Genomic DNA, 144,179 nt, shown 5'->3' with positions numbered 1-144,179 from the left:
TAATAAGGTATTTGGGGGTAGATATGTACATGAAGGCAGGGTAAAGTGACTATACATCAGGATAGATAATAATAAGGTATTTGAGGTAGATATGTACATGAAGGCAGGGTAAAGTGACTAGGCATCAGGATAGATAATAATAAGGTATTTGAGGTAGATATGTACATGAAGGCAGGGTAAAGTGACTAGTCATCAGGATAGATAATAATAAGGTATTTGAGGTAGATATGTACATGAAGGCAGGGTAAAGTGACTAGGCATCAGGATAGATAATAATAAGGTATTTGAGGTAGATATGTACATGAAGGCAGGGTAAAGTGACTAGGCATCAGGATAGATAATAATAAGGTATTTGAGGTAGATATGTACATGAAGGCAGGGTAAAGTGACTAGTGTTCAGGATAGATAATAATAAGGTATTTGAGGTAGATATGTACATGAAGGCAGGGTAAAGTGACTAGTCATCAGGATATATAATAATAAGGTATTTGAGGTAGATATGTACATGAAGGCAGGGTAAAGTGACTAGACATCAGGATAGATAATAATAAGGTATTTGAGGTAGATATGTACATGAAGGCAGGGTAAAGTGACTAGGCATCAGGATAGATAATAATAAGGTATTTGAGGTAGATATGTACATGAAGGCAGGGTAAAGTGACTAGACATCAGGATAGATAATAATAAGGTATTTGAGGTAGATACGTACATGAAGGCAGGGTAAAGTGACTAGGCATCAGGATAGATAATAATAAGGTATTTGAGGTAGATATGTACATGAAGGCAGGGTAAAGTGACTAGACATCAGGATAGATAATAATAAGGTATTTGAGGTAGATATGTACATGAAGGCAGGGTAAAGTGACTAGGCATCAGGATAGATAATAATACGGTATTTGAGGTAGATATGTACATGAAGGCAGGGTAAAGTGACTAGACATCAGGATAGATAATAATAAGGTATTTGAGGTAGATATGTACATGAAGGCAGGGTAAAATGACTAGACATCAGGATAGATAATAATAAGGTATTTGAGGTAGATATGTACATGAAGGCAGGGTAAAGTGACTAGACATCAGGATAGATAATAATAAGGTATTTGAGGTAGATATGTACATGAAGGCAGGGTAAAGTGACTAGACCTCAGGATAGATAATAATAAGGTATTTGAGGTAGATATGTACATGAAGGCAGGGTAAAGTGACTAGACATCAGGATAGATAATAATAAGGTATTTGAGGTAGATATGTACATGAAGGCAGGGTAAAGTGACTAGACATCAGGATAGATAATAATAAGGTATTTGAGGTAGATACGTACATGAAGGCAGGGTAAAGTGACTAGACATCAGGATAGATAATAATAAGGTATTTGAGGTAGATATGTACATGAAGGCAGGGTAAAGTGACTAGACATCAGGATAGATAATAATAAGGTATTTGAGGTAGATATGTACATGAAGGCAGGGTAAAGTGACTAGACATCAGGATAGATAATAATACGGTATTTGAGGTAGATATGTACATGAAGGCAGGGTAAAGTGACTAGACATCAGGATAGATAATAATAAGGTATTTGAGGTAGATATGTACATGAAGGCAGGGTAAAATGACTAGGCATCAGGATAGATAATAATAAGGTATTTGAGGTAGATATGTACATGAAGGCAGGGTAAAGTGACTAGACATCAGGATAGATAATAATAAGGTATTTGAGGTAGATATGTACATGAAGGCAAGGTAAAGTGACTAGACCTCAGAATAGATAATAATAAGGTATTTGAGGTAGATATGTACATGAAGGCAGGGTAAAGTGACTAGACATCAGGATAGATAATAATAAGGTATTTGAGGTAGATATGTACATGAAGGCAGGGTAAAGTGACTAGACATCAGGATAGATAATAATAAGGTATTTGAGGTAGATACGTACATGAAGGCAGGGTAAAGTGACTAGACATCAGGATAGATAATAATAAGGTATTTGAGGTAGATATGTACATGAAGGCAGGGTAAAGTGACTAGACATCAGGATAGATAATAATAAGGTATTTGAGGTAGATATGTACATGAAGGCAGGGTAAAGTGACTAGACATCAGGATAGATAATAATACGGTATTTGAGGTAGATATGTACATGAAGGCAGGGTAAAGTGACTAGACATCAGGATAGATAATAATAAGGTATTTGAGGTAGATATGTACATGAAGGCAGGGTAAAGTGACTAGGCATCAGGATAGATAATAATAAAGTATTTGAGGTAGATATGTACATGAAGGCAGGGTAAAGTGACTAGACATCAGGATAGATAATAATAAGGTATTTGAGGTAGATATGTACATGAAGGCAGGGTAAAGTGACTAGACATCAGGATAGATAATAATAAGGTATTTGAGGTAGATATGTACATGAAGGCAGGGTAAAGTGACTAGGCATCAGGATAGATAATAATAAGGTATTTGAGGTAGATATGTACATGAAGGCAAGGTAAAGTGACTAGACCTCAGAATAGATAATAATAAGGTATTTGAGGTAGATATGTACATGAAGGCAGGGTAAAGTGACTAGACATCAGGATAGATAATAATAAGGTATTTGAGGTAGATATGTACATGAAGGCAGGGTAAAGTGACTAGACATCAGGATAGATAATAATAAGGTATTTGAGGTAGATACGTACATGAAGGCAGGGTAAAGTGACTAGGCATCAGGATAGATAATAATAAGGTATTTGAGGTAGATATGTACATGAAGGCAGGGTAAAGTGACTAGACATCAGGATAGATAATAATAAGGTATTTGAGGTAGATATGTACATGAAGGCAGGGTAAAGTGACTAGACATCAGGATAGATAATAATACGGTATTTGAGGTAGATATGTACATGAAGGCAGGGTAAAGTGACTAGACATCAGGATAGATAATAATAAGGTATTTGAGGTAGATATGTACATGAAGGCAGGGTAAAGTGACTAGGCATCAGGATAGATAATAATAAGGTATTTGAGGTAGATATGTACATGAAGGCAGGGTAAAGTGACTAGACATCAGGATAGATAATAATAAGGTATTTGAGGTAGATATGTACATGAAGGCAGGGTAAAGTGACTAGACATCAGGATAGATAATAATAAGGTATTTGAGGTAGATACGTACATGAAGGCAGGGTAAAGTGACTAGGCATCAGGATAGATAATAATAAGGTATTTGAGGTAGATATGTACATGAAGGCAGGGTAAAGTGACTAGACATCAGGATAGATAATAATAAGGTATTTGAGGTAGATATGTACATGAAGGCAGGGTAAAGTGACTAGACATCAGGATAGATAATAATACGGTATTTGAGGTAGATATGTACATGAAGGCAGGGTAAAGTGACTAGACATCAGGATAGATAATAATAAGGTATTTGAGGTAGATATGTACATGAAGGCAGGGTAAAATGACTAGGCATCAGGATAGATAATAATAAAGTATTTGAGGTAGATATGTACATGAAGGCAGGGTAAAGTGACTAGACATCCGGATAGATAATAATAAGGTATTTGAGGTAGATATGTACATGAAGGCAGGGTAAAATGACTAGACATCAGGATAGATAATAATAAGGTATTTGAGGTAGATATGTACATGAAGGCAGGGTAAAGTGACTAGGCATCAGGATAGATACTAATAAGGTATTTGAGGTAGATATGTACATGAAGGCAGGGTAAAGTGACTAGGCATCAGGATAGATAATAATAAGGTATTTGAGGTAGATATGTACATGAAGGCTGGGTAAAGTGACTAGTGTTCAGGATAGATAATAATAAGGTATTTGAGGTAGATATGTACATGAAGGCAGGGTAAAGTGTCTAGACATCAGGATAGATAATAATAAGGTATTTGAGGTAGATATGTACATGAAGGCAGGGTAAAGTGACTAGTCATCAGGATAGATAATAATAAGGTATTTGAGGTAGATATGTACATGAAGGCAGGGTAAAGTGACTAGACATCAGGATAGATAATAATAAGGTATTTGAGGTAGATATGTACATGAAGGCAGGGTAAAGTGACTAGGCATCAGGATAGATAATAATAAGGTATTTGAGGTAGATATGTACATGAAGGCAGGGTAAAGTGACTAGACATCAGAATAGATAATAATAAGGTATTTGAGGTAGATATGTACATGAAGGCAGGGTAAAGTGACTAGACATCAGGATAGATAATAATAAGGTATTTGAGGTAGATATGTACATGAAGGCAGGGTAAAGTGACTAGACATCAGGATAGATAATAATAAGGTATTTGAGGTAGATACGTACATGAAGGCAGGGTAAAGTGACTAGGCATCAGGATAGATAATAATAAGGTATTTGAGGTAGATATGTACATGAAGGCAGGGTAAAGTGATTAGACATCAGGATAGATAATAATAAGGTATTTGAGGTAGATATGTACATGAAAGCAGGGTAAAGTGACTAGACATCAGGATAGATAATAATAAGGTATTTGAGGTAGATATGTACATGAAGGCAGGGTAAAGTGACTAGACATCAGGATAGATAATAATAAGGTATTTGAGGTAGATATGTACATGAAGGCAGGGTAAAATGACTAGGCATCAGGATAGATAATAATAGGTATTTGAGGTAGATATGTACATGAAGGCAGGGTAAAGTGACTAGACATCAGGATAGATAATAATAAGGTATTTGAGGTAGATATGTACATGAAGGCAGGGTAAAGTGACTAGACATCAGGATAGATAATAATAAGGTATTTGAGGTAGATATGTACATGAAGGCAGGGTAAAGTGACTAGGCATCAGGATAGATAATAATAAGGTATTTGAGGTAGATATGTACATGAAGGCAGGGTAAAGTGACTAGGCATCAGGATAGATAATAATACGGTATTTGAGGTAGATATGTACATGAAGGCAGGGTAAAGTGACTAGTCATCAGGATAGATAATAATAAGGTATTTGCGGTAGATATGTACACGAAGGCAGGGTAAAGTGACTAGGTATCAGGATAGATAATAATAAGGTATTTGAGGTAGATATGTACATGAAGGCAGGGTAAAGTGACTAGTCATCAGGATAGATAATAAAAAGGTATTTGAGGTAGATTTGTACACGAAGGCAGGGTAAAGTGACTAGACATCAGAATAGATAATAATAAGGTATTTGAGGTAGATATGTACATGAAGGCAGGGTAAAGTGACTAGGCATCAGGATAGATAATAATAAGGTATTTGAGGTAGATATGTACATGAAGGCAGGGTAAAGTGACTAGGCATCAGGATAGATAATAATAAGGTATTTGAGGTAGATATGTACACGAAGGCAGGGTAAAGTTAATTACACCTACTGATTGCAGAAGACAAATGTTAGCTGGCGTCGGGTAAGTTTGGCTTTATACATAGCTTGGGATTTGTCGAGTAAGGCTTAATTATATATTTAGATTGTAGTTAGGTATTGTAGATAGGCCCGCAGTACGAAGCTAGCTAGCTAGCCGTTTTTTCAAACAAAGTCAACACAGTAGCCATTGCTAGCTAGCCAACACGACCAGCTAACTGTACTGCAGTAGCTAAATACAATATATTTGTGCTAGCTAGCCAACGTTTAATTTTTGCTGCGTTATGAAAGGAACTAGACACGGACACGAATTATCTGTTTAGTGTGTTAACACACTATTGGTAGTTTGTTGTAACCAATTATTGGTGCTAAACTGTGTTTTATTGGATGCTAGCATGCTAGTTAGCTATGGCGTCATAGTTAGGCATCGTGGGCTGTTGTGGGTAGTTATTGTAGGTTAGCATTGTTTTCGGCGGTGCCGGGTGTAGCACGAAGCTAGCTAGCTAGCCGTTTTTCAAACAAAGTCAACACAGTAGCCATTGCTAGCTAGCCAACACGACCAGCTAACTGTACTGTAGTAGCTAAATACAATATACTTGTGCTAGCTAGCCAACGTTTAATTATTGCTGCGTTATGAAAGGAACTAGACACGGACACGAATTATCTGTTTAGTGTGTTAACACACTATTGGTGGTTTGTTGTGACCAAGTGTTTGTGCTAAACTGTGTGTTATTGGATGCTAGCATGCTAGTTAGCTATGGTGTCATAGTTAGCTAGCTGAATAAAGTGGGTTGAGTCTATTCCTTGAAATATTGAACCGCTGTGGTTCACAACAATTCTGATTTCTAAAGGTGGAAGTTGGGAGAGTTTTTGTTCGGGTGGTTCAGTGAAACAATTATAGTTTCTGAGGTGGAAGTTTTGGTGAGGGAGGCCCTGCTCTCTCCTCTCCCAGATGTTTAGTTCATTTCATTCCGATCTCCTCTGCATTATTGTAGCCATTTGCTACAGCCTGTCAACTATGCCTCTGCCTATCCCTGTTCTCTCCTCTCTGCACAGGCTACACAAACGCCTCACACCGCGTGGCTGCTGCCTCTCTAACCTGGTGGTCCCTGCACGCACCCCACACCTGGAGTTCCAGGTCTCAGGCAGCCTCTGGAACTGCCGTTCTGCTGCCAACAAAGCTGACTTCATCCCACCCTATGCTAACCTCCAGTCCCTCGACTTCCTGGCGCTGACGGAAACATGGATTACCACTGAAAACACTGCTACTCCTACTGCTCTCTCCTTGTCTGACCATGTGTTCTCGCATACCCCGAGAGCATCTGGTCAGAGGGGTGGTGGCACAGGAATCCTCATCTCTCCCAAGTGGACATTCTAAATTTTTCCCCTAACCCATCTGTCTATCTCCTCATTTGAATTCCATGCTGTCACAGTCACTAGCCCATTTAAGCTTAATATCCTTGTCATCTATCGCCCTCCAGGTTCCCTTGGATAGTTCATCAATGAGCTTGACGCCTTGATAAGTTCCTTTCCTGAGGATGGCTCACCCCTCACAGTTTTGGGAGATTTCAACCTCCCTACGTCCACATTTGACTCATTTCTCTCTGCCTCCTTCTTTCCACTCCTCTCCTCTTTTGACCTCACCCTCTCACCGTCCCCCTACTCACAAGGCAGGCAATACGCTTGACCTCATCTTTACTAGATGCTGCTCTTCTACTAATCTCACTGCAACTCCCCTCCATGTCTCCGACCACTACTTTGTTTCCTTTTCTCTCTCGCTCTCCTCCAACACTACTCACTCTGCCCCTACACAGATGGTAATGCGCCGCCGCAACCTTCGCTCTCTCTCTCCCACTACTCTCTCCTCTTCCATCCTATCATCTCTTCCCTCTGCTCAATCCTTCTCCCTCCAATCTCCTGATTCTGCCTCCTCAACCCTCCTCTCCTCCCTTTCTGCATCCTTTGACTCTCTGTGTCCCCTATCCTCCCGGCCGGCTCGGTCCTCCCCCTCCAGCTCCGTGGCTTGATGACTCATTGCGAGCTCACAGAACAGAGCTCCGGGCAGCGGAGCGGAAATGGAAGAAAACTAAACTCCCTGCCGACCTGGCATCTTTCCTCCCTCCCTCTCTACATTTTCTTCATCTGTTTCTGCTGCTAAGGCCACTTTCTACCACTCTAAATTCCAAGCATCTGCCTCTAACCCCTAGGAAGCTCTTTGCCACATTTTCCTCCCTGCTGAATCCTCCCCCCCTTCTCTCTCTGTGGATGACTTCGTCAACCACTTTGAAAAGAAGGTTGACGACATCCGATCCTCGTTTGTTAAGTCTAATGACACTGCTGGTCCTACTCACACTGCCCTACCCTATGCTCTGACTTCTTTCTCCCCTCTCTCTCCAGATAAAATCCTGCGACTTGTGACTGCAGGCCGCCCAACAACCTGCCCGCTTGACCCCATCCCCTCCTCTCTTCTCCAGACCATCTCCGGTGACCTTCTCCCCTACCTCACCTCGCTGATCAACTCATCCTTGACCGCTGGCCACGTCCCTTCCGTCTTCAAGAGAGCGAGAGTTGCACCCCTTCTCAAAAAACAACACTCGATCCACTGATGTCAACAACTACAGACCAGTATCCCTTCTTTCTTTTCTTTCCAAAACTATTGAGCGTGCCGTCTTTAGCCAACTCTCTTGCTATCTCTCTCAGAATGACCTTCTTGATCCAAACCAGTCAGGTTTCAGGACTGGTCATTCAACTGAGACTGCTCTTCTCTGTGTCACGGAGGCTCTCTCCGCACTGCTAAAGCTAACTCTCTCTCCTCTGCTCTTGTCCTTCTAGACCTGTCTGCTGCCTTTGATACTGTGAACCATCAGATCCTCCTCTCCACCCTCTCCGAGCTGGGCATCTCCGGCGCGGCTCACTCCTGGTTGCGTCCTACCTGACCGGTCGCTCCTACCAAGTGGCGTGGCGAGAAGCTGTCTCCAGCACCACGTGCTCTCACCACTGGTGTCCCCCCAGGGCTCAGTTCTAGGCCCTCTCCTATTCTCCCTATACACCAAGTCACTTGGCTCTGTCATATCCTCACATGGCCTCTCCTATCATTGCTACGCTGACGATACACAACTAATCTTCTCCTTTCCCCCTTCTGATAACCAGGTGGCGAATCGCATCTCTGCATGTCTGGCAGACATATCAGTATGGATGACGGATCACCACCTCAAGCTGAACCCTGGCAAGACGGAGCTGCTCTTCCTCCCGGGGAAGGACTGCCCGTTCCATGATCTCGCCATCACGGTTGACAACTCCGTTGTGTCCTCCTCCCAGAGTGCGAAGAGCCTTGGCGTGACCCTGGACAACACCCCTGTCGTTCTCCGCTAACATCAAGGCGGTGACCCGATCCTGCAGGTTCATGCTCTACAACATTCGGAGAGTACGACCCCTGCCTTACACAGGAAGCGGCACAGGTCCTAATCCAGGCACTTGTCATCTCCCGTCTGGATTACTGCAACTCGCTGTTGGCTGGCCTCCCTGCCTGTGCCATTAAACCCCTACAACTCATCCAGAATGCCGCAGCCCGTCTGGTGTTCAACCTTCCCAAGTTCTCTCACGTCACCCCCCTCCTCCGCACACTCCACTGGCTTCCAGTTGAAGCTCGCATCCGTTACAAGACCATGGTGCTTGCCTATGGAGCAGTGAGGGGGAACGGCACCTCCATACCTTCGGGCTCTGATCAGTCCCTACACCCAAACGAGGGCATTGCGTTCATCCACCTCTGGCCTGCTGGTTCCCCTTCCTCTGCGGAAGCATAGTTCCCGCTCAGCCCAGTCAAAACTGTTCGCTGCTCTGGCACCCCAATGGTGGAACAAGCTCCCTCACGACGCCAGGACAGCGGAGTCACTCACCACCTTCCGGAGACATTTGAAACCCCACCTCTTTAAAGAATACCTGGGATAGGATAACGTAATCCTAGGCATCAGGATAGATAATAATAAGGTATTTGAGGTAGATATGTACATGAAGGCAGGGTAAAGTGACTAGTCATCAGGATAGATAATAATAAGGTATTTGAGGTAGATATGTACACGAAGGCAGGGTAAAGTGACTAGGTATCAGGATAGATAATAATAAGGTATTTGAGGTAGATATGTACATGAAGGCAGGGTAAAGTGACTAGTCATCAGGATAGATAATAATAAGGTATTTGAGGTAGATATGTACATGAAGGCAGGGTAAAGTGACTAGGCATCAGGATAGATAATAATAAGGTATTTGAGGTAGATATGTACACGAAGGCAGGGTAAAGTGACTAGGCATCAGGATAGATAATAATAAGGTATTTGAGGTAGATATGTACATGAAGGCAGGGTAAAGTGACTAGGCATCAGGATAGATAATAATAAGGTATTTGAGGTAGATATGCACACGAAGGCAGGGTAAAGTGACTAGACATCAGGATAGATAATAATAAGGTATTTGAGGTAGATATGTACATGAAGGCAGGGTAAAGTGACTAGGCATCAGGATAGATAATAATAAGGTATTTGAGGTAGATATGCACATGAAGGCAGGGTAAAGTGACTAGACATCAGGATAGATAATAATAAGGTATTTGAGGTAGATATGCACATGAAGGCAGGGTAAAGTGACTAGGCATCAGGATAGATAATAATAAGGTATTTGAGGTAGATATGCACATGAAGGCAGGGTAAAGTGACTAGACATCAGGATAGATAATAATAAGGTATTTGAGGTAGATATGTACATGAAGGCAGGGTAAAGTGACTAGGCATCAGAATAGATCATAATAAGGTATTTGAGGTAGATATGTACATGAAGGCAGGGTAAAGTGACTAGTCATCAGGATAGATAATAATAAGGTATTTGAGGTAGATATGTACACGAAGGCAGGGTAAAGTGACTAGGTATCAGGATAGATAATAATAAGGTATTTGAGGTAGATATGTACATGAAGGCAGGGTAAAGTGACTAGTCATCAGGATAGATAATAATAAGGTATTTGAGGTAGATATGTACACGAAGGCAGGGTAAAGTGACTAGACATCAGGATAGATAATAATAAGGTATTTGAGGTAGATATGTACATGAAGGCAGGGTAAAGTGACTAGACATCAGAATAGATAATAATAAGGTATTTGAGGTAGATATGTACATGAAGGCAGGGTAAAGTGACTAGGCATCAGGATAGATAATAATAAGGTATTTGAGGTAGATATGTACATGAAGCCAGGGTAAAGTGACTAGGCATCAGGATAGATAATAATAAGGTATTTGAGGTAGATATGTACATGAAGGCAGGGTAAAGTGACTAGGCATCAGAATAGATCATAATAAGGTATTTGAGGTAGATATGCACATGAAGGCAGGGTAAAGTGACTAGACATCAGGATAGATAATAATAAGGTATTTGAGGTAGATATGTACATGAAGGCAGGGTAAAGTGACTAGGCATCAGGATAGATAATAATAAGGTATTTGAGGTAGATATGTACATGAAGGCAGGGTAAAGTGACTAGGCATCAGGATAGATAATAATAAGGTATTTGAGGTAGATTTGTACACGAAGGCAGGGTAAAGTGACTAGGCATCAGGATAGATAATAATAAGGTATTTGAGGTAGATATGTACATGAAGGCAGGGTAAAGTGACTAGGCATCAGGATAGATAATAATAAGGTATTTGAGGTAGATATGTACATGAAGGCAGGGTAAAGTGACTAGGCATCAGGATAGATAATAATAAGGTATTTGAGGTAGATATGTACATGAAGGCAGGGTAAAGTGACTAGGCATCAGGATAGATAATAATAAGGTATTTGAGGTAGATTTGTACACGAAGGCAGGGTAAAGTGACTAGGCATCAGGATAGATAATAATAAGGTATTTGAGGTAGATATGTACATGAAGGCAGGGTAAAGTGACTAGGCATCAGGATAGATAATAATAAGGTATTTGAGGTAGATATGTACATGAAGGCAGGGTAAAGTGACTCGTCATCAGGATAGATAATAATAAGGTATTTGAGGTAGATACGTACATGAAGGCAGGGTAAAGTGACTAGGCATCAGGATAGATAATAAGAGTAAAAAACAAGTCCTCCCCACCACTCCTCCCCCTTCTCATCCCCACCACTCCTCCCCACCATTCCCCTCCCCCTCTCCCCCCTCTCTTCCCCACCACTCCTCCCTCCTCTCCTCCCCACCACTCCTCCCCCATAATTCCCCTCCCCCTCTCCTCCCCCACCACTCCCCCTCCCCCCCTCTCCTCCCCACCATTCCCCTCCCCCTCTCCTCCCCACCACTTCTCCCCCCTCTCCTCCCCACCACTTCTCCCCCCTCTCCTCCCCACCACTTCTCCCCCTCTCCTCCCCACCGCTCCTAACCAGCAGGTACCTCCCTCCCTCCCTCCCTCCCTCCCATTTCTGACTGTTTTACTCCACTTTCCCTCCTAAAAGCCCAGATTAAGCAATTAAGCCTCCAAATAACACCCCACTCTATTTCTACTCATTAAAGTGTTGCAACACCCCCTGACTGTGGAGGGAAAACAACCCCACAAAGGACGCACCATTACAGTCTGGTATGGGGAAGGGGAGGGCTGTCTGTCTCTGTGAACATACTTGCTCAGTCTCTGTGAACATACCTGCTCTGTCTCTGTCACTGTCACTGTCTCTGTGAATATACCTGCTCTGTCTCTCTCTGTGAACAAACCTGCTCTGTCTCAGTCACTGTCTCTATCTCTGTCTCTGTGAACAAACCTGCTCTGTCTCTGTCACTGTCTCTATCTCTGTCTCTGTGAACATACCTGCTCTGTCTCTGTGAACATACCTGCTCTGTCTCTGTGAACATACCTGCTCTGTCTCTGTCTCTGTCTCTGTGAACATACCTGCTCTGTCTCTGTGAACATACCTGCTCTGTCTCTGTCTCTGTCTCTGTGAAGATACCTGCCTGTCTCTGTTCTGTGACTCTCTGTCTCTGTGAACATACCTGCTATGTCTCTGTGAACATACCTGCTCTGTCTCTGTGAACATACCTGCTCTGTCTCTGTCTCTGTCTCTGTGAACATACCTGCTCTGTCTCTGTGAACAAACCTGCTCTGTCTCTGTCACTGTCTCTGTCTCTGTGAACATACCTGCTCTGTCTCTGTGAACATACCTGCCCTGTCTCTGTGAACATACCTGCTCTGTCTCTGTCTCTGTCTCTGTGAAGATACCTGCTCTGTCTCTGTATCTGTGAACATACCTGCTCTGTCTCTGTGAACATACCTGCTCTGTCTCTGTGAACATACCTGCTCTGTCTCTGTGAACATACCTGCTCTGTCTCTGTCTCTGTATCTGTGAACATACCTGCTCTGTCTCTGTGAACATACCTGCTCTGTCTCTGTCACTGTCTCTGTCTCTGTGAACATACCTGCTCTGTCTCTGTGAACATACCTGCTCTGTCTCTGTGAACATACCTGCTCTGTCTCTGTCTCTGTCTCTGTGAACATACCTGCTCTGTCTCTGTCTCTGTGAACATACCTGCTCTGTCTCTGTGAACATACCTGCTCTGTCTCTGTGAACATACCTGCTCTGTCTCTGTGAACATACCTGCTCTGTCTCTGTGAACATACCTGCTCTGTCTCTGTCTCTGTCTCTGTGAACATACCTGCTCTGTCTCTGTCTCTGTGAACATACCTGCGCTGTCTCTGTCACTGTCTCTGTGAACATACCTGCTCTGGCTCTGTCTCTGTGAACATACCTGCTCTGTCACTGTCTTTGAGAACAGTACCTGCTCTGGCAGTTTCTGCAGCTACTCCTCCATTTACAGCTGAACATGATGATAAAAATTAGGCTAAACCCAATGTAGTAGCACAACAAAGGTAGTTTTAATGTTTGAGCCCATAACTAGAAACAGCCAAGTATGCTTTCTGTGGTTAGCAAATAGAGAGGAGGGGGCTTCTGCCTGATGTATGGCTGTGCTGCTGTCTTGTGTTTGCTGTGTTTATAATCAATACAGATGTCCTGATGTTTTAGTGAACGCTATTACTTTAAACCATTCTATAAGAGCCTGGTATCCTAAAGGAGGGCTCACTGCTCAGCCCTCAGAGGGCCCCTCCATCAGAGAAAGTCTACTGACCACACTGACCGGAGAGGAGCTGACCTCTCCAGAACCCCACGCCACCATGGCTCCCTTCCGTGACCCCCACCTCCACCTCCACCCCCTACCCTTCACAGCCCCTCCCTGGGCCGATGGGGCTCTGGACGGGGAACAGACTGGGGAGCAGAGGAGGGTCCCATGGACATAGCAGGGGAGCAGAACGGACAGATTGCAACATTCATCATCCACAACACCCAGCTTTTCCAGACCTCATTTATCCTCTCCTTCTCATTCCCTCCATCTCACCCAGTCTCCTCTCCCTCTCCCTGGCTCTGTTTCGGCCTCTCTGCTCTGCTTTCCCTGCTCCGCTCTCTGCACCCCCCTACCCCCTCCCCCCCCCTCCCCCCTCCCCCTCCCCCCTCCCCCTTCGTTTCATCATATTAATTAGTGACTGGGGGAGTGGAAGAGAATTGCGAGGGGAGGCAGCCTGCTCCACACTACTGGTAATATAATACAAATATTATTTTATTTAACAGAACTAAATAATGCAAGGTGTGGGTCAACAGCAGCAACTGTCCTGGGGCCGCAGGGAGACAGCTGTGGAGTAGATGGAACGGAATGGAGTGAATGTACAGAGGGGTTTTCATCAAAGAGTCAATCACTAACACCAGAGAGATAGGAGATGCACAAAACATGTAGTGCTTCTTATCGCCCTCCAGCAGTGATCCAAGAGAGAAAAATTTTCAGTGAGTTCTGTGTAGATATGCATCACACTGTAAAGCCCTTAGGCCCCTCCTACTCCCTTAACCTCAATTACAGCAGAGCAATGATACAATGACATCCTCCTGCCTTAATCCACAGATTAACAAACATCAACACAGGAAAAGAGGACAAACTTAATCTGACAGCTTGCACGCCCTCAAGGAGCTTATACAATGGCTTACTTCATGGCATGCAATGGCCCCTGTCTTTCAAACTAACTACTCTACTGCTCAGTCTACAATATGAGGGAGCTGAATATGGCAAGGAATAAGAGGCAGGCAGAAGGATGAATCAACACAAAGGTAAAACTGTAGGAGGAGAGGAGAGGAGGAGGAGAGGACACCAATAAGAGTGCCGAGCGTCTCTGCTGCAGTATGTTAGTCACAGACACAGTCTGCCTCCCACACTCCGATGACCAACTAACTGATCCAATATAACGAGGGAACAGCGATAACGTCACACTGTTCTTAACTAACTGATCCAATACAACGAGGGAACAGAGATAACGTCACACTGTTCTTAACTAACTGATCCAATACAACGAGGGAACAGAGATAACGTCACTATCTGATTAACTAACTGATCCAATATAACGAGGGAACAGAGATAACGTCACTATCTGATTAACTAACTGATCCAATACAACGAGGGAACAGAGATAACGTCACACTGTTCTTAACTAACTGATCCAATACAACGAGGGAACAGAGATAACGTCACACTGTTCTTAACTAACTGATCCAATACAACGAGGGAACAGAGATAACGTCACACTGTTCTTAACTAACTGATCCAATACAACGAGGGAACAGAGATAACGTCACTATCTGATTAACTAACTGATCCAATACAACGAGGGAACAGAGATAACGTCACTATCTGATTAACATTTACATTTACATTTTAGTCATTTAGTAGACGCTCTTATCCAGAGCGACTTACAGTTAGCGCATACATTATTTTATCGAACCCACAACCCTGGCATTGCAAACGCCATGCTCTACCAAATTAACTAACTGATCCAATACAATGAGGGAACAGAGATAACGTCACGATGTTATTAACTAACTGATCCAATAAAACGAGGGAACAGGGATAACGTCACACTCTGATTAACTAATTGTTCCAATACAACAATGGAACAGAGATAACTTCACACTCTGATTAACTAACTGATCCAATACAACGAGGGAACAGTTAAAACATCACACTCTGATTAACTAACTGATCCAATACAACGAGGGAACAGAGATAACGTCACACGCTGATTTACTAACTGATCCAATACAACGAGGGAACAGAGATAACGTCACACTCTGATTAACTAACTGATCCAATACAACGAGGGAACAGAGATAACGTCACACGCTGATTTACTAACTGATCCAATACAACGAGGGAACAGAGATAATGTCACAATCTGATTAACTAACTGATCTAATACGACGATGGAACAGAGATAACGTCACACTATGATTAACTAACTGATCCAATACAACGAGGGAACAGAGATAACGTCACGCTCTGATTAACTAACTGATCCAAGACAACGATGGAACAGAGATAACGTCACACAGATTAACTAACTGATCCAATACAATGAGGGAACAGAGATAACTTCACACTCTGATTAACTAACTGATCCAATACAACGAAGCGAACAGAGATAACGTCATGCTCTGATTAACTAACTGATCCAAGACAACGATGGAACAGAGATAACGTCACATTGATGAACTAACTGATCCAATACAACGAGGGAACAGAGATAACTTCACACTCTGATTAACTAACTGATCCAATACAACGATGGAACAGAGATAACCTCACACTCTGATTAACTAACTGATCCAATACAATGAGGCAGAGTACTCCCGCTGAACAGAGATAACGTCACAATCTGATTAACTAACTGATCCAATACAACGAGGGAACAGTTATAATGTCACACGCTGATTTACTAACTGATCCAATACAACGAGGGAACAGAGATAACTTCACACTCTGATCAACTAACTGATCCAATACAACGAGGGAACAGAGATAACTTCACACTCTAATTAACTAACTGATCCAATGCAATGATGGAACAGAGATAACGTCACACTGATTAACTAACTGATCCAATACAACGAGGGAACAGAGATAACGTCACTATCTGATTAACATTTACATTTACATTTTAGTCATTTAGTAGACGCTCTTATCCAGAGCGACTTACAGTTAGCGCATACATTATTTTATCGAACCCACAACCCTGGCATTGCAAACGCCATGCTCTACCAAATTAACTAACTGATCCAATACAATGAGGGAACAGAGATAACGTCACGATGTTATTAACTAACTGATCCAATAAAACGAGGGAACAGGGATAACGTCACACTCTGATTAACTAATTGTTCCAATACAACAATGGAACAGAGATAACTTCACACTCTGATTAACTAACTGATCCAATACAACGAGGGAACAGTTAAAACATCACACTCTGATTAACTAACTGATCCAATACAACGAGGGAACAGAGATAACGTCACACTATGATTAACTAACTGATCCAATACAACGAGGGAACAGAGATAACGTCACGCTCTGATTAACTAACTGATCCAAGACAACGATGGAACAGAGATAACGTCACACAGATTAACTAACTGATCCAATACAATGAGGGAACAGAGATAACTTCACACTCTGATTAACTAACTGATCCAATACAACGAAGGAACAGAGATAACGTCATGCTCTGATTAACTAACTGATCCAAGACAACGATGGAACAGAGATAACGTCACATTGATGAACTAACTGATCCAATACAACGAGGGAACAGAGATAACTTCACACTCTGATTAACTAACTGATCCAATGCAACGATGGAACAGAGATAACCTCACACTCTGATTAACTAACTGATCCAATACAACGAGGGAACAGAGATAACGTCACACTCTGATTAACTAACTGATCCAATACAACGAGGGAACAGTTATAATGTCACACGCTGATTTACTAACTGATCCAATACAACGAGGGAACAGAGATAACTTCACACTCTGATCAACTAACTGATCCAATACAACGAGGGAACAGAGATAACTTCACACTCTGATTAACTAACTGATCCAATGCAATGATGGAACAGAGATAACGTCACACTGATTAACTAACTGATCCAATACAACGAGGGAACAGAGATAACGTCCCAAATGACCATTTGCTCCACTTATGACACATATAAGCCACATATCTATGAAATATATATGACTTTGGAGAAATGTTGTGCTTTGTCTGGGTTAATCAAATATAATGGGGAAAAACATATGTTTTTTTTATGTTTCTAAATACGAAATATAGAGGCACCAAAAGCAAGTTAGGCTACTTTTGCTCCATGTGCATATGGGCAGTGTGCGTCACGGCTGGATAGGCTGCGCCGCCTTAACGCCAGCTGAACATAGAGCCTTTAGCCTTGGTATGGTTTCATGTTATGCAGAACAATTTTCCTTTTCAGTCATAGTAGATCGTAAACATCTTCATCAGAGTAACAAGGGGGATCACGACAACACTTGGAACAACAGATGATCATTAGAAGTGGAAGAGAAAGAGAGGGAAACAGGGAAGACAGAGGAGGAGGGGGAGCAGGAGGAGGAGGAGGAGATGAAGGAAGAAGAAAAAGCAGAGGAGATGATGAGACGTGGGAACAGTGAGAGAGAGCGAGAGAGAGAGAGAGAGAGAGAGAGAGAGAGAGAGAGAGAGAGAGAGAGAGAGAGAGATTGTAAACACCATTGTAAATACAACCCATTTTTATGTTTATTTATTTTCCCATTTGTACTTTAACTATTTGCACATTGTTACAACACTGTATATATACATAATATTACATTTGAAATGTCTTTATTCTTTTGGAACTTCAGAGTGTAATGTTTACTGTTAATATGTATTGTTTATTTCACTATTGTTTACAATCTACTTCACTTGCTTTGGCAATGTTAACATGCGTTTCCCATGCCAATAAAGCCCTTAAATTGAAATTGAAATTGAATTGAGAGAGTGTGGTGAATTATTATTAATGAACTGTAGAGTTTAATGGACTATGAGGTAGAACTGGGTTAATCAAGAGCATAAAGTTAGAATTCTTTGTTACTGGGCCAGGAATTGTATTGGGTCATTTAATTTCACTGTGTGGGTGAGTAGAGAGGGAATCTGCCCTAGGGTCAGATTGCTTGTTCTTACTTAGATCCATGGTTGTCTTATCATATCAAAGACCGAAACTGGCTTGGGCCATTTGTTTTTGTCTTCAAACACAGTGAAAAGAGCCAGGGTTGAACAGAGTTTAAACTAAACATAAGTGTTTTTGCAAGATAAGGATTGATTGATTGTAGTACTCTGAACTTAATGATAGTTGAGTTTAGCTGCTCTCAGAGACAAAGGAAGTGGGCGGAGCAATAAAAGAGCGGGAAAACGGAAGAGGACTATATAAGATGGAGGGAGACCGTAAGGGGGGTGCCACTCTGCAGACTGGAATCGGCTTTGTTGAAAACTTTAATAAAGTCATTTTCTTGAAGCAACAAAAACTCTGTAAGACCTTATTTGTAATAAAGTATAGTGGTTATTTTCCACAACAAGAGAGAGACAGAGACAGAGAGAGATAGAGAGAGAGCGACTCTGAGAGACAAGGCAAGAAGGGCCTTCTATGCCATCAAAAGGAACATAAAATGTGACTTACCAATTAGGATCTGGCTAAAAATACTTGAATCAGTTATATAACCCATTGCCCTTTATTGTCCACTCACCAACCAAGAATTCACAAAATGGGACAAAACCAAATTGAGACTTTGCATGCAGAATTCTGTAAAAATATCCTTGTTGTACCACGTAAAACACCAAATAATGCATGCAGAGCAGAATTAAGGCGATACCTGCTAATGACTAAAATCCAGAAAAGAGACGTTAAATTCTACAACCACCTAAAAGGAAGCGATTCCCAAACCTTCCATAACAAAGCCATCACCTACAGCGAGATTAACCTGGAGAAGAGTCCCCTAAGCAAGCTGGTCCTGGGGCTCTGTATGCAGACCTGGCTCTCAAGAGAAGACAGGCTATGTGCACACTGCCCACAAAATGAGGTGGAAACTGAGCTGCACTTCCTAACCTCCTGCCAAATGTATCACCATATTAGAGACACATAACATTTCCCTCAGATTACACACACCCACAAAGAATTCGAAAATAAATCCAATTTTGATAAACTCCCATATCTATTGGGTGAAATATCACAGTGTGCAATCACAGCAGCAAGATTTGTGACCTGTTGCCACAAGAAAAGGGCAACCAGTGAAGAACAAACACCATTGTAAATACAACCCATATTTATGTTTATTTATTTTCCCATTTGTACTTTAACTATTTGCACATCGTTACAACACTGTATATAGACATAATATGACATTTGAAACGTCTTTATTCTTTTGGGACTGTAATATTTTCTGTTATGTAATTGCAGCGGCCCATCTGTGTGATTAGCCTGGGGTTGTATCCTGCTCCCCAACAGGTCGTGACATCTCTCTCCCTGGGGTTGTAACCTGCTCCCCAACAGGTCGTGACATCTCTCTCCCTGGGGTTGCCCCTGCTCCAGGTGTGACATCTCTCTCCCTGGGGTTGTATCCTGCTCCCCTGTGACATCTCTCTCCCTGGGGTTGTTCCTGCTCCCCAACAGGTCGTGACATCTCTCTCCCTGGGGTTGCCCCTGCTACATCTCTCTCCCTGGGGTTGTCTCCTGCTCAACAGGTCGTGACACTCTCCCTTCCCCAACAGGTCGTGACATCTCTCTCCCTGGGGTTGTATCCTGCTCCCCAACAGGTCGTGACATCTCTCTCCCTGGGGTTGCCCCTGCTCCCCAACAGGTCGTGACATCTCTCTCCCTGGGGTTGTATCCTGCTCCCCAACAGGTCGTGACATCTCTCTCCCTGGGGTTGTATCCTGCTCCCAAACAGGTCGTGACATCTCTCTCCCTGGGTTCTCACCAACAACACCCACGTTTCTCCCACAGATCTCACATACCCATTATACGCTGCTGAGCCATGGCTACATTCGTAACTGATGAGTTTCCAAGTCTGCAAAATCACTGCAAACACATACCCCACATGAAGAATATACTGTGGTACACTATGGTATAAATACTATAGTGTTCACTGTAGTGTTTTTGCGGAAGTATTTACTGTAGTATTTACTGTAGTATTCTGTAGCATTTCCTATAGTATAAATGATGTAGTAAAATAAAAACCCTACTATATACTACAGTAATTAATGACGTGTTTTTGCGGATTGTAGTACACTCTAGTAAATGTAGTATTTATTATAGTGTTTTTGTTTTATTATGTTTGACATAGAAGTGCAGGCTTTCTCCTTGAGGAAACCTACTGGAGAAATACTAGGTAGGTAGGTATGACTGGGATCTGAACAGACAGTTCAGAGCTTCTGCTCTTTTCTATAATCTGTGGGGAACAGAACATACAGTATGGTCTATACTGGGCATGTAGGTTTCTCTATGGATGGCACAAATTGGGATATGGGGGAGGGGAATGGGCTGGGTATATGCAAATTGAATACTGTAGTATTTACTATAGTTTAAAAAAATGTTTAGTGTTTTTGCGGACTGTAGTGTTTTTGCTGACATTACTGTAATATTTACTACAGTATTTACTTTGTGGATACTACTGTAGTATTTACTATAGTTTCTACTGTATACTACAACATTCAATAGTAAGCACTTGTCACGACTCCCTCCGAAGCTGCCTCATCTCCTTGTTCGGGCAGGCTTCAGCGTTCGTCGTCACCGGCCTTCTAGCCACTGCCGCTCCTCTTTTCATCATTCCATTAGTTTTGTCTTGTTTTTCACACACACCTGGTTCATATCCCCTCATCAGTCTCTGTATAACTATCCCCTCTGCTCCCCCATGTCTTTGTGTGTTATTGTTCCATGTGGAGGTGTCGCTAGCTCGTGTTGAGCATTATGTTACTTTTATTGCCGGGATATTCACCCGCGTGTTTGGTTTTCCCAGTATACATTTAAGTCGCACTGTATTTGGTTTACGCATTGCTGCGGACTGCTGTATTGGCCAAATAAACCTTATTCTATGATTCACACCTCCTGCGCTTGGCTCTGTCCTACTCACCTTTTACAGCACTATACGATTGAGGGATACTACAGTGTGTAGTATGGTAGTGTACTGTTTAATACATCATTTGATAGTAAGTACTGTAGTATTCTATAGTAAACTGTAGTATTTTTTAATGCAGTACTGTAGTTGTGTACAAGTAAGACACAACTTCCGCCCTAAACAGCACAAGCTGCCTATACAGTACATTCCTTGGATGGTCGGATAGCACCACGATGTGCTTGAGCCTCAATATGTCACCTAGGAAACACACGTTTTAACGTTCAGTTACAAAGCACCAAAACACTGGCATGAAAAAAACAGTTAGTAATGTACAGAAAGTTCCAGCAACTCATTGGACTTTTCTTGCGCATGTTTTGTTTCTATGTTAGAAAGCTGATGAGGCCCACTGGGATGCTGTTGGAGGACAATGTTCTGTAATTGTTAAGGCATCTCCACCATTCTGTTTCTACCTTGTGTTCCTAATTAGAAAACATGCATTGGCACGGCAGAATTAATCTATTTCCAGCTACAAACTTTTTGTAGGGAAGGGAAAGTACTGTGCTTAGAAACATCCTTAAGTAGATTGAGAGCTTTCGTTAACGAGTCAAGTGGCTTCAAATCACTTCTCTAGTTAAATCCACTCACAGAGATGAGGGAGTGAAGATGATAGGCTAGATTTGAAGGGATGAGACTGTATTGATATATTCTTCACGTTTGGCTCCTCCCGAGTGGTGCAGCGGTCTAAGGCACTGCATCTCAGTGCTACAGGCGTCACTACAGACCCTGGTTCGATTCCAAGCTGTATCACAATCCGGCCGTGATTGGGAGTCCCATAGGGCGGCTCACAATTGGCTCGGGTTTTGCCGGGGTAGGCCATCATTGTAAATAAGAATTTGTTCTTAACTGACTTGCCTAGTTAAATAAAGGTTAAATCAAAATGTGTGGTGAGTTAGCTAGAGTGAGTCTCCCTTCCTATTCTCTTGTAAGTCAGTCTTCTGTTCTGTAGACCACTGCATGGAGAGAGGGTGTTTGTGTTACCTCCTGGGATGAGACCCAAATCAAGAATTTCTTCCACACACAGCGAACACTTTGCGAATAAAACATGTTTCCTTTCACCGGGGAGTTTAAAAGAGTGGCCCCCACAGCTTTACCCTGCCTCTGGGGCCTTTCTCTCCTATTTCACCTCTCTTGTCCCTCCGCTGCTGGAGGTTGTCCTTTTTCTGCTCATGTCATGTTCCTGAAAGAGAAAGTCACCATCAATCAGACCACCCTGCTACTGAAAACACCAACCACATCACCATGACAACCTATAGGGATGGGAGGGAGGAATACATTAGAATAGTTTCAATAATGGGCAGGAGGGGAGGAGATGGATGGATGGGAGAGGAGGAGGAGAAGAGAGAAGAAGAGAGGGGGAGTGTTTAGTGGTTTAGAGTCTGAACTCTTAATTCTAATCCGTGGAGTGTGGTGTACAGATGAGAAAAGTAGATATACAGATACACCCTCTCCTTAAGCTCTATGGGATCGGTGTCCCGTATACGGGACGGTTGAGCTAACGTGCGCTAATGTGATTAGCATGACTGTTTTAAGTAACAGCAAACTTTCCAGGACATAGACATGTCTTATATGGGCAGAAAGCTTAAATTCTTGTTAATCTAACTGCACTGTCTAATTTACAGTAGCTATTACGGTGAAAAAATACCTCTGAAGACATTCACCTCTGAAGGTAAATAATGTACTTACATTCTGTAATCTTGCTCTGATTTGTCATCCTAAGGGTCCCAGAGATAAAATGTAGCATAGTTTTGTTTGATAAAATCAATTTTTATATTCAAATGTAGGAACTGGATTCTACAGTTTGAACCCCTGCTGTCTCTGGCTCCACACCCCCTAATGATCCATCATGTATGACATTCCTGGGAGTGTGTAAACTTACATTTTGTATTACCATATCATTTTTGTATGTTCTCTATAGTTATGTATTTGAAAATGTATCAATTGACCAATTCGGCACATTTGGGCAGACTTGATACAAAATAGTCCAGTATTGCAATGCTTCACTGGATTAATCTGAAACTTTGCACCCACACTGCTGCCATCTAGTGGCCAAAATCTAAATTGCGCCTAAACTGCAATATTATATTGTGGCCTTTCTCTTGCATTTCAAAGATGATGGAACAAAAAAAATAAATAGAAAACACATGTTATTTTGTTTGTATTATCTTTTACCAGATCTAATGTGTTATATTCTCCTACATTCATTTCATATTTCCACAAACTTCAAAGTGTTTCCTTTCAAAAGGTATCAAGAATATGCATATCCTTGCTTCAGGTCCTGAGCTACAGGCAGTTAGATTTGGGTGTGTCATTTTAGGCGAAAATTGAAAAAAAGGGTCAGATCCTTAAGAGTCTAAATACCTCAGAACACAGTCCTCTCATCACTCTGCATGCCTGCTGCGTGTTTATCATGGAGAATTATCCCTCTGTGGCATTTTAATGTTCTGTTAATTAATCTTTTTTTTCCTTATTTGTTTATTCTGTTCATTTCTCATAGTGTTTTTGACACATTGAATAAATGTGGAGGTGGGAGATAAGCAGCCAGTCATGATGACGTGGTCTTGTAGCCTAGAGACACTCAACCATAAACTTCAATGTTGTTTTCATTAATAAATACTCATGGTCCAATTACATTTACATTTACATTTTAGTCATTTAGCAGACGCTCTTATCCAGAGCGACTTACAGTTAGTGCATACATTATTTTTTTTCATACCCCCTGTGGGAAACGAACCCATAACCCTGGCGTTGCAAACGCCATGCTCTATCAACTGAGCTACATCCCTGCCGGCCATTCCCTCCCCTACCCTGGACGATGCTGGGCCAATTGCGTGCCGCCCCATTACCATAAAGAGCCACTGAACACGTCGATTGGCAGGTGTGTTTTTCTGTTGCTCATTAGAAAAATGAGATTTCAGTCTTGGAGGTGTGTTTCCTGACCGAGTCTGCATTTGGTTAACAATGTTTGTCCCCCATGAAACACTGTAGACGCGGAAGCCTATTTAACTTCCTCAAAATCACCAGAATTAATCTAAAATAATTCAAGAAATCTGTAAATAATTTTTACGTGTTTGCCGAGGATGTTTAGTTGCGCAATTTTACATCTGACTAAGGTGTTTGGTCCAGTATTTTTCAAGTTCAAAAATGTGTGACGTGTTGTCTTATGTAAACAAAGTCGGAGCTGCTGGGCAGGTCTGTCTCACTGTCTATGCTATTGGATAGAGAGCAATCACCGCAGCTGTTCACCCCATGTTAGTGGGCAAATGGACATTGTCAAATCAAAACCCAACCTTCATTTACCCGTTGTGACGCATAGATGTGGGAATATATAACATACTGTTCCGCCCCTACTGGACAACACCCTGTCGTTCTCCGCTAACATCAAAGCGGTGACCCGATCCTGCAGGTTCATGCTCTACAACATTCGCAGAGTATGACCTTACCTTACACAGAAAGCGGCACAGGTCCTAACCCAGGCACTTGTCATCTCCCGTCTGGATTACTGCAACTCGCTGTTGGCTGGGCTCCCTGCATGTGCCATTAAACCCTACAACTCATCCAGAATGCCGCAGCCCGTCTGGTGTGCAACCTTCCCAAGTTCTCTCACGTCACCCCGCTCCTCCGCACACTCCACTGGCTTCCAGTTGAAGCTCGCATCTGCTACAAGACCATGGTGCTTGCCTACGGAGCTGTGAGGGGAACGGCACCTCCTTACCTTCAGGCTCTGATCAGACCCTACACCCAAACGAGGGCACTACGTTCATCCACCTCTGGCTTGCTAGCTCCCTACCTCTACGGAAGCACAGTTCCCGCTCAGCCCAGTCAAAGCTATTTGCTGCTCTGGCACCCCAATGGTGGAACAAGCTCCCCACGATGCCAGGACAAGCGGAGTTACTGACCACCTTCCGGAGACACTTGAAACTCTCTCTACCTCTTTAAGGAATACCTGGAATAGTATAAAGTTATCCTGCACCCCCAAAAAAAAAAAAAAAAATAGGGGTCATGTCTTGAAGCCTGACTTGTTAGGGTCAAGAAGACCGCTCTGAGAAATGACTTGAAAGAGAGAGTTGGCACCAGGTTTCTGTTAACTTCCAACAGACAGATGCACAGCCAGACGGACACACAGACAGATGGACAGCCAGACGGACACATAGACAGATGGACAGGCAGACGGACACACAGACAGATGGACAGCCAGACGGACACAGACAGATGGACAGGCAGACGGACACATAGACAGATGGACAGGCAGACAGAGAGATAAACAGACAAAGCAACGAGGAAATGGAGTAGCTAGTTAAATCAATTTGTCAGAAATTAATTCCAAACTTCAAAAAGAATGGCTGTATGAATAATTGATGTGCCTAAAGCCATGGTGCTGGTGAAATGGCTGTATGAATAATTGATGTGCCTAAAGCCATGGTGCTGGTAAAATGGCTGTATGAATAATCGATGTGCCTAAAGCCATAGTGCTGGTGAAATGGCTGTATGAATAATTGCTGTGCCTAAAGCCATGGTGCTTGTGAAATGGCTGTATAAAAAATCGATGTGCCTAAAGCCATGGTGTCAGGTTTTGGCCATGACTGTTCGGGTTTTGGTCACTAGATGTCCCCATTGCACCTTTTTTGTACCTTTTGTTTTTCTTGCTCTAATTATTGTTTGCACCTGTAGGTCATTCCCTTGTTAGTATTTAAACCCTGTGTGTTCCTCAGTTCCTTGCTCAGTGTTAGTAAGTTAGCACCCAGCCCCAGCCCAAGCCTTGTTTTATATAGATATTTCTCTGGTGGGATTTTCCAGAGGTTCTCTGGTTTAGTTCTTGTGTTTTGTTTGAGTAGTCTTTTGAGGTTTGTTTTTCCCTGCTGTTTTTTACAATTATTAGTGACTGTTTCCTGCATCCGGTCGTGACAGAAACACTGAGCCATTATTATGAACCCAGAGGCAGCCAGTACCCAGGATCTTTTTCCATGATGTCCCACCATGAGGGGACTGTCCAACGCCACAGGCTGCTCTGGTTCAGCAAGAGGCCTTAATGGCTAGACATTCTCAACTTCTGTCAGAGATGCTGACTTCCATAAAGCAGATTTCGGATCGACTTTCCCCGGCAACCGCTTCTGCTCCAGTTCATCCGATTCAAGGGCCCCTGGCAGTTAATCCTCTGGCTGAACCTCATCTGCCGCCTCCCCAACGGTTCTCAGGGGATCCGAGTGTTTGTAAGGGGTTTTTTCACCCAATGTTCTCTCTCCTTTGAGCTGCAACCATCGCTGTTTCCCACCGACCGGTCCAAGATAGCATATATCATCACCCTGCTGTCGGAAAAGGCCCTAGCCTGGGCTACTGCTGTGTGGGATGCCCAAAGTCCCTGCTGTGCCAGCTACTCTACCTTTGCTGAAGAATTCAAGCGAGTGTTTCAAGGTCCTACCAACGGCCCTGACTCAGCCAAACAGCTCCTGACTCTCCGCCAAGGTCGGGCGCAGCGTGACGGACTATGCCATCCAGTTCCGCACTGTGGCAGCAGCAAGTGGCTGGAACGACGAGGCGCTCACAGTGTGTTTTTTGAAGGGTCTTTCTGACACCATCCAAGATGAACTGGCCACTCGGGAACCACCGGACAACCTCGAGTCCCTTATCAAGTTGGCTTCACGCATAGACCAGCGTCTGAGAGAGAGAGAACAAAACCATAGACCGCTCACCCTAGCTCCTATTGGTTCCAGCTCCGAGTCTCCACCTTTATCCTCGCTGGCTCCACCAGAACCCATGCAGGTTGGACGCATCTCCCAGGCTGAGAGAGACCGCCGGATGAGGAGCGATGCTGTCTATATTGCGGCAAACCGGGCCATTTCCGCCCACGTGTCCCGGGCTCCAGGAAACGCACTCTCCCGTGCAGGCCTGGGAGGACTGTAACGGGAAACATAACCTCCTCCCATCCATCCAACTCCCGCCTGCTCATTCCAGTTACCCTTTCCTGGGACGACCACGAGTTTTCTCTTCAAGCCTTGGTAGACTCTGGAGCCGCAGGTAACTTCATGGATGGGATCTGGGCGAAGGAGAATGGCGTTCCTTCTGAACCTCTAAGTGACCCCATAAGGGTTACTACGTTGGATAGAAGTCCTTTGGGATCTGGACTTGTCACTCGTGCCACTCGTGTTTTTTGAAGGGTCTTTCTGACACCATCCAAGATGAACTGGCCACTCGGGAACCACCGGACAACCTCGAGTCCCTTATCAAGTTGGCTTCACGCATAGACCAGCGTCTGAGAGAGAGAGAACAAAACCATAGACCGCTCACCCTAGCTCCTATTGGTTCCAGCTCCGAGTCTCCACCTTTATCCTCGCTGGCTCCACCAGAACCCATGCAGGTTGGACGCATCTCCCAGGCTGAGAGAGACCGCCGGATGAGGAGCGATGCTGTCTATATTGCGGCAAACCGGGCCATTTCCGCTCCACGTGTCCCGGGCTCCAGGGAAACGCACTCTCCCGTGCAGGCCTGGGAGGACTGTAACGGGAAACATAACCTCCTCCCATCCATCCAACTCCCGCCTGCTCATTCCAGTTACCCTTTCCTGGGACGACCACGAGTTTTCTCTTCAAGCCTTGGTAGACTCTGGAGCCGCAGGTAACTTCATGGATGGGATCTGGGCGAAGGAGAATGGCGTTCCCTTCTGAACCTCTAAGTGACCCCATAAGGGTTACTACGTTGGATAGAAGTCCTTTGGGATCTGGACTTGTCACTCGTGCCACTACCCCCTTACGACTTTCAGTTTCCCAACACCAGGAAGTGATGAACTTTCATCTGATCTCCTGTTCCGAGTTTCCTCTCGTCCTTGGTTATCCCTGGCTTCACAGCCATAACCCTCACATCGACTGGTCTGTGGGCACTATCAAGCAGTGGGGTCCTACGTGCCAAGCCACTTGTATCTTCCCGAGTTCCCAGAGTTCTCCTTCCGAGTCTCTAGAATCCATCGACTTGTCCCGAGTTCCCGAGTGTTACCATGACCTCAAACTGGTATTTAGCAAACAGAGGGCCACCAAACTACCACCCCATAGACCTTACTGATTGCACCATCGACCTGTTGCCGGGGACCTGCCCTCCCAGGGGTCGGATCTTTCCTTTCTCCTCCCGAACGAGCTGCTATGGATACCTACATCAAGGACGCTCTGACAGCAGGCCTCATGCGTCCATCTACCTGCCGGCGGGAGCAGGGTTTTTCTTTGTGGCCAAGAAAGACGGTGGATTACGACCTTGCATCGACTACCGGGGACTCAATGCCATAACCGTCCGTAACCGCTACCCGCTACCCCTTATGGCCACAGCCTTTGAGCTGCTCCAGGAAGCAGTTGTCTTCACTAAGCTTGACCCTGCGGAACGCATACCATCTTGTGCGGATCAAACCCGGGGACGAGTGGAAGACCGCTTTCAACACGCCTACTGGTCACTACGAATACTCGGTGATGCCCTTCGGCCTGACCAACGCTCCGGCTGTGTTCCAAGCGCTCATAAACGATGTGCTTAGGGATATGCTTAACATCTTTGTGTTTGTTTACTTGGATGACATCCTCATCTTTTCGAGCTCCCTTCAAGAACACACTAAGCATGTCAGACAAGTGCTCAAACGCCTCCCTAGACAGCCATTTGTACGTTAAGCCGGAGAAGTGTGAATTCCATTCCTCTCGAGTACAATTCCTGGGATTTATAGTGGAACCCGGACAAGTCCAGATGGACCCCAAGAAGGTAGAGGCGGTAGCGATTGGCCCACCCCCAAGTCCGTTAAGGAAGTTCAGCGTTTCCTGGGCTTCACCAACTTTTACCGCAAGTTCATCAAGAACTTCAGCTCGGTGGCAGCCCCTCTCTCGGCGGTAACCAAGGGTGGCAACACAAGGTTTCTGTGGGGTAGAGAAGCTGAGACGGCCTTCCAAGGACTCAAGCAGCGCATCCTCTCTGCTCCCATCCTGACACTACCAACGGCGGATGAACCTTTTGTGGTGGAGGTAGACGCATCAGAGGTTGGGGTTGGAGCTGTCCTGTCTCAGAGGGGTGAAGACAAGAAGCTTCATCCTTGCGCCTTCTTCTCTCACCGGCTTACCCCGGCCGAGAGGAATTACGATGTGGGGGATCGTGAACTCCCTAGCGGTTAAGATGGCATTGAAGGAATGGAGACACTGGCTCGAGGGGGCTTCTCAACCGTTTCAAGTGCTTACGGAACACAAGAATCTGGAGTATATCCAGCAGGCGAAGCGGTTGAACGCCAGACAAGCTCGATGGTCTCTTTTCTTCAGCCGATTTCAGTTTATCCTCACCTATAGACCCGGGTCGAAGAATCTCAAACCGGACGCCTTGTCACGAATCTACTCTCCTGCCATTCGAGAAGATACTGACATGACTGTCCTTCCGGCCGCTAAGATCGTGGCTCCGATCTCGGTGGCAAGTGGAGGATACCGTGAAACAAGCTCAAGCCATCGAACCGGGCCCTGGAGGAGGTCCTGCTAATCGGTTGTTTGTTCCCAAGGCAGCAAGGTCCCAAGTCCTTCGGTGGGGGGCACTCCTCTCGCCTCACCTGTCACCCGGGCGTAGGCCGCACCTTGGGAGTTCATCCAGCGTAAGTTCTGGTGGCCCACCATAAAAGAAGACGCTGCCACTTTCATCAAGGCCTGTTCCGTGTGCTGCCAGGGCAAATCTTCTCACCTCCGCCCTCAAGGACTCCTTCACCCTCTATCTATTCCCCACCGACCCTGGTCCCATATCTCGTTGGACTTTATTACTGGCCTTCCTCCGTCCCATGGTAATACTACGATCCTAGTCATCATCGACAGGTTTTCTAAAGGCGGCCAGGTTTGTTCCTTTGACCAAATTACCTTCTGCCAAGGAAACAGCTGAGTTGGTGATTAACCATGTGTTCCGAGTCTTTGGGATTCCGCAAGATATGGTTTCCGACAGAGGTCCCCAGTTCGCCTCAAGGTTTTGGAAGGCCTTCTGCCAACTCATAGGGGCCACGGCCAGTTTATCTTCAGGGTACCATCCGGAGTCCAATGGCCAAACTGAGAGGATGAATCAGGAGCTGGAAACCACCCTCAGATGCATGGTTTCCAACAACCCGTCCACTTGGTCATCCTTCATTGTTTGGGCCGAGTACGCGCACAACACCTTGTGCTCCTCCTCCACTGGTATGTCCCCGCATGAGTGTCAGTTTGGCTATGCGCCTCTATTGTTCCCGGACCAGGAGGCAGAAGTCAGAGTGCCTTCAGCCTCGAGGTTCATCAGACGCTGTCGGCTTCGTGGAAGAAGGCACGTCTTAATCTTCTGCGTTCCTCTCAGCAGTACCAACGACAAGCCAACAGAGGTCGCCGTCCCGGTCCTACCCTGTACCCCGGCCAGAGAGTATGGCTCTCAACTAAGAACCTACCACTACGGGTGGAGTCTCGCAAGCTGTCCCAGAGGTTCATCGGTCCCTTTAAGATTGCCAGGAGAGTCAATCCCGTTACTTTTCGCCTGCACTTACCCAGATCACTTAAGATCAATCCAACATTTCACATTTCTTTATTAAAACCTGTTGTTTTTCTCCCCTTATCCCGGCAGGCAGACCTCCCCCTCCGCCCCGTGTCATCGGTGGCCAGTCGGCTTATACCGTCCACCGGATACTGGATTCCCGCCGGGTGCAGCGGTCCTGGCAGTATCTGGTGGACTGGGAAGGCTACGGTCCCGAGGAGCGCTCCTGGGTTCCTGCCAAGGACATACTGGACCCTGACCTCATTCGTCAGTTCAGGGCCCTCCACCCTGAGAAGGCTGGTAGGAACGTCAGGAGCCGTTCCTAGGAGGGGGATTCTGTCAGGTTTTTGGCCATGACTGTTCGGGTTTTGGTCACTAGATGTCCCCATTGCACCTTTTTGTACCTTTTGTTTTTCTTGCTCTAATTATTGTTTGCACCTGTAGGTCATTCCCTTGTTAGTATTTAAACCCTGTGTGTTCCTCAGTTCCTTGCTCAGTGTTAGTAAGTTAGCACCCAGCCCCAGCCCAAGCCTTGTTTTATATAGATATTTCTCTGGTGGGATTTTCCAGAGGTTCTCTGGTTTAGTTCTTGTGTTTTGTTTGAGTAGTCTTTTGAGGTTTGTTTTTCCCTGCTGTTTTTTACCACTTTGTGGAGTTTCTTTTGTTTTTTGGAGGTTTTTCCTCTTTGTGCCTCTTGGCTTTATTTTTTGGACATTGTGGATTTAGTTTCTTTGCCTGAAGATTTTGTTCTTGAATTAAACCACCATCTCTAGTACAGCTGTGTCTGCCTCATCTTCTGGGTTCTGACAATTATTAGTGACTGTTTCTCGCACCGGGTCGTGACACATGGTGCTGGTGATATGGCTGTATGAATAATCAATGTACCTAATTTTAGCAGATCATTTCCATTACATTGTTGTAACCCTTAGGCAGGCTCTGCTTATGAAAGGAAGCTTTATAGACACTGTATACCAGGGATCCCCAACTGGTGGCCCGCGGTCAAATTCGGGTGACTTTATTTGGCTGCCCCAAGTTTTTTGTGAGCAAAAAATGATAATATATACAGTACAAATCTGTCATCAAGGCAAAGGGTGGCTACTTTGAAGAATCTAAATATATATATATATATTTTGATTTGTTTAACACTTTTTTGGTTACCACGTGATTCCATATGTGTTATTTCATAGTTTTGATGTCTTCACTATTATTCTACAATGTAGAAAATAGTAAAAATAAAGAAAAAACCTTGAATGAGTAGGTGTGTCCAAACTTTTCACTGGTACTGTATATATTTTTCATTGTAGGACATAAAAGACTGTAAAATCACCAGGAAATCAGCTCCAAGTGATTTAAATTGTTTGAAGTCTGTTCCAAAGTATTCCCACGCATAATGGAGAGGGATACAGCATGTGATCATATACAAATGTAAGCAAGGTTTAAAATGATTGTGTTTTAGTCAAATATTATATCTGTTTAGGCTTCTTGCGGTCAATTTAAAGTCTACAAATTATTTGTAATCATGTTCAGGCACCCTGACCATCCGCTCAAGAAAAAATCTGCCCATGGCTGAATGTAGTTGATGATCCGTGATCTTTACAGTGGTGAGAATTAATTCAAGGTTTCTAGATCACTATTCTAACAGGTACTGCTGACTAAAGATACTTATTCCACAAGTCATATGCACAACGCCACACAAAACTGAAAAATATAATCTCATTTTAGATTTCAAAGAACCTGTATCTACTGTACCCATTTAAAGCTTGAAGAAATTTCTGCCTAATGAGAAATGGCCTTCAATTGAAGATTCATATTCTATAGGTAAAGAGAGTACATTTGACATTTTAGTCATTTAGCAGACGCTCTGATCCAGAGCGACTTACAGTTAGTGAGTGCATCCATTTTCATAAAGAGTAGTCTTTATTTACTGTAGCAAGCCACGACCACGTGACTCAGTATCTGCAGGAGCAATGCATTTTTGTGAACTGGGTGGTGTACCTAATAAACTGTATATCCAAATATCACAACTAGTATGCCAATTAATTGAAATGCATGCGAACAGTTGTTTAAGGTCAGTGAGCTCTAATTGGCAATGCTGTATTAAACAGCTCCCAGCTGTACACATTTCACAGTGAAGTTCCATTAGGCACAATGTTTTCCAAAAACAGCCAAAAGGTCATAATTTCCATGAGTCATGAGGGTGTTGTACATCATGTCATCTAGTCTCTAATGCATCTCTTCTTTATTCCACTGGCCAATTTACTTTATAAACAATGAAAATAGCGTTTATGAACAGCAGTCGTTTTTTTACATCCGGCAATTGGCAGGACGCCTCAGGTCACAGCATATTATTTATTCATGAGGACCCAAACCTTTCGGAGGATAATCCTTGATAGAGGGACAAGTTGGCTAGAGGGCTTCACACAGAATGGCTCAGAGCTGGCATAACCGCTGGGCTGTGCCAAACTTTTAATAGCTGTCAATCAATCTGGCAATAGCCCACACTCTCTCTCGGCTCAACAATATAACTTTTTACCCAATTTTCTGAACAGGAGTGGCGTCTCCCTTCATTTGGAGTGGCACAAATCGATGTCACTTTTCTCTTTCTTTTTAACAAACTAAATACACATACTGTATCTCACTCCTCTCAGATATCTAACAGAACCTGACCCAGCCTGTGTCCATCTGTGCTGAGTTACTCTGGGGCCCTCTCATCCGGCCTGCCATGGGAACCGAGCTAAAGACAGACAGTCCACTGGGCTCAGATGTCAATTCAACGTCTACTCCACATTGGTTCAACGTAATTTCATTGAAATGACGTGGAAACAACGTTGATTCAACCAGTGTGAGAGTACTACTGACATGTCCCTGAGGAGAGGACCACTGCTCTGAAACACTTTGTATTCTGCTTTCACATCCTGAAGCATCAAAACAGGCATATCGTCAAATCATCATATGGTCTTGATTCTGGGGCTATGAGGGGTGCTGGGGCTTGAAGTCGATAGGGCTGTGAGTAACAACCAGAACACAGGGGGTTGTGTGGGAGATCTCTACTGTACAAACTGTGCTTTGTATAATGCTCCATGATGGAGTGGCCATTAGCAGGGAGAAGACAGCCCTGTCGTTACTATCTTATCATCTCACTCGCTCTCTAACACACACACACACACACACACACACACACACGCACAGTATGGGTTAGTGATTATTGATCGGATCTGAGAGGCTGGCAGCTGATTATATTATCCCCTGTAGGTTGCCATTTCAAGCTGAGCTGCCCTGTCAGAAATAGGATTTCCCTGCTCCTGTAGTTACCGGAGAGACTTAGGCTCAGAGAGGGGGAGATATTCTGGGCAGGAAGGAGGAAAAGAATAAACAAAGAGAGATGAAAGTAAAAGCAGAGGAGGGAGAGAGAGAGAGAGAGAGAGACGGAGTGAGACAGAGAGAGAGAGAGAGAGAGAGAGAGAGAGAGAGAGAGAGAGAGAGAGACGGAGTGAGAGAGGGAGAGACAGAGTGAGATAGAGAAAGAGAGAGACAGAGAGACAGAGATAGAGAGGGAGCGAGAGACAGAGTGTGTGTGAGAGAGAGAGAGAGACAGAGAGACCTACCTGGAGGTGACAGTATTCCCTCCCCCATATACCCCACTAGAACCATGCCCCTCACTCCCGCAAAGAGGGCCTCAACATGAAAGTCACACATATGCCCAGGCCGTGAGCAGGCAAACAGGCCCAACCCCCATGCTTACACTAGCCCAAGGCAATGGCAGGTACCAGATGTTTACATTTACTACATTTTAGTCATTTAGCAGACGCTCTTGTCCAGAGCAACTTACAGTTAGTGAATACATATTATTATTTTTTTTTTTTTTTTTATTTTTTTTATACTGCCCCCCCGTGGGAATCAAACCCACAACCCTGGCATTGCAAACGCCATGCTCTATCAACTGAGCTACATCCCTGCCGGCCATTCCCTCCCCTACCCTGGACAACGGTGGGCCAATTGTGCGCCGCCCACGAGTCTCCCGGTCGTGGCCGGCTGCGACAGAGCCTGGATTTGAACCAGGATCTCTAGTGGCACAGTTAGCACTGCGATGCAGTGCCTTAGACCACTGCGCCACTCAGGAGTTCAGCAGGCTCTGCTCACACTTACTGGCCTGAGGCCGAACCACACGACCAACAGCATTAGACACTTTATGGAACACAAAGCCTTCACTATTTTATCCTGGAATATCCAAGGCCTGAGGTCATCTGCCTTTGGCCTATAGAGCCGTAACCTGGACATCGCCAAAGAAATCGGAATTACAGACATTGTCATCCTACAAGAAACATGGTATAGAGGAGACGGACCCACTGGTTGCCATCTAGGTTACAGAGAGCTGGTAGTCCCATCCACCAAACTACCAGGTGTGGAAAAGGGAAGTGACTCAGGGGGTATGCTAATTTGGTATGGAGCAGGCCTAACTCACTCTATTAAATTAGTCAAAACAGGAACATTTTACATTTGGCTAGAAATTCAAAAGGAAATGATCTCAACAGAGAAAAATGTCCTCCTGTGTGCTACCTATATGCCCCCACTAGAATCCCCATTATTTAATGAAGACAGCTTCTCCATCCTGGAGGGGGAAATCAATAATTTCCAGACCCAGGGACATGTACTAGTCTGTGGCGATCTAAATGCCAGAACTGGACAAGAACCTGACACCCTCAGCACACAGGGTGACAAACACCTACCTGGAGGTGACAGCATTCCCTTCCCCATATGCCCCACTAGGCACAACTACGACAACATAACCAACAAAAACGGGGCACAACTCCTGAAGCTCTGTCGCACGCTGGGTATGTACATAGTCAATGGTAGGCTTCGAGGGGACTCCTATGGTAGGTACACCTATAGCTCATCTCTTGGCAGTAGTACTGTAGACCACAAATTCCAATTAGCTATACTTAAACTCTTTAACATCATCCTTAGCTCTGGCATCTTCCCCAATATTTGGAACCAAGGACTGATCACCCCAATCCACAAAAGTGGAGACAAATTTGACCCCAATGACTACCTCTATTAGGCTTGGTGGGGGACTCAGGTGCAGAGACGGACACACGGACAACAGAGGGTGAATAGGATGTCGTTTATTCAGCGTGAATTGGCAGAGAGAAACAGTTCAGGGTGGAATAGCTTCAGACCGGGGTAGGAGCTGAGTGGGGGGAGAGCCAGTAGTCCGGAGAGCTGGATGACGAGGATATCAGACAACAGATGAGCAGGTTGCGGCGTGGGAATGGCAGGTAGGCAGGCAGCAGGAACAGACGGGATCTGGTCGAAGGAGAGACAGGTTACAAAACGTGGCAGAAACAACTATAATGCTGAGATAGTAACAACTAGACTGAGATTGCTGTACGGGGCCAAGTTACCACAGGTAGTGTAGGAACGAACTGGCGCTGGAGAGGTGTCCAGCCCGGGTAGATAACTGCTGGCTGATTGTTGACAACGAGCTGCAGCTGGATGTAACTGATCTTGTGAGAGAATGGCCACGCCCCCTGACCTAGATCCTCTGGACTGCACAGCAGGGGGAGACAGACACAAACAACACACACAGGGAAAAAGGGAAAGGAAACCCAGCAGGAACAGGACCAACAGTGCCGGACCGTAACAGTACCCCCCCCTCAACGGGCGCCACCCGGCGACCCACCCGGCTTGTCAGGGTGGTCCCTATGGAAGTCAGCCACCAGCTGCGGATCCAGTATGAATCGTCGGGGAATCCAGGACCTCTCCCTCGGGACCGTATCCCTCCCAGTCCACCAGGTACTGAAACCCTCTACCACGCCTCCGGACGTCCAGCAGTCTCCGCACCGTGTAGGCTGGATGGTCGCAGTCCAATACGCGGTGGCGGAGGGGGATCCACAGGCGGACACAAAGGGCTGGAGGAGACCAGCTTCAGCTGGGACACGTGAAATGTAGGATGGACTCTCATGGCCTGGGGAAGCTTCAACCGAACAGCCGAAGGGTTGATGATGGAGTCGATCTCGAAAGGACCCAAATACCGGGCGACAGCTTACGGGAGTCAGTGCGCAGGGGATGTTGCTGGAGGAGAGCCAGACTCGCTGACCAGGCTGGAACTGGGGGAGCGACTACCCTGTGCCTGTCCGCCACCCTCTTGTTACGCTCTGCTGTCCGTAGAAGAGCCTCACGGGTGTCCACCCACACCTTGCGGCAGCGACGAAGGTTATCCTGAACTGACGGGACGGCTAACTCCCTTTCCTGAGACGGGGAACAATGGCGGTTGGTACCCCAAAGCCGCCTCAAAGGTGAGAGGGCCGGTGGCAGATGAGGTGAGGAATTGTGGGCATATTCGACCCACGGGAGATGTTTGGCCCAGGTGGACGGGTTCTGGGATGTCACACAGCGTAGAGCAGCCTCCAGGTCCTGATTGGTCCTCTCAGTCTGGCCATTGGACTGGGGATGGAAACCTGATGAGAGACTGACAGTGGCACCCAGAGCCGAACAAAACTCCTTCCATACCCGAGAAATGAACTGTGGGCCTCTATCGGACACTATGTCCACAGGTATTCCATGGGGACGGAATACATGTAGGACAAAGAGGTCGGCTGTCTCACTGGCAGATGGTAATTTTGGTAATGCAACAAAATGGGCAGATTTAGAGAATCTGTCCACGATGGTGAGTATGGTGTCATTACCCTCAGACATAGGAAGTCCAGTGACGAAGTCCAAGCCCACGTGAGACCAAGGACGACTCGGGACTGGGAGAGGCCGCAGCAGGCCCGAAGGAGCCCTGTGGGAAGCCTTATTTTGGGCACAGATGGAACAGGCCGCCACGTACTCCCGGACGTCAGCCTCGGCGGATGGCCACCAAAAGTGCCTCTTCAGTAGCGACAGTGTACGGTTCATACCAGGGTGGCAGGAGAAGCGTGAGGTGTGGATCCAGTTGAGCACTTGCGGCCGCACGGCTGCGGGAACATAGAGAAGGTCGGGGGCCATCGGCCGGTCCAGGTTCCAACTCTTGTGCCGATCGGACGAGGGACTCGATTTCCCAGTGAACCGCCGCCACCACACAGGAAGCGGGCAGAACAGATTCAGGATTGCTGGAGTCTTCATTGTCTGTAAACTGGCGAGAGAGAGCATCAGGCTTGACATTACGTGTGCCAGGACGATATGTTAAAATAAACTTGAACCTGCTGAAGAACAGAGCCCATCTGGCCTGGACGGGAGTTCAGCCTCTTGGACGACTGGATGTAAGCCAGGTTCTTGTGGTCTGTCCAGACTATGAAGGGTTGCTCTGCTCCGTCTAGCCAGTGCCTCCACTCCTCCAACGCCAACTTGACAGCAAGCAACTCCCGGTTACCCACGTCGTAGTTCTTCTCAGCAGGGGTCAATCTCCTGGAGAAAAAGGCCACAGGATGGAGCTTCTGGTCCGTGGGGAACGTTGTGACAGGACAGCCCCCCACCCCCGAATCAGAGGCGTCCACTTCCACAATAAACTGCAAACTAGTGTCTGGATGAATAAGAACAGGTGAGGTGGTGAACAGTTCCTTCCAATGTACTCACGGCTGACTCGGCCTCAGGCGTCCACAGGAATGGCACCTTAGGGGAGGTAAGCTTGGTCAGGGGGGCAACCACTCGGCTGAAACCCCTGATGAAGCGGCGGTAGAAGTTGGCGAAGCCCAGGAAGCGTTGTAGCTGCTTCCGAGACGTGGGTGTGGGCCACTCCACAACCGCTCTGATCTTGTCAGGGTCTGGTGACACTTGTCCCCGCTCGATAATAAAGCCCAAAAAGGGGACGGACTGCCGGTGGAACTCACATTTTTCTGCTTTCACATACAGTTTGTTTTCCATGAGGCGTTGGAGAACCAGACGGACGTGGGAGACGTGTTCATCCTGTGACTTAGAGAATATTAGAATGTCATCCAAATAGACAAACACAAAACGGTGTAGAAAATCCCTCAACACATCGTTAACCATGGCCTGAAACACTGCTGGGGCGTTAGTGAGACCGAATGGCATGACTAGGTATTCAAAGTGTCCGAGAGGGGTATTGAACCCAGTCTTCCATTCGTCTCCGGCCTGATCCTAACGAGGTGGTAAGCGTTACGTAGGTCGAGTTTGGTAAACACGGTGGCACCATGAAGGGGTTCAAATGCTGAGTTGATGAGAGGCAGGGGGTATGTATTTCTGACTGTGATGTTATTTAGTCCTCTGTAGTCAATGCAGGGGCGTAATGTTTTGTCCTTCTTCTCAACAAAAAAGAACCCAGCTCCAACAGCGGAAGATGAGGGACGAATGATGCCAGAGGTTAGGGAGTCGCCTATGTAGGTTTCCATAGCTTCTCTCTCAGGACGGGACAGATTGAAAAGCCGACTGGACGGCAAAGGGGCTCCAGGCAGTAACTCAATAGCGCAATCGTATGGCCTATGAGGTGGTAATGAAAGTACCTTGGACTTACTGAATACCTCGGCCAGGTCCAGGTACTCCTCAGGGACCGAAGAGAGGTCTGGGGTTTTGACAGGGGAAGCAGGGGAGCCGACCGAGGGCGGAATAGCCGACCCCAGGCAAACAGAATGGCAGTGAGTGCTCCAACTGTGTATCTTGTGGTTTTGCCAGTCAATATGGGGGGTTGTGGAAGGCTAAGCCAAGGGAAACCGAGGATAAGGGGGAGGTCGAGGAGGAGACTACTTTAAACTGGATGGTTTCTTTGTGATTGCCGGACAGCATGAGAGAAACGGGGACAGTTTGGTGGGTGATGTTGGCAAACTGATGGCCGTCAATAGCGGTAACTGTTATAGGCTTAGGCAGAGGCTTAACAGGGATCTCAGCCTGAGTGACCAGGTTGACGTCAAGGAAACTATCCTCAGCACCAGAGTCGATTAGAGCAGCTAGTGGGAGAGATAGATTCCTGAACTGGACTGTAGCTGGGATAACTAGACGGGGTGCTGTGGGCATTGAGTCAGGTGTAGCACTCGCAAGTACGCCCACTTTTACCTGCGAGCTTGGCCTTTTGGGCGAACCGGACAGTTAACCAGGAAATGAGTGCGGTCCCCACAGTACATGCACTCACCAGCCCGCATACGCCCGCTCCTTTTCGGCAGGGGACAGGCGAGCACGGCCCAGCTGCATGGGCTCGTCTAGTTCCGTGGAGGGATCCGCTGCGGTGTGTGGGCGGTGTCCGAGTGGTGGTGTAGCTCGGGCTGCAGAAAGCGAGGGGGCCCCGCCTGCGGTGTGGACCCGACCGCCCCTCTCCTGTCTCCTCTCCCGTAGCCTGTCGTCTATTCGTGTAGCAAGGGAAACGAGAACATGAAGGTTAGCAGGCTCATCACGAACAGCTAGTTCATTCTTAATCGTGTCACTTAGACCGTTCACAAACGCTCCCTGAAGAGCTCGTCATTCCACTTGGAATCGGCTGCCAAGGTCCAAAAATCAATGGCGTATTCAGCCACGCTACCCGTGCCCTGTCGTAGCTTCAATAGTCTCTTTGTGGCGGTCCCGGCATGGTCCGGGTGATCAAACACAACTTTCAATTGAGAGGAAAAATCGTCAAACGACAGGCTGGCAATCTGCTGAGTAGAACAAGCCGCTTCTGCCCAAATCAAAGCTTTGCCCCTCATTAACCCCAGTGCGTAATGTACCTTTGAGGATTCCGTGGAGAAAGACAGGGGCTTCTGTTGGAACACCAGGCGGCACTGAAGCAGGAAACCACGGCATTTGTTCAGGTCCCCGGTGAAAGGTTCGGGTGAGGTTGTAGGGGGTTCCCGAAGGGCAGGAGCGGACGCCGAGCCTGGAGCCACTGTAGGAGGAACAGGCGGAGGAGAAGCAGAGGGAGGAAGGGTAGTGAGTGTTACCAGGTTAGCTACCTGAGAGGTGAGATGAGATACTTGATCCAACAACTGCTGGTTGTTATCCACAAGAGTCCGGATGAGTTGGTCGTGTTGTCCCAATACCATTCCCTGTGAATGGAGGGCGCGTTGTACGCCATCACCCGTTGTTTCATGTGGCATCTCTGCTGAGTCCATGTTTGGCCAGTTCGTTCTATTAGGCTTGGTGGGGGACTCAGGTGCAGAGACGGACACACGGACAACAGAGGGTGAATAGGATGTCGTTTATTCAGCGTGAATTGGCAGAGAGAAACAGTTCAGGGTGGAATAGCTTCAGACCGGGGTAGGAGCTGAGTGGGGGGAGAGCCAGTAGTCCGGAGAGCTGGATGACGAGGATATCAGACAACAGATGAGCAGGTTGCGGCGTGGGAATGGCAGGTAGGCAGGCAGCAGGAACAGACGGGATCTGGTCGAAGGAGAGACAGGTTACAAAACGTGGCAGAAACAACTATAATGCTGAGATAGTAACAACTAGACTGAGATTGCTGTACGGGGCCAAGTTACCACAGGTAGTGTAGGAACGAACTGGCGCTGGAGAGGTGTCCAGCCCGGGTAGATAACTGCTGGCTGATTGTTGACAACGAGCTGCAGCTGGATGTAACTGATCTTGTGAGAGAATGGCCACGCCCCTGACCTAGATCCTCTGGACTGCACAGCAGGGGGAGACAGACACAAACAACACACACAGGGAAAAAGGGAAAGGAAACCCAGCAGGAACAGGACCAACAGTGCCGGACCGTAACAACCGTGGGATATGCGTCAACAGCAACCTTGAGAAAATCCTCTGCATTATCATTAACAGCAGACTCGTACATTTCCTCAGTGAAAACAATGTACTTAGCAAATGTGAAATTGGCTTTTTACCAAATTACCGTACGACAGACCAAGTATTCACCCTCCACAGCCTAATTGACAAACAAACCAAAACAAAGGCAAAATATTCTCATGCTTTGCTGATTTCAAAAAAGCTTTTGACTCAATTTGGCATGAGGGTCTGCTATACAAATTGATGGACAGTGGGGTTGGGGGAAAAACATACGACATTATAAAATCCATGTACACAAACAACAAGCGTGCAGTTAAAATTGGCCACAAACACATACATTTATTTCCACAGGGCCATGGGGGTGAGACAGGGATGCAGTTTAAGCCCCACCCTCTTCAACATATATATAAACGAATTGGCGAGGGCACTAGAATAGTCTGCAGCACCCGGCCTCACCCTACTAGAATCTGAAGTCAAATGTCTACTGTTTGGAGGAGGAGGGCCTACAGCAGCACCTAGATCTTCTGCACAGATTCTGTCAGACCTGGGCCCTGACAGTAAATCTCAGTACAAATCCCATCTAAACACTGTTGCCCTAGAGCACACAAAACACTATACATACCTCGGCCTATACATCTGTGCCACAGGTAACTTCCACAAAGCTGTGAACGATCTGAGAGACAAGGCAAGAAGGGCCTTCTATGCCATCAAAAGGAACATAAAATTCGACATACCAATTAGGATCTGGCTAAAAATACTTGAATCAGTTATAGAACCCATTGCCCTTTATGGTTGTGAGGTCTGGGGTCTGCTCACCAACAAAGAATTCATAAAATGGGACAAAAACCAAATTGAGACTCTGCATGCAGAATTCTGCAAAAATATCCTCAGTGTACAACGAAAAAAACTAAATAATGCATGCAGAGCAGAATTAGGCCGATACCCGCTAATTATCAAAATCCAGAAAAGTGGCGTTAAATTCTATAACCACTTAAAAGGAAGCGATTCACAAACCTTCCATAACAAAGCCATCACCTACAGAGAGATACCTGAACACTGTGACTGACTCAAACTTAAGGAAAGCTTTGACTATGTACAGACTCAGTGAGCATAGCCTTGCTATTGAGAAAGGCCACCGTAGGCAGACCTGGCTCTCAAGAGAAGACAGGCTATGTGCACACTGCCCACAAAATGAGGTGGAAACTGAGCTGCACTTCCTAACCTCCTGCCAAATGTATGACCATATTAGAGACACATACTTCCCTCAGATTACACAGACCCACAAAGAATTAGAAAACAAATCCAATTTCGATAAACTCCCATATCTATTGGGTGAAATACCACAGTGTGGCATCACAGCAGCAAGATTTGTGACCTGTTGCCACAAGAAAAGGGCAACCAGTGAAGAACAAACACCATTGTAAATACAACCCATATTTATGTTTATTTATTTTCCTATTTGTACTTTAACTATTTGCACGTTGTTACAACACTGTATATATACATAATATGACATTATAATGTCTTTATTCTTTTGGAACTTCTGAGTGTTATGTTTCCTGTTAATATTTATTGTTTATTTCACTTTTGTTTACTATCTACTTCACTTGCTTTGGCAATGTTAACAAGCCCTTAAATTGAAATTGAATTGTGTGAGAGAGAGAGAGAGAGAGAGAGTGAGCAAGAGAGCAAGAGTGTCACGATTGTCAGGTACAGAGGACCAAGGCGCAGCGTGGAATGCGAACATATTTATTAAATAATGTTCACACGAACAAAACGATAACGTGACGTCCCTGGTTACATACACCAACCAACACGGAACAAGAAACCACACCAAATGAATGCCTAACGGCTACCTAAGTATGGCTCCCAATCAGAGACAACGAGCTACAGCTGTCTCTGATTGGGAGCCACCCTGGCCAACATAGAATTACAAAACCTAGAAATTAACACCCTGGCTCAACATACGAGAGTCCCCAGAGCCAGGGCGTGACAGTACCCCCCCCCCCCCCAAGGCGCGGACTCCGACCGCGCCAACCAAACACAACAGGGGAGGGACCGGGTGGGCACTCCGCCTCGGCGGCGGATCCGGCTCCGGACATGACCCCCACTCCTTCTCTAACCCCCCAAAGTACCCCTGGTCCGGTCTGGCCCTGCTGACCGGAGCTGAACTGAACACTGGTGGAGCGGATTGCTCTAGCTCCAGCGTGACGCAGCTGACCCGTGCCGACCCAGGCACCGGTGGAACAGGCACGGGCTGTGCCGTACTGACGACGCACACTACTGGCTTGGTGTGGGGAGCAGGAACGGGCCGAGCCGGGCTGACGAAACGCACCACTGACTTGGTGCGGGGAGCAGGAGCGGGCCGGACCGGGCTGACTGGCTGGGTGCGGGGAGCAGGAACAGGCCGGACCGGGCTGGCGACGCGCACCACAGGCTCGGTACGAGGGACAGGAACAGGCCGGACCGTACTGGGGACACACACCACTGGCCCTACGCGGGGATCAGGAACGGGCCGGACCGGACTGGCAACACACCCCAGTACCTCTCGCCGTGCCTCTACATCCTCTTTCCCCCTGGTGACCAGTGACTCCCGTAACCTGGCGGCCTCCTGCTGCCCCGTCGTCCACGGCGTGAGCCCCCCCCTAAAAATCTTCTGGGCGTCTTTCCTACCCGTGGACCAGGTCTCCATGTCTCTCGCCAGACTTTCGCCCTTCTGCTTCCAGGTCCAGCCTCTCTCTTCCTCACACGGCTTGACCCAGTCGAGGAGGCGAAGGAGATCCGCTAGAGATCTCCCTGGCGATGGCTCCTGGACATGCTGCTTGGTCCAGTCTTGGTGGGATCTTCTGTCACGACCGTCGGGAACAGAGGACCAAGGCGCAGCGTGGAATGCGAACATATTTATTAAATAATGATCACACGAACAAAACAATAACGTGACGTCCCTGGTTACATACACCAACCAACACGGAACAAGAAACCACACCAAATGAATGCCTAACGGCTACCTAAGTATGGCTCCCAATCAGAGACAACGAGCTACAGCCGTCTCTGATTGGGAGCCTCCCTGGCCAACATAGAATTACAAAACCTAGAAATTAACACCCTGGCTCAACATACGAGAGTCCCCAGAGCCAGGGCGTGACAAAGAGAGAGAGTTGAAAATGGAAATTGGAAAGCTGAGGCTGACAGGTTGGAGAATCTTTTGCCTTTTACCTCCAATGAATTACAGATAAAATACATCACCTTTCTGAACATATCTGCTCATCCATCTTTATGACCAGTTTTACTGTCAGTGTATCTCCTCATACCAACATGACCCAGAGTGACAGGGCATTTGTCCTACTCTGTTTCATTGTTGCCTTGAGATATCCATAACGGGAATACTGGGGCCATAATTCTCCAACAGGCCTTAATCTCAACACCAGGGATAGGAGCAGAATGAACTGGAGGTAATCTGCTGTGTATCTTCAAATCATTTATTATTCCCTATCCTCTATAAACACACACACACAGGAGCACACACACAGACACACACAGGAGCTCACACACACACACAGGCGCGCACACACACGGGAGCGCACACACACATGGGAGTGCACACACACACACACAGGAGCTCACACACACAGGCGCACACACACACACATACACTTGAAAACACAGGATCAATCATTCAGGAGTCTTTTGAACACGAGAGCAGCATAGCACACATACACTAAATGTTTTGTGAACTCCCAAAGTCAGCAGGCCATAAATTACAGAATCTTTGTGAACTCACAAAGGCAGCAGGCCATAAATTACAGAATGTTTTGTGAACTCCCAAAGGCAGCGAGTCATAAATTACAGAATGTTTTGTGATCTCCCAAAGGCAGCAAGCCATAAATTACAAAAGGTTCCATTTTGCCTTGTCTGTTTAAACTAAAGTAATGATTGTGACACATTTGAGGTTGTGTTAAATTATGAATTATATGTTTGAGCCCATTGTCTAAATGGCGTGGCTCCATCTCAGGGGCCCCTTTGGCCTTCTCTCTACAATAACCTATGAAAGACTGAGCCCCCTTACCCAACCCCCCAAACCCCCACCTTCCCCCAAACTCCCTGATCTCTTCGGGCGTCTGATCGTCCCCCCGATGCTGCACTTTAGGAAGGCACATTTCAGACACTTTTGGCATTAAAGCTTGACTACATGGCAATGCTGTGCCCAGAGCCCAGAGCAGGACGAATCTCTGTGGCTTTCCTCGCTGTGCTCTACAGCCCTAATTAAAAGGCATGCTGTGTGAAGCTTTAATTGGCCTGGTGTCAGCCTGCCTGCCTCCCTGACTAAGTGATTTAGGGCCCAGCCCCACCACAGTACCAGGGAACTCATACATGTCAAATAAATACATGAATGAATAAATAAATAAATAAATAAATAAAGAGATTGTACTAAATCCCCTGGCTCTCTCAGTGGAGGCATTCTTCTAGAGAGAGAGAGAGAGAGAGAGCAGTTGAACAGCATAACGGAACCTCACCTGCTTTCTCTCTACCCCTCCATACCTCAGTCGCACGGCCCATAGAGGGCTGCTAGCTGCTTACAGTGCAGCATACACCTACCATTAAAATTATAGACTGATCATTTCTTTGTCAGTGGGCAAACGTACAAAGTCAGCAGGGAATCAAATACTTTTTTCTCTCACTGTAATACCTTGTCCATTGACTGTTTACAGGTGTCACGGATTCAGCCGAGGCTGCTCCTCCTCCTTGCTCGGGCAGGCTTCGGCGTTCGTCGTCCACGGAGTACTAGCTGCTACCGATCTATGTTTCGGTGTTTGTCTTGTTTGGTCTTTATTGTTTACACCTGTTTCCCATTATGTTGCATTGTATTCCCTTTATAACCCCCTGTCTCTCATTGGTTATTGTGTGTGATTGTTTTTCGTTAGGTCGGCAGTAGCTGTGTTGTGCAAGTTATTGTTTCTCCCTGTTAGGAGGTTTTGGGTTTTTGTACTTTGATTACTGTGTACAGTAAAATACGTCTGCCAGTAGCTCAGTGTCCTGCGCTTGACTTCGTTTACCGCATACACGTCATCCTGACAGAATCACACACCCATACATGGAGTCAGCAGGAGCGGCGGTGCCAGCTGGATCAATGGAAGAACGCGTAGAACAACAAGCGGCCATGATCCAGGCTCTTGGCACCGCCATGTAACGGGTGGTGAGCACAATGGAGCGATGGGAAAGAGGGGTCTGCCTACACCTCCTCCGACAATACCACCACCATCGGCGATGCCCATCGCTTCACCTCCGGGGTCCAGTGGGATTCGGCTCTCGCTCCCGAGGGCTTATGATGGCACAGCTGCAGGGTGTCAGGGTTTCCTGCTCCAGGTTGAACTCTACCTGGCAACCATCCACCCAGTGCCCTCGGGATACGACAGCGTGTCCGCCCTCATCTCCTGTCTGTCCGGCAAGGCGCTGGAGTGGGCCAATGCCGAGTGGGGGGGAATAGACGCTGCTACTGTCAACTATGCGGAGTTCACCCGCGGCTTCAGGGCAGTATTCGATCATTCACCAGAGGGTAAAGCGGCGGGTGAGCGTCTATTCCACCTCAGACAGGGGAGGAGGAGCGCACAGGAGTTCGCACTGGACTTCCGGACGCTGGCTGCCAACGCGGGATGGAATGAGAGGGCCCTCATCGACCACTACAGATGTAGCCTGAGGGAGTACGTGCGTCGGGAATTGGCCTGCAGGGACACCAACCTCAGCTTCGACCAACTGGTGGACATGTCAATTCGCCTGGATACCCTGTTGGCTACCCGCGGACGTCCGGATTCAGGGCCGTCCATTCCATCCCCCAGCACTTCCGAGCCGACCCCTATGGAGCTCGGAGGTGCTGGTACTAGGGAGACCCGGAGAGAGACCAGGAGAGAGGCCGTCCCCTGCACCAACTGTGGCCTCAGAGGACACACTGCTGGTCGGTGCTGGGGAGGGTCTCCTAGGAATCGAGGCAGTAGGCAGCGCACTGATGAGTCATTCCAGGTGAGTAGGCACCCAACTCACCCAGAGCTCCCTGTTGCGCATATGTGTATTAAAGTTGTGTTTCCCGAGGTTTCTCCTCATTCCCAGCATAAGGCGCTAGTAGATTCAGGCGCAGCTGGGAATTTTATCGATCGCCAGTTCACCTATAAGTTAGGGATTCCCATTGTACCAGTTGATGTGCCCTTCCCTATCCATGCCCTAGATAGCCGCCCTTTGGGGTCAGGATTGATTAGGGAAGTCACAGCGCCTCTCAGGATGAAAACGCAGGAGGGCCATGAGGAGATAATTTGTTTGTATTTGATTGATTCTCCTGCGTTTCCCATGGTGTTGGGGCTTCCCTGGTTAACATCTCATGACCCCAACATTTCATGGCAACAGAGGGCTCTTAAGGGATGGTCTGATCAGTGTTTCGGGCGGTGTGTAGGTGTTTCCGTAGGGGCAACGACGGTGGAAAGTCCGAAACAAGTTCCCACCATGCACATTCCACCTGAATATGCCAATTTGGCACTCGCCTTCTGTAAAAAGAAGGCGACTCAATTACTACCCCATCGACAGGGGGATTGTGCGATAGACCTCCAAGTGGGCGCTGCGCTTCCTCGTAGCCATGTGTATCCTCTGTCTCAGGAGGAGACGGTGGCTATGGAGACATATGTCACTGAATCTCTGAGACAGGGATACATACGGCCGTCCACTTCCCCCGCGTCATCGAGTTTCTTTTTTGTGAAGAAGAAGGATGGGGGTTTACGCCCGTGTATTGACTACCGTGGTCTCAATCAGATCACAATCAAATACAGCTATCCTCTCTCTCTGATTGCTAGTATGACGGAGTCATTACACGGGGCGCGATTCTTCACAAAATTGGATCTCAGGAGCGCGTACAACCTGGTGTGCATTAGGGAGGGAGATGAGTGGAAACAGCATTCAGTACCACCTCGGGTCACTATGAGTACCTCGTCATACCATACGGTTTAATGAATGCTCCTTCAGTCTTCCAATCGTTTGTGGACGAGATTTTCCGGGACTTGCATGGACAGGGTGTAGTGGTGTATATTGATGACATTCTAATATACTCCGCTACACGAGCCGAGCATGTGTCCCTGGTTCGTCGGGTGCTTGGTAGACTGTTGGAGCATGACCTGTATGTAAAGGCGGAGAAATGTCTGTTCTTCCAGGAGTCCATCTCCTTCCTGGGACACTGGTTGTCCGCGTCAGGGATGGAGATGGAGATTGACCGCGTTTCAGCCGTGCGCAATTGGCAGATTCCCACCACGGTGAAGGAAGTGCAGCGGTTCTTGGGTTTTGCCAATTACTACCGGAGGTTTATCCGGGGCTTTGGACAGGTAGCAGCTCCCATTACCTCCCTACTAAAGGGGGGTCCGGTGCGTCTGCAGTGGTCGGCTGAGGCGGACAGGGCTTTTAGACATCTGAAGGACCTGTTTACCTCGGCTCCAGTGCTGGCACATCCAGATCCCTCTTTGGCGTTCCAAGTTGAAGTGGATGTGTCCGAGGCTGGGATCGGTGCTGTACTGTCTCAGCGCTCGGGTATGCCACCAAAACTCTGCCCCTGTGCTTTCGTTTCTAAGAAGCTCAGTCCGGCGGAGCGCAATTATGACATGGGGGACAGGGAGCTGTTAGCTGTGGTTCAAGCCCTGAAGGTGTTGAGGCATTGGCTTGAGGGGGCTAAACACCCTTTTCTCATTTTGACTGACCATCGCAACCTGGAGTACATCCGGGCAGCGAGGAGGCTGAACCCTCGCCAGGCAAGGTGGGCTATGTTTTTTACCCGATTTGTATTTAAGCTCACCTATAGACCAGGGTCATAGAACGCTAAGGCAGACGCCCTGTCCCGACTATATGACACAGAGGAGAGGTCCATTGAGCCCACTCCCATACTTCCGGAGTCTTGTCTGGTGGCACCGGTGGTGTGGGAGGTTGATGCGACATCGAGCGGGCGTTACGTACGATCCTACTCCCCCACAGTGTCCAGAGGGTCGGAAGTACGTGCCGCTCAAGGTTCGTGATCGATTGATATATTGGGCTCACATGTCACCCTCTTCTGGGCATCCTGGTATTGGTCGGACAGTGCACTGCCTTAGTGGGAAGTACTGGTGGCCCACTTTAGCTAAGGATGTGAGGGTTTATGTTTCCTCCTGCTCGGTGTGCGCCCAGTGTAAGGCGCCTAGACACCTGCCCAGAGGGAAGTTACAACCCCTACCCGTTCCACAACGGCCGTGGTCTCACCTATCGGTGGATTTTGTCACGGACCTTCCCCCTCCCAAGGGAACACGACGATCTTGGTCGTTGTGGATCGGTTTTCGAAGGCCTGCCGTCTCATTCCTATGCCAGGTCTCCCTACAGCCCTACAAACTGCTGACGCCCTGTTTACACACGTCTTTCGGCACTACAGGGTACCTGAGGATATAGTGTCTGATCGGGGTCCCCAGTTCACCTCTAGAGTCTGGAGGGCGTTTATGGAACGTCTGGGGGTCTCGATTAGCCTTACTTCAGGTTTTCACCCCGAGAGTAATGGGCAGGTGGAGAGAGTGAACCAGGATGTGGGTAGGTTTCTGAGGTCCTATTGCCAGGACCGGCAGGGGGAGTGGTCGGGATATATCCCCTGGGCAGAGATGGCCCAAAACTCACTCCGCCACTCCTCAACTAACCTTACGCCTTTTCAGTGTGTGCTAGGTTATCAGCCGGTCATAGCACATTGGCATCGGAGCCAGATCGAAGCCCCTGCGGTGGACGAGTGGTTTCGGTGCTCGGAAGAAACCTGGAACGCTGCGCATGTCCATCTGCAGCGGGCTATCAGGTGGCAAAAGGCAAGCGCCGATCGCCACCGCAGTGAGGCTCCAGTGTATGCACCGGGAGATCGGGTCTGGCTCTCGACCCGAAACCTGCCCCTTCGCCTGCCCTGCCGGAAGCTGGGTCGGCGGTTTGTGGGGCCATTTAAAGTCCTGAGTTGATTGAAAGAGGTATGTTATAGGGTACAACTGCCCATTAATTACCGCATTAACCCCTCGTTCCATGTGTCTCTCCTCAGGCCGGTAGTAGCTGGTCCACTCCAGGAGAGTGAGGTACGAGAGGCTCCTCCGCCCCCACTGGACATCGAGGGGGCCTCCGGCGTACTCAGTCCGTTCCATCTTGGATTCGAGGCATCGGATGGGGGCCTGCAGTATCTCGTGGAGTGGGAGGGGTACGGTCCGGAGGAACGGTGCTGGGTCCCTAGGAGGGACATCCTAGATCCCTCCATGTTGAGAGATTTCCACCGGAGTCATCCGACTCGCCCTGCTCCGCGTCCTCCTGGCCGTCCCCGAGGCCGGGTCGGCGTACGGCTGGAGCCGCGCGTCAAGGGGGGTACTGTCACGGATTCAGCCGAGGCTGCTCATCCTCCTTGCTCGGGCAGGCTTCAGCGTTCGTCATCCCCGGAGTACTAGCTGCTACCGATCTATGTTTCGGTGTTTGTCTTGTTTGGTCTTTATTGTTTACACCTGTTTCCCATTATGTTGCATTGTATTTCCTTTATAACCCCCTGTCTCTCATTGGTTATTGTGTGTGATTGTTTTTCGTTAGGTCGGCAGTAGCTGTGTTGTGCGAGTTATTGTTCCTCCCTGTTAGGAGGTTTTGGGTTTTTGTACTTTGATTACTGTGTACAGTAAAATACGTCTCCCAGTAGCTCGGTGTCCTGCGCTTGACTTCGTTTACCGCATACACGTCATCCTGACAACAGGGTAAGGAAACCAACGTGTCATTTTGTCATTTTGGTAAACCATCCCTTTAAGTGTTGGATATAATAGTCTTTAGCACTGTAAATATTGTAAACATGTATGTACATTCAGATTTTTATAGAACTGTCAATGCACACTTGGTTTTATCCACATACAGTAGTTTATAAAATTATATGATGACGGTGAGAACAATCTGCACTTATCAACATAGGGTTAGGTTAGGGTTAGGAGGGTTAGGTCAGGGTTAGGTTAGGGTTAGGGTTAGGGTTACACTGTAGCAGCAGCAGCAGAAGTAGGGTTAGGTTAGGGTTAGGTTAGGTTAGGGTCAGGGTTAGGTTAGGGTTAGGGTTAGGGTTACAGTGCAGCAGCAGAAATAGGGTTAGGGTTAGGGTAGGAGTGGTTAACAGCAGAGATGGGCTAGGGTTAGGGTTAGGGTTAGGTTAGGGTTAGGGTTACAGTACAGCAGCAGAAGTAGGGTTAGGTTAGGGTTAGGGTTAGGGTTAGGGTTAGGGTGGTTAACAGCAGAGATGGGTTAGGGTTAGGGTTAGGGTTAGAATTAGGGTTTAGGGTAGGGTTAGGGTTAGGGTTAGGGTTAGGGTTAGGGTTAGGGTTGGAGTGGTTAACAGCAGAGATGAGCCTGGTGATAATATAATGTAATATATGCCAATTAGGAAAAGCTTTTATCCAAAGCGACTTACAGTCATGTGTGCATAAATGTTTAGTATCAAACCCACAACCCTTTGCTTAGTAAGCGCCATTATCTACCAATTGAGCTACATAGCTCTGTATTACCCCTCATTATCCTTCATCACAGTCAGACTATTCTCTACGCATGCACACTTGGTCCAGTCTAAAGAAGTCCTATCACATGTCAATGATGGTACGGTCTGTGTCTATACACAAAAAGTATTGCGAGGACTTCTATTCAAAAGCTTGCATCATCAACGGATACCTCATTGTTATAAGCAACACAGATATTCAAGGGGATATGAGTCCAGATCCTAGACTCCAGAAAGGGGTTTTGTTATGCCTCCCTCCCAGCAGTACTGAGGGCACCACTGGCAGGCAGACAGGAAAACAACAGAGAGGAGAGAGAGAGGAGAGAGAGTGAGAGGAGATGAGAGAGAGAGGAGAGAGAGACATCATTCAAACAACATAATTATATTTTAACTGCCTGTGGAAATTAGGCATGAACAGTAGCAACAACAACTACTGCATCTAACCCACAGGAGAATCAGTCCAAACATAATGCCTCAGTGTGCAAATAAATTACCACAACCCTCCATTCCGCCACAGGACTGGCCCTCCACTGTCCCAGCACCAGTCAGGAGTGTGTGTGCTTGTGTCAGTGTGTGTGTGTGTCAGTGTGTGTGTGCGTGTGTGTGTGAGGTTAGAGAGGCCAAACAGTCCCTGATCTGCTCTCCAACAGGTTATTGATGATGTTCAGCATCCTGGTCAATAGACAGGGAGGTTAAAGTGGTCCGTCCCTCCAAAGTCTGTCTGTATCACCTTCCATCTGGTTCTATGTCTCTCTCTCTCTCTCTCTCTCTCTCTCTCTCTCTCTCTCTCTCTCTCTCTCTCTCTCTCTCTCTCTCTCTCTCTCTCTCTCTCCCTATTAACCCTCAGGACTTGAGATAGACAGGCTGAATTATACTAATTTAGAAAAAGAAAATAGAAAACTCACAGCAAAGAACATTCTGTACCACACTGCCATAGTGTCACAGCTTAGACTAACATTCTGTACCACACTGCCATAGTGTCACAGCTTAGACTAACATTCTGCAACACACTGCCATAGTGTCACAGTTTAGACTAACATTCTGCACCACACTGCCATAGTGTCACAGTTTAGACTAACATTCTGCACCACACTGCCATAGTGTCACAGTTTAGACTAACATTCTGCACCACACTGCCATAGTGTCACAATTTAGACTAACATTCTGTACCACACTGCCATAGTGTCACAATGTAGACTAACATTCTGCAACACACTGCCATAGTGTCACAGTTTAGACTAAGATTCTGCACCACACTGCCATAGTGTCACAGTTTAGACTAACATTCTGTACCACACTGCCATAGTGTCACAGCTTAGACTAACATTCTGTACCACACCGCCATAGTGTCACAGCTTAGACTAACATTCTGCACCACACTGCCATAGTGTCACAGTTTAGACTAACATTCTGTACCACACTGCCATAGTGTCACAGTTTAGACTAACATTCTGTACCACACTGCCATAGTGTCAACGTTTAGACTAACATTCTGCAACACACTGCCATAGTGTCACAGTTTAGACTAACATTCTGCACCACACTGCCATAGTGTCACAGTTTAGACTAACATTCTGCACCACACTGCCATAGTGTCACAGCTTAGACTAACATTCTGTACCACACTGCCATAGTGTCACAGCTTAGACTAACATTCTGTACCACACTGCCATAGTGTCACAGCTTAGACTAACATTCTGCACCACACTGCCATAGTGTCACAGTTTAGACTAACATTCTGCAACACACTGCCATAGTGTCACAGTTTAGACTAACATTCTGTACCACACTGCCATAGTGTCACAATTTAGACTAACATTCTGTACCACACTGCCATAGTGTCACAGCTTAGACTAACATTCTGTACCACACTGCCATAGTGTCACAGCTTTAGACTAACATTCTGTACCACACTGCCATAGTGTCACAGTTTAGACTAACATTCTGTACCACACTGCCATAGTGTCACAGCTTAGACTAACATTCTGCAACACACTGCCATAGTGTCACAGTTTAGACTAACATTCTGCACCACACTGCCATAGTGTCACAGTTTAGACTAACATTCTGCACCACACTGCCATAGTGTCACAGCTTAGACTAACATTCTGTACCACACTGCCATAGTGTCACAGCTTAGACTAACATTCTGTACCACACTGCCATAGTGTCACAGCTTAGACTAACATTCTGCAACACACTGCCATAATGTCACAGTTTAGACTAACATTCTGCACCACACTGCCATAGTGTCACTGTTTCGACTAACATTCTGCACCACACTGCCATAGTGTCACAGCTTAGACTAACATTCTGCACCACACTGCCATAGTGTCACCGTTTAGACTAACATTCTGCACCACACTGCCATAGTGTCACAGCTTAGACTAACATTCTGCACCACACTGCCACAGTTTAGACGAAAAGCTGTGCGTGTGTTAATTTGTGTGTGAATGTGTGTTTGTGCGCTTGTGTGTGTGCTCTTGTGTGTTTGTTCACCGACATCAAATCTCTCTTCCACTATGAGGTCCTGATACACCTGCTCTCCCTCTGTGTAACCAACCCAAGGTCAATCAATCAGACTGAGTGGAGCAGAGGAGCACACAACTGACAGAGAATATCCTATCTCCATATATGATATTAAGGACATGTGTATCTGAAGCATGTCTACTCCTTAGATCTAATAAAATGTCAGATATCCAGAAATATTTATCTAAAAATATCCCTTGATATTGAGCCTTTTCACCCAGGTTATCACTGCTGCTCAAGGCCTTCTATCACGCTACACAAGTCCTCTACACTACAACTCTCAACATCAGTCTCTTAGACAGGTAGCTACATGGAAACTTGTTCTCCATAGAAGTCTTTTATTTTCCTCTATCTAGTACCCAAAATGTCATGTTTTTAATATATTTTCACAAAAATATAACTGTCTTCATCGTTGTTCCCTAAGCTGAGAACATTGTGATTATGAAGCAAGAGATTGTTTTGCAGTCTGTGATATGGCTATATGATATGGCTATATGATATGGCTATATGATATGGCTATATGATATGGTTATATGATATGGCTATATGATATGGTTATATGATATGGTTATATGATATGGCTATATGATATGGTTATATGATATGGTTATATGATATGGTTATATGATATGGCTATATGATATGGTTATATGACATGGTTATATGATATGGTTATATGAACACTAGTTTGTGTTTATATGTCTGTCTGCACAGTATGTTTGTCATCATGGCCTATGTTAATGGTTTTTAACCCTCCCGTTGTCCTAGGGTCAAAATGACCCGCCACTGTGTTGAACCAACTTTATTTAATGTTTATATTTTTGGGATCATTTGTGAAGGGGCAGTGAGACTTTAAAAGTATCACTGCCTCCTCCAAATGATCAAATATATAAAAATTAAATAAAGTTGGTTCAATATATGTGGTCATTTTGACTCTAGATAACGTGATTAAACCCTCTCCTCGGGAACTCCCAGCACTTCCATGTATTTGATCTATTCCAGAGCTAGCACACCCGAATAAACTTGTCAACTAATCATCAAGCCCTTGACAATATGACTCAGGTGTGGTAGCTCAGGGCTACAACAAAATTGTGAAAGTCTGGGAGTCCCAGAAGAGAGGTTTGAAAAAGCCTGGCTTATATTATGTTGGGTTGATTGTGGAGAGCAATAGTTGTTGATCATGGTTCTTCTGATCATAGTGAAGCAGAGGGTAAAGGTCTGAGAGAATAGATGAGCTGGAGAGGGCTGCACGGTAGAGTACGGTGTAGATACCTAGGAGAGGGCTGTACGGTAGAGTACGGTGTAGATAGCTAGGAGAGGGCTGTACGGTAGAGTATGGTGTAGATAGCTAGGAGAGGGCTGTACGGTAGAGTACGGTGTAGATAGCTAGGAGAGGGCTGTACGGTAGTAGTGGTGTAGATAGCTAGAGAGGGCTGTACGGTAGAGTACGGTGTAGATAGCTAGAGAGGGCTGTACGGTAGAGTACGGTGTAGATACCTAGGGAGAGGGCTGTACGGTAGAGTACGGTGTAGATAGCTAGGAGAGGGCTGTATGGTAGAGTACGGTGTAGAGATAGCTAGGGAGAGGGCTGTACGGTAGAGTATGGTGTAGATAGCTAGGAGAGGGCTGTACGGTAGAGTACGGTGTAGATAGCTAGGAGAGGGCTGTACGGTAGAGTACGGTGTAGATACCTAGGAGAGGGCTATACGGTAGAGTACGGTGTAGATAGCTAGGAGAGGGCTGTACGGTAGAGTATGGTGTAGATAGCTAGGAGAGGGCTGTATGGTAGAGTACGGTGTAGATAGCTAGGAGAGGGCTGTACGGTAGAGTACGGTGTAGATAGCTAGGAGAGGGCTGTACGGTAGAGTACGGTGTAGATACCTAGGAGAGGGCTGTACGGTAGAGTACGGTGTAGATAGCTAGGAGAGGGCTGTACGGTAGAGTACGGTGTAGATAGCCAGGAGAGGGCTGTACAGTAGAGTACGGTGTAGATAGCTAGGAGAGGGCTGTATGGTAGAGTACGGTGTAGATAGCTAGAAGAGGGCTGTACGGTAGAGTATGGTGTAGATAGCTAGGAGAGGGCTGTACGGTAGAGTACGGTGTAGATACCTAGAGAGGGCTGTAGCGGTAGAGTACGGTGTAGATAGCTAGGAGAGGGCTGTACGGTAGAGTACGGTGTGATAGCCAGAGAGGGCTGTACAGTAGAGTACGGTGTAGATAGCTAGGAGAGGGCTGTACGGTAGAGTAGGGTGTAGATAGCTAGGAGAGGGCTGTACGGTAGAGTACGGTGTAGATAGCCAGGAGAGGGCTGTACAGTAGAGTACGGTGTAGATAGCTAGGAGAGGGCTGTATGGTAGAGTACGGTGTAGATAGCTAGGAGAGGGCTGTACGGTAGAGTACGGTGTAGATAGCTAGGAGAGGGCTGTACGGTAGAGTATGGTGTAGATAGCTAGGAGAGGGCTGTACAGTAGAGTACGGTGTAGATAGCTAGGAGAGGGCTGTACGGTAGAGTACGGTGTAGATAGCTAGGAGAGGGCTGTATGGTAGAGTACGGTGTAGATAGCTAGGAGAGGGCTGTATGGTAGAGTATGGTGTAGATAGCTAGGAGAGGGCTGTACGGTAGAGTACGGTGTAGATAGCTAGGAGAGGGCTGTACGGTAGAATACGGTGTAGATAGCTAGGAGAGGGCTGTACGGTAGAGAGGAGAGAGAGAGAGAGAGAGAGAGAGAGAGAGAGAGAGAGAGAGAGAGAGAGAGAGAGAGAGAGAGAGAGAGAGAGAGAGAGAGAGAGAGAGAGAGAGAGAGAGTAAAAAGGAACAGAGCTAGGGACCAGGGAGATCAGGGAGGAATGTCATCCTCTGGCCTGGTATCAAAGCGGCCCAGACAAATCTCACTGTCCTCCAGACAAACCTTACTGTCCTCCAGACAAACCTTACTGTCCTCCATGAGAAACCTTACTGTCCTCCAGACAAACCTCACTGTCCTCCAGACAACCTTACTGTCCTCCAGACAAACCTTACTGTCCTCCAGACAAACCTTACTGTCCTCCAGACAAACCTTACTGTCCTCCAGACAAACCTTACTGTCCTCCAGACAAACCTCACTGTCCTCCATGTAATACAATCATACCACGCTGCTTCTCTAGGGAGCTGCACTGTTGTAAATCGGATTCTACCACTCTGTTATTTCACCAGAGATAGAGGCAGCGAAGGAGGAGAGAGAGAGACAGAGGGCAAGGGAGAGGGAGGGAAGGAGGAGAGAGATAAACAGAGGGCAAGGGAGAGGGAGGGAAGGGGGAGAGAGAGAGACAGAGGGCAAGGGAGAGAGAGGGAAGGAGGATAGAGATAGAGAGCAAGGGAGAGGGAGGGAAAGAGGAGAGAGAGAATGCAAAGAGACAAAAACCAGAAAGTGATAGGGAGAACAGTTTAACTCAGCAGCCATTCCCGAACCGCTAGGATTTGGGATCACAAATACAAGCTTTCTGGAAAACAAACATGAAAGATCTGCACCAATATCCTCTTAATGTTATGGAAACGCCTCTTCTAATACAGAGCTTGTTGACAGGAGGCCATCTAACTTCACTGCCACTCCTAGACGACATTATGTCCCTGTGCTTTCCTGAGTCTGTTCTTGCTTCAACATTTTAACAAGGACAAAATAATATGCGAAAATAAGAACAAGAGACAGAACAAGAGATACAGAGAAGAATATCCTGAACTAGCCCTATCTGTGTATAAGACAGACATGGCCTGCTCCACTGATAGACTCTGTGTCAGGAGGGACTGACTGTGGATCCCACCATCTTTCCTCCCCTCCTCCCTCTCCTCCCTGCCTGCTCTGCCTTCACCTGGCTCCCACAGCGGCACCTGGCTCCCACAGCGGCACCTGGCTCCCACAGTGGCACCTGGCTCCCATAGCGGCACCTGGCTCCCACAGCGGCACCTGGCTCCCACAGCGGCACCTGGCTCCCACAGCGGCACCTGGCTCCCATAGCGGCACCTGGCTCCCACAGCGGCACCTGGCTCCCACAGCGGCACCTGGCTCCCACAGCGGCACCTGGCTCCCACAGCGGCACCTGGCTCCCACAGCGGCACCTGGCTCCCACAGCGGCACCTGGCTCCAACAGCGGCACCTGGCTCCAACAGCGGCATCTGGCTCCCACAGCGGCACCTGGCTCCCACAGCGGCACCTGGCTCCCACAGCGGCACCTGGCTCCCAGAGCGGCACCTGGCTCCCACAGCGGCACCTGGCTCCCACAGCGGCACCTGGCTCCCACAGCGGCATCTGGCTCCCCACAGCGGCACCTGGCTCCCATAGCGGCACCTGGCTCCCAGAGCGGCACCTGGCTCCCATAGCGGCACCTGGCTCCAACAGCGGCACCTGGCTCCAACAGCGGCATCTGGCTCCACAGCGGCACCTGGCTCCCATAGCGGCACCTGGCTCCCACAGCGGCACCTGGCTCCCAGAGCGGCACCTGGCTCCCACAGCGGCACCTGGCTCCCACAGCGGCACCTGGCTCCCACAGCGGCACCTGGCTCCCACAGCGGCACCTGGCTCCCATAGCGGCACCTGGCTCCCACAGCGGCACCTGGCTCCCACAGCGGCACCTGGCTCCCCTCCATACAATACTCCAACCATGTCTCCTTTACCTCTTAAGGCACCAAAGAGACCAGCTGCCTACCAGGAGGTGCTCATGAGGTTTGGGAATGAGGAGACGGGAGGTGGCTGGGAAACCGAGCGGAATCACATTGGTATCAGAACAGGGAAAAGGAATGCAAGTGTTTTTGTTCCAGTGTCAACAGTAGTGGCTGGTGTGGTGCCAGTTTCACTGGACACCCGAGAAGATGTGCATAGCCCAGTGGTGGAGCACATTACTGCTGCTCAGATGAAGAACAAGGCAGAGACACAATCAACATAGCTGCCAGATGATATCATCCACAAATCTGTTAACATGCACTGCTACTTTGAAAAAGTCCAGCCTTTACCCAGCTTTAATTAAAAGCTATTTTGGGGAAAGATGATATACCCTGGCATTACAAACACTAGAGGCAAATACCCAGCTGCAACAATGGATAACATGTAAGCTAATGTGCATACAACTTAACTATTTAGGTTCATGCTCTTTTCTTCTCCCACCAACCCTGATATGATACACACACAAAAAATAGAACCTCTCTACATGACAAACGTTTCAATTCAAACCCTGAATCGACATATTGCAAAATCTGAGGACAGGGATTTAGCTCCCAACAAAAGGATCTGTTTTTCTTAGAAACATAGGGACATAAGGGGCTGGATTCAATCCACATCACCAAAGTATCGCAGAAGATCTGCATAAAAATGTTAAGGTCCAGCCGTTATTATCTCAATATCAAATCATTTCTAGGTAATAATTAAATAACTTACTGTGATTGTTTTCAATTAAAATGGACTTAAAGAAACAAAAATATCTTCCTAGCAAAAAGCAATTTTTCAAGCAAGAATTTTGCTATGACTGTCTATGAGTGGTCTGAGAGGGGAGGGGGAAACTGAAAACTAGCTGTTACTGGCAGAGAGGTTTGGAACTTCTTTCTTATTGGTCTATTAACTAATTTACAGCCTGGTGATGTCACCAGGCAGGCCAATATCCATCCCACCACAACAGGCTGAAATTTCAGGCGGTCTTTTCAAACAGCTCTTACACTACAAAGGCATTATCATCATTGTCAATATTTCACAGTATTATTCCAACCTCATAGTGTGAAAATATACATTCAGCTGCCAGTTTATTAGGTACACCACCCCGTTCACGAAAATGGTTTGCTCCTACAGACAGTGAGTCACGTGGCCGTAGCTTGTAATATAAAGCAGGCAGACAGACATCAAGGCATTCAGTTACTGTTCGATTGAACGTCAGAATGGGCAAAATGAGTGACCTAAGCAGCTTTGACCATGGTATGATCGTCGGTGCCGGGCGCGCTGGTTCCAGTATCACAGAGACGTCCGGTCTCCTGTGCTTTTCACGCAATGACAGTGTCTATGGTTTACCAAGAATGGTGCGACAAACAAAAAACATCCAGTCAGCGGCAGTCGTCTGGGTGAAAACAGCTCATCGATGAGAGGTCGAAGGAGAATGGCAAGAATCGTGCAACCTAACAGGTGGGCCACAAATAACGGCGTAGTACAACAGTGGTGTGCAGAACGGCCTCTCGGAAAGCACAACTCATTGGTCCTTGTCACAGATGGGCTATTGCAGCATACAACCACACCAGGTTAAACTCCTATCAGCTAAAAACAAGAAGAAGCGGCGGCAGGTAGCCTGGCGGGTAGGAGCGTTGGGCCAGTAACCGAAAGGTTGCTGGATTGAATCCCCGAGCTGACAAGGTAAAAATATGTCTTTCTGAGCAAGGCAGTTAACCCACTGTTCCCTGGGTGCCGATGACATGGATGTCAAGGGGTTGGGTTAAATGCGGAAGACACATTCAGTTGTACAACTGACTAGGTATCCCCCTTTCCCAGTGGGCACATGATCACAAACACTGGGCAACTAAGGAGTGGAAAAACATTGAGTGGCAGGCACAGGTTCAGAGACAGGAATACAGAGCTCTTCGCTGGACTGCACACACAGAGCCATTGATGGCTAAGGCCAACACTCCCCTCTCTGCTTTTCAACAACAGCCATGGGAAATCACATCTTCTCCTCTCCTCTCCTCTCCCTCCACTCCTCCCCTCTCCTCTCCCTCCATTCTTCCCCTGTCCTCTCCCTCCATTCCTCTCCTCTCCTCTCTTATCCTCTCCTCTCCTCTCCTCTCCTCTCCTCTCCTCTCCTCCTCTCCCCTCTCTCCTCTCCTCTCCTCTCCTCTCCTCTCCCTCCATTCCTCCCCTGTCCTCTCCTCTCCCTTTCCTCTCCTCTTCTCTCTTCACCTATCCTCTACTATACTCTAATTTTACTTGGATTCAGGACTCTATATCACTAATATCAAATCAATAAATGAATATACTTAGGGTGGAAGAAAGAGATATAGACCTTATTAAGACTGTATAATGACCTCATATAATTTCTAAGGCATTGATGCAACAGATGATTCAGTATGAAAAATATATGCACTCACTAACTGTAAGTCGCTCTGGATAAGAGCGTCTGCTAAATGACAAAAAAGGAAAGATGAGGGTGAAATGATAGCAAGACAGATGGTGCCTGCCCCGACCAATAGCAAAGAGAGCTATTCAGTCTGTGCTGCTCATTGTAGCTCTTCATTTCAGTGTCATTTGTGAGTCTCTGCTCTCTATCCCTCCCTCTCAATGATGGAGATCTGACTTCCATCTGTACTGGATGGAGACCTGACTTCTGTCTGTACTGGATGGAGACCTGACTTCCATCTGTACTGGATGGAGACCTAACTTCCATCTGTACTGGATGGAGATCTGACTTCCATCTGTACTGGATGGAGACCTGACTTCCATCTGTACTGGATGGAGACCTGACTTCCATCTGTACTGGATGGAGACCTAACTTCCATCTATACTGGATGGAGACCTGACTTCCATCTGTACTGGATGGAGACCTGACTTCCATCTGTACTGGATGGAGACCTGACTTCCGTCTGTAGTGGATGGAGACCTAACTTCCATCTGTACTGGATGGAGACCTGACTTCCATCTGTACTGGATGGAGACCTGACTTCCATCTGTACTGGATGGAGACCTGACTTCCATCTGTACTGGATGGAGACCTGACTTCCATCTGTACTGGATGGAGACCTGACTTCCATCTGTACTGGATGGAGACCTAACTTCCATCTGTACTGGATGGAGATCTGACTTCCATCTGTACTGGATGGAGACCTGACTTCCATCTGTACTGGATGGAGACCTGACTTCCATCTATACTGGATGGAGACCTGACTTCTGTCTGTACTGGATGGAGATCTGACTTCTGTCTGTACTGGATGGAGACCTGACTTCCATCTGTACTGGATGGAGACCTGACTTCCATCTATACTGGATGGAGACCTGACTTCTGTCTGTACTGGATGGAGATCTGACTTCTGTCTGTACTGGATGGAGATCTGACTTCCATCTGTACTGGATGGAGACCTAACTTCCATCTGTACTGGATGGAGATCTGACTTCCGTCTGTACTGGATGGAGATCTGACTTCCATCTGTACTGGATGGAGACCTGACTTCCATCTGTACTGGATGGAGACCTGACTTCCATCTGTACTGGATGGAGACCTGACTTCCATCTGTACTGGATGGAGACCTAACTTCCATCTATACTGGATGGAGACCTGACTTCCATCTGTACTGGATGGAGACCTGACTTCCATCTGTACTGGATGGAGACCTAACTTCCATCTATACTGGATGGAGATCTGACTTCCATCTGTACTGGATGGAGACCTGACTTCCATCTGTACTGGATGGAGACCTGACTTCCATCTGTACTGGATGGAGACCTAACTTCCATCTGTACTGGATGGAGACCTGACTTCCATCTGTACTGGATGGAGACCTGACTTCCATCTGTACTGGATGGAGACCTGACTTCCATCTGTACTGGATGGAGATCTGACTTCCATCTGTACTGGATGGAGACCTGACTTCCATCTGTACTGGATGGAGACCTGACTTCCATCTGTACTGGATGGAGACCTAACTTCCATCTATACTGGATGGAGACCTGACTTCCATCTGTACTGGATGGAGACCTAACTTCCATCTATACTGGATGGAGACCTGACTTCCATCTGTACTGGATGGAGACCTAACTTCCATCTATACTGGATGGAGATCTGACTTCCATCTGTACTGGATGGAGACCTGACTTCCATCTGTACTGGATGGAGACCTGACTTCCATCTGTACTGGATGGAGACCTAACTTCCATCTGTACTGGATGGAGACTTGACTTCCATCTGTACTGGATGGGTATTGTGATACTGAGGGGGGGACATGCTTTCCCACAGCCGTGTAAAGAGGGCTTGGCAAGTCGAATGCCTGTATTTGTGCAGCAACCACAGACTGGCACTGACAAGGGCATGATTCCCTGAGCCCCCTAACCCCTTCCCACCCCAAGCATGTCGTCTCCATGCTGGTTTCTAATTAATGACAAGGTTTGTGTTTGTATGCTTACCCTTTATCTCTCTCACTCTCTCTCTTCTCTCTTTGTGTACACCAACATGGCTGTTCTGCCTTGGCACGCACACACAGATTATCATACAGACTGTGAGAACACCCCCACCAAGACCACGGCACCCCTCGAGATGGTCGGGGCAGGCACCATCTGTCTTGCTATCATTTCACCCTCATCTTTCCTTCTTTCTCCTCTCACCCCTCTCTCGCTCCCTCCATCACCCTTTCCTCAAGACACTGCTCTGAATTCAAGTGATGAGTCTGAATCACTCATATAATTAGGAATTGGAACATGGAATCAATAAGGATTACATTAACTACATCGCCTGTCTAATACAGGAAGGGTTCCATTAACCACACCGCCTGCCTAATACAGGAAGGGTTCCATTAACCACACCGCCTGCCTAATACAGGAAGGGTTCCATTAACCACACAGCCTGCCTAATACAGGAAGGGTTCCATTAACCACACCGCCTGTCTAATACAGGAAGGGTTCCATTAACCACACAGCCTGCCTAATACAGGAAGGGTTCCATTAACCACACAGCCTGCCTAATACAGGAAGGGTTCCATTAACCACACCGCCTGCCTAATACAGGAAGGGTTCCATTAACCACACAGCCTGCCTAATACAGGAAGGGTTCCATTAACCACACCGCCTGCCTAATACAGGAAGGGTTCCATTAACCACACAGCCTGCCTAATACAGGAAGGGTTCCATTAACCACACCAGCTGCCTAATACAGCAAGACCCAGACCTCCCTCTGACCCATAAACCTTCTGGTATGTGCTTCAGCAAAATCCATTAGACCAACAAGTAGCATACAGAAGCAAAAATAGCTGCCCTTAAATGGATGTAATCTGCAGTGCAAGTCGTGTAGCTAAACCACAGTAGCAACTGCCACATGCCGAGCCACTAACCACCATATATACACACAGTGGGTAATTACAGTAGTGTTGTGTGGGTGAATGCGTGGCATGCATCGATTAGCCATTTCCTCTCTCTGCACTAGAAAAGCAGGAGCAGAGGTGATTCACTTCTGACTCACTCACCTGACTTCTAAATAACAGTCAACCATCCAGAGGCCAGAGCAACCGGGTGACAAGTCACTTCTACTAAGCACAGACAGCAGAGTGCAACATAAGAACTGCACTCAAAAAAATGTCTCCTTTTTCAGCATCATTCTAATGAATCAGTGATCATCCTGCAATGAATACTTTACAGCAGAATGAGTTCTCAGAATGACTGGCCAGCTGCAGATTCCAACCTCTGGCTGGGTAATGGACATGATTAAAGCATCATCAGAGAGCAGGCCAGGTCTCTATGGGCCCTTCTCTCTCTCTCTCTCACACACACACACACACCACGCGCATGCACGTACACACACACAAACACAGAAACACACAGAAACACACACACACACACACACATCATCGAGAGCATCCTGACTGGTTGCATCACCGCCTGTATGGCAACTGCTCTGCCTCCGACCGCAAGGCACTACAGAGGGTAGTGCGTACGGCCCAGTACATCACTGGGGCAAAGCTTCCTGCCATCCAGGACCTCTATACCAGGCGGTGTCAGAGGAAGGCCCGCACATTGACTCTGCACCGGTACCCCCTGTATATAGCCTCCCTACTGTTATTTTATTTTACTGCTGCTCTTTAGTTATTTGCTTTTATTTCTTTTGCTTAACACTTTTTTTTTTTTTTTTTTTTTTGCATTGTTGGTTAAGGGCTTGTAAGTAAGCATTTCACTGTAATGTCTACACCTGTTGTATTCGGCGCATGTGGCAAATAACATTTGATTTGATTTGATTTTATCATTAGAGAGCAGCCCAGGTTTATGGGCCGCTTCATAGATGTTTATCTGGGATGAGGGTCATCTGCTACTGACAAGCTGATCAAATAATTACCCACAAATGTCAGATCGAGAGCGAGAGAGAGTGAAAGAGAGAGGGAGTAGATACAATGAGAGAGTGAGAAAGAGAGAGAGAGAGAGAGAGAGAGAGAGAGAGAGAGAGAGAGAGAGAGAGAGAGAGAGAGAGAGAGTAAATGAGTCTATCTTCCTTACCCTTTCTACACTGGTTCTGTTCTGTCAGAGTGTGTCTAAGTGACCAAGGTGTTTTAGAACAAATTGATAAAGCCACGTGTCAAGCAGCTTAAATGTGAAGACAGGGCTTTCACAGGCTGATTGGAACCACACGTAACACAGGGATGCAGGGACTCCTGCTTGCAAGTCAGGCTTTATGATTACAGGGCCGGACATCCCCAGACATTAGTTACGACTAAAATAAAAAGTACTGTACACCAACTGGACCACTCCGAAGGCTCTCTGACCTCTTCCTTTTTACAAGGCTCCAGAAAGCTGCGTTAATATGGTGGCTCCATGAACCTTACATTTACATTTACGTCATTTAGCAGACGCTCTTATCCAGAGCGACTTACAAATTGGTGCATTCACCCTATAGCCAGTGGGATAACCACTTTACAATTGTTTCTTATTATTATTATTAGTATTATTATTATTATTATTATTATTTATTATTATTTTTATTTATTTTTTTTTTGGGGAGGGGGGTAGAAGGATTACTTTATCCTATCCCAGGTATTCCTTAAAGAGGTGGGGTTTCAAATGTCTCCGGAAGGTGGTGAGTGACTCCGCTGTCCTGGCGTCGTGAGGGGAGCTTGTTCCACCATTGGGGTGCAAGAGCAGCGAACAGTTTTGACTGGGCTGAGCGGGAACTATGCTTCCGCAGAGGAAGGGAGCCAGCAGGCCAGAGGTGGATGAACGCAATGCCCTCGTTTGGGTGTAGGGACTGATCAGAGCCTGAAGGTACGGAGGTGCCGTTCCCTCACAGCTCCATAGGCAAGCACCATGGTCTTGTAACAGATGCGAGCTTCAACTGGAAGCCAGTGGAGTGTGCGGAGGAGCGGGGTGACGTGAGAGAACTTGGGAAGGTTGAACACCAGACGGGCTGCGGCATTCTGGATGAGTTGTAGGGGGTTTAATGGCACAGGCAGGGAGCCCAGCCAACAGCAAGTTGCAGTAATCCAGACGGGAGATGACAAGTGCCTGGATTAGGACCTGTGCCGCTTCCTGTGTAAGGCAGGGTCGTACTCTCCGAATGTTGTAGAGCATGAACCTACAGGATCGGGTCACCGCCTTGATGTTAGCGGAGAACGACAGGGTGTTGTCCAGGGTCACGCCAAGGCTCTTCGCACTCTGGGAGGAGGACACAACGGAGTTGTCAACCGTGATGGCGAGATCATGGAACGGGCAGTCCTTCCCCGGGAGGAAAAGCAGCTCCGTCTTGCCAAGGTTCAGCTTGAGGTGGTGATCCGTCATCCATACTGATATGTCTGCCAGACATGCAGAGATGCGATTCGCCACCTGGTTATCAGAAGGGGGAAAGGAGAAGATTAGTTGTGTATCGTCAGCGTAGCAATGATAGGAGAGGCCATGTGAGGATATGAGAGAGCCAAGTGACTTGGTGTATAGGGAGAATAGGAGAGGGCCTAGAACTGAGCCCTGGGGGACACCAGTGGTGAGAGCACGTGGTGTGGAGACAGCTTCTCGCCACGCCACTTGGTAGGAGCGACCAGTCAGGTAGGACGCAATCCAAGAGTGAGCCGCGCCGGAGATGCGCAGCTCGGAGAGGGTGGAGAGGAGGATCTGATGGTTCACAGTATCAAAGGCAGCAGACAGGTCTAGAAGGACAAGAGCAGAGGAGAGAGAGTTAGCTTTAGCAGTGCGGAGAGCCTCCGTGACACAGAGAAGAGCAGTCTCAGTTGAATGACCAGTCCTGAAACCTGACTGGTTTGGATCAAGAAGGTCATTCTGAGAGAGATAGCAAGAGAGTTGGCTAAAGACGGCACGCTCAATAGTTTTGGAAAGAAAGAAAGAAGGGATACTGGTCTGTAGTTGTTGACATCAGAGGGATCGAGTGTTGGTTTTTTGAGAAGGGGGTGCAACTCTCGCTCTCTTAAGACGGAAGGGACATAGCCAGCGGTCAAGGATGAGTTGATCAGCGAGGTGAGGTAGGGGAGAAGGTCACCGGAGATTGTCTGGAGAAGAGAGGAGGGATAGGGTCAAGCGGGCAGGTTGTTGGGCAGCCTGCAGTCACAAGTGCAAGATTTTATCTGGAGAGAGAGGGGAGAAAGAAGTCAAAGCATAGGGTAGGGCAGTGTGAGCAGGACCAGCAGTGTCATTTGACTTAACAAACGAGGATCGGATGTCGTCAACCTTCTTTTCAAAGTGGTTGACGAAGTCATCCACAGAGAGGGAGGAGGGGGGGATTCAGCAGGAGGAGAAAGTGGCAAAGAGCTTCCTAGGGTTAGAGGCAGATGCTTGGAATTTAGAGTGGTAGAAAGTGGCCTTAGCAGCAGAAACAGATGAAGAAAATGTAGAGCTGGTCAAAACCTTCAGGGTGTTCAGTAAGAGGCCCAGTCTTCCAGTGAGATGAAGATGTTATTGGTGTGTAACTGGGACCAGCTTTTCACAAGGCCTCTCCAGACCCTATTAAGCTGTGCCACTAAATCCATGTGGCTGAAAGAGAGGGAGGGAGAGAGAGAGAGAGAGAGAGAGAGAGAGAGAGAGAGAGAGAGAGAGAGAGAGAGAGAGAGAGAGAGAGAGAGAGAGAGAGAGAGAGAGAGAGAGAGAGAGAGAGAGAGAGAGAGAGAGAGAGAGAGAGAGAGAGAGAGAGAGAGAGAGAGAGAGAGAGAGAGAGAGAGAGAGAAACTGGTCAAATACACACAGACAGAGCACGGTCATTGGCATGCTGGAATCCTTGAGGGAGGTGGTTCCTGTCTGTATGGCTGAGCCATGGGAGACTGCAGTCACGCCCTCCCCTCCTTTCCTTCTCTGGGTGCAGTTTGAAGGAAGTTGCTAACTAGCGTTAGCGCAATCGCTAACTAGTGTTAGCGCAATGACTGGAAGCCTATTGTAACTGCTAGCATGCTAGAAGATACCACAGATTTCAAGTCACTGCGCTAACGCTAGTTTGCATTGGCTCACAAAACTACCTCTAACTTCCTTCATACTGGATGCAGAGACATAAAAATGACTCTGGGGAAGTAGATAAAGGGCTTCATTGCCAAAATGCGGAAGTATCCCTTTATTAATATAGAGTAGGTTTCTCTCACTGGCAAAGACTCACACGTCCGTCAATGTTCACAAAATACCCTGAAAAACAAATGTATTTAGTCTTAAAACCTCTTATTCAAAAAGTCAAGTAGGCACACACACAAACACACACACACATGCACACACACACACACCCTCACACACACACACAGTCACACACACACACTCAAATGAATAAAACTGTGAAAAGAAACAGAAAATATGTGCCTGTTCAGGCTGTGGTGCGTTCAACCACAATGACTCCTCTTAAAATGATTTTAAAAAAGGAAATATGGTTATTATAGATATGGAACATTTATCATGGAGAACTCCAATAATGACCCTTATCTTTCACGCTCGCTGAGAAAGAGGCAAAGTAGTGCCTCCGTATGCATATAGACATAATAACAAAAGCAGCAATCAAAAATGAATGAGAATGCACCATATTATACTTGGAAGAGACTGGCAGTAACTATGAGATTCCTGGAAGCTACAATATGGGGACCGACAGAGACTGAGCATCAGTCAACCTACATCTGCCCCACATACTGCACTGAGTGTGTAACATGGAGATGTGTGGAACTTACTCCTCACCCTGAAGTGTCCCCACTTGCGCCACCGAATAGCCACCGAACACACACACACACACACACACACACACACACACACACACACACACACACACACACACACACACACACACACACACACACACACACACACACACACACACACACACACACACACACACACACACACACACACACACACACACACACACCACAGGAGGTTGGTGGCACCTTAATTGGGGAGGACAGGCTTGTGGTAATGGCTGGAGTGGAATTGGTGGAATGGTATCAAATACATCAAACACATGGTTTCCATTTGTTTGATGCCATTCCACCTGCTCCGTTCCAGCCATTATTATGAGCCATCCTACCCTCAGCAGCCTCCACTGACATGCATACACACACAAAACACACACACACAGGCTATGAATCACAGAGGACAAATATTGGCTAATGACAGGGGGAGCAGAAACAAACCTCTGGATGGGAATGTGGCCAGACAGAGAGAAAGATTAGCAGCAAAATCCTGCCTCACCAGCTAGCCAGCCAGACATCAACCTCTGGTATGTGTTAGAATAAGATTCCACCCTACCACTGATTAAAATACCCAGGGAGAGTAGGAAAGACATACTTAACATTTCCCTGTCTGTGCAGTGATAAGAATGTTCCTCTATTCTTCTAAATAAAACAGCAGAAAAGCAAAGATTTAACTGGACCGTTGGGGATGCATACTGGAGCCTACTGCTACTACTGCTGGGGGGGGGTGTTTGATGAGCCAATGTACTGGGTAGACAGGCACCAATCACTGTCCTCAATGGCCATTAAAAAATAGATTGATTGAACACATTTAAAATACCAATACATGTACATAATTGAAAGGACTTGCTCTGCAAGAAAATGTCCACTAGCATTGCTTAATTAACTCTACAAGGAATACAGAACGTAGGAATACAGAAGGTAGGAATACAGAACGTAGGAATACAGAAGGTAGGAATACAGAAGGTAGGAATACAGAACGTAGGAATACAGAACGTAGGAATACAGAAGGTAGGAATACAGAACGTAGGAATACAGAAGGTAGGAATACAGAAGGTAGGAATACAGAACGTAGGAATACAGAAGGTAGGAATACAGAACGTAGGAATACAGAACATAGGAATACAGAACGTAGGGAATACAGAAGGTAGGAATACAGAACGTAGGAATACAGAAGGTAGGAATACAGAACGTAGGGAATACAGAACGTAGGAATACAGAACGTAGGAATACAGAAGGTAGGAATACAGAACGTAGGAATACAGAAGGTAGGAATACAGAAGGTAGGAATACAGAAGGTAGGAATACAGAACGTAGGAATACAGAAGGTAGGAATACAGAACGTAGGAATACAGAAGGTAATATTGGCTAATGGACAAATATTGGCTAATGACAGGGGGAGCAGAAACAAACCTCTGGATGGGAATGTGGCCAGACAGAGAGAAAGATTAGCAGCAAAATCCTGCCTCACCAGCTAGCCAGCCAGACATCAACCTCTGGTATGTGTTAGAATAAGATTCCACCCTACCACTGATTAAAATACCCAGGGAGAGTAGGAAAGACATACTTAACATTTCCCTGTCTGTGCAGTGATAAGAATGTTCCTCTATTCTTCTAAATAAAACAGCAGAAAAGCAAAGATTTAACTGGACCGTTGGGGATGCATACTGGAGCCTACTGCTACTACTGCTGGGGGGTGTTTGATGAGCCAATGTACTGGGTAGACAGGCACCAATCACTGTCCTCAATGGCCATTAAAAAATAGATTGATTGAACACATTTAAAATACCAATACATGTACATAATTGAAAGGACTTGCTCTGCAAGAAAATGTCCACTAGCATTGCTTAATTAACTCTACAAGGAATACAGAACGTAGGGAATACAGAAGGTAGGAATACAGAACGTGAGGAATACAGAAGGTAGGAATACAGAAGGTAGGAATACAGAACGTAGGGAATACAGAACGTAGGAATACAGAAGGTAGGAATACAGAACGTAGGGAATACAGAAGGTAGGAATACAGAAGGTAGGAATACGAGAATACAGAATGTAGGAATACAGAAGGTAGGAATACAGAACGTAGGAATACAGAAAGTAGGAATACAGAAGGTAGGAATACAGAACGTAGGAATACAGAAGGTAGGAATACAGAACGTAGGAATACAGAAGGTAGGAATACAGAAGGTAGGAATACAGAAGGTAGGAATACAGAACGTAGGAATACAGAACGTAGGAATACAGAAGGTAGGAATACAGAACGTAGGAATACAGAACGTAGGAATACAGAAGGTAGGAATACAGAACGTAGGAATACAGAAGGTAGGAATACAGAAGGTAGGAATACAGAACGTAGGAATACAGAACGTAGGAATACAGAAGGTAGGAATACAGAAGGTAGGAATACAGAACGTAGGAATACAGAAGGTAGGAATACAGAACGTAGGAATACAGAAGGTAGGAATACAGAAGGTAGGAATACAGAAGGTAGGAATACAGAACGTAGGAATACAGAACGTAGGAATACAGAAGGTAGGAATACAGAACGTAGGAATACAGAAGGTAGGAATACAGAACGTAGGAATACAGAACGTAGGAATACAGAAGGTAGGAATACAGAACGTAGGAATACAGAAGGTAGGAATACAGAAGGTAGGAATACAGAAGGTAGGAATACAGAACGTAGGAATACAGAAGGTAGGAATACAGAACGTAGGAATACAGAAGGTAGGAATACAGAACGTAGGAATACAGAAGATAGGAATACAGAACGTAGGAATACAGAACGTAGGAATACAGAAGGTAGGAATACAGAACGTAGGAATACAGAACGTAGGAATAAAGAACGTAGGAATACAGAAGGTAGGAATACAGAACGTAGGAATACAGAAAGTAGGAATACAGAATGTAGGAATACAGAACGTAGGAATACAGAAGGTAGGAATACAGAAGGTAGGAATACAGAAGGTAGGAATACAGAACGTAGGAATACAGAAGGTAGGAATACAGAAGGTAGGAATACAGAAGGTAGGAATACAGAAGGTAGGAATACAGAACGTAGGAATACAGAACGTATGAATACAGAAGGTAGGAATACAGAACGTAGGAATACAGAAGGTAGGAATACAGAACGTAGGAATACAGAAGGTAGGAATACAGAACGTAGGGAATACAGAAGGTAGGAATACAGAAGGTAGGAATACAGAAGGTAGGAATACAGAACGTAGGAATACAGAAGGTAGGAATACAGAACGTAGGAATACAGAACGTAGGAATACAGAAGGTAGGAATACAGAACGTAGGAATACAGAACGTAGGAATACAGAAGGTAGGAATACAGAACGTAGGAATACAGAAGGTAGGAATACAGAACGTAGGAATACAGAACGTAGGAATACAGAAGGTAGGAATACAGAACGTAGGAATACAGAATGTAGGAATACAGAACGTAGGAATACAGAAGGTAGGAATACAGAACGTAGGAATACAGAAAGTAGGAATACAGAAGGTAGGAATACAGAACGTAGGAATACAGAAGGTAGGAATACAGAACGTAGGAATACAGAAGGTAGGAATACAGAAGGTAGGAATACAGAAGGTAGGAATACAGAACGTAGGAATACAGAAGGTAGGAATACAGAACGTAGCAATACAGAACGTAGGAATACAGAAGGTAGGAATACAGAACGTAGGAATACAGAACATACCAATATAATCAGAGTGGTAGCTGGAACTGCAAGAGGATGGGGAAAGATGAAAGGAGTTTGACTTGGTACCTGGGACAGTAGAGTTTAACGAGAGCGTGAGTAGCCCTGAGCCTTCCAAGTTTCATTTATGCATCCCCAAAGTCATCCATGAAAAGCTGGTCTGAAATATTTATGCTGCGCTGAGGTTGGAAAAATGTACTACTTTGAATGGATGGGATATCAATAACTCTGGCACAAACACCCCAAAATGCTGCGCCACGGTGCATGCAACTTGACTACGTACTAGGCCTACAGAGCTACAAATCTAAAAGTATTTGGTTTTAAATATACGTAAGTATCAAAAGTAAATGTAATTACTAAAATATACTTAAGTATCAAAAGTCAAAGTAAAAGTATAAATCATTTCACATTCCTTATATTAAGCAAACCAGATGGCACAATTTTATATTTTTTATTTTATATACAGATAGCCAGGGGCACACTGCAACACTCAGACGTAATTTACAAACGAAGCATGTATGTTTAGTGAGTCCGCCAGATCAGAGGCAGTAGGGATGACCAGGGATAATCTCTTGATAAGTGAGTGAATCGGACCATTTTCATGTCCTGCTAAGCATTCAAAATGTAATGAGTACTTTTGGGTGTCAGGGAAAATGTATGTAGTAAAAAGTACATTATTTTCTTTAAGAAGGTAGTGAAGTAAAAGTTGTCCAAAATATAAATAGTAAAGTAAACTACAGATACCCCCAAAAACTACTTAAGTAGTACTTTAAAGTATTTTTACTTAAGTACTTTACACCACTGGATGGAAACCAAGTAAGTAAGGATGTTAAAAGTAAGGATGTTAAAGGTATGTTAAAATAAAGTCTATAGGCACAATGGAGGAATATTACACATGGAAGGGCGGCAGGTAGCTTAGTGGTTAAGAGCGTTGTGCCAGTAACCGAAAGGTTGCTGGTTCTAATCCCCGAGCCGACTAGGTGAAAAATATGTCGATGTGCCCTTGAGCAAGGCACTTAACCCTAATTGCTCCTGTAAGTCGCTCTGGATAAGAGTGTCTGCTAAATGACAAAAAAAATAAGATATATAAATATTGAGAAAATGTGTGAATTGCCATCTATCACATGCCTACCGGTAATTGAACAACAACAAAAATAGATGACAGTTCATTTGGGTTTACTCAGGCTGAATGGCACACGTGCTTCCAGCGCTGAATTACCTTCTGCTCCACGGGGTGAATTATTTGTTCATATGAGGGGCTAATTATCTAAATCTCCTTGACTGCTGTTCATCAGTACTTACAGTGTATGATGTAAACTCCCACCTGTAAAGCACAAAATGTTAATTTCAACACCGACAGAAGGTAATTTTACGCACGACAAGATTGGATGTAAACCTGCATTAGGAAAAATATCAATAGTTTGATGTAATCCTCTGTTGAAGGGTCATTGACTACAATATTGTTAGTGGTTTTAGTCTACAATTTAATTGTATGCTTATGATAAACCCCAATGACAAAACTGTAGTCAGTACTCCCTTTGAGACCAATAATATATCATTATTAATCCACAGGTTGAGTTAGAGATGTGCTGAACAGGCCACAAGGTCAGATGATGTTTGGCAACTTTTTTTTCAAAAAGCAATGTTTCTACTTTTTTTATTTGAACAAGAAAAATAAATGCATCACTTTTTTCGTGGCTCATCCTGCTGAGAAAGCTCACATCAATCAATGAGAAGCACACAGCATTGAAATACTCTCTGCATTGAGTGTCTGAATTCAAGGTTAAGACTGTCCCAACAAGACTTTGTGAGCTCATACTGCAAGATGACAGAAAATGGAAGATATATGTCAGAGAACGATGTAGTGTAGTAAACCTAATCAATAAAAAAATGCTCATCAAGAACAAGCAAATGCAGTGTCACGGTTTCGGCCGAGACTGCTCCTCCTCCTGGTTCGGGCAGGCTTCGGCGGTCGTCGTCCCCGGAGTACTAGCTGCCACCGATCTATGTTTCATGTTCGATTGGTTTTGTCTGGATGTTGTACACCTGTGTCTTGTTAGTCCTCGTTAGTGTCCTATTTAGTTCTCGTTGTGTGTGCTTGTCGTTGTGTGTGATTGCTCTACTGTTTCGTGTTTGGAGCTATATTTTCCCTCCAGTGTTTTGAGAGGGTTGTTTGCACATGTTTGTGCGTCTTTCGTTTTGTCGCCTGTGTGCGTCGTGCATTTTGCCTTCGGGCTTATTGTGCTTCTGTTGGATATATATATATATCTTGCACTAAAGCCTTTGGACTGAGCCTCTGTGTCCTGCGCATGATTCCTACACCACACCCACCTTCAGCACGCCTTGACAGAATCACACACCTTATAATGGAATCAGCAGGATCGGCAGTGACGCCTGTGTCGCTCGAGGAGCTTCTCCGTGGGCAAGAGGACCAGATCCGACAACTGGAGACCGCTCTACAGGAGGTAATCAACATCATGCACCGATGGGAGGCCAGCAGTGTACCCACACCTCCACCTACCCTGTCCATCCCATCGGTCGGTCCACCAGTCCCAGGTTCGGAACCCAGGGGGATTCGGCTCTCGCTCCCGAGGGCGTATGACGGAACAGCTGCCGGGTGTCAGGGGTTCCTCCTGCAGGTAGAGCTCTACCTGGCCACTGTACACCCGGTGCCCTCGGGATACGAGAGCGTTTCCGCCCTCATCTCCTGTCTCACGGGCAAGGCGTTGGAGTGGGCTAACGCAGAGTGGAGGAAGATGGACGCCAACACCATTACCTACGCCGAGTTCTCCCGCCGCTTCAAGGCCGTGTTCGACCATCCACCTGAGGGCAAAGCGGCGGGGGAGCGTCTAGTCCATTTGAGACAGGGGAGGAGGAGCGCACAGGTGTTCGCTCTAGAGTACCGGACTCTAGCGGCCGGATGCAGGGTGGAATGAACGGGCTCTCACCGACCATTTTCGATGTAGCCTACGAGAGGACGTCCAACGTGAGTTGGCCTGCAGGGATACCATCTTACCTTCGACCAGTTGGTCGATATGTCCATCCGTCTGGACACCCTGCTGGCCACCCGTGGACGTCCCGAGGGGAGTCCGTCCATCCGCCCTCCGGCAGCCTCCGAGCCGAGCCCTATGGAGCTCGGGGGTGCCGCGCTAGAGAACGGAGTAGGAAGAGCCCGAGGGGGGCCTGTCTCCTGCACCAAGTGCGGTCGTGGAGGGCACACTACGGCCAGGTGCTGGGGAGGGTTCTCCGGGAGTAACGACAACAGGCCACGCACTGGGGGGGCCTCCCTGGTGAGTAGACGTCCCACTTACCCAGAGCTTTCTGTTGCACACTTTTGTATACCTGTTTGTTTTCCACAGGTTGCACCTCATTCCCAGCATAAGGCGCTAGTAGATTCAGGCGCAGCTGGGAATTTTGTTGATCGTAAGTTTTGTTTTGAGTTAGGGATCCCTCTCCTACCTGTTGACAAACCTTTTCCCGTTCATGCCTTAGACAGCCGCCCGTTGGGGTCGGGGTTGATCAGGGAGATCACAGCGCCACTTCAGATGTGTGCGCAGGGGGGTCATGAGGAGACTATACAGTTGTATCTGATCGACTCTCCTGCGTACCCAGTGGTGCTGGGGATTCCCTGGTTAAGCACCCATAACCCTGCTATTTCGTGGCAACAGAGGGCTCTCGATGGGTGGTCTGCTCAGTGCGAGGTGCGATGTCTGGGTGTTTCCGTGGGGGCGACTTCGGTGGAAAGTCCAAACCAAGTGCCCGCACTGCACATTCCGCCTGAATATGGGGATTTAGCACTCGTGTTTAGCAAAACTAGGGCAACGCAGTTGCCTCCTCATAGACAGGGGGATTGTGCGATTGATCTCCAGGCAGGAGCAGCGCTCCCACAGAGCCATGTGTATCCTTTGTCTCATGAGGAGAGGAAAGCTATGGAGACTTATATAGCCGAATCTTTGAGACAGGGATACATTCGGCCCTCCACTTCTCCCGCCTCCTCGAGCTTCTTTTTGTGAAAAAGAGAGATGGAGGGTTGCGCCCCGTGCATTGATTACCGTGGTCTCAATCAGATTACTGTGAAATACAGTTATCCACTCCCTCTGATTGCGACCATGACGGAGTCATTGCATGGAGCGCGGTTTTTCACAAAACTGGATCTCAGGAGCGCGTATAACTTGGTGCGCATTAGGGAGGGTGACGAATGGAAGACAGCGTTTAGTACCACGTCAGGTCATTTCGAATATCTCGTCATGCCATATGGGTTGATGAATGCTCCATCAGTCTTCCAATCCTTCGTAGATAACATTTTCCGGGATATGCAGGGACAAGGGGGTGAGTCGTGTACATTGATGACATTGTGGTGTACTGTCTACCCGAGCCGAGCATATAACCCTGGTACGTCGTGTATTGAGGAGGCTGTTGGAGCACGACCTATATGTCAAGGCAGAGAAATGTCTGTTTTTCCAGGAGTCGGTCTCCTTTTTGGGTTATCGGTTGTCCGCGTCAGGGGTGAGAATGGAGGTGGATCGTGTGTCCGCTGTCGTAATTGGCAAACCCCAACTACTGTAAAAGAGGTGCAGCAGTTTTTGGGCTTTGCGAATTACTACCGGAGGTCTATCCGGGGTTTTGGACAGGTGGCAGCTCCCATCACGTCCCCTTCTGAAGGGGGGTCGGTGCGCCTGCAGTGGTCAGCCGATGCGGACAGGGCCTTTAGGAGACTGAAGGACCTGTTTACGTCGGCTCCGGTGCTAGCGCATCCGGATCCCGCATTACCCTTTCAGGTCGAGGTAGACGCGTCTGAGGCTGGTATAGGGCCGTTCTCTCTCAACGGTCCGGCACGCCACCTAAACTCCGCCCCTGTGCCTTTTACTCTAAGAAGCTCAGCCCGGCGGAGCGTAACTATGACGTTGGGGACAGGGAGCTGTTAGCTGTAGTTCAAGCCCTTAAGGTGTGGAGGCATTGGCTTGAGGGGGCTCAACACCCTTTCCTCATTTTGACTGACCATCGGAACCTGGAGTACATCCGGGCAGCGAGGAGACTGAACCCCCTCGCCAGGCTCGATGGAGTATGTTTCTCACCAGGTTCGTATTTAAAATCACGTACATCCCTGGGTCCCAGAATGGTAAGGCAGATGCGCTGTCCCGGCGGTATGACACGGAGGAGAGGTCCGTTGAGCCCACTCCCATACTACTGGAGTCTTGCCTTGTGGCACCGGTGGTGTGGGAGGTCGATGCCGAAATCGAGCGAAGCGGCATACCGACCCCAGCCCTCCACAGTGTCCTGAGGGTCGGAAGTACGTTCCGCGCAGATTCGGGATCGACTCATTTACTGGGCTCACACGTCACCCTCCTCTGACATCCGGTATCGACCGGACGGTGCATTGCCTTAGCACTAAATACTGGTGGCCCACTTTGGCTAGGGATGTGAGGGTTTATGTCTCCTCCTGCTCGGTGTGTGCCCAGTGTAAGGCGCCCGACATCTGCCCAGGGTAAGTTACAACCCCTGCCCGTTCCACAACAACCATGGTCCCACCTCTCGGTGGATTTTGTGACAGACCTTCCCCCTCTCTCAGGGGAATACCACCATCCTGGTCGTTGTGGACCGGTTCTCTAAGGCCTGTCGTCTTCTCCCTATGCCGGGTCTTCCTACTGCCCTACAGACCGCTGAGGCCCTATTTACCCATGTCTTCCCGCATTACGGGTACCCGAGGATATAGTGTCTGATCGAGGTCCCCAGTTTACCTCTCGTGTTTGGAGAGCGTTCATGGAGCGTTTGGGGGTCTCGGTTAGCCTTACCTCAGGGTACCACCCGGAGAGTAACGGGCAGGTAGAACGTGTCAACCAGGATGTGGGTAGGTTTCTGAGGTCGTATTGCCAGGACCGGCCGGAGGAGTGGGCACGGTACATTCCCTGGGCCGAGATGGCCCAGAACTCTCTCCGTCACTCCTCTACTAACCTAACCCCCTTCCAATGTGTGTTAGGTTACCAGCCGGTTCTGGCACCTTGGCAGCAGAGCCAGATCGAGGCCCCTGCGGTGGATGATTGGATGAGGTGCTCGGAAGAGACGTGGAACGCTGCCCACGTCCACCTGCAGGGGGCCGTCCTTCGTCACAAGGCGAGCGCCGATCTCCACCGCAGTGAGGGGCCGGTGTACGCACCCGGAGATCGAGTCTGGCTCTCTACCAGAAACCTACCCCTCCGCCTGCCCAGCCGGAAGCTGGGTCGTTTGTGCCCAAAGTCCTGAGAAGATTGAACGAGGTGTGTTATAGATTACATCTACCTGTTGAGTATAAGAATATTAACCTCTGCGTTCCATGTGTCTCTTCTCAGGCCGGTGGTAGCTGGTCCACTCCAGGACAATGAGATAGGGAGACTCCTCCGCCCCCCACTGGACATCGAGGGGCTCCGGCGTACACCGTTCGGTCCATCTTGGACTCTAGACGCCGGATGGGGGGTCTCCCAGTATCTCGTGGAGTGGGAGGGGTACGGCCCGGAGGAGCGGTGCTGGGTGCCGCGGAGGGACATCCTAGACCCATCTCTCCTGTCGGAGTTCCACCGGGACCATCCCGCGCGCCCTGCTCCAGCGTCCTCCTGGTCGTCACCGAGGCCGGGTCGGCGCACGGCTGGAGCCGCGCGTCAAGGGGGTACTGTCACGGTTTCGGCCGAGACTGCTCCTCCCCTCCTGGTTCGGGCAGGCTTCGGCGGTCGTCGTCCCCCGGAGTACTAGCTGCCACCGATCTATGTTTCATGTTCGATTGGTTTTGTCTGGATGTTGTACACCTGTGTCTTGTTAGTCCTCGTTAGTGTCCTATTTAGTTCTCGTTGTGTGTGCTTGTCGTTGTGTGTGATTGCTCTACTGTTTCGTGTTTGGAGCTATATTTTCCCTCCAGTGTTTTGAGAGGGTTGTTTGCACATGTTTGTGCGTCTTTCGTTTTGTCACCTGTGTGCGTCGTGCATTTTGCCTTCGGGCTTATTGTGCTTCTGTTGGATATATATATATATCTTGCACTAAAGCCTTTGGACTGAGCCTCTGTGTCCTGCGCATGATTCCTACACCACACCCACCTTCAGCACGCCTTGACATGCAGCTCAGTCAGTTTGTTGAACGAAATGGATTCAACGAAGCACTGCCCTTTGCAGAGCTACAAAATGGATATTTCGTAATAAGAAATAAAGTTGAGGAGTTCACGCAGAGAAGCACAATATCTGGACGGAGCATACAGCACATGCACTGCCCATAAAACATAACTGATCCAACCCTGCTGACAGAGAAAGAGGCAATTCACACAGGATCCTTCACACAGGCTTCTTCACACAGGATCCTTCACACAGGCTCCTTCACACAGGCTCTTTCACACAGGATCATTCACACAGGATCCTTCACACAGGATCCTTCACACAGGATCCCTCACACAGGCTCCTTCACACAGGCTCTTTCACACAGGATCCTTCACACAGGATCCTTCACACAGGATCCTTCACACAGGCTTCTTCACACAGGATCCTTTACACAGGCTCCTTCCACTCGCCCCATAGTTTTACGGCCATGCTTGCCCTCCATCAAAACAGGGAGAGAGATTCTCACTGACACAGAATTACGGGTGAGGTGCTACAGCCTGTCCCCTCGGCCCCATCCCTCCACACTCACATTCAATCATCTCGCTCATAAGGCGGGCCAAAGGGGCCCTCTGCGCCACGGCTACGGCTATCTGCCCATGTCCATCAAAACCTGCAACAATAAAAGCTGTGCTGGGGTAAACAGTAAGCTGTTGTAGGGTAAACAGAAAGCTGTGGTGGGGTAAACAGAAAGCTGTGGTGGGGTAAACAGAAAGCTGTGGTGGGGTAAACAGAAAGCTGTGCTGGGGTAAACAGAAAGCTGTGCTGGGGTAAACAGAAAGCTGTGGTGGGGTAAACAGAAAGCTGTGGTGGGGTAAACAGAAAGCTGTGCTGGGGAAAACAGAAAGCTGTGGTTGGGTAAACAGAAAGCTGTGGTGGGGTAAACAGAAAGCTGTGGTGGGGTAAACAGAAAGCTGTGGTGTGGTAAAAACAGAAAGCTGTGGTGGGGTAAACAGAGAGCTGTGGTGGGGTAAACAGAAAGCTGTTGTAGGGTAAACAGAAAGCTGTGCTGGGGTAAACAGAACGCTGTGCTGGGGTAAACAGAAAGCTGTGGTGGGGTAAACAGAAAGCTGTGCTGGGGTAAACAGAAAGCTGTGTTGGGGTAAACAGAAAGCTGTGCTGGGTAAAACAGAAAGCTGTGCTGGGGTAAACAGAAAGCTTTGCTGGGGAAAACAGAAAGCTGTGCTGGGGTAAACAGAAAGCTGTGTTGGGGTAAACAGAAAGCTGTGTTGGGGTAAACAGAAAGCTGTGCTGGGTAAAACAGAAAGCTGTGCTGGGGTAAACAGAAAGCTTTGCTGGGGAAAACAGAAAGCTGTGCTGGGGTAAACAGAAAGCTGTGGTGGGGTAAACAGAAAGCTGTGGTGGGGTAAACAGAAAGCTGTTGTAGGATAAACAGAAAGCTGTGGTGGGGTAAACAGAAAGCTGTGTTGGGGTAAACAGAAAGCTGTGGTGGGGTAAACAGAAAGCTGTGCTGGGTAAAACAGAAAGCTGTGCTGGGGTAAACAGAAAGCTTTGCTGGGGAAAACAGAAAGCTGTGCTAGGGTAAACAGAAAGCTGTGGTGGGGTAAACAGAAAGCTGTGGTGGGGTAAACAGAAAGCTGTTGTAGGATAAACAGAAAGCTGTGGTGGGGTAAACAGAAAGCTGTGGTGGGGTAAACAGAAAGCTGTGGTGGGGTAAACAGAAAGCTGTGCTGGGTAAAACAGAAAGCTGTGCTGGGGTAAACAGAAAGCTGTGATGGGGTAAACAGAAAGCTGTGGTGGGGTAAACAGAAAGCTGTGGTGGGGTAAACAGAAAGCTGTGGTGGAGTAAACAGAAAGCTGTGGTGGGGTAAACAGAAAGCTGTTGTAGGGTAAACAGAAAGCTGTGGTGGGGGTAAACAGAAAGCTGTGGTGGGGGTAAACGGAAAGCTGTGGTGGGGTAAACAGAAAGCTGTGGTGGGGTAAACAGAAAGCTGTGGTGTGGTAAACAGAAAGCTGTTGTAGGGTAAACAGAAAGCTGTGGTGGGGTAAACAGAAAGCTGTGGTGGGGTAAACAGAAAGCTGTGGTGGGGTAAACAGAAAGCTGTGGTGGGGTAAACAGAAAGCTGTGCTGGGGTAAACAGAAAGCTGTGGTGGGGTAAACAGAAAGCTGTGGTGGGGTAAACAGAAAGCTGTGGTGGGGTAAACAGAAAGCTGTTGTAGGGTAAACAGAAAGCTGTGGTGGGGTAAATAGAAAGCTGTGGTGGGGTAAACAGAAAGCTGTTGTAGGGTAAACAGAAAGCTGTGGTGGCGTAAACAGAAAGCTGTGGTGGGGTAAACAGAAAGCTGTGCTGGGGTAAACAGAACGCTGTGGTGGGGTAAACAGAAAGCTGTGCTGGGGTAAACAGAAAGCTGTGGTGGGGTAAACAGAACGCTGTGGTGGGGTAAACAGAAAGCTGTGGTGGGGTAAACAGAAAGCCGTGGTGGGGTAAACAGAAAGCTGTGCTGGGGTAAACAGAAAGCTGTGCTGGGGTAAACAGAAAGCTGTTGTAGGGTAAACAGAAAGCTGTTGTAGGGTAAACAGAAAGCTTTGGTGGGGTAAACAGAAAGCTGTGGTGGGGTAAACAGAATGCTGTGGTGGGGTAAACAGAAAGCTGTGGTGGGGTAAACAGAAAGCTGTGGTGGGGTAAACAGAAAGCTGTGGTGGGGTAAACAGAAAGCTGTGGTGGGGTAAACAGAAAGCTGTGCTGGGGTAAACAGAACGCTGTGGTGGGGTAAACAGAAAGCTGTGCTGGGATAACAGAAAGCTGTGGTGGGGTAAACAGAACGCTGTGGTGGGGTAAACAGAAAGCTGTGGTGGGGTAAACAGAAAGCTGTGGTGGGGTAAACAGAAAGCTGTTGTAGGGTAAACAGAAAGCTGTGCTGGGGTAAACAGAAAGCTGTGGTGGGGTAAACAGAAAGCTGTGGTGGGGTAAACAGAAAGCTGTTGAAGGGTAAACAGAAAGCTGTGGTGGGGTAAACAGAAAGCTGTGCTGGGGTAAGCAGAAAGCTGTGGTGGGGTAAACAGAAAGCTGTGGTGGGGTAAACAGAAAGCTGTGGTGGGGTAAACAGAAAGCTGTGGTGGGGTAAACAGAAAGCTGTTGTAGGGTAAACAGAAAGCTGTGGTGGGGTAAACAGAAAGCTGTGGTGGGGTAGACAGAAAGCTGTTGTAGGGTAAACAGAAAGCTGTGGTGGGGTAAACAGAAAGCTGTGGTGGGGTAAACAGAAAGCTGTGCTGTGGTAAACAGAAAGCTGTGGTGGGGTAAACAGAAACTGTGGTGGGGTAAACAGAAAGCTGTGGTGGGGTAAACAGAAAGCTGTGGTGGGGTAAACAGAAAGCTGTGGTGGGGTAAACAGAAAGCTGTGCTGGGTAAAACAGAAAGCTTGCTGGGGTAAACAGAAAGCTGTGGTGGGGTAAACAGAAAGCTGTGCTGGGGTAAACAGAAAGCTGTGGTGGGGTAAACAGAAAGCTGTTGTAGGATAAACAGAAAGCTGTGGTGGGGTAAACAGAAAGCTGTGGTGGGGTAAACAGAAAGCTGTGGTGGGGTAAACAGAAAGCTGTGCTGGGTAAAACAGAAAGCTGTGCTGGGGTAAACAGAAAGCTGTGATGGGGTAAACAGAAAGCTGTGGTGGGGTAAACAGAAAGCTGTGGTGGGGTAAACATAAAGCTGTGGTGGAGTAAACAGAAAGCTGTGGTGGGGTAAACAGAAAGCTGTTGTAGGGTAAACAGAAAGCTGTGGTGGGGTAAACAGAAAGCTGTGGTGGGGTAAACAGAAAGCTGTGGTGGGGTAAACAGAAAGCTGTGGTGGGGTAAACAGAAAGCTGTGGTGGGGTAAACAGAAAGCTGTTGTAGGGTAAACAGAAAGCTGTGGTGGGGTAAACAGAAAGCTGTGGTGGGGTAAACAGAAAGCTGTGGTGGGGTAAACAGAAAGCTGTGGTGGGGTAAACAGAAAGCTGTGGTGGGGTAAACAGAAAGCTGTGGTGGGGTAAACAGAAAGCTGTGGTGGGGTAAACAGAAAGCTGTGCTGGGGTAAACAGAAAGCTGTGGTGGGGTAAACAGAAAGCTGTGGTGGGGTAAACAGAAAGCTGTGCTGGGTAAAACAGAAAGCTGTGCTGGGGTAAACAGAAAGCTGTGATGGGGTAAACAGAAAGCTGTGGTGGGGTAAACAGAAAGCTGTGGTGGGGTAAACAGAAAGCTGTGGTGGAGTAAACAGAAAGCTGTGGTGGGGTAAACAGAAAGCTGTTGTAGGGTAAACAGAAAGCTGGGGTGGGGTAAACAGAACGCTGTGGTGGGGTAAACAGAAAGCTGTGCTGGGGTAAACAGAAAGCTGTGCTGGGGTAAACAGAACGCTGTGGTGGGGTAAACAGAAAGCTGTGGTGGGGTAAACAGAAAGCTGTGGTGGGGTAAACAGAAAGCTGTTGTAGGGTAAACAGAAAGCTGTGCTGGGGTAAACAGAAAGCTGTGGTGGGGTAAACAGAAAGCTGTGGTGGGGTAAACAGAAAGCTGTTGAAGGGTAAACAGAAAGCTGTGGTGGGGTAAACAGAAAGCTGTGCTGGGGTAAACAGAAAGCTGTGGTGGGGTAAACAGAAAGCTGTGGTGGGGTAAACAGAAAGCTGTGGTGGGGTAAACAGAAAGCTGTGGTGGGGTAAACAGAAAGCTGTTGTAGGGTAAACAGAAAGCTGTGGTGGGGTAAACAGAAAGCTGTGGTAGGGTAAACAGAAAGCTATTGTAGGGTAAACAGAAAGCTGTGGTGGGGTAAACAGAAAGCTGTGGTGGGGTAAACAGAAAGCTGTGGTGGGGTAAACAGAAAGCTGTGGTGGGGTAAACAGAAAGCTCTGGTGGGGTAAACAGAAAGCTGTGCTGGGGTAAACAGAACGCTGTGCTGGGGTAAACAGAAAGCTGTGCTGGGGTAAACAGAAAGCTGTGGTGGGGTAAACAGAACGCTGTGGTGGGGTAAACAGAAAGCTGTGCTGGGGTAAACAGAAAGCTGTGCTGTGGTAAACAGAAAGCTGCTGAGAATTTCTGTCTGATGAGTATTTTTCTCTGCCTATACTGGAGTAATAAAGGCATAGTGCTCTAAATACTATTGATATTTTTTTAATCATTGATTTATCAGTGGGTGCTGTAGCATCCCTACTTCCCACGGCTATGCCTCTGTCTCTCCCTCCCCCTACACCCTCTACACCCCCTAAACATCTCTACACGTCCCCCTCTTTCTCTTCCTCCCCCCTACACCCACCTAAACATCTCTACAAGTCCCCCTCTGTCTTTTCCTCCCCCTCACCCCCTAAACATCTCTACACATCCCTCTCTTTCTCTTCCTCCCTCCTACACCCCCTAAACATCTCTACACATCCCCTACCTGTCTTTTCCTCCCCCTACACCCCCTAAACATCTCTACACGTCCCTTTCTGTCTTTGCCTCTCCCCTACACCCCCTAAACATCTCTATACATCCCTTTCTGTCTCTTCCTCTCCCCTACACACCCGCACATTGTAATATTGTAATCTTGTATTATTGTAATATTATACATTTTATACTGTACATTTGTAGTAATGGAGCAATGTACATATGTATTATGCACAATGTCTAGTTTGATATACTGTATTATTTATGATGTAGGCTATTGTTTAATATGATGTACTGTTTTATTTATGATGTAGGCTATTGTTTAATATGATGTACTGTTTTATTTATGATGTAGGCTATTGTTTTAATATGATGTACTGTTTTATTCCTGTTTTACCCAAGGAAGAGTAGCTAATGGGGCCCCTAATTAAATTCTAAATGTATACTTAAAATACACCCCCTAAACATCTCTACACGTCCCTCTCTGTCTTCCTACCCCTACACCCCCTAAACACACTTTTTAAAGCTGTTCCAATTAGGTACATAGTGAGTTAGGTTTGTCATTACTAAATAAAGCCCTGGCCAGTGAGCTGTGACGGTTTACAACATAGAAGGTATGCAGCGATAGACAGTAACATTCCAGAATTGCAGCATTTCATTTGTCTGCTTTCAGTCAATCCACAGAGCAAAGTGTGTACTGGTTCTCATTGTGTATACGGTCATGCAAAAAGTACAAAATAATTGCTTGTCTCTCTGTCCCATCACATCGTATTGAATCTCTAGATCTAGATATGCCTACCGTCTGTACACACACACCTCTCACTCACACTAACACACACACACACACCTCTCACTCACACTCACTCACACACACACTCACACACACACAAACCTCTCACTCACACTCACACTCACACACACACACATACACCTCTCACTCACACACACACACACACACACACACACACACACACACACACACACGCACACACCTCTCACACATTGGTATTAACCTGACACAATGTCCCCGCTCTTCTTTCACTGACAGCCAGTAGCACTTACAGTGGGGGGAACAAGTATTTGATACCTACTTACAAAGCATGTAGAGGTCTGTAATTTTTATCATAGGTACACTTCAACTGTGAGAGACGGAATCTAAAACAAAAATCCAGAAAATCACATTGTATGATTTTTAAGTAATTAATTTGCATTTTATTGCATGACATAAGTATTTGATCACCTACCAATCGGTAAGAATTCCGTCTCTCACAGACCTGTTCGTTTTTCTTTAAGAAGCCCTCCTGTTCTCCACTCATTACCTGTATTAACTGCACCTGTTTGAACTCATTACCTGTATAAAAGACACCTGTCCACACACTCAATCAAACAGACTCCAACCTCTCCACAATGGCCAAGACCAGAGAGCTGTGTAAGGACTTCAGGGATAAAATTGTAGACCTGCACAAGGCTGGGATGGGCTACAGGACAATAGGCAAGCAGCTTGTTGAGAAGGCAACAACTGTTGGCGCAATTATTAGAAAATGGAAGAAGTTCAAGATGACGGTCAATCACCCTCGGTCTGGGGCTCCATGCAAGATCTCACCTCGTGGGGCATCAATGATCATGAGGAAGGTGAGAGATCAGCCCAGAACTACACGGCAGGACCTGGTCAATGACCTGAAGTGAGCTGGGACAACAGTCTAAAAGAAAACCATTAGTAACACACTACGCCGTCATGGATTAAAATCCTGCAGCGCACGCAAGGTCCCCCTGCTCAAGCCAGCGCATGTCCAGGCCTGTCTGAAGTTTGCCAATGACCATCTGGATGATCCAGAGGAGGAATGGGAGAAGGTCATGTGGTCTGATGAGACAAAAATAGAGCTTTTTGGTCTAAACTCCACTCGCCGTGTTTGGAGGAAGAAGGATGAGTACAACCCCAAGAACACCATCCCAACCGTGAAGCATGGAGGTGGAAACATCATTCTTTGGGGATGCTTTTCTGCAAAGGGGACAGGACGACTGCACCGTATTGAGGGGAGGATGGATGGGGCCATGTATCGCGAGATCTTGGCCAACAACCTCCTTCCCTCAGTAAGAGCATTGAAAATGGGTCGTGGCTGGGTCTTCCAGCATGACAACGACCCGAAACACACAGCCAGGGCAACTAAGGAGTGGTTCTGTAAGAAGCATCTCAAGGTACTGGAGTGGCCTAGCCAGTCTCCAGACCTGAACCCAATAGACAATCTTTGGAGGGAGCTGAAAGTCCGTATTGCCCAGCGACAGCCCCGAAACCTGAAGGATCTGGAGAAGGTCTGTATGGAGGAGTGGGCCAAAATCCCTGCTGCAGTGTGTGCAAATCTGGTAAAGACCTACAGGAAACGTATGATCTCTGTAATTGTAAACAAAGGTTTCTGTGCCAAATATTAAGTTCTGCTTTTCTGATGTATCAAATACTTATGTCATGCAATAAAATGCTAATTAATTACTTAAAAATCATACAACGGAAAAAAAGTATTTAGTTAGCCACCAATTGTGCAAGTTCTCCCACTTAAAAATATGAGAGAAGCCTGTAATTTTCATCATAGGTACACATCAACTATGACAGACAAATTGAGGAAAAAAAATCCAGAAAATCACATTGTAGGATTTTTAATGAATTTATTTGCAAATTATGGTGGAAAATAAGTATTTGGTCACCTACAAACAAGCAAGATTTCTGGCTCTCACAGACCTGTAACTTCTTCTTTAAGAGGCTCCTCTGTCCTCCACTCGTTACCTGTATTAATGGCACCTGTTTGAACTTGTTATCAGTATAAAAGACACCTGTCCACAACCTCAAACAGTCACACTCCAAACTCCACTATGGCCAAGACCAAAGAGCTGTCAAAGGACACCAGAAACAAAATTGTAGACCTGCACCAGGCTGGGAAGACTGAATCTGCAATAGGTAAGCAGCTTGGTTTGAAGAAATCAACTGTGGGAGCAATTATTAGGAAATGGAAGACATACAAGACCACTGATAATCTCCCTCGATCTGGGGCTCCACGCAAGATCTCACCCCGTGGGAGTCAAAATGATCACAAGAACGGTGAGCAAAAATCCCAAAACCCACCCGGGGGACCTAGTGAATGACCTGCAGAGAGCTGGGACCAAAGTAACAAAGCCTACCATCAGTAACGCACTACGCCGCCAGGGACTCAAATCCTGCAGTGCCAGACGTGTCCCCCTGCTTAAGCCAGCAACAGTGTGTGAAAACCTTGTGAAAGACTTACAGAAAACGTTTGACCTGTGTCATTGCCAACAAAGGGTATATAACAAAGTATTGAGAAACTTTTGTTATTGATCAAATACTTATTTTCCACCATAATTTGCAAATAAATTCATTAAAAATCCTACAATGTGATTTTCTGGATTTTATTTTCTCATTTTGTCTGTCATAGTTGACGTGTACCTATGATGAAAATTACAGGCCTCTCTCATCTTTTTAAGTGGGAGAACTTGCACAATTGGTGGCTGACTAAATACTTTTTTATCCCACTGTACCTTACATTGACATTTTAGTCATATAGCAGTCGCTGTTATCCAGTGCAGTGCATCTTAAGGCCGCTACTGGAAACAACAACAAATAACAGTTACAGGAAAACTTTTCCTCCTTATCAGCAGTCAGTGCTAGTTAGAAAAGATAAGCGTAGGGCCTGTGTGAGTGTGAGTGTGAGTGAGAGGTGTGAGTGTGAGTGAGCGGTGTGAGTGTGAGTGAGAGGTGTGAGTGTGAGTGAGAGGTGTGAGTGTGAGTGAGAGGTATGAGTGTGAGTGAGAGGTGTGAGTGTGAGTGAGAGGTGTGAGTGAGTGAGCGGTGTGAGTGTGAGTGAGAGGTGTGAGTGTGAGTGAGAGGTGTGAGTGTGAGTGAGAGGTGTGAGTGTGAGTGAGAGGTGTGAGTGTGAGTGAGCGGTGTGAGTGTGAGTGAGAGGTGTGAGTGTGAGTGAGAGGTGTGAGTGTGAGTGAGCGGTGTGAGTGTGAGTGAGAGGTGTGAGTGTGCGCAGCAGTCTAAGGCATCGCAGTGTTGCGGCATCACTACAGCCTACTTCTGTCCAGCTAATAGCCTAACCACTGATCAAGCAACATTAGGGACTAAACGTCCAAATCCTGTTGCTGCAGGATTATTTTGCTGTGACAATATAGGTCAAATTAAGATCACACATCTGTAATTTAATTTTCCAGACGAGGTGTATTTTGTTATTGTGAGATGATTATCTTCTATCAGCAGATTAAAGGGAAAAGAGCTAGAATTATGAGTTTAGCAGTTTAAATGACTTTGTGGCTATGTGTATTCTTGTACAAAACATGATGAACAACTTACTAATATTTTACCCTCAGAACAGCCTCAATTCGTAGGGGCGTGGACTCTAAAAGGTGTTGAAAGCGTTCCACGGGGATGCTGGCCCATGTTGACTCCAATTCTTCCCACAGTTGTGTCAAGTTGGCTGGATGTCCTCTGGGTGGTGGACCATTCTTGATACACACAGGAAACTGTTAAGCCTGAAAAACCCAGCAGCGTTGCAGTTCTTGAAGCAAATAGGTGCGCCTAGCACCTACTACCATACGCCGTTCAAAGGCACTTAAATATTTTGTCTTGCCCATTCACCTTCTGAATGGCACACATATATCAAATCAAATCAAATCAAATGTTATTGGTCACATGCGCCGAATACAACAGGTGCAGACATTACAGTGAAATGCTTACTTACAGCCCTTAACCAACAGTGCATTTATTTTTAACAAAAAAGTAAAAATAAAACAACAACAAAAAAAGTGTTGAGAGAAAAAAGAGCAGAAGTAAAATAAAGTGACAGTAGGGAGGCTATATATACAGGGGGGTACCGTTGCAGAGTCAATGTGCGGGGGCACTGGCTAGTTGAGGTATGTACATGTGGGTAGAGTTAAAGTGACTATGCATAAATAATTAACAGAGTAGCAGCAGCGTAAAAAGGATGGGGTGGGGGGGCAGTGCAAATAGTCCGGGTAGCCATGATTAGCTGTTCAGGAGTCTTATGGCTTGGGGGTAGAAGCTGTTGAGAAGTCTTTTGGACCTAGACTTGGCACTCCAGTATCGCTTGCCGTGCGGTAGCAGAGAGAACAGTCTATGACTAGGGTGGCTGGAGTCTTTGACAATTTTGAGGGCCTTCCTCTGACACCGCCTGGTATAGAGGTCCTGGATGGCAGGAAGCTTGGCCCCAGTGATGTACTGGGCCGTACGCACTACCCTCTGTAGTGCCTTGCGGTCGGAGGCCAAGCAGTTGCCATACCAGGCGGTGGTGCAACCAGTCAGGATGCTCTCGATGGTACAGCTGTAGAATTTTTGAGGATCTGAGGACCCATGCCAAATCTTTTCAGTCTCCTGAGGGGGAATAGGCTTTGTCGTGCCCTCTTCACGACTGTCTTGGTGTGTTTGGACCATGATAGTTCGTTGGTGATGTGGACACCAAGGAACTTGAAGCTCTCAACCTGTTCCACTACAGCCCCGTCGATGAGAATGGGGGCGTGCTCAGTCCTCTTTTTTTTTCCTGTAGTCCACAATCATCTCCTTTGTTTTGGTCACGTTGAGGGAGAGGTTGTTGTCCTGGCACCACACGGCCAGGTCTCTGACCTCCTCCCTATAGGCTGTCTTATCGTTGTCGGTGATCAGGCCTACCACTGTTGTGTCGTCGGCAAACTTAATGATGGTGTTGGAGTCGTGCCTGGCCATGCAGTCATGGGTGAACAGAGAGTACAGGAGGGGACTGAGCACGCACCCCTGAGGGGCCCCCGTGTTGAGGATCAGTGTGGCAGATGTGTGTTACCTACCCTTACAACCTGGGGGCGGCCCGTCAGGAAGTCCAGGATCCAGTTGCAGAGGGAGGTGTTTAGTCCCAGGATCCTTAGCTTAGTGATGAGCTTAGAGGGCACTATGGTGTTGAATGCTGAGCTGTAGTCAATGAATAGCATTCTCACGTAGGTATACAATATACAATACATATCACAATTGTCTCAAGGTTTGAAAATAAATGTTTTATCTGGCTCCTCCCCTTCATCTACACTGATTTAAGTGGATTTAACAAGTTATATCAATAAGGGATCATAGCTTTCACCTGGATTTACCTGGTCAGTCTATGTCGTGGAAAGAGCAGGTGTTCCTAATGTTTTGTCCACACAGTGTATACTGGTATAATTGCGTGCGCAAATGTGTCCGAATTATTATTCAATCAATCAATGGCTCAAACTACAGTCTGAACTCAGAGAAATAACTTTTCTATATCTAACTAGGTGAAATAAATAAACATTGGCGCCTGTGAATACATTCAACCTATGGAGAAAATAAACATTATGAGAAGGAGTTGTAATCCTTTCTTTGGGCAGTTTAATTGAGCTATTTTACCACAATTTAAGCGTCTGTATTTTTGTTGCCTTTTCAGTACAATAGGGTAAATAATTGGTTTGTGTGCATACTACAGTGTGTGTGTCTGTGTGTTCCTTAAGCCACATGCAATAGTAAATTATGGGGAAACAAGCCTTAATTCAGAGTGCAATCATGACTGCAGGCTTATAGGAGGGATGACATTATTATATTCTCCTTCTGATAATTGTAATACAAAGCCTCTGTCTTTCTCTCCGTCTGATGTTTCTTTCTCTCTAAGGATAGACTCCCTGAGCTACCGACACAGACAGCTCTTTGTTGAGGCAGACACAGGAGACACTCCTGAGAATCTTAAGAGCCCAGACATACAGACAGACAGACAGACAGACAGACAGACAGACAGAAAGACAGAGACAGACAGACAGACAGACAGACAGACAGACAGACAGACAGACAGACAGACAGACAGACAGACAGACAGACAGACAGACAGACAGACAGACAGACAGATGATACACAGAGAGACAGAAAGACAGAGAGACAGAGAGAGAGAGAGCAATTACTCTCAACAGACAATTACACAGAACCTGCTTCATTCACCCATGAATGTAGCCCACATAAACAGCATGGACACCAACCCAGAGTATAAAGATAGCCTGATTAAGTGTAGGTAATAGAATAAAAGATCAGACTGAGAGGCGTCCACTTTGAAGCAAGAAAACAAAGCCTAAGTCTCACAGGATTGAGACCCAATACCTTTAGAATTTGGGCTCAATCAGATAAGACTGTGACATCCTCAGTCTTCTGCAGTCTACAGTCTATTTGTATATTGTAACATCTTAGTACAATACCAGGGTTTACACCATCTTCACCTCCCTATTAACAGTGTGTATGTGGCCCAGGACCAGGACCGGGAAGAGGACCAGGACCAGGACCATCCATCCATCTCTCTGACTGCATCCAGTCGCTCTGTCTGTCAATAACAGCTGTGGGACTCACACACATCCCTGTGTCATGCTCAGTTTCATCACTGCTATAAAACAGACCTACAGCATTATGCAAAAAATGTATGGGCCACTTAAGTATGAAATATACACTTTATAGTCATACAAAAATGCTAACATAAATTACCTAACTGAGAGAAACAAGCAACAAATGAAAAGCGGCCCCAATCTACTGTATACACTGAGAAACACGTCTGTGGTGTGGAGGGATTTATACAGACCTCCACGCAGGCGAATGAGGAGCTATTCAGTATTTAAAAAGTCATAATCTTGTTTCCCTACTGCCCATGTACTATTGAACATTAGTTGTTGATCAATAATTATTAACCTAAGGCAGCATGCACTTTATAACAACATAAGCAACGACCGAATCACAACTCACTGAGAAAGATTAGCTGCCTAAATTGTGAGAGTGAAAAAAATCAATTTGGTTTGAATTGATGTCTTAAGTCATCCTGTGGCTGTGCTGTGGGAATGAGAGCTCTGGATAGTGTTGTATTATGCAGGGGTCATATTGTGCATTTAATGATTCATGAAGATTAAAATGAGCTTATGAGTCGCCGAGGCATTGCCTCTGTTTGTCTGTCTGTCTGTCTGTCCGTCCGTCCGTCCGTCCGTCCGTCCGTCCGTCCGTCCGTCTGTCCGTCTGTCCGTCTGTCTGCTATTCAACCTTTTCCACTCCCTGACTTCCTCAAGGTCCCTAGACCCGGGCTACAGCTCCTCATTCCTATCTGTTAGGGGAGCAGGGGCTGATGGCAAAACTATAACAGCACCTCACACAGCTGTTGAAGAACAGCTAGGGCCACGGTGAAGTGAGGAGATGTTTACCTTGGTTATGCTGACTCAAAAGTAATACATATTGCTTGCAGTAACTCACAGCCATCAGAACAACAGTAAATAGGTAAGTGGGTAAATGAGTAAGTAGCCTTGGCTTGTATGAGCCAGAAAAGCCCATAGGAGCAAATCAAATCAAATCTAAATGTATTTGTCACATGCGGCGAATACAACAGGTGTAGACCTTACAGTGAAATGCTTACTTACAAGCCCTTAACCAACAATGCAGTTTTAAGAAAAATAAGTGTTAAGTAAAAAATTGATAAGCAAAAAACAGATAAGTAAAAATCCAAATCTTTTTAGTCACCTGAGGCGGAATAGGCTTTGTTGTGCCCCCTTCACGACTGTCTTGGTGTGTTTGGACCATGATAGTTTGTTGGTGATGTGGACACCAAGGAACTTGAAGCTCTCAACCTGTTCCACTGAGTCTGAGAATGGGGGCGTGCTCAGTCCTCTTTTTTTCCCCTGTAGTCCACAATCATCTTCTTTGCCTTGCTCACATTAAGGGAGAGGTTGTTATCTTGGCACCACACGGCCAGGTCTCTGACCTCCTCCCTATAGGCTGTCTCATCGTTGTCGGTGATCAGGTCTACCACTGTTCTGTCGTTGGCAAACTTAATGATGGTGTTGGAGTCGTGCCTGGCCATGCAGTCATGGGAGAACAGGGAGTATAGGAGGGGACTGAGCACGCACCCCTGAGGGGCCCCCATGTTGAGGATCAGCGTGGCAGATGTGTTGTTACCTACCCTTACCACCTGGGGGCAGCCTGTCAGGAAATCCAGGATCCAGTTGTAGTGGGAGGTGTTTAGTCCCAGGGTCCTTAGCTTAGTGATGAGCTTTGAGGGCACTATGGTGTTGAACGCTGAGCTGTAGTCAATGAATAGCATTCTCACGTAGGTGTTCCTCTTGTCCAGGTGGGAAAGGGCAGTGTGGAGTGCAATAATAATATGCCATTTAGCAGACGCTTTTATCCAAAGCGACTTACAGTCATGCGTGCATAAATTTTTTGTGTATGGGTGGTCCTGAGGATCGAACCCACTACCTTGGCGTTACAAGCGCCGTGCTCTACCAGCTGAGCTACAGAGGACCACAGAGATTGCATCATCTGTGGATCTGTTGGGGCGGTATGCAAATTATCTGGGATAATGGTGTTGATGTGAGCCATGACCAGCCTTTCAAAGCACTTCATGGCTACAGACGTGACTGCTATGGGTCGGTAGTCATTTAGGCAGGTTATCTTAGTGTTCTTGGGCACAGGGACTATGGTGGTCTGCTTGAAACATGTTGGTATTACAGATTCAGTCTGGGACATGTTGAAAATGTCAGTGAAGACACTTGCCAGTTGGTCAGCACATGCTCGGAGTACACGTCCTGGTAATCTGGCCCTGCGGCCTTGTGGATGTTGACCTGCTTAAAAGTCTTACTCACATCGGCTACGGAGAGCATGATCACATAGTCATCCGGAACTGCTGATGCTCTCATGGATGCTTCAGTGTTGCTTTCATCGAAGCGAGCATAGAAGTGATTTAGCTCGTCTGGTAGGCTTGTGTCACTGGGCAGCTCGCGGCTGTGCTTCCCTTTGTAGTCTGTAATAGTTTGGAAGCCCTGCCACATCCGACGAGCGTTGGAGCCAGTGTTGTACGATTCAATCTTAGTCCTGTATTGACTCTTTGCATGTTTGATGGTTCGTTGGAGGGCATAGCGGGATTTTTTATAAGCGTCCGGGTTAGAGTCCCGCTCCTTGAAAGCGGAAGCTCTGCCCTTTAGCTCAGTGTGGATGTTGCCTGTAATCCATGGCTTCTGGTTGGGGTATGTACGTACGTATCACTGTGGGGACGACTTCATTCAATGCACTTATTGATGAAGCCAGTGACTGATGTGGTGTACTCCTCAATGCCATCAGAAGTTTCCCGGAACATATTCCAGTCTGTGCTAGCAAAACAGTCCTGTAGCTTAGCATCTGCGTCATCTGACCACTTCCTTATTAACTGAGTCACTGGTGCTTCCTGCTTTAGTTTTTGCTTATAAGCAGGAATCAGGAGGATATAATTATGGTTAGATTTGCCAAATGGAGGGCGAGGGAGAGCTTTGTATGCGTCTCTGTGTGTGGAGTAAAGGTGGTCTAGAGTTTTTTTTCCTCTGGTTGCACATTTAACAAGCTGGTAGAAATTAGGTAGAACGGATGTAAGTTTCCCTGCATTAAAGTCCCCCGCCACTAGGAGTGCTGCCTCTGGATGAGCGTTTTCCTGTTTGCTTATGGCCTTATACAGCTCAATGAGTGCAATTTTAGTGCCATCATCGGTTTGTGGTGGTAAATAGACAGCTACGAAAAATATAGGAGAATACTCTCTTGGTAAATAGTGTGGTCTGCAGCTTATCATGAGATACTCTACCTCAGGCGAGCAAAACCTTGAGACTTCCTTAGTATTAGATTTCGTGCACCAGCTGTTGTTTACAAATATACATAGACCGCCTATCTCCTGTTTCTGTAGCGTGAGGCAGCTTGATGTACAAGTACACCCCCTGGACAGAACGCTAGTCTATCGCAGGGCCTTACCCTCAGGGCCTTACCCCCAATCTATATTCTTTATTTTTTGGATTTGCGTGTATTGCTTTGTATTGTTAGGTATTGCTGCACAGTTGGAGCTAGGAACACAAGGATTTCGCTACACCCACAATAACATTTGCTAAATATGTATACACGACCAATAAAATGTTTTTCTATTTGATCTACCGCCTTAATGCTGAGTGCCAATCAGGTCCCATTTTTATAGTCTTTGGTATGACTCGGCCAGGGAATGAACTCCCAACCTTCCATTCTCCGGGTGGACACTCTAACCACCAGGATACTGAGTTGGTAGGACAAAAGGGCCACAAGTTGCTGTTAAATCATAAGGGGGACAAATAAGGGTTAATTTGCAGATGTTGATTTGCTTCATGCAACAAAACTCTAACAGAGTTCAGACGCAGACAGACTGCCTCAATACAGATCCAATTACATTTGGATGATCATGGATGTACTTATTATTGGACGTGTGTGTCATCCGGCTGTAGGGAGAGAGACAGATCATGTAGCTGCCATTCACCCACCAGCCTTGGGTTAGTTAGCTGGCGCTTCTGAATGGCAGACATTTGGCATTATTCACAACAGGCCTAAGCTTATTCCCGAGAATGTCATTGCAATTAACAGACAGATGGTCTGGCCCAGAAAATCCCAGCCTGCTGATTGCTGGGGAATTTGAGTCAATGTCTAATGTCCAGGAATTACATTTTCAACATACTAAATGCCACGAATAAAAAATGCACATTCTTCTTCCACCTGATAATTACTATCTAAACATTTACTTACAAACATAAAACTTTTTGGACCTTTTTCTGGTCGAGATTATACAGAGTCTGATCCAATCTGATCCAGTCTGATCCAATCTCTCTGGTCACCCCTCCTTCTCCTCTCTTTGTTTGGTCATGAGGAGTGCAGAGATCCAGGTGATGGATGAGCGCCCGTTAAGGGAGCAGAGATACACCATGATGACAGAACCAGCAGTAGTCTGTGACAGAGATACACCATGATGACAGAACCAGCAGCAGTCTGTGACAGAGATACACCATGATGACAGAACCAGCAGGAGTCTGTGACAGAGATACACCATGATGACAGAACCAGCAGCAGTCTGTGACAGAGATACACCATGATGACAGAACCAGCAGGAGTCTGTGACAGAGATACACCATGATGACAGAACCAGAAGGAGTCTGTGACAGAGATACACCATGATGACAGAACCAGCAGGAGTCTGTGACAGAGATACACCATGATGACAGAACCAGCAGGAGTTTGTGACAGAGATACACCATGATGACAGAACCAGCAGGAGTCTGTGACAGAGATACACCATGATGACAGAACCAGAAGGAGTCTGTGACAGAGATACACCATGATGACAGAACCAGCAGGAGTCTGTGACAGAGATACACCAGGATGACAGAACCAGCAGCAGTCTGTGACAGAGATACACCAGGATGACAGAACCAGCAGCAGTCTGTGACAGAGATACACCATGATGACAGAACCAGCAGGAGTCTGTGACAGAGATACACCATGATGACAGAACCAGCAGCAGTCTGTGACAGAGATACACCATGATGACAGAACCAGCAGGAGTCTGTGACAGAGATACACCATGATGACAGAACCAGAAGGAGTCTGTGACAGAGATACACCATGATGACAGAACCAGCAGGAGTCTGTGACAGAGATACACCATGATGACAGAACCAGCAGCAGTCTGTGACAGAGATACACCATGATGACAGAACCAGCAGGAGTCTGTGACAGAGATACACCATGATGACAGAACCAGCAGGAGTTTGTGACAGAGATACACCATGATGACAGAACCAGCAGGAGTCTGTGACAGAGATACACTATGATGACAGAACCAGAAGGAGTCAGGTCTACAGCACTGGCTCTCCCAACCAAAGTCAACACTGGCAAAAGAGAGTGAAATAAAAAAAGTAAAGGAGACTACTTTACAGCCAAGCCCAAATGGTTCACCAGGGGTTGGAAACATGGAGAAACAAACATCCCCCTTCAAACCCCCATGAGCCGGGGTCAGACTTTGAACTGGGAGAGAGGATGGAGGACGTGAGAGATCAAACAGATTCAGACGGATGACACTCAAGATGCTAAGAGCCATGGAGCCAACCCCGGGAATGTGTTCAACGAAACGATTCATGTTGTGATTCTTCCTGTGCTTCCTCCATTCCTGTTAGCAACATTTCTGGATTTCTGGAGCCTGTGTTAGAACATGAGATGTGGCTGGTTCTGATGACACCAGAGCCTGGGTTAGAACATGAGATGTGGCTGGTTCTGATGACACCATAGCCTGGGTTAGAACATGAGATGTGGCTGGTTCTGATGACACCATAGCCTGGGTTAGAACATGAGATGTGGCTGGTTCTGATGACACCATAGCCTGGGTTAGAACATGAGATGTGGCTGGTTCTGATGACACCAGAGCCTGGGTTAGAACATGAGATGTGGCTGGTTCTGATGACACCAGAGCCTGGGTTAGAACATGAGATGTGGCTGGTTCTGATGACACCATAGCCTGTGTTAGAACATGAGATGTGGCTGGTTCTGATGACACCAGAGCCTGTGATAGAACATGAGATTTTGCTGCGAGGAATGTGGTAGGTTGTGAGCGTGCTGGACAGGTCACAGACAGTAGACAGCCTTCTCCAGCGTGGGTCGCCGTGTGGCCCAATTACAAATTATACTTTGTGGACAGACCCAGCTTCCTGCCCTTATGAAACATCACCTTCTCCGGACACCCTCCCGTTATACACAAGTCTTTAAAAGAAAACAAGAGACCAGGTTAAAAACGTAAGAAATTATGTTTTTCATTTGAAGTATCCTCCACCACATTCACGCTCTGTCAATTCCCTACAGCTAGATGAGAGATTTCCAAATCCAACATAACGACCACCCTGTTGGATAGTGGACACTAAAGATCCCCCCCTTAACTGTGGATGAGGACCAGAACTATCTCCACCACACCTTACAGACCGGATCATATCGACACACAATGCATTTGGGGAAGGTCAGACCTAGCACAGAGCCACTGGGTCTCCTTAAAAATTTGAGATGAGTAGGTACCATGGTGAGAATGTTTGACTTGGGTGATGCCTTGTCAGATGTGGTCACTGTGAGAATGTGGGATTCCTCTCTAATTGGAAAAAAATAACAGATCAATTAATCAGATTGATAGAGACGGAACATCTTATAATTATATTATTATTATTATTATATTATACAAGTGAAATGTCAGTCACTTCTCTAAACACAGACAGATAGATGCACGCGAGCACACACACACACACAGCCATATGAATCCCTGGCACTCCCACACAAACCTTAAGAACCGATCCATAAAGGACAGATGTTTTCCTCCCCTGAGGCTCCTTCTCTTTCTCCTCCCTATACTCGCTATGTTATTTCATAGTGTTTGTTCATATGGTCCCAGGTATCTGCCCAGCCCCTCGTAGAGGGATAGCGACCCCTCAGGATCCAACACTCCTCCCAGCCTCACCATCGCCACCCCGCTCCCAGACCCCAGGGCCCCCCACTCCTCCCAGCCTCACCATCGCCACCCCGCTCCCAGACCCCAGGGCCCCCCACTCCTCCCAGCCTCACCATCGCCACCCCGCTCCCAGACCCCAGGGCCCCCCACTCCTCCCAGCCTCACCATCGCCACCCCGCTCCCAGACCGCAGGGCCCCCCATTCCTCCCAGCCTCACCATCGCCACCCCGCTCCCAGACCCCAGGGCCCCCCACTCCTCCCAGCCTCACCATCGCCACCCCGCTCCCAGACCCCAGGGCCCCCCACTCCTCCCAGCCTCACCATCACTCCCCGCTCCCAGACCCCAGGGCCCCCACTCCCCCCAGCCTCACCCTCACCGCACCACTCCCCGACCTAGGGGCCACAGCACCTCATTGATATTCCCACTGGGGGACAGGGCTCCAGAGGGGAAATGGACGGGAACCAGGGGTGAATGAGGAATTGGATGGATGGATACTGGACAAAGACCACCATTTCTAGAGAAGAAGAGGAGAAGGGAGGCCACATTCCAGATGACTACAGGGTGTCCCACAGTGATTGCCACTGTTGAAGTAATAAGAGTGATCCAGTGAGTGTTTTTCTGGGTGGAATGTAACAGGTCTCCTAGTCTGGTTTAGGTTCCAGGTTCAATAAAAAAAAAACCTGCTGACAACTTCCTATGATTGTAAATACAGCAAGGAGTTTTCCCTTTAACATTAAACAAGAAAGGTTTTCTCTCTCTCTCTCTCTCTCTCTCTCTCTCTCTCTCTCTCTCTCTCTCTCTCTCTCTCTCTCTCTCTCTCTCTCTCTCTCTCTCTCTCTCTCTCCTCTCTCTCTCTCTCTCTCTCTCTCTCTCTCTCTCTCTCTCTCTCTCTCTCTCTCTCTCTCTCTCTCTCTCTCTCTCTCTCTCTCTCTCTCTCTCTCTCTCTCTCTCTCTCTCTCTCTCTCTCTCTCTCTCTCTCTCTCTCTCTGTCCCTCTCTCTCTCTCTCTCTCTCTCTCTCTCTCTCTCTCTCTCTGTCTCTCTCTCTCTCTCTCTCTCTCTCTCTCTCTCTCTCTCTCTCTCTCTCTCTCTCTCTCTCTCTCTCTCTCTCTCTCTCTCTCTCCCCCTCTCTCTCTCTCCTCTCTCTCTCTCTCTCTCTCTCTCTCTCTCTCTCTTTGTCATTTTTTACAAGATGTCTGGCAGACAGCCACCTACTCCTGTAATTATACAAAATGTCATTTGTTTTTATCTTCCTCTCTTGGTTTCTATGGTGACATATTTTCGTTAGTTTTTCACCATTAACTCCTGGGGTCTGACAGAGCTGTGTGTAGACGTACAGTAGAATAGACAGTACAAAAAAGCACTGGCAAATACAGTACATGAATAATGGATGAACCTTTACAGTGAGTGACACTGGAGTAAATTAGGAGCACCAATGTGGCATCTCTGTATTCTTGATGCTGCGTTGGACATCTTTTTTCAATGGCAGTCTATGATCCATAAGATTAATGATCCAATTAAGTCTCAGTGTAGGATTTAAATGTTTGACTAATCAGATGACAGTTGAACAGACCCTAACACAGTCACCAGTACCAGGGGAAAACCTTCTGAGCAGACTCTCGCACAATGACTCAGAGAAGGATTTACGAAGAATTCTTTAGAGGATGAATGTCAAATCTGCCCATGCCTGTGGCTATGAATATCTAGTCCTAGTCAGACATGATCTCACATAGCAGGATAGTGGGAGAATTAAAGACAGAGTTTTAGAGAGGATTTCAGTACTAAGGCTCCCACATCAACTCTCTCTACCTGGGATAATAGGATTTGTCTCATAGAGAATCCTCTCTTTGTTATAGGCAGGGTAATTGTAATTTTTCTCAGGCAAACTCCTGACTGAGTCATACTGGCATTATGTGTTTTGTGCCTTAGTTTACGTACTGTGAGGGGAAAAGTGAGAATGTTCTCTCATTCTGAGGAGGTGTCTATTCAGTGAATCCAGAGACACAGAAATACTCCTGCCATCACACTCTACACTGGCATCGGTGGAGGTTCATGTTCCATAACGCTATTATGTATTTTTCCTTTCAAGAAAAGGAGGTATAACTGAGGTGAAAACGTTTACAGTGTGAGTGGTGTATCAATGAGCAACGCTTCTGCACTTGTCCTGCCATATTTCAATGACACAACTCTTTCCACACCACTCAAAGCAAGTGACTCCCCATTGTGACAGAAACTTCTGGATATTTTCCTAAATGCATTCTTCACATTCCGCATTCTGTTTGGACCCTCCAAACAAAATAACCTGAACACTCCCTGCTTCTGAGAGTTCTGTCTCCATGGCTTTGACTGACTGCAGTGGGCTAACGAGCTGCTATCTACCTCCTTAACTCAATGTGATGTAAGTACTAATGAGCTATAGAGTAGCATTCAACAAGAACATACAATTCAGTCGGTCTGTAAAATCTGTCAACAACACTTTAGTGTATGTTTGTGTGTGAGAATTTAAGAGAGAGAGAGAGGGAGTGTGAGAGAGATAGAGAGAGGGAGGGAGAGAATGAGAAGGAGAAAGAGATGGGGAGAGAGCGAGAGAGAAAGAGAGGGGGGAGATAGAATGAGTGGGAGAGAGAGAGAATGATAGAGAGAGAGAGAGAGAGAGAGAGAGAGAGAGAGAGAGAGAGAGAGAGAGAGAGAGAGAGAGAGAGAGAGAGAAGGATATATATATATAAGAGAGAGAGAGAGGGGGGGGTAGAATGAGAGGGAGAGCGAGAGATGGGTGAAAAGAAAGACAGAGAGAGAGAGAGAGAGAGAGAGAGTTTTTATAAAACCTTTATTTTATACTCAAGTGTTAACATACATAATGGCACACTGCCTTTTCAGAAATGAAAACACAAATGTAATTCCTAAATAAAATAAATAAAATAAAAATACAAAAGAACATATACATTCAACTCATTTCATCAACAAAAAATAGTTTCCCCTCCTCCACAAAACAAACCGCTCTTTCGTAAGCCCACTTCTCCTCAAACAATGGGAGATCTTTTACAGCTGAGAAGAACTCAAAATCCACTTTTATTCTTGCTTTCACTAATCCTTTAAAAACACATCTTACATCCTGCCCATATCCCGTTTCTATCTTATGTTTCCTACTCAGAAAAATTGACATCTTAGCTTGTCCCAAAATAAAATTGAACAGTTGACATTTTATTTTCTGTTGTTTACTATATTGAAACCCCAAAATAAAAACAGTGTTATTGAAAATCTCCCCTACAGCTTTAAACAAAGACTCCAGCATTTCCAAGAGAGGTTTTATCCTCTCACACTCCATAAAACAGTGAAAATAGTTTCTCTTATATTACAAAAAGGGCATCCATCTCCAACATCTGAGTTAATAACAGATACAAAAGCATTAACTGCAATGATGCCATGCAAAACCCTCCATTGCATATCCCCAGTACCATTTTGTAACAGTGGCTTGTACAGTGCTCTCCATGCTGGCTTTACCTTGTCATCAATGCCCAATTTTACCCTCCATGGAGTGTCTTTTCTATTTTTCAATTGACCTTTATTCAAAACCTTGACACACCCCCTATATAAGTCTTTCCCATTCACCTCATCAGAACCCACCTCTTCCAACCCTCTCAAATCCAGTAATAACGCCTTTCTTTCTGACTCTGGGATATTGGGTGTAATCCCTAGTCTTGGAAATGAGACGTTTTCATCTTGTACCTTCTTCTTGTGACTATTCAGCATACCCCACTCTTCTGCTGACAGAGCCTTCCTGCAGCTTCCCAGCAGTTGTCCGACAATCCTTTCCGACCTCACCCCCAAATGTTCAGCCACCCGTCTTCCATCCATTAAGGCGGGCCCAGCCATGGCCATTAACTGTTTTAAGGTGATGATTTTGCCCTTCACCAGAATCTTGGACAAATATGGAACTGCTGCAGTTGTACAATCCAGTCTTGCCCCATACACCAGAGGTTCCTCCAACAGCCAATGCGCTGACTCCGCTGACGTTCGTCTGGACGCCTTCATAATGCTCCACACCCTAAGAAGGCCTCTGTAAAACGGAGGTAATCCCTCCCTAGAAATCTGGCTACTATCCACCAAAAATAAAGCCTTTTTTAAACCTAATCCCCCAACCTGCTGTAATACAAGACCTGCCACCCCTCTCCAAACCACATTTTCCGGTCCATAAACCAACCTTTGAATAAACTGAAACCGGAAAGCAGCAGCCCTACTAGCAAGATGTACAAGACCTTGTCCCCCCTCCTCTTTTGACAAATACAAAACATTTTGTGGAACCCAGTGATATTTATCCCAAAAAAGATCCACAATAATTGCCTGTATCTTAGCCAGAAGGCCAGATGGTGGCTCTAAAACTGACAACCAATGCCACAGTGCAGAGGCAATCACATTGTTAACTATAATAGTGCGCCCCCTATATGACATACGCGATAACAACCAACGCCATCTCCTCATCCTCCCTTCCACCATTTCAACCACCCCAATCCAATTTTTTTCCATTGTCCCCTCATCTCCTAGGTACACTCCAAGATACTTAAAACCTCCCTTACACCATTCCAGCCCCCCTGGCAAAGCCATGATCCCTCCAGACCATTCTCCAATCTGTAAAGCACAACTTTTTTCCCAATTTACCTTTGCAGAGGATATTCCCCTAAAACGATCAACCATTAGACTCAAACTATCCACCTCCGCTTGATTTTTCACTAAAACAACTACATCATCAGCATAGGCTGAGAGACAAATAGGAGGAATATCCTCTGAAAGGTACACCCCTTCAATGCGACTTCTAATGCTATTTAGTAGTGGCTCTATAGCAATGGCATATAACATTCCCGACAAAGAACATCCCAGCCTAATACCTCTACACACTTTAAAAGGAGCACTCAAACCACCGTTAACTTTCAATACACTTACAATGTCACCATATATCACCTTTATCATGGCAATAAAACCAGAGCTGAACCCAAACGCCTCAAACGTGTGCCATAAGTATTGATGTTCAACTCGGTCAAATGCCTTTTCTTGATCAATTGAAATTAGACCAGCATCCAACCCAATAGCCCTAGAGACGTCCAAAAAATCCTGAATCAGAGAAATGTTATCCCCTATCTGCCTGCCGGGAACACAGCAGGACTGGTCCATATGTATGATTTGCCCCATCACCTCCCTCAGCCTGTTGGACAAAGCCTTTGACAGGACCTTATAATCAGTGCACAATAGAGCCACCGGCCTCCAGTTCTTCACCTCCCTAGGGTCACCCTTTTTGGGCAGTAAGGTGAGGACAGCCCTTCTGCAGCTTATTGGTAGTAACCCTCCGGTTAAACTATCATTAACTACTGCTAGCCAATCATCTCCCAACATAGCCCAAAAATACTTAAAAAAGTCAACGGGAAGCCCATCAATGCCTGGTGCCCTTCCATTTTCCATGCCTTTTAATGCAGTGTATAGCTCCTGCAAAGACAATGGTTGCTCTAGCTCAACCTGAGCTTCTACAGCCACCTGTGGGAGCCCATCAAGGAACTGTTGTGTCACTGTTTTATCCTCTTTGTACTCACACTTGTAGAGCTCAGCATAGAACTCTACTGCCCTCTTTCTAATTTCACTAGGGCTAGTGAGCTCCTGTCCAACAGCTTAATAATTTTTCTTTGTCCATTCTTTTTCTCTAAACCAAAGCAAAATTTGGATGAGGCATCCATTTCAGAGATTCCCTGAAACTTACTTCTCACCAATGCCCCCTGTGCTCTGATACCCAGCAGGTCTGCCAATGCAGCTTTTTTCCTCTTGAGGGCCTGAGTATGGCCTCGATCTCCTGTGGTCTCAACCAACGTCAAGAGTTCCACTATTTCAGTCTCTAGGGCTTTCATTGATCTGGTGATATCCTTGGTGACATTCCTCGTGTATTGATTACATAATTGTTGAATCTGTATTTTCCCTATATCCCACCACTGTTGAAGGGATACAAAACTAACCTTTTGAGACCTCCACCTCTCCCAGAAAAAACTAAAACATTTCCTGAAGTGAGCATCACTCAATAAAGTTATATTAAAATGCCAATATGCGCTTTTGGGTTTTACATCGTTAATGAACACCACCTCTGTTATTAAACAATGATCAGAAAATCCCACAGACCTGATTTACAGACCTGAGATCAAAACAAAACAATAAAACAATAAAACCTATCTAACCTGGCCATAGAGATGGTGTTCTCTCTCACATGCGCCCAGGTGTACTGTCTCGTGCCTCCATGTTGACTCCGCCAAATATCACACAGTTCATGTGTTACAATGAGGCGTTTTAAAAAAGTCCCTGAGGCTATATGAGGTTCTTTGTGATTTCTATCTAAATCACTGACTGTGCAGTTAAAATCCCCAGCAATAAATAAATAATCTTCATTATTACATTTCTCAATGGTATTTGATAATGTCTCTAAAAAACATACCCTCTCAACTGCCACCACTGGGGCAGATACATTTATCAGACACATAGTGATGTTTTCATACCTTGCTCTAACTTTTAATAACCTCCCCTCAACTACCTCTTCAACCTCATATGACAAAGGCAAAAACCCTTTTGAGAACAAGATGGCCACACCCCCACTTTTTGAGTTTTTATGACTACACACCACTGTCCCCCCCACTCCTGTTGCCACATAACTTCATTTTCCAAATTACCATGCGTTTCTTGTAGAAAATGTATGTCACTTCCCTTTCCCCTAATTAACTCATACACTATGGCTCTTTTTTTAACGTCTCTTGCCCCATTTACGTTTAAAGAAGAAATCTTAAAACTGCTCATGGATGGAGAAAAAAATACAGAGGAAGACACAGAAACCACATTTCTTTACAGAGTTAAGGCTGCGACTGAACTCTTTCATTTTCTTTAGAATTTACATCACTTATCACTCTCGTGACCACTTTCTTGAGTCTAGCAATTTCAGGGCTTGTCAAACCTCCCCCTGTTATTTTTGACATCAGAAACTTTGCTGATTCAATAAACAATTCACTTTCAGGGAAAAAATCTGTTACATTATAATCCTGCATATATTTCTTCCCTTTTGTCAACTTCAGAAACTGATGTACTTTCTCAATCCCATACCTCCCTTCCACCCCATTTATCTCACTATTTTGTTGTGACGCATCAGATGACTCACTCTCGCTATCCTCCCCAGAAGAAAACTCCACCATCTCTACAACCTGTTTATCTTCAACTGATTTATCAATCTCTACCTTCCTCTTGGAATTAGACCCTTCACCACCCCTTACATTCTTCCTCTTACTCCTCGGTACTTTGAAAACAACTGCTTCCTTTTCCATTATTTCAATCTCCTCTTGACCTCCAATTTCATTTTCCAGCACCACCTCAGCAACGGCAGTCGCAATCTCAGCGACTTTTTCCCCTCCTTCTTTGTTCTGATCTACCACCATTGCCCCCGTATCCACACTGCCTTCCTCTCCTACTTTTCCTACCACATCTGCCCACCTCCTTCCTTCCCCAGCACCCGCACCGTTAGCATGTTCATCCCTTCGCGGTGGTGCATTAGCTGCACCAGCACTAGAGCTGCTACCAGAATCTGCGCGCTCATTCTCGGGACAATTACGCACCAAATGCCCCTCTCTTCCACAGCCAAAGCATTTCATTGATTCAGTAGAAGCGTAGAAGACATAATCAAATCCATCAATCTTAAAACTGAATGCTAAATTCAGTTCATCAATGTCCTTTTTTTAAATCATATGCACTTGTCTCCTATGAGACACGACATGTTTCAGCAACGGAGATTTGCATCCAAAAAGAACCTTCTTTATTGTTGATACAATTTGACCATGACGAGATAACTCTCGCTCCAACACGTCATCTCTAACAAATGGTGGCACGTTAGAAAGTATAACTTTCTTCGCCGGATTCATAAGCGGAAATACCGCCGTCTGCGTCTCCCGCAACACAACACCACTCTCAACTATCATATTCACCTTTTCAATGGAATCTAAAAATATCACTACAGCGTTATTCATCCTTGAGGCTGATTTGATGCTATCATACCCAATGATAGCACCCACTGCCAAGCTACATTCCTCCACTGAACACCTGGCCGCAGCAGGAATCTTTACTCCATGTCGCCGACTAAGTTTTTCAAACTCCAAACTTCCGCGAGTGGTCATTGCAACCAGCCCCACCCGCTGGTTGTGCCCTCGCGAAAAACAACCTCAACAATCCCACCACCCCTATACGTGCTTAGTGATAGTTAGACAAGATAACCTTAAAACAACTAAACTAATCAATATAAATATATACACACCAAAACCCAATAGTAATAGAGTGAAACAAATTCCAGTCGCTCTCACAATCACTCCTGCTTCACGACTCACTCCCAGCATGCACTCCAACGAGAGAGAGAGAGAGAGAGAGAGGCAGAATACCTGACCACTGTGACTGACCCAAATTTAAGGAAAGCTTTTACTATGTACAGACTCAGTGAGCATGGCCTTGCTATTGAGAAAGGCCGCCGTAGGCAGACCTGGTTCTCAAGAGAAGACAGGCTATGTGCACACTGCCCACAAAATGAGGTGGACACTGAGCTGCACTTCCTAACCTCCTGCCAAATATTTGACCATATTAGAGACAAATATTTCCCTCAGATTACAGAGATCCACAAAGAATTCGAAATCAAACCCAATTTTGATAAACTCCCTTATCTACTGGGTGAGAAACCACAGTGTGGCATCACAGCAGCAAGATTTGTGACCTGTTGCCACAAGAAAAGGGCAACCAGTGAAGAACAAACACCATTGTAAATACAACCCATATTTATGTTTATTTATTTTCCCATTTGTACTTTAACTGTTTGCACATTGTTACAACACTATATATATATATACATAATATGACATTTGAAATGTCTTTATTATTTTGGAACTTCTGAGTGTAATGTTTACTGTTAATATTTATTGTTTATTTCACTTTGTTTACTATCTACTTTACTTGCTTTGGCAATGTTAACATACGTTTCCCATGCCAATAAAGCCCTTAAATTGAATTTAATTTAATTGAGAGAGAGAGAGAGAGAGAGAGAGAGAGAGAGAGAGAGAGAGAGAGAGAGAGAGAGAGAGAGAGAGAGAGAGAGAGAGAGAGAGAGAGAGAGAGAGAGAGAGAGAGAGAGAGAGAGAGAGAGAGAGAGAGAGAGAGAGAGAGAGAGAGAGAGAGAGAGAGAGAGAGAGAGAGAAGAGAGAGAGAGAGAGAGAGAGAGAGAGAGAGAAGAGAGAGAGAGAGAGAGAGAGAGAGAGAAGAGAGAGAGAGAGAGAGAGAGAGAGAGAGAGAGAGAGAGAGAGAGAGAGAGAGAGAGAGAGAGAGAGAGAGAGAGAGAGAGAGAGAGAGAGAGAGAGAGAGAGAGAGAGAGAGAGAGAGAGAGAGAGAGAGAGAGAGAGAGAGATGAATGCATGCCAGTCTGAATGACTATATGAATTAGGGAGGAGAGGGTTCACTGCTTCCTGTTCTCTTTAAAACAGTCTGCATTAATAAAACATGTCTGGAGAGAAGGATGATCTGAAGCTCTTAAGACTCATTCTGCAGCTCATCAGAGTCAGCTGTGATGTCAGCCTGGTGAGACATGTTGTGTTGGGAAGACAGAGCAGAACACCGCAGCTGGAAGGAGACAAGACACTGTACATAACCTCCCCACCGTCTTATACATCTCACCTCACCTCTGGCTTCACTCTCCCTGACAGGCAGCATCCGCAAAACCAGAGCACCCTTCACCTCATGCCTCATCTAGGATATCAGGCTCTCAATGTCAGAGCACCAACTGAAAGGGGTTGTGAGAGATGAGAGCAAATCAGTTCACATCAAAGCAATAACAATAATTAATATTCTATTCCATATTTCTAAGAGATAAGAGGGAGAGAGCGAGAGAGAGAAAGAGAGAGAGAGAGAGAGAGAGAGAGAGAGAGAGAGAGAGAGAGAGAGAGAGAGAGAGAGAGAGAGAGAGAGAGAGAGAGAGAGAGAGAGAGAGAGAGAGAGAGAGAGAGAGAGAGAGAGAGAGAGAGAGAGAGAGAGAGAGAGAGAAAACTAGCCGATAGGTCTGTAAAATGTCTGTGTAATATCAGTACAGAAGGTCAGTTACTCCCATCACTCACTGTCCTCTCCTCTAATATACACCCTTGAGAAATCATCATCAAATATACCTAGATGTCCATGTGTGCTTATTATCTACGCCACCTCTCTTTAAAAACTACATCATGCCCAAACTCCACTCACTCCAGTATATTTCCCAGCTTGGACACAAACACAACTTAGCATTTATGAGTTCAGCACTTATGAAAGGTTTACTAGCACTGAGTCTTTAAAAAGTCCAGCACTTTCTTCAAATCAAATTTCAGAAATCAAACATAACAATTTCAGACAAATCGCACCAGCAGGCAGCCCTGTTTGTGCTGGCTAATGCTAGTCGCTCTGCAAGGGCAGTTGAGTGTGGCCACTGTTTTCTATGTTGTGGAAATTAATCAACACTGTTTTCAAGTCAACGGCATTTAGTCTATGTTTCCCCACAAAAAAACGAGTACAAATGTATCCTTGAGTCAGATAATGGTCTCCTTTACCTGTATTGGATATTTGCTTTTCATCCAACTTCTCTACCAGCCAGGTGGGCTTCTGACAGCCTGCACTACAGCCAGTCATTCTGTATTGACATCAGGGCACTAGAACAACCCTGTACTTGGCTCAAACCATAACACATATCTTACATAAACAGGTCAGGAGATGTAGTTTGTTTTCAAATTACATTTACTGGTAGATTATATGTGTTTTTAAGGAAGAGTGTCTCTTAAGGTAAAGTGAAGCAGTGTTTTTTACTTACACAGGTACCAGGGTTGGGCTCAATTCTATTATAAAGGTACCAGGGTTGGGCTCAATTCCATTACACAGGTACCAGAGTTGGGCTCAATTCCATTACACAGGTACCAGGTTTGGGCTCAATTCCAATATACAGCTACCAGGTTTGGGCTCAATTCCAATATACAGGTACCAGGGTTGGGCTCAATTCCATTTCAATTCCAGTAAATTCAGAAAGTAAACCAAATTCCAATTCCAATACCACATTTTCCTAATTGAAAAGCATTGAAGATAATTGGAATTGGAATTTCAGTGTCCTTCCTGAATTGACTGGAATCTAAATGGATTTTGACCCCAACCCTGACAGGGACTTCACCTGCCAGAACTCATACTTTTTAGATGTGACAGAATGATGGGGTATTATACGTACAGGAGCCAGGGCTGTCTGTCTGCAGAATAGGTCTGGGCACACTCTACTGAGCTCTACTGCTACTCACATCACCACGCTCATTAAATACCTTACCTGGAGCCATACCAACTACATGCACCAGCTCAGCCCCTGTTACTACTAGGAGAGGGGATATGCTGAAGGGTAGACACATGGCTGAGGATTCTGAGGACAACAACACCCACACGATTCAATTCAAAACAGAACATTAGATTATAAAATGTCATACAGGGAGAGAAAACCCCTTAAGGCCATCAAGTATGTCAAGTCTGTCAAACCTGTCAAGTCTAACAAGACTGTCAAGTGTGTCAAGTCTGTCAAATCTAACACTGCCATGACATGAGTTTATAATTATCATTGATTAAGTTATTTGACTGAAAACAACTACAGCAACTACAGTATACTCTTAACTGCAAGTCAATACCCACTAGGTTCAGATATGACATTCTCCCCCCTCCCCTGGTCCTGGCCATGTTCCCCTCCCCTGGTCCTGGCCATGCTCCCCTCCCCTGGTCCTGGCCATGCTCCCCTCCCTTGGCCCTGGCCATGCTCCCCTCCCCTGGTCCTGGCCATGCTCCCCTCCCTTGGCCCTGGCCATGCTCCCCTCCCCTGGTCCTGGCCATGCTCCCCTCCCCTGGTCCTGGCCATGCTCCCCTCCCCTGGTCCTGGCCATGCTCCCCTCCCCTGGTCCTGGCCATGTTCCCTCCCCTGGTCCTGGCCATGCTCCCTCCCCCTGGTCCTGGCCATGCTCCCCTCCCCTGGTCCTGGCCATGCTCCCCTCCCCTGGTCCTGGCCATGTTCCCCTCCCCTGGTCCTGGCCATGCTCCCATCCCCTGGTCCTGGCCATGTTCCCCTCCCCTGGTCCTGGCCATGTTCCCCTCCCCTGGTCCTGGCCATGCTCCCCTCCCCTGGTCCTGGCCATGTTCCCCTCCCCTGGTCCTGGCCATGTTCCCCTCCCCTGGTCCTGGCCATGCTCCCCTCCTCTGGTCCTGGCCATGTTCCCCTCCCCTGGTCCTGGCCATGCTCCCCCCCCCTGGTCCTGGCCATGTTCCCCTCCCCTGGTCCTGGCCATGCTCCCCTCCCCTGGTCCTGGCCATGTTCCCCTCCCCTGGTCCTGGCCATGCTCCCCTCCCCTGGTCCTGGCCATGTTCCCCTCCCCTGGTCCTGGCCATGTTCCGCTCCCCTGGTCCTGGCCATGTTCCCCTCCCCTGGTCCTGGCCATGTTCCCCTCCCCTGGTCCTAGCCATGTTCCCCTCCCCTGGTCCTGGCCATGCTCCCCTCCCCTGGTCCTGGCCATGTTCCCCTCCCCTGGTCCTGGCCATGTTCCCCTACCCTGGTCCTGGCCACGTTCCCCTCCCCTGGTCCTGGCCATGCTCCCCTCCCCTGGTCCTGGCCATACTCCTCTCCCCTGGTCCTGGCCATGCTCCCCTCCCCTGGTCCTGGCCATGTTCCCCTCCCCTGGTCCTGGCCATGTTCCCCTCCCCTGGTCCTGGCCATGCTCCCCTCCTCTGGTCCTGGCCATGTTCCCCTCCCCTGGTCCTGGCCATGCTCCCCTCCCCTGGTCCTGGCCATGTTCCTCTCCCCTGGTCCTGGCCATGTTCCGCTCCCCTGGTCCTGGCCATGTTCCCCTCCCCTGGTCCTGGCCATGTTCCCCTCCCCTGGTCCTGGCCATGCTCCCCTCCCCTGGTCCTGGCCATGTTCCCTCCCCTGGTCCTGGCCATGTTCCCCTATCCCCTGGTCCTGGCCATGTTCCCCTCCCCTGGTCCTGGCCATGCTCCCCTCCCCTGGTCCTGGCCATGCTCCCCTCCCCTGGTCCTGGCCATGCTCCCCTCCCCTGGTCCTGGCCATACTCCTCTCCCCTGGTCCTGGCCATGCTCCTCTCCCCTGGTCCTGGCCATGTTCCCCTCCCCTGGTCCTGGCCATGCTCCTCTCCCCTGGTCCTGGCCATGTTCCCCTCCCCTGGTCCTGGCCATGCTCCTATCCCCTGGCCCGCGACCTGTTGTGGGAGCAGTGTTGTGTGGAGGGGCTAGGGGCTAGGGAGGCTGACAGCACAGCCAGGTAGTGGAGCCATGATACCCATCATCCACATGCCTTTGATAGGAGGTCACCAGGGGTTCAGATAGAAGGGGAGAGATGGAGAATAGACAGAAGAACAGAAGGAATGAACATATGCTGGAGTTTAGTTTGAGGCAGTTCAGGGAGACGCACCCATCTGGCTCTGTGTGACTCCATTTCCATCCATGTCTGTGTGCAATGGGGCATGACACACACACACACACACACGTGGGCTTGCACAGACATACACACAGACAGACACAAACACACACACACACCTTCTCTCTCAAAAAAGCACTCACTAAGAGGCAATATTAAACGTTTGACACATGTTGTGGTTGGCCACTGGGGAAATGTTCACCATTCTCTCCGACTCTTATTAATGCAGTGTTGTTAGTTTGATTTAAATTCCTGACCATTAAGCCTAAATGGATGTGTGAACATGCCTCCTCTGCTAGTTTACATAATCCCTTTATGAATAAACATTTACACTGAAATCTCTCACCGCTGAGAACATTACCTAAATATTCATTTTTACTCTCTCATACTTTTCCCAATTAGTTTGACTATGCATGGTATTTGAAATGAGGGGAAACATAGCTCTCCTTACTTAACACATGCTGTAGTTATATAAAGCACCAGGGATGATATGAGGCCTACAGATTGATATTATTATTAACATCTTCTGACATGCTGAGTTACCCTCTTCAATGTAAAGATATCCCTCTTCAATGGACAGATATCACTCTTCAATGTAAAGATATCACTCTTCAATGTAAAGATATCACTCTTCAATGTAAAGATATCCCTCTTCAATGTAAAGATATCCCTCTTCAATGTAAAGATATCCCTCTTCAATGTAAAGATATCCCTCTTCAATGTAAAGATATCCCTCTTCAATGTAAAGATATCACTCTTCAATGTAAAGATATCCCTCTTCAATGTAAAGATATCCCCTCATCAATGTAAAGATATCCCTCTTCAATGTAAAGATATCCCTCTTCAATGTAAAGATATCCCTCTTCAATGTAAAGATATGCCTCTTCAATGTAAAGATATCCCTCTTCAATGTAAAGATATCCCTCTTCAATGTAAAGATATCCCTCTTCAATGTAAAGATATCCCTCTTCAATGTAAAGATATCCCTCTTCAATGTAAAGATATCCCTCTTCAATGTAAAGATATCCCCTCATCAATGTAAAGATATCCCTCTTCAATGTAAAGATATCCCTCTTCAATGTAAAGATATCCCCTCATCAATGTAAAGATATCCCCTCATCAATGTAAAGATATCCCCTCATCAATGTAAAGATATCACTTTACTATCCATGCTATATGGTCTCAGGATGAGATCTCAAAACTACACGATAAAATAAGGGGATTGATGCGGCCAAATTCGTTTCATGGATGAATTAGGTACCTCTTGTGCCATCACAAGAGTGGCGTTGTGGAGCCACGGCATGGGGGAGAGAAGGGTGGCCGCCGCACGCGTCTGAATCCAGAGGCCCATGATGCAGGGAGGGGAGGGGAGGGGAGGGAGCGGAGCATGGAATTTGGGGACAGGTATGACAGTAATTAGCGGTGTGGTAATGTATCCAGTCACAGGGGGTCGAGCTGACAGAGGGAACAAAACAGACGACCCACCCATGTATTGTTTTAATCACACACACTAACACACAAACACACACTCTCTCACACACACGCACGCACACTCTCTCTCTCTCACACACACACACACACACACACACACACACACACACACACACACACACAGTATTCTCCTCCCCCTGGGATAACAGGAACAAAGCTGCTCTGTATCACGTTTAAAGCAGTTAATAGTGTGGTGTTGCTTGCTTCATCAAGTAGAAAACACAGTAAAAGGTTCAAGATGATGTCTGCATTGTCTCATTTGCAACTAGCAGTGCTGCTGTTCAGTGCGAAAAGTGAAAATCAATGAAGACAGACCCAACAATAGACAGAACAATCTCTATCTATGCCCAGGACGTCATGTCCATTACAATGTCACAAACAGCCATTAACCTGTCAGAGAAAGAACGCCACACATTCTCTCTCTCTCTGTCTCTCTGTCTCTCTGTCTCTCTGTCTCTCTCTCTCTCTCTCTCTCTCTCTCTCTCTCTCTCTCTCTCTCTCTCTCTCTCTCTCTCTCTCTCTCTCTCTCTCTCTCTCTCTCTCTCTCTCTCTCATACACACACACTCATACACACACACACACACACATGCACACACACACACACGCAGGCACACACTAGAGCACACAAACACCTCAGGATTTCTAAACTTGATATCCAACACCTATCTTTATTTCCAAATTGTGCCGAAGGGCTCCAAGTCCCCATGTAAAGACTGACACTCCAGAGCAGTGGAGATTAACAGAGATTATATGTGCATCTGGATCATATAACTGGAAGGGTTTCTCTTCTCTTCTGGCTGTTGTTGTGGCAGGCAGGCAGGCAGGCAGGCAGGCAGGCAGGCAGTTGGAAGGACAGCCACAGAGCCTAAACCAGGGCTTGGCGTCTGTCTGTCTGTCTGTCTGCGTGAGAGCGAGCTAAGGATCTGAATAACAGCCTTCTTTCCTTTTGACTCCCACATGGCTGCTGTTACCATGTCAACGTTTACAGTTCTATCATAGTGTGATTAACAGATTTTCTGTCCTATCTGTCTCATCATACGTTTTTGAGAGCTTCTCTGTTATATCTTTCTTGTCTTGTTATAAAATACTTGTACCAGCCTAGAGTCTGGGCCAAGAGATCCTTGCCAACATTCTGACTGAACTGAACTTTATTAACCCCCCCTACCCCCCACCCCAAACAGCATGGAGGAGAGCCAACCTGACTGGAAAGTAACAGAAATAAAGTCTGAAAACTTAGAGTTTTATCAACTGCAAGGTAATTTCACTTAAATGTGGATCCTGTGAAGCTTAGAAGATACTGATCATAATATGACGGAGATTAGGGCTATCCCATAAAGCCAAAATGGGCATATTCTTCAATCAGCATCTGCGACTAACTGACACAACTGTCTGAGCAAAAAGTCATTTTCCACGTCTGGTTCCAGGCGGCTTCAACACTGAGCTCCACTAATCAAATGTGAAGATATAACACTATAACCGATGTCCACTTTGCAGCTTAATCTGTCAAATAATATTTTTGTCTGAGAGTGAGACGTGAGGAGTAAAGTGATGAACTTCAGTAGAGTCGGATATTGGTACATATCTGATATATTATCAGCAGGTCATATTGTGTTGGTATCCTGACTAGTTGGAACCCTTACTAGAAGATCAGAGAGAGAATGGTTTATTTAAATTCAATTTCAATAAGGCAACATTACACTCTTAGAAAAAAGGGTTCCAAAAGGGGTTTTCGTCTGTCCCCATAGGAGAACCCTTTTTGGTTCCACATAGAACCATTTTGGGTTCCATGTAGTGCCCTCTGTGGAAAGGGTCCTACATGGAACGCAAAAGGGTTCTACCTGGAACCAAAAAGGGTTCTTCAAAGGGTTCTAGATAGCACCTTATTTCTCCCTACCTACAGTATGTTTCCATTTTCTGTCATATTCTTTCCGCACCTCAGAAAAGTTATTTCACTACCCCTCAACATTCCCATTCTGTTTGACATTAGTTCCAGAGAAAAACTAAAACACGTGTTAGAACTGTCAGAGCACAAAATTCGGACATTCGCCACAGATTTTCACTACAACTTGACAAATATTCACATCAAACTCAAACAGGGTGTGCGAAGTGGTGGAGTTCAAAGGGAATCTACAATAGATGACAGCTCTCTTAACCAATGATGTGTATTACAGGCAGCATGCTGGCAAACCTTCCCCACAGAGAGTAGACAGGACTAACACAGGCAGCATGCTGGCAAACCTTCCCCACAGAGAGTAGACAGGACTAACACAGGCAGGCAGAGATGAACAGATAGAGACTGGCAGAAAAATTAAGTGCGGGATACAGAGATGGCATATGACAGAGAGAGGAAAGCTCTCTCTCTCTCTCTCTCTCTCTCTCTCTCTCTCTCTCTCTCTCTCTCTCTCTCTCTCTCGCTCTCGCTCTCACTCTCTCTCTCTCATATCACAATGAATGTCCTCAGTCAGCTCCTGGGCTTTAAGGGAATCTTCCGTTAATAAACATGGACTACTTTGTCCTCCAGTAGATAGCCAGGCCTCCTGAGAAAGCTTTTATAAGGCTCTTAGAGCTCATTAGCACCGTAATGTTTATACACCGCTGTCTTCTTGCCAACCAGGTTGCCCGGGGAGCACTTTGGGGAGCGCTAATCAATAGCATGAGGAATCGCCTCAAACAGAGCCCCCTAATCAGAGGCAATGGATTACCCCCTTAGTGAATAATGAAGGGAGACCAAGCGAAAGAGCATTGCTTTAAGGGCAATGTAAGTTCAAAGTTAAGAATGGGGAACAGAAGCCAAGAAGCGGTTCTCTACTGAGGGTACACCAGCTAAATTATAAGTACAGACACAGCATCTACTTTATTGTGAACATATTTGTGAACACCTGCCAATTAGCCCAAACTAGAACTTCAACTATGCAGTCGAGACTTTTATAAGTGGTGCTGTGGAAATTACCACCAGGGACACCTGAAGTCAATATTAAATGAATCATTCTTTATTACCAGCAAGCTGGAGAGGTTCCAACAAACTTAATGCACCATAGTACACGTCGGTCGGGAGCGCTTCCGGGGCAGTCCCGTTAGTTCTCTTATATACTGCTTACACAGACAAGTTATATTTGCATGATTTACATTATTCATTATTCATCATTAATTCATCATTAACGTTTGGTTCCTGCATGTGACCGACCAATACCTCATGATGCTTCTTCACTCCAAGCTGAGACCTTGAAACTGAGATACCTCTTTTGGTTCTCAAAGCAATGTTCGGGGCGCACTGCCAAATTGTTTATACTGATAGTGAGGATTCCTCCCAGGCACGATCAATCAGTCACTTGCATGAACCCAGTTGAATTAGTTATTAGAAAAGCACAAACATAAAAATGTCCCTCACAGTGGTAAAACCATTGTCAACAGAAACAATACATTTTTGATCACGAGTGGACTTTTAAATGAGACATTACCCTTTGTGTCACACAACTGTGAGAAGTAGCAGCACTACCGACAGGTAGTATGCTGAGAGAAGGATAAGGACACACAGCAGGTCAACATCGATACCTCTCAGGAGGCTGAGATAAGTCACCTTTATCTCCTTAATAGACTTTGCAACACTAAGGCTTGTGGGCAGTGCATCTTCCTGACAGAAGACAATGCCTATTCCAGCAGGCACTGATCACCTGATGGTGAGACAGTTTGTGTGGAGGTGAGGGCTGTGGCCGTGATAACACGTTGGCCTCAGTCAAAGACACTGCTTGTTAAACAGGGGAAAAGTAAGCATTTCACTGTTAGTCCACACCCGTTGTTTACAAAGCATGTGACAAATACAATTTGATTGATTGATTGAAGCAAAAGAGACAGAGAGCCTTTGAAAATGACATCATCTCCTGAGTGAAGCTGCATGGGCTGTGTCAGAACTAAAACGCCACATCCACATCACACAAAGCCACACAGAGGCATCAGTATTCAGGGTCCATCGCACCCCCCTGCCCCCTCAACACCCCCCTGCCACCTCCACACCCCCCTGCCCCCTCCACACCCCCCTGTGCCTTCCACACACCCCTGCACCCCCTCCTGACTTCAGACGTGGGCAGAGCACACTGCCACCGGGTGGATCAGCAGGGGCGCTCATTACTTTTGGTGATATTTGCTTTTTCAGTTAAGCTCCAGCACTAGGGGGCTTTGCTGTCCTCACTCTGGGTTTGGCAGTGCCAGGGCTGGATTAAGATTCCCTGTTCAGGATGTGGACCTGGCGATGGGAACAGGACAAATGGGTCTGCAGGCATTCTGTGCTGCTGGAAAAACAAAAAGATCTTTATCTCCCTAGGTGAGTCGAAGTACCTGTGTTTGCCATGACAACCGGAGACAGGGCACATACTGTGAAGAACAGGGCCAACAAGAATCTGCTGTTCTCTACTGCTCTTCCTGCTGATGTGGTGCTGGGGCACATTGCCCCTATGATTTTGTCTGACCAAGCTAAATGAATGTCTCCTCTGGCTGAGGTTCTGCAGTGGGCACTATGTTTTATACATTCAGGAAATAATCCTATACTCACACAGATCTGTTCAAGAACCCTGCATGGTTGTGACAACTTCAGGACTGTTGATGACCCACATTTTTACCCATTTTGACATTCTTGAAACATTTTAGCGGTGTGGTTTAGCAGACAAACACAAGGTCTGCTTTGCCTGCTAAACCATGATGTGGTCAGTCAGGAGGAGAGAGGTGCAAACTGCAAATGTATCCAGTTAATTAGCCAATTAAACTAATTGAGTTAATGTGGAGCTGTCAGGACTGGCTTTGAGGGGGAAGCTGAAGGGAAGCAAAACTGTTTTTGTAGGAAACAGTCTTGGTGGTTTATAGTGCTTTTAATGCCGGTTAAGGGCCTAAGACCTTGTCAGATAGCGACACTGTGCTCAATGAAGAGAGAAATTACAGAAGCGTTTCAGTTTCAGAGGCGGTACGTAACGCAGCTGGACTTATGGATCTTTGAACATCCCACGGAGCACCATTAAATCCATTATTAAAAAATGGAAAGAATATGGCACCACAACAAACCTGGCAAGAGAGGGCCGCCCACCAAAACTCACAGACCAGGCAAGGAGGGCATTAATCAGAGAGGCAACAAAGAGACCAAAGATAACCCTGAATGAGCTGCAAAGCTCCACAGCAGAGATTGGAGTATCTGTCCATTGGACCACTTTAAGCCGTACACCCCACAGAGCTGGGCTTTACGGAAGAGTGGCCAGAAAAAAGCCACCGCTTAAAGAAAAAAAATAAGTAAACACTTTTGGTGTTCGCCAAAAGTCATGTGGGAGACTCCCCAAACATGTGGAAGAAGGTACTCCGGTCAGATGAGACTAAAATTGAGCTTTTTGGCCATCAAGGAAAACGCTATGTCTGGCACAAACCCAACACCTCTCATCACCCCGAGAACACCATCCCCACAGTGAAGCATGGTGGTGGCAGCATCATGCTGTGGGGATGTTTTTCATTGGCAGGGACTGGGAAACTGGTCAGAATTGAAGGAATGATGGATGGCGCTAAATACAGTGAAATTCTTGAGGGAAACCTGTTTCAGTCTTCCAGAGATTTGAGACTGGGACGGAGGTTCACCTTCTAGCAGGACAATGACCCTAAGCATACTGCTAAAGCAGCACTCAAGTGGTTTAAGGGGAAACATTTAAATGTCTTGGAATGGCCTAGTCAAAGCCCAGACCTCAATCCAGTTGAGAATCTGTGGTATGACTTAAAGATTGCTGTACACCAGCGGAACCCATCCAACTTGAAGGAGCTGGAGCAGTTTTGCCTTGAAGAATGGGCAAAAATCCCAGTGGCTAGATGTGCCAAGCTTATAGAGACATACCCCAAGAGACTTGCAGCTGTAATTGCTGCAAAAGGTGGCTCCACAAAGTATTGACTTTGGGGGGGGTGAATAGTTATGCTGTTTTTTTGTCTTATTTCTTGTTTGTTTCACACAAAAAAATATTTAGCATCTTCAACGTGGTAGGCATGTTGTGTAAATCAAAAGATACAAACCCCCAAAAAATATATTTTAATTCCAGATTGTAAGGCAACAAAATAGGAAAAATGACAAGGGGTTGAATACTTTTGCAAGCCACTATATCATCGTATTTGCAGGTCTGAGAAAACAATTATTTAAACAAAAATATCATTCAATTCTACTTCATTTTACATATTAGCGAAATCTTTTTTTAATATCACACAAATTACTGAAATTACAGGCTAAGAATGGACAGAGAGTTAGGCCTTTGTGTTAGGAATCTGAGCATGGTAATTTCAACTGCTGGCTCTTCTTTCGTGGCTTAACCCAACGAGAGAAGGTCAAAAGTGTTTCCCTAAAACCTGTCTGAGTTTAAACATCTTCTATTGTACAGAAAGTGAATAGCTTAATCAATTGATAGTGACAGAATTAGATTACTTCCCAAGCAAAGTCAGCCTCAATGTCAAATAAACAAAACAATGATATCCCCATATGCATCAGAGTCACGTCTTTCCCGGGTATTTTACAGCTTGTTTCTAAGTGCTATTTCACTGTTATTGATCACTTTATATAATCGGATCCATTTAATTTTCTTCCAAATCTTAAGCTAACAAGGTGTAGGCCTGTGCTTTTTGCCATTTTCTTTAATAAAAGGTTGGCCTATGGCATACCCTCTCATTCCCCCCCCCCCCCCCAATTTGAGTCTTGGTTTCAACTTAACAGCCCTTCACTGACACGGAGGTAGGCTTTAAAGAGTGCATGGTGGGTGGAGGAATTTACCGACAAATCTATGAATATAGCAGCATATCACCTAATTTCGTCTGTCAAACAGGTCGGCCTACCTCAAATAGGCTCCAACACAAAGCCCTCTTGTTGTTAATAAAGTCTAATTAAAATGAAGACGTTTGAAATGAATTAGGCCTACTCAAACTTGCCTACTTTCAGCACCATGACCTGTTCATTTCTGATTGATTGTGTCGCGGCTGCTGCTTCAATTTCAGCACCACAATGTAAGTTACTAGAATCTGGCTTATTGTGAGTTAAATAACTCTGATAAATACATCATGGGAAAGAAACATAATGTTTTTAATAAAATAAATTATAGTAGTAGCAAGCTATTAAATTTAACCTCCGGCACTCCTCATCTTCTCGCTCTCCTTCTCAAACTGAACAGAACATAGACTAGTCTGTAGACTATAGGCTAGACCACGCAAGATAGTGCATTTTTTGGACTAGGCCTAAACAAAAAATATTTTCAGAAGAAACCTTTGACTCTCCTCCTGAACTGCCAACGTAGGCCTACACAGCACGGCCATCGGTTAAGCAGCACACAAAAACGTTTTTGATCAACAAGAGCAGAGCATGCCGGGGCTCAGGGTTGGAATATCCATTGCAGTGTGTAATGCAGCCTAGTTTTATCCCAACAGCTATCTTCTTTTTTATTTATTTTATTTTTATTGAATATTAAAACACCAAACTACTGGCAGTGAAGCCGCTCAACATCTACATCACATTAGTCATCTAACAGACTCCCATCCAGCAGCAACCAGGGTCAATGACCTGCTCAAGGGCACGTTGACAGATCTCCCACAAGGTCAAAAAACGGGGACTCAAACCAACAACCTATCAGCCACCGGCCCAAGCTCCCAACCGTCAGGCCACCAGCCCTCCAAGATACCCCCCAGAGTTCCCTGAGAGCTGCCCCTCAACCATCCGAGACCCCCCCACAGCCCCCACCCCCAAGCCCCCGTCCCCCCGTCCCCCAAGCCTCCCATCCCCCTTACGTAAATAAGGTATTTCTGTATTTAATTTTTTATACATTTGCAAAAATGTCTAAAAACCTGTTTTCACTTTGTCATTATGGGGTATTATGTGTAGATTGATGAGGGGAAAAAATTATGTAATACATTTTAGAATAAGGCTGTAACGTAACGAAATGTGGAAAAAGTCAAGGGGTCTGAATACTTTCCGAATGCACTGTGTGTTACCCTAATGTTACTGTATCTTGGCCTTTTTACTAGCTCGTCCTTTCTATGACTGTCTATGACATGTTTTATACATGGTGTTTTAAAAACTCTCCTCTCCAGTGGGGCCTGAGCTCACTCTCAGCTTGAATGAAGCAACTGGGACTTCCACTGACATTAACATACTTTTACTCCGCTATAAGCTCTGACAGTGAACACACCATGGAGGCCACTGAGAGACAGTGCTGACCAGACAGAGAACCAGTTCCCCACAAAAGTGCTCTAAAACTACAGCTATTCTTAGTCCACTGATTGATGACCGGTATGGTGTTCTCATCAGGGTTGAAAACTGGGCTAACTCCAAGATGGCGTCCCCTCTGGAGCGGCACAGAGAAAGCTCAGCTCAACATTTATCAAAGTAGGCACTAACTCGCTGTGACATGGACTATACAACACCACTACCAGGTCAGTGGGGAAATGCCCGAAAAAATTGGCTGATAAAATATTTGTGGTGTGCCAGTTAGTGATGTAGTCATTGTCTCAACATTTAGCTGTTGATTTAGCCTATAAAAACCTGGCATCCTCTCATTTTAAAACCAATGTGTTTCATTCAGTCATCTTAAAGATTCTCTGAGTTGCAGGTAATGCTTCCATTGACTCCACACTTGCCTGACAAATCTTTCTGTCTGCACAGACATGTGTAGACTAACTCAGGCCCCCATGCTTAGCCCAAGCTTTGGAGCATTTATATTCCTTACAGGAGTCAGATAAAATGCTCACGACAAGCAGACTTTAATACGTTCTCTGAATAATTAATTTCTTACACTAAATTATTTACTGTTCTCAGTTACAGTAGGAGAGTTTGGTAGAATCAGAAACTGGTGACGTGATATCTGACAATAGCGTACACCTAGATCATAGAGACCATGAATCCAGATAATAGCATGCCAGAGAACCTGAGGGGGCCGAAACTGTGAACATTTTAAAAAGAGATCTTAAAACACACCTTTTTAGCTTTGCTTTTCCTCAGGGTGATTTTTAGTCTTTCAGTTTGTTTTTGTTATTCTTTAGTTTGTTATCGTCATACAGTGAGGGAAAAAAGTATTTGATCCCCTGCTGATTTTGCACGTTTGCCCACTGACAGAGAAATGATCTATAATTTGAATGGTAGGTTTATTTGAACAGTGAGAGACAGAATAACAAAAAAAGAATCCAGAAAAACGCATGTCAAAAATGTTATACATTGATTTGCATGTTAATGAGGGAAATAAGTATTTGACCCCCTCTCAATCAGAAAGATTTCTGGCTCCCAGGTGTCTTTTATACAGGTAAAAAGCTGAGATTAGGAGCACACTCTTAAAGGGAGTTACCTGTATAAAAGACACCTGTCCACAGAAGCAATCAATCAATCAGATTCCAAACTCTCCACCATGGCCAAGACCAAAGAGCTCTCCAAGGATGTCAGGGACAAGATTGTAGACCTACACAAGGCTGGAATGGGCTACAAGACCATCGCCAAGCAGCTTGGTGAGAAGGTGACAACAGTTGGTGCGATTATTCGCAAATGGAAGAAACACAAAAGAACTGTCAATCTCTCTCGGCCTGGGGCTCCATGCAAGATCACACCTCATGGAGTTGCAATGATCATGAGAACGGTGAGGAATCAGCCCAGAACTACACGGGAGGATCTTGTCAATGATCTCAAGGCAGCTGGGACCATAGTCACCAAGAAAACAATTGGTAACACACTACGCCGTGAAGGACTGAAATCCTGCAGCGCCCGCAAGGTCCCCCTGCTCAAGAAAGCACATATACAGGCCAGTCTGAAGTTTGCCAATGAACATCTGAATGATTCAGAGGAGAACTGGGTGAAAGTGTTGTGGTCAGATGAGACCAAAATCGAGCTCTTTGGCATCAACTCGCCGTGTTTGGAGGAGGAGGAATGCTGCCTATGACCCCAAAAACACCATCCCCACCGTCAAACATGGAGGTGGAAACATTATGCTTTGGGGTTGTTTTTTTGCTAAGGGGACAGGACAACTTCACCGCATCAAAGGGACGATGGACGGGGCCATGTACCGTCAAATCTTGAGTGAGAACCTCCTTCCCTCAGCCAGGGCATTGAAAATGGGTTGTGGATGGGTATCCCAGCATGACAATGAACCAAAACACACGGCCAAGGCAACAAAGGAGTGGCTCAAGAAGAAGCACATTAAGATCCTGGAGTGGACTAGCCAGTCTCCAGACCTTAATCCCATAGAAAATCTGTGGAGGGAGCTGAAGGTTCGAGTTACCAAACGTCAGGCTCGAAACCTTAATGACTTGGAGAAGATCTGCAAAGAGGAGTGGTACAAAATCCCTCCTGAGATGTGTGCAAACCTGGTGGCCAACTACAAGAAACGTCTGACCTCTGTGATTGCCAACAAGGGTTTTGCCACCAAGTACTAAGACATGTTTTGCAGAGGGGTCAAATACTTATTTCCCTCATTAAAATGCAAATCAATATATAACATTTTTGACATGTGTTTTTCTGGATTTATTTGTTGTTATTCTGTCTCTCACTGTTCAAATAAACCTACCATTAAATGTATAGACTGATCATGTCTTTGTCAGTGGGCAAACGTACAAAATCAGCAGGGGATCAAATACTTTTTTCCCTCACCGTATGTTTGTTATGTAGTAAATATTTCAGCTTTTATTTTCATCGTTTTTATACATTTATTTGCTGTGAAGGACATTGTGTTGCATTCCATGCCTGAAATGTGCTGTATAAATAAAGCTTGATTTAATTTGATGCCTTTCATGGTTGTTATAACTGAACAATATACACTACATGACCAAAAGTATATGGACACCTGCTCGGCGAACATTGCTCGCACACACTTTTTAGTTTTTCCACAACTTTGGAAGTATGCTTGGGGTTATTGTCCATTTGGAAGACCCATTTGCGACCCAGCTTTAACTTCCTGACTGATGTCTTGTGATATTGCTTCAATATATCCACATAACTTTATCCTATCCCAGGTATTCCTTAAAGAGGTGGGGTTTAAAATATCTCCGGAAGGTGGTGAGTGACTCCGCTGTCCTGGCGTCGTGAGGGAGCTTGTTCCACCATTGGGGTGCCAGAGCAGCGAACAGTTTTGACTGGGCTGAGCGGGAACTATGCTTCCGCAGAGGTAGGGGAGCCAGCAGGCCAGAGGTGGATGAACGCAATGCCCTCGTTTGGGTGTAGGGACTGATCAGAGCCTGAAGGTACGGAGGTGCCGTTCCCTTCACAGCTCCGTAGGCAAGCACCATGGTCTTGTAGCAGATGCGAGCTTCAACTGGAAGCCAGTGGAGTGTGCGGAGGAGCGGGGTGACGTGAGAGAACTTGGGAAGGTTGAACACCAGACGGGCTGCGGCATTCTGGATGAGTTGTAGGGGTTTAATGGCACAGGCAGGGAGCCCAGCCAACAGCGAGTTGCAGTAATCCAGACGGGAGATGTCAAGTGCCTGGATTAGGACCTGTGCCGCTTCCTGTGTAAGGCAGGGTCGTACTCTCCGAATGTTGTAGAACATGAACCTACAGGATCGGGTCACCGCCTTGATGTTAGCGGAGAACGACAGGGTGTTGTCCAGGGTCACGCCAAGGCTCTTCGCACTCTGGGAGGAGGACACAACGGAGTTGTCAACCGTGATGGCGAGATCATGGAACAGGCAGTCCTTCCCTGGGAGGAAGAGCAGCTCCGTCTTGCCAAGGTTCAGCTTGAGGTGGTGATCCGTCATCCATACTGATATGTCTGCCAGACATGCAGAGATGCGATTCGCCACCTGGTTATCAGAAGGGGAAAGGAGAAGATTAGTTGTGTGTCGTCCAGCGTAGCAATGATAGGAGAGGCCATGTGAGGATATGACAGAGCCAAGTGACTTGGTGTATAGGGAGAATAGGAGAGGGCCTAGAACTGAGCCCTGGGGGACACCAGTGGTGAGAGCACGTGGTGCCGGAGACCGCTTTTCGCCACGCCACTTGGTAGGAGCGACCGGTCAGGTAGGGACGCAATCCAAGAGTGAGCCGCGCCGGAGATGCCCAGCTCGGAGAGGGTGGAGAGGAGGATCTGATGGTTCACAGTATCAAAGGCAGCAGACAGGTCTAGAAGGACAAGAGCAGAGGAGAGAGAGTTAGCTTTAGCAGTGCGGAGAGCCTCCGTGACACAGAGAAGAGCAGTCTCAGTTGAATGACCAGTCTTGAAACCTGACTGGTTTGGATCAAGAAGGTTATTCTGAGAGAGATAGCAAGAGAGTTGGCTAATGACGGCACGCTCAATAGTTTTGGAGAGAAAGGAAAGAAGGGACACTGGTCTGTAGTTGTTGACATCAGAGGGATCGAGTGTTGGTTTTTTGAGAAGGGGTGCAACTCTCGCTCTCTTGAAGACGGAAGGGACATAGCCAGCGGTCAAGGATGAGTTGATCAGTGAGGTGAGGTGAGGTAAGGGAGAAGGTCACCGGAAATGGTCTGGAGAAGAGAGGAGGGGATAGGGTCAAGCGGGCAGGTTGTTGGGCGGCCTGCCGTCACAAGTCGCAAGATTTTATCTGGAGAGAGAGGGAGAAAGAAGTCAAAGCAAAGGGTAGGGCAGTGTGAGCAGGACCAGCAGTGTCATTTGACTTAACAAACGAGGATCGGATGTCGTCAACCTTCTTTTCAAAATGGTTGACGAAGTCATCCACAGAGAGGGAGGAGGGGGGGGGGTGGCAAAGAGCTTCCTAGGGTTAGAGGCAGATGCTTGGAATTTAGAGTGGTAGAAAGTGGTCTTAGCAGCAGAAACAGATGAAGAAAATGTAGAGAGGAGGGAGTGAAAAGATGCCAGGTCCGCAGGGAGTCTAGTTTTCTTCCATTTCCGCTCAGCTGCCCGGAGCTCTGTTCTGTGAGCTCGCAATGAGTCATCAAGCCACGGAGCTGGAGGGGAGGACCCGAGCCGCCGGGAGGATAGGGGACATAGAGAGTCAAAGGATGCAGAAAGGGAGGAGAGGAGGGTTGAGGAGGCAGAATCAGGAGATTGGAGGGAGAAGGATTGAGCAGAGGGAAGAGATGATAGAATGGAAGAGGAGAGAGTAGCGGGAGAGAGAGAGCGAAGGTTGCGACGGCGCATTACCATCTGTGTAGGGGCAGAGTAAGTAGTGTTGGAGGAGAGCGAGAGAGAAAAGGATACAAAGTAGTGGTCGGAGACATGGAGGGGAGTTGCAGTGAGATTAGTAGAAGAACAGCGTCTAGTAAAGACGAGGTCAAGCGTATTGCCTGCCTTGTGAGTAGGGGGGGACGGTGAGAGGGTAAGGTCAAAAGAGGAGAGGAGTGGAAAGAAGGAGGCAGAGAGAAATGAGTCAAATGTAGACGTAGGGAGGTTGAAATCCTCCAGAACTGTCAGGGGTGAGCCATCCTCAGGAAAGGAACTTATCAAGGCGTCAAGCTCATTGATGAACTCTCCAAGGGAACCTGGAGGGCGATAGATGACAAGGATATTAAGCTTAAATGGGCTAGTGACTGTGACAGCATGGAATTCAAATGAGGAGATAGACAGATGGGTCAGGGGAATAATTGAGAATGTCCACTTGGGAGAGATGAGGATTCCTGTGCCACCACCCCGCTGACGAGATGCTCTCGGGGTATGCGAGAACACATGGTCAGACGAGGAGAGAGCAGTAGGAGTAGCAGTGTTTTCAGTGGTAATCCATGTTTCCGTCAGCGCCAGAAGTCGAGGGACTGGAGGGTAGCATAGGCTGAGATGAACTCTGCCTTGTTGGCAGCAGAACGGCAGTTCCAGAGGCTGCCTGAGACCTGGAACTCCACGTGGGTGGTGCGTGCAGGGACCACCAGGTTAGAGAGGCAGCAGCCACGTGGTGTGAGGCGTTTGTGTAGCCTGTGCGGAGAGGAGAGAACAGGGATAGGCAGAGGCATAGTTGACAGGCTGCAGCAGATGGCTACAATAATGCAGAGGAGATCGGAATGAAATGAACTAAACATCTGTGAAAGGAGAGAGCGGGGCCTCCCTCACCACAACTCCCAAATATAACTCTCCCAACTTCCACCTCAGAAACTATAATTGTTGTAAACTACAGCGGTTCAATGTTTTCTAGGAATAGACTAACTTAGTTTATTCAGCTAGCTAACTAGGTGCAGTATTATTCTGTGAAAATCGTCCAGGCACTTAGTCATAAGACGCCACAGCCAGCTAGCATGCCGGACTCCAACAACTCGGCCACAACAAACCACCAGTGCATCAACACGCAAGCAGATCGTTCGTGTCCGTGTCTAACGTTGTGGGTTAGTCCCGACAGCTTGAGCGAGTCCGTCGTCAACATATTCAGCCAGTTAGTTAGCAAGAATAGTTAGCAAACTAGCTAGCCATTGCTTTCAGACAAAGAAGAACCCCTCCTTTCACGGCACGAACACACAGAGAGAGCCAAACTAACGTTAACTAGTCACCCATGTCCCGAATTCCTTGAACGACTCGGGCTATCAATATGTAAAAAACAAAACACAAATGTAGGTTATGACTTACCCCTAGCAGCTACTGTTAGCTAGCCAAGAGCAAAGCTAGCCACTGAATTGACTCAGCCAGTTCGCGTCTGTTCGCTCGGGTCGTTCCAGCTATTGTTTACTAGTAGCTATCCAGGTAGCAACAAGCTAGCTAAATTTCAAGCACAGTAGCCACTTGCTACCTAACGTTAACGGTTCAGACAATGAGGTTAGAAAACAGCTGAATGGTAGGCAATTATTGTATGTAATTATTGTAGGCAGCCAGCTGGCGTAATTACAGGCACTCTCAGGCGTGAAACAACTATACCGTTGCTAATAGCTACTCGCCAGCTAGTCCAGGTGGTGGGTTAGCTAGCTAGCTTCGTGCTACACCGGGCACAGCCGAATACAATACTAACCTACAATAATTACATACAACAACCCACGATAACTACCTACAACTACCTCCAAACATAACGATGGTCGTTATGGCCAAACAGTTATATTTGTGTTTCATCAGACCAGAGGACATTTCTCCAAAAAGTAAGATCTTTGTCCCCATGTGCAGTTGCAAACCTTAGTCTGGCTTTTTTATGGCAGTTTTGGAGCAGTGGCTTCTTCCTTGCTGAGCGGCCTTTAAGGTTATGTTGATATAGGACTCGTTTTACTGTGGATATAGATACTTTTGTACCGGTTTGCTCCAGCATCTTCACAAGGTCCTTTGCTGTTGTTCTGGGATTGATTTGAACTTTTCGCACCAAGGTACGTTCATCTCTAGGAGACAGAATGCGTCTCCTTCCTGAGCGGTATGACGACTGCGTGGTCCCATGGTGTTTATACTTGCGTACTATTGTTTGTACAGATGAACGTGGTACCTTCAGGCGTTTGGAAATTGCTCCCAAGGATGAACCAGACTTGTGGAGGTCTACAATTATTTTTCTGAGGTCTTGGCTGATTTCTTTTGATTTTCCCATGACGTCAAGCAAAGAGCCACTGAGTTTGAAGGTAGGCTTTGAAATACATCCACAGGTACACCTCCAATTGACTCAAATGATGTCAATTAGCCTATCAGAAGCTTCTAAAGCCATGACATCATTTTCTGGAATTTTCCAAGCTGTTTAAAGGTACAGTCAACTTAGTGTATGTAAACTTCTGACCCACTGGAATTGTGATACAGTGAATTATAAGTGAAATAATCTGCCTGTAAACAATTGTTGTAAAAATTACTTGTGACATGCACAAAGTAGATGAAAAATGAGTTTTAATGACTCCAATCTAAGTGTTTTTAAACTTCAGACTTCAACTGTATGTGTTTGTAATGGCACTACACACAATACTGTCAATCCAGAGATGTTACATGACCATGGGGCATGAAAGGGAGATCAGAGATGATGACTTATTGATGTGAGTGTGTGATAATGCTTTGAACATAGACACAATAAAAGTCACAGTGACAGTCTTCAAGGTTTCCTCCACTTCAAAAGCAATCTCTTACTCTATGTCAAAGATGAGCTCAGGGATGATAATAAGGCCACACAAACACACACAAACACACACACACACACACACACACACACACAAACACACACACGCACACACACACACAAACACACACATACACACACAAACACACACACACGCACACACACAAAGAAACACACCACAACTGACCTCAACACTAACGTATTTAGATAGGTGTGGCATTTCATAAGCAGTTCTGGTGACATTTTGAATACATTCATACTGATGCCCATTGGGCCATTACAATACCACTGTTGTGATTCTATCCTGCATACAACCACACGGAGCGTCCAGTCCTTTCATCCCTCCCTCTACACTCTATTAAACTATGTTTCCATGGGCATTACAGAACACGATTCATGAGCAACAATGTCAGGAAGCTCTGACATTAGACCTGACGGTTTAATTTATGGAACAATGTGGGGCTCACTTGGCTGGGTCGTGTTTGGCATACTAATACACCAGCTGTAGCTGTTTCACTTATCATTTACAGAGCTCATTTACTCTGCTCCAGGCTGCTTGGATATTTACACAATGCAGTAGAGAAAGAGAATGCATACAGTACAATAGTGATTCAGTGGCAAACTCATTTCAAACAGGAGTTAAACAAACCGTCCCATGTGGGATATCCAGGAACACTAATGAATGCAGAAACATGGCTCTGTTATTCCTCACCCCAGACATATGCATTACGTTGTTGACGTTTCTCCTAAAAACGTTCAGAAGTACCCCAGAGTCGTTCTCAAATCTAGCTACGATGAAAGTGTTAATGTGGCTTCACTATTACAGTTTTTTTTCAATTGTTTAAGCACAATTTTGAAAACAGGGCCCGGTTTGTCAAAACACTACACACAATTAGCACAACCCTACACCAAAGTAGCACAACACTTCAGATCATTTGCAAAATGGAACACTTTTGTCAAAACTATACACGACTTCATAAAAACAATATTTTGTTACCATACGAAACACACACATTTCATATGACTTCAATCTTTTTAGAACCAGTTACACGCTGCTGTTGCTAACCTAAAACACTTTTAGCAAGTCAAATTCTCAGTGATTAGAGTACTGTAAATGAAGTACACAGAGAAAGTGCAACTATACAAACACTACACAAGACCAATGCTGCAGACTGAGGAAAATATCATTTATTTCTCTCCATATACCCAAATCAGTCAACATGTCAACATGGAGAATCACAACAAAACATGTCCCAGTTTTCATGCTACTACAGCAGTGTGCATAACACTGTTAGCTCAGCAAACAACAGAAAAACGTAAAATACTGTATCCAGTACAGGTTACAATTACAGTAAATAACAACAACAAACATAAAAAATTATCTGAAAAAAACTGACAATATTGTACAGAAAATACTACAGTAAACATACTGTACATTATCTCTTCGCCTAGCTGGATCTGGCCAGAGAATTTCATCAACATCACAAGCAATATCCTCATTAGCAAGACAACGCGGGAAGAACCGTCTTGAATGTCGAATCTATCCTTGCACAGCTGCGGCGTCGACTTGGTCACAGGTGTCCTCCATGGCCTGAATGAGGGGTACCTGAGCCTGGGGCTGGAGATCGTAAACCTTCCACCGCCATGCAGAGAAAAACTCTTCGATAGGGTTTAGAAACGGAGAGTATGGTGGAAGGTATAGTACTGTCAACTGTGGATGGTGTTGAAACCAGTTCTGGACCAAAGCAGAGAGGTGGAATGACACATTGTCCCAGATGACAGTGTATTGCATCTGGTGCATTTCATTACCTGCTGTGACGATGTGGTGCAATCGGTCCAAAAATGCGAGAATGTGAGGTGTGTTGTAAGGGCCCATTTTGGCATGACGGAGGAGAACCCCATGCTGTGAAATGGCAGCGCAAAGGGTGATGTTACCCCCACGTTGCCCTGGGACATTGATTATAGCCCTGTGGCCAATTATATTTCTGCCTCTCCTTCTTGCTTTTGTGAGGTTGAACCCTGCCTCATCAATATATATGAATTCATGCAGGATTTCCTCAGCATCCATCTGCAAAACTCTCTGAAATACAGTTAAAGACAAGATTGTGTAGTTCAGGATAGGTCTAGTATACAGTCAATGTAAAAAAGTAATGTGTGTAGTATGCAACATCACAGTGCTAAAGTGAACAATACAAACCTCCACATACTCATGCCGCAGCCGTTTGACCCTCTCTGAATTCCGCTCAAAAGGCACTCGATAAAGTTGTTTCATTTGAACCTGATGTCTTTTCAGGATGCGTGCCAGTGTTGACTGAGAGACCTGATGGACATTATTGAAAATGGCATGGTCACCGATAATGTTGGCTAGTAGTTCTCTGAGCCTGATAGCATTATTGGCCAAAACCATGTTTATCATCTCTCTCTCTTGTTCTTGCGTGAATATGGGCTCCCTTCCTCCTTGTCGTTCCCGACCCTCAATCCTATGTAGAGAATAATACATATAACTTACTGTACAATGTCACAGGAAGGGGTATCACAAGTGCTGATATGGTGCATACAATAAGCGGCTGATTACTGTAACTGTAGACAGATCTTCTTTTACCTGTTTTCCTGTCGAAAAGTCCTTATGACAGATGACACTGTATATCTGCTAAGATTTGGCTGACCTCTCAGTCCAGCCTCCCTCAGCGTCAATCCGTGGTTCACAACATGGTCCACTAGTGTTGCACGAATGTCATTTGATAAGTTTGGTCCTCTTCTTCTTTGTGCACGTTCTCCTCCTGCTTCAGGTCTTCCTCTGGCTCAGGCTCGGCCTCTGCCTCTTCCTTTACCTCCTTCTCCTCCTCTATGTACTCCTCCTCTCACCCTCACTCTTCTTCTGACTCCTTCCATTTTGGTTGAAGGCAGGTGAACCTACCTGCTACATTTTTATAGTGCTTAAACCTGATTGGTGTGTCTACAATTTAGCAATCATGTGTTTGTGCACCTGATGGCTGTGTTTAACAGATTGGCTCATAGGTGTGGTAATTTGACAGTCAGTGCTTTGGAATTGCAAGGAAGTGACATCATGATATACTTCTGTGTCTGATGTATACAAGTGTGTTTAGTGTTTTGCAAATCACTGTGTGTAATGTTTTGCAAATAGTGTGAAGCTGACAATGTGTTTACAGTTGTGCAAATTTAGCCTTGTGTTTTGCTCCTTGAGTGTAAGGTTTTGCTAATTGTGGGAAAAGTTTAATTTTAGTGTGTAAGCAATCGTAAAAAACTGTAACGACTCTAGTCTTCCCCCACATTTCTGCAATGCTATGTAACACGAGCCCCCTGATTCCCCCCGCCCTAACCTCACATTGCAGCGCAGACTGGCTTGTGCCCCAGACCTGCCCTAACCAGTAACCTTGCTCATAAACAGCCAGGGTGACTCAGGTGCCAGACAGGACTAAGCAACCAGTGAGTCAGGTGCCAGCAGAGCTGTGTGAAACCACAGAGAGAGACTGGCGCCTCCGTCTCAACACAGAACACACTATTATGGACTGTGTGTGTGTGTGTGTGTGTGTGTGTGTGTGCGTGTGTGTGTGTGTGTGTGTGTGTGTGTGTGTGTGTGTGTGTGTGTGTGTGTGTGTGTGTGCTTGTTTTTGTGTGTGTGTGTGTGTGTGTGTGTGTGTGTGTGTGTGTGTGTGTGTGTGTGTGTGTGTGTGTGTGTGTGTGTGTGTGTGTGTGTGTGTGTGTGTGTGTGTGTGTGTGTGTGTGTGTGTGTGTGCAAGAGAGATGGACCAGCTCAATTCAATTTAATTCAATCCAATAATATTCTAGACTTTATTAAGTTATTTAATCGTAACTAACAGATTTCACTTTCTACATAACTTTCAAATATAAAAGGAGGACTGCTGTGTGTTCTATACTGCTGTGTATTCTATAGTTCTGTGTGTTCTATACTGAGATGTATAAATGCTGTTTCAACTAAATATGTCAAATAAATTAGGTCTTTGTTTCACAAAAAAAAACATGGTTAGAAGCCAGAAGAAAACATTTAAATTAAGAAAAAGCACAAAGAAACACAGAGTTTGGAAGTCTAAAAAAGCTTTGACATTTCATACATCGAGTGCACGTTCACATCGAGTGCACGTTCACATCGAGTGCACGTTCACATCGAGTGCACGTTCACATCGAGTGCACGTTCACATCGAGTGCACGTTCACATCGAGTGCACGTTCACATCGAGTGCACGTTCACATCGAGTGCACATTCACATCGAGTGCACATTCACATCAAGCGTGCATCAAGTAAGCATTCAACACTTGCAATGTGGGAGTCATAGACGGTCAGAGAACTGCCATCTCCCCCGACACCCTGTGTTATTTTATTGTTTACTCTCATCAGATCCAAGTTTCCTGCCCACCATCAGTTCACTTTGATTTATTACATTATTTATGTTTCTTTGCACGGCGTTCCTCTACAAGCTTCCCAGACAGCGAACTCTGAGTCTGAATGGCACCTTTAATGGCTGAACTGCTGGCCCTTCTGGAATGGAAAATAGAAGGGCACAAAGCAGCAGCAGTAGCACTAGAGAGAGAGAAAGAGACCTCAAGTCGCCGCCGGTCTAAAGCGACATGGTCACACCAGCAGACATTTTTCCTGGCTGTTCTGTCCCTGCCTGTTGCTGCCACCAGTACCTATATCTACTCCAATCTGACAGCTATAAAGAGGAGCAGGCAGCGTGCCAGCAAGGAGCCCTGTAAAATTGCCATGAAAACTAATTTGCCCCATGACTGGGTTGTTTATGAGCAAGCTTGGAAACTGAAATCAAAGCCAGGAGCTGTGGCATTTAGGCTAATTACTGTTGCAGCAAGCCAGAGGATAGTACACAGTGTTCGATGGGTAGAAACACAAAGTGGTCTCAGAGCACTTCGTATTATTCTGTACGTAAATCCGAGACACTCCATGTAGTACAGTGGAGGCTGCTGAGGGGAGAATGGCTCATAATAATGGCTGGAATGGAGTAAATGGAATGGTATCAAACACAGCCATTATTATGAGCCGTCCTCCACCCAGCAGCCTCCATTTCTTATGATATGTTCTGAATAAAAATGTGTACAATATGTTGCGAATTGCAATTCTTACTTTATGTTATGAATTTGCAAAACGTATGATATGTTACGAATTCCAATTTGTTGTGGCTAACGTTAGCTAGGTGGCTAGGTGGTTAGCTAGCTCTAGGGTTTAGGGGTTAAGGTTAGGAGTTAGGTTAAATGGTTAGGGTTAGCTAAAATGGTTACATTTGGGTTAGGGTTAAGGTTAGGGTTAGCTAACATGCTAAGTAGTTGCAATGTAGCTAAAAAGTAGTTGCAAAGTTGCTAAAATGCTAAAGTTGTCCATGATGAGATTCAAACACGCAACCTTCGGGTTGCTAGACATTTGCGTTATACAACAACCCATCCAACCCGACCAACCACCCACCTTTGTTTTTGCCTCCTTAAGTAACCTTGTATCTTATGTAACCATACCAAACGTAACATATCATACTTATTTGAGTGTCCCGGATTCGCGTTTACTATGTTACATCTAGTCTATGAGACCAGGCTGAGAAACATAAAATCAGTCTTCTTGCCAGAGGGGTATTTATTTATTCTTGTATAGTACAATCTGTCTGCTGCGGTTTAAATGACCTCCAGTCACCTCAGAAGACACAGGCAGGGCAAGGTCACTGGGCCTAGTAAAGACTGGCTGTCAGATCAGGACTCCATTAATGTGCCTGACTGACTGTCTCTGCCCAGTAGAGGCCCAGGACTGTGTCATGTTTCAGGCATTGAGGTCATGGGCAGAGCCACCTCATAACCAATCTTAACACCCATTCACATGATGGTTTCATGCTTTTGCATGAAAAAAATGAACTTTTTATTCCAGTCTCTAGCCAAGATCCATTCTTAAAGCCCATATCTGTCTTGCAGCAACAGATCTTTGGCGTTGTCTGAAGAAATGTGTTAATGGCCATAAACAGTATTATCTCTCCAGTCTGATTTGATCAGAAACGGTTTGGACAGAAAAGTGAACCACAAATGCCATGAAGGTTCTGTTTCCAGCTGCAGCTGTGTGTCTTTCCATGCGCTGTAACACCCGGTTGACTGAAGTCCAGATCCAGTTACATCGGCAGAGAGCTATGTCCAACCAGATGACTGCTGCCCCCTCTCCTAGGGCTAGATTCAATCCGATCGACACTTTTCGGCTATGTACCTTTTAAATGCAATGTTTCCATTCGCGGAGACCGCATTCACGGTAAACGCTGCATACGTCAGCTCAATCGGAAATGACCTTTAATTGTCAATCTACCTATTTTCCGCAGTCCAGATTGAATCTAGGCCCTAGTATCCCTCAGAGAGCAGAGCAGAGTTTGAATCTAGGCCCTAGTCTCCCTCAGAGAGCAGAGTAGAGCGTGCTTCTATTCTCTGTCTGTGCAGTTATTTTCAGAACTGCACATTGAAAATATGCCCCACAACATCTGTTAGGTCTTCGATGGCATTGAGTGTGTGTGGTGGTGGCGGTGGTGGTGGCAGAGCGCTAGTATGTTGGTGCAATAATGTGAAAGCGGTGTATATGGTGTGTGTGTGTGTGAGGCTGAGCTCATCGGCTGGGTTGAAGGGGTAGTGTGTTTTCATGATTGTGAAATCAGTGCTAATTTGTGTGAGGTGGTGTGTGTATACAGTATGTGTGTGTGTGTGTGTGTGTGGGCTGGTTCTGAAGACTCACTCACTCATCCCTGTCACACTGGCTGGCGTATAAGGCAGCAACAAAAGGCTCTCCACTTCTGGTGGTCTCTGGCCATCTTCTCCACCGTGCCCCAGTTCTGCTGATGTTGTAGGAGCTCTGTGTCCACTGTTCTGAAGAGTTGTTATTCACTCTGTCCCACAGGGTAACAGTATTGGTTTCTCAGGCTCTAGGTCGTGAGTTGTCTTTCTCACTTTGCCAATTGCTCCATATTAACAGTTACCTGGGGTAAAGTCTGATTTATTTAATTCAACGGGTCTCCCTTTTTGGAGCCGTAGTCACCACCACAGTCAGCAACTTGCACCCATCAAGGCCTAAATACAGAGGAGAGTAGACATGCGCTGACTTTCAAAAGAAAACTGTATGTGTTGTTGATTGGTATAGGGTTATAAATTGACTTTTTTTCACAGGTAACACTGGTGCTTCCAACTTTTAAAAAGTTAGGAGCACCAAAAAAACTAAAAATAAACTATTTAGATAGCCTGCTCTACATTAAGGCTAGTGACCTAGCCTATGTGTCACAACTTCCACAGCCGCTCCCATTATCATCACTCCACTTGTCTTGTTAATTTACATTTCAGTCATTTAGCAGACGCTCTTATCCAGAGTGCATACATTATTTTTTCATACTGGCCCCCCGTGGGAATCGAACCCATGACCCTGGTGTTGCAAACGCCATGCTCTACCAACTGAGCTACATCCCTGCCGGCCATTCCCTCCCCTTCCCTGGATGACGCTGGGCCAATTGTGCGCAGCCCCATGGGTCTCCCGGTCGCGGCCGGCTACGACAGAGCCTGGATTCGAACCAGGATCTCTAGTGGCACAGCTAGTCCACTGCGCCACTCGGGAGTTAATCACACACACCTGGTTCTCATCCCCTCATTAGTCTGTGTATAAGTGTCCCCTCTGCACCCTTGTCTGTGTGGGTGATTGTTCCATGTGAGAGTAGAGTAGCTCGGTTGAGCTACTCTCTTATTGTATTGCCTGGGTAGATTTATTCCCCTATGCTTGTATATCGTTTGGAGTATTTCCGTACCGTGATTGCCAGGGTAGAGAGTTTCCCCTGTGCCTATGTTTGTATGTCGCTATCCAGCGCAACTGTGACGGAAAGGAATAAACTCTGTATTCGGTGATTTACCCTCCTGCGCCTGACTCCTTCTATCACACTCATCACACTATGAATCCAACTAATGCAGCACATCTCCTAGTGTACCATGGAGGAGCCCCTTGCCTTTCTTCCAGTGCCATAAACCATACTGCAGCAGGAAAAACAATGTCCAGCAGGTAAGGTAAATGTAAGGTAAGGTAAATGAGAGTTGACGCACTGGGTCTAGTCACACCGTTGTAGCCTGCTGTGACGAGTACTGAGGATACGAAGACGCAGACGCAGGAATTAACAAGGTCAAGGTTTACTCAAACAATGACAAAGAGAATTAACAAAGAGCGAGTACATGACACAAAGCAAAAACAATCACACACAACATCATACAGAACAGTCCAGGGCTAAATAGGGGTGGTGATGAGATGATGAGATGCAGGTGCGCTGGAGGTTATTAGGGTGCGTTGGGTTTCCATTCCAGTGTTGCCGAGGTGGTGCGCTCAGACCGGTGGCTCAGAAGACCGTCAAATCAGAGCGCCGGAGGGGAGCAACGGGAGGAGACGTGACACCTGCACATGGAGTCCCAGTGGGACTACGGTGTGGGGAGATGACATGAGACCCAAGAGGGACATGACAGAATGCGCCGTCACCGTGCATGTCAGATGAAACCGTGTGAGGGCTAGCAACAGGGCAGCCTGTAAGGATCCAAAATTCCTCCCTTCATGGTCACAGTGTCCAACTGGAGACCCAGATAGATAATCCGTTGACTGGGGCATGGCGTGTTCTTTTCCGTGAAATGCATCCATCACCAGCTGTGTCTTGTGTGTGATCGGCAGCTGTGCTGACAGGACGAGAACCTACAGGTCGTCCAAGTAGGCCAAAACCCCGGCCACTTGGCAACGCAGAGGCTCTATAGCCGCCTCCACGCATTTGTAAAAGGTGCAAGGTGCTAGGATGTTCCCGAAAGGCATCAGACCAGGCTTACTTGCCAAAGGCAGGTGCTTGGACAGCTGCTTCCTTTCCTCATCCAGCTTTCTGAAGAGCTCTGTTGCCTCCGTGACAGCGACCTCGTGTCCCGTCAGATGCTTGCGTCACTTCTGGTTCCCCTTAGGGTGTTGCCAGGTGGTGGTGGCGTTCAAGAGCGAGATCTTGTCGGACTCCTTCATGACAGTGAGGGATAGCCATAGGTATAGAATGGCACCGGAAATCTCCTCCTAGAGTGAAAGCAGATCATCCCGTGGTGAGACGGGACCAAGATGCTCCAAGGAGGGCCACGTTGTTGGCTGCTGCCACAGATTGGGCTCCCAAAGTGTAGGATTTGTCAACCAGCTGAGCTGTGAATCGGTCCTTCAAGGTGGGCAGAGTGGCCTTCTTGGAGGAGGGCCAGGAACTGGAGCCCGGAACGAGATACGCAGCCATGGCGACCTCGAGTCTCCTATCCTCTGGGAAATTATGGCCGTCGATGAAGTATGAGTTCTGCACAAATGCATTAACACTTAGGCCAACCTTACAAAGTTTACAATGTGTGTAACCACCAGATAAATACAATAGATTTTTTGTATGACATACTGTATGATCAGCAACGTGCTGCATTACAAATCTGCTATGTTGCATGTCATTAAAATAGCTTCATCAAGTCCAAGTCGATCAGTGGATCAATAACCCCACTGTTTATTGCTTGTGAAGCTAAACTGCAAGTGCAATGACTGTACACTATTCCATTAAAATCATATGTTTTCGTAGCCCTCGTGTAGGCCTAGAGAAGAAAAGACTCAGAATCAAGAAAGAATTACGTAAAACATGAAAACACACTAAACTGATTTAGTATTGGATTGATAAGGCTGTTAACTGTGCCCAGAAATAAAAATATGACATTACCAATGAGGTCATCAGGTCTGTTTTCTTTTATTTGGTCTGTCAGGGGGGTTTGTACAATATCTCATTCAATGGTGTGTCATGACATACACTGAGTATACAAAACATTAAGAACATGACATAGACTGGCCAAGTGAATCCAGGTGAAAGCTATGATCCCTTATTGATGTCACTTGTTAAATCCACTTCAATCAGTATAGATGAAGGGGAGGAGACAAGTTAAAGAAGGATTTTTAAGCCTTGAGACAATTGAGACATGGATTGTGTATGTGTGCCATTCAGAGGGTGAATGGGCAAGACAAAAAGTTTAAGTACCTTTGAACGGGGAATGATAGTAGGTGCCAGGCGCACCGGTTTGTGTCAAGAACTACAACGCTGCTGGGTTTTTCACGCTCAACAGTTTCCTGTGTGTATCAAGAATGGTCCACCACCCAAAGGACAATATTAGGAAGGTGTTCCTAATGTTTGGTACACTCAGTGTATGTTTCACAAGTAAATCAACAACAAATGTCACTTAATAGACTAATTAAACACATCACTTGGCTCTGCCATCAAGTAAAAAATGTGAAACATAATGGTGGTGATACCTTGGTGAGGCCTTCTCTCTACTGGTCACGCTAACACAGTGCACTACTCTGACTGACACCACCAACATACAGTAAAGTAGGCTGTGCCTATTGCCTTTTTCCCACCGAAATGTTTGTAGAGTCCCACCTCTGGTTTAAGACCTGTAGGGCATATGTCTGCTTGTTATTTATCTGGAATAACATTGGAAAAAGAAGCATGGGGATTTGTCCAGCTTTTTGGTACCTAATACAGTCATTGATTGGTAGGCTTCAGTTCACAAGTGACCTTACAGATGTTGACACATGCTGCTTTTGTTTCTCAAGAACTCCCACTGCCAATGGCTGACAGATAGTGTGTAACTACATAGTTTGTGATAAATAGCATGAGCTGACACAGACCCACATTTTTTTGAAGAGGTGCTGACTAACGGAGAGTAAACAGTAGAAAAAGAAAGAAAGTCACACACTCAATACATGCTCCCGTCCCAACTATTTAATGGGTAAACCTAACCAACGTTATTTAATGGGTAAACCTAACCAACGTTTTTTAATGGGTAAACCTAACCAACGTAATTTAATGGGTAAACCTAACCAACGTTATTTAATGGGTAAACCTAACCAACGTTATTTAATGGGTAAACCTAACTAACGTACTTAATGGGTAAACCTAACCAACGTTATTTAATGGGTAAACCTAACCATTGTTATTTAATGGGTAAACCTAACCAACGTTATTTAATGGGTAAACCTAACCAACGTTATTTAATGGGTAAACCTAACCAACGTTATTTAATGGGTAAACCTAACCAACGTTATTTAATGGGTAAACCTAACCAACGTTATTTAATGGGTAAACCTAACCAACGTTATTTAATGGGTAAACCTCACCAACGTTATTTAATGGGTAAAATTAACCAATGTTATTTAATGGGTAAACCTAACCAACGTTATTAAATGGGTAAACCTAACCAACGTAATTTAATGGGTAAACCTAACCAACGTTATTTAATGGGTAAACCTAACCAACGTTATTTAATGGGTCAACCTAACCAACGTTATTTAATGGGTAAACCTAACCAACGTTATTTAATGGGTAAACCTAACCAACGTTATTTAATGGGTAAACCTCAACAACGTTATTTAATGGGTAAACTTAACCAATGTTATTTAATGGGTAAACCTAGCCAACGTTATTTAATGGGTAAACCTAACCAACGTTATTTAATGGGTAAACCTAACCAACGTTATTTAATGGGTAAACCTAACCAACATTATTTAATGGGTAAACCTAACCAACGTTATTTAATGGGTAAACCTCACCAACGTTATTTAATGGGTAAAACTAACCAATGTTATTTAATGGGTAAACCTAGACAACGTTATTTAATGGGTAAACCTAACCAACGTTATTTAATGGGTAAACCTAACCAACGTTATTTAATGGGTAAACCTAACCATCGTTATTTAATGGGTAAACCTAACCAACGTTATGTAATGGGTAAACCTAACCAATGTTATTTAATGGTTAAACCTAACCAACGTTATTTAATGGGTAAACCTAACCAACGTTATTTAATGGGTAAACCTCACCAACGTTATTTAATGGGTAAACCTAACCATCGTTATTTAATGGGTAAACCTAACCAACGTTATTTAATGGGTAAACCTAACCAACGTTATTTAATGGGTAAACCTCACCAACGTTATTTAATGGGTAAACCTCACCAATGTTATTTAATGGGTAAACCTAACCAACGTTATTTAATGGGTAAACCTCACCAACGTTATTTAATGGGTAAACCTAACCAACGTTATTTAATGGGTAAACCTAACCAACGTTATTTAATGGGTAAACCTAACCAACGTCATTTAATGGGTAAACCTCACCAACGTTATTTAATGGGTAAACCTAACCAACGTTATTTAATGGGTAAACCTAACCAACGGTATTTAATGGGTAAACCTAACCAATGTTATTTAATGGGTAAACCTAACCAACGTTATTTAATGGGTAAACCTCACCAACGTTATTTAATGGGTAAAATTAACCAATGTTATTTAATGGGTAAACCTAACCAACGTTATTAAATGGGTAAACCTAACCAACGTAATTTAATGGGTAAACCTAACCAACGTTATTTAATGGGTAAACCTAACCAACGTTATTTAATGGGTCAACCTAACCAACGTTATTTAATGGGTAAACCTAACCAACGTTATTTAATGGGTAAACCTAACCAACGTTATTTAATGGGTAAACCTCAACCAACGTTATTTAATGGGTAAACCTAACCAACGTTATTTAATGGGTAAACCTAGCCAACGTTATTTAATGGGTAAACCTAACCAACGTTATTTAATGGGTAAACCTAACCAACGTTATTTAATGGGTAAACCTAACCAACGTTATTTAATGGGTAAACCTAACCAACGTTATTTAATGGGTAAACCTCACCAACGTTATTTAATGGGTAAACCTAACCAATGTTATTTAATGGGTAAACCTAGCCAACGTTATTTAATGGGTAAACCTAACCAACGTTATTTAATGGGTAAACCTAACCAACGTTATTTAATGGGTAAACCTAACCATCGTTATTTAATGGGTAAACCTAACCAACGTTATTTAATGGGTAAACCTAACCAACGTTATTTAATGGGTAAACCTAACCAACGTTATTTAATGGGTAAACCTAACCAACGTTATTTAATGGGTAAACCTAACCAACGTTATTTAATGGGTAAACCTAACCATCGTTATTTAATGGGTAAACCTAACCAACGTTATTTAATGGGTAAACCTAACCAACGTTATTTAATGGGTAAACCTCACCAACGTTATTTAATGGGTAAACCTCACCAATGTTATTTAATGGGTAAACCTAACCAACGTTATTTAATGGGTAAACCTCACCAACGTTATTTAATGGGTAAACCTAACCAACGTTATTTAATGGGTAAACCTCACCAACGTTATTTAATGGGTAAACTTAACCAATGTTATTTAATGGGTAAACCTAGCCAACGTTATTTAAT

The sequence above is a fragment of the Coregonus clupeaformis genome, chromosome 30, assembly GCF_020615455.1.
Source record: "Coregonus clupeaformis isolate EN_2021a chromosome 30, ASM2061545v1, whole genome shotgun sequence".
Taxonomy (NCBI): Eukaryota; Metazoa; Chordata; class Actinopteri; order Salmoniformes; family Salmonidae; genus Coregonus; species Coregonus clupeaformis.
This window is presented reverse-complemented; position numbering follows the sequence as displayed.